The 144,179-nt window shown below is 31.4% G+C and overlaps 3 protein-coding genes across 11 annotated transcripts; 2 read left to right on the forward strand and 1 right to left on the reverse strand.

The window, feature by feature from the left end:
* Window positions 1-654: 654 nt before the first annotated feature.
* Window positions 655-44,829, forward strand: bark (protein bark beetle). Of its 2 annotated transcripts, none has more exons than XM_071890683.1 (11): window positions 655-773; window positions 35,069-35,650; window positions 35,715-36,077; window positions 36,146-36,440; window positions 36,505-39,181; window positions 39,237-39,451; window positions 39,510-41,066; window positions 41,139-41,463; window positions 41,523-41,880; window positions 41,950-43,147; window positions 43,216-44,829. In XM_071890683.1, the coding sequence occupies exons 2-11, from the start codon at window positions 35,113-35,115 to the stop codon at window positions 44,627-44,629; spliced, it is 8,940 nt and encodes a 2,979-aa protein (XP_071746784.1). In that variant the 5' UTR covers window positions 655-773; window positions 35,069-35,112; the 3' UTR covers window positions 44,630-44,829. The 2 variants fall into 2 exon arrangements, with proteins under 2 accessions (XP_071746784.1, XP_040574739.1); XM_040718805.2 differs by lacking the exon at window positions 655-773 and adding an exon at window positions 34,861-35,007.
* A 13-nt stretch (window positions 44,830-44,842) lies between these two features.
* LOC121123680 (tRNA (carboxymethyluridine(34)-5-O)-methyltransferase alkbh8) lies at window positions 44,843-46,699 on the reverse strand. Its single transcript, XM_040718806.2, has 3 exons — window positions 46,588-46,699; window positions 45,405-46,508; window positions 44,843-45,328 (listed from the first exon to the last, which is right to left on the reverse strand). Exons 1-3 carry the CDS (start codon window positions 46,639-46,641, stop codon window positions 44,897-44,899), a joined length of 1,590 nt encoding a protein of 529 aa, XP_040574740.1. The 5' UTR covers window positions 46,642-46,699; the 3' UTR covers window positions 44,843-44,896.
* Window positions 46,700-52,953: 6,254 nt separating this feature from the next.
* On the forward strand, window positions 52,954-94,094 carry LOC121122544 (uncharacterized). 8 transcript variants are annotated; one of them, XM_071890295.1, is made up of 13 exons: window positions 53,312-53,337; window positions 53,578-53,689; window positions 53,772-55,530; window positions 78,681-78,837; window positions 80,161-80,238; window positions 80,299-80,507; window positions 80,576-80,788; window positions 80,840-80,990; window positions 86,256-86,399; window positions 89,260-89,542; window positions 89,607-89,675; window positions 91,987-92,070; window positions 92,945-94,094. In XM_071890295.1, the coding sequence occupies exons 3-13, from the start codon at window positions 53,851-53,853 to the stop codon at window positions 93,912-93,914; spliced, it is 4,038 nt and encodes a 1,345-aa protein (XP_071746396.1). In that variant the 5' UTR covers window positions 53,312-53,337; window positions 53,578-53,689; window positions 53,772-53,850; the 3' UTR covers window positions 93,915-94,094. The 8 variants fall into 8 exon arrangements, with proteins under 8 accessions (XP_040573498.1, XP_071746400.1, XP_071746396.1 ...); XM_040717563.2 differs by lacking the exon at window positions 53,312-53,337 and adding an exon at window positions 53,510-53,527; XM_071890296.1 differs by having other exon boundaries at window positions 53,319-53,689; window positions 80,299-80,529; window positions 80,601-80,788.
* Window positions 94,095-144,179: the final 50,085 nt, after the last annotated feature.

The following is a 144,179-nucleotide window of genomic DNA, read 5'->3' on the forward strand; positions in this document are numbered from 1 at the left end:
TACAATGCAACATGGGAAGAAATAACCAGTGAACAGGACAATATAATGTTTAAGAAAAAAAAAAGACAGTAATTGTCACTGGAGTCAATGACTTGATAAGGATCTATTCCACCAAGCATATCTTAATCATAATTAATATATACAATTTAAGTGCAAGCCCATGAAATTCCTTTGAAGGAAGGAAAATTGGAAACAGCTGAAGAACATGGATGTCCATTGCTATTACTTATTAATCTAAATAATCGTATTTATGGAAACATCCTGCGTATCTACAACTATAACATACCTCTCTTTTACAACTTTAGTTTTGTCTGTTACAACTTATAATATGTGATAAAATATTCCTAACGTAGATTTTATACCTGTCTAAAGATTTTAACATCTAGTTCATCAACGAATTTACCTGATTACTACAATCAATTTTTAAATCATATATAACTCCCTGTATTAAGATAAGAACATATATTTTATTCAGTAATTAATCAAAGAAAGGATATATTAATTATCACTTTCGACGGGTACAGTTCGTACATATAACTGTAGTTAATAAAATACCCGCGCAACTTTTAAAAAAAGAGTACGCGGACTCACCTTTTTTAAGGTTGTTATTGTTGCCTAATAGGAAAAATAATATTAAAAGAAAATTTAACAACCAGTTCTATAAGTGCCCTTAAGGTGGTTCTAAAGGTGCTCGAATACATAGTTATATATTTATAAATTAAGAGTGACTTGGTAGTTGAATAATTAATCTTAAAAAAGCGTTGAAATATAAGGTAAGAATCTTTCCCTTTCCGGATAAATAGTGACTGCTTCATCACTAATGTTCAAAACTATGGTACTCTGACGTAATTCTCATTTTTTTCAGTTGGTTATAATTATCATTATGTATGTGTTAAAAGTTGGGAATATTCTTAGAATAATTCGATCTTTGGATAGTATGCTCTAATAATTACAGTTTGTCTTCAGTTCTCTTCTAGGTAGCTATTTTCATGGGATGCTTCTGTTACTTCTTCAAGAAAACTATTTATGTGCCCATGAAACATATATTCATAGAGTTTTCTTAGAGGAATTTGTTATTTTTGATTGACATGCCTGTTTTGTTATTTCTTTTTTTCTGTATATTGTAATATATATGTAGTCTATGTATGATCGAGAAATGGAATAGCTTATCTGTTCATGTTAGAGTCTTTGTAAATAACGCTCTTTGTGTTGATATTTAATGGGTGTCTTTTGAAGAAATATGGGTAGTTAGTCCTATGTATGTTTGTAGCGGCTAAAGGTTGTGGTGAGTCTTTTGTTAAGTGGGTTTTCATGTAAATTATATCCATATCTTGTAAGTACAATATTTATTATATAACAATTAATAGTTATTTTGGGGATGTTTATGATTTACTTTCCAATGGTAGTTTTATTACCTTTCCATTACAGATTTCAAAAGTTGTCAATCAGTCACTTAAAGGTATATTATGTGATTTATCAAGAAAAATGAAAAAATGAGAAACTTTCATTTAACTTTTTTGCTTTATAAAAGGAAAAAAACAACAACAAAAAACATCCCAATATTTCATAGACATATTTTGGACAACACTGAATTTTATAGTATTCACATTTCTGGTATGGGTTGAAATTAGTGTTGGATCGATCTAAAATTACTAAAAAGATTGCAGTCTTATCAGCCTGGTCCTTGTTATATTTGTCAGTAATGATAATAGTTTATTCATAAAAATGGAAACTATTATGATTAGTTGAAGAAGGCAAATACATTCCATATAATATTCGAGAAAACTCATTCTAGTTTGTTTTTGTGTTGATGGGTCCTTAATTATGAATGAACAAAGACTTTGAGAGTTGTTTTATACGTTGAAGTCACTATTAATATTACAGAGAAAGAAATATACTCACCATTATCCATTTGACTTTGATTCGAGGCTAAAATCAAATATCAAAATAAGAATTTAATAAAATCTGGAATCTAATTTATGACCAAAAATTGCAATTCTTCTCAATATTTAGTAGTAATACTTTGTTGTATCCAATTTCATTTCTACATAACACACGGATAGTATGTAGTACCATGGTTATAAATGGGTTGTAGTCCTATTCTGAGGTTGTATTATGAAATATTGGGCCGGGGAGGGCGGAGACAATAACAACTACACTAAAAAATTAATAAATTTGGTCAACTTATCTTCTAGTTATTGGGTAGGCAAAAACTGATTTGGAGAGATAAATAAACTTTTTGGAGTAATAATTTTTTTAATAATACAGCTAATTTTCCTTGTTATTACAACAAATATAATTTGAATGATTGATTCTCTGCTTCAAGTTGATATAATTTTAACATTTTGCAAAACTCACTTATTGAGGATACATTTTGGAGTTTTTAAAGTACTACACCCGTCTTCAACAACTGTTGGAATTGCTTCTGGCTACGGAAAATTACAGGTTGCATTTTAGTGCAATTTGTTGACATCTGAATGAATGGTACAATTTATAAATGTACTTCAAAAATAGCCGACATAATTTATCCCGTTCTGTTAAGTTCTGGCAAATTTCTAATACAAACCAATTTTAAAGCAGAAACAAAAAATGTTGCAACTGTTCCCAATCTTCCCTTACCTTTTAATTTGAAATTGAAATACCATATTTGAAATGGTAAAAGATGGAGGAAAAGTTGTTGGGGTGGCAGGTATAATACACATTTTTGCGAAAATGTTATAGTACAATCATTTATAAAATTATATTATTAACAAAATTCTTCGGAAATTCTTAAGATGTAGGTACATATATATTTGTAAAGTCAAGTTGTCTGTACAAATATTCAAAATACATCTTTTCTCTTACAAGAATGTCGTCCATGGACTCAAAACACAGAAATAAGATATTATCTACATACCTTGAAAAATAATTGAGGTTCTTATTATGAAATTCATTAATATGGGGTTGTTTTTTTGTCAGAGCAACCTTGGTACTAGTATTGTTGGCTATTAATGTCACCTTGATACTTACAGCATGATACGTTTGGATTAAAGGGTGTAAAAAAACTATAGAGGTACATTTCATGAGCGAGGACTAAGGAGTGATTAATTGATGGGGGCTTAGCATATTTGTGATTATTCTTTCATATGTTCTTTATGTACGAGGGTCGTTCGAAAAGTCCGTGCAAACTCCGAGAGATGGCACTACTCGTGCGTATCAAAGTTATGTTTAGGTAGTATCATCTCTTGAAGAACACACGCAACATTTCAGCCAGATCGGTCGATTTCTTTCTCTTTGGCATTCATTTGAATCCAGGAAGTGGAGTGATTTTCAAATAATGGACAAAATTTTTCTCGTGTGATGTTTAAACATTACTTTATCAAAGGAACAGGCATTAGGAGACTAAAAAGAAGCTTCATAAACATTAAGAGGACTCTTCACTTTCAATTAGTACAGTTTATAAGTGGTTTCAAAATATTTGGAGTGACCATATGGGCACAAGTTACGCTGAAAGTTGTGGACACCCTGTTAAGGTTACTACTCCAGAAATCATTTATATAATCCATGATATGGTGATGGATGTCAGAAGAATGAAGGTCCATGAAATTGCTAGTGCTATGGCCATGTCCAAAATGCAACCGATTCGCATCACTGGAAATGACTATGTAAACTAAAGTGCTCCTTAAATCTATAAACCAAATAGTGAAACAAGGACCATACAATCTATATTTGCTCATATTAGTTGGCATCAAGACAACTATTTTGTCTGCTAGGGCGCCGAGTATACTTGAATATTACTCTATAACTAACGATGTAATCTCCATGAATTCAACCCTTTTAATTGAATTAACAAGTTAAATTATGCAAAGGAAAGGAAAAGCTACATACAACATGACGGAAATTGATAAAGTGACAGTCATCCGATGTCACATAAAAAGTGACAAAGAATATATTAATAAGACATGAAATCTACTCATGTTAACGGGAACGTTTTTTCACTTTTTTTTACAGCTTTAGTTCTTCTGAATTGCTAATACGTTTGAATTTTCAAAATATGAAGAAGTATAATTAATAAAAGCACTGTTATCTTCCAGTTTACCAACATATACTTTTTTTAAATGTCTGCCTTAAAGATTTCTACAATTTTCCCATCTATCCTTATATCCCTTTTTAAGAAGTGCATCATCATCCCTTCAATCATTTCCAACAAATGATAATACACCACTCACATCCCGGATATTGACTTTTTCCAATATGAAAGTACTACCCCTGCAATTATGTCTCTCATTACCATCATGATATTGAATGATTCATTTGTTTGTATACTATACACTCCAACCACGTCATACTGATTGACTGACTGTCTCATTATCATTGAATATAGAATGCTTGTCGAGAGAAAGTCGCGCAAAAATACTATTAACAAAGAAAGTTTTAAGTTAGGATGATATTAATAAGATTTTTTAAACAGGTTTAATCACTTATACCTTAAAATTCAAGGAGATTTGAAGTGAAGGTGGATATTGCTCAAGGATATGACGTATAAAAAGGGATTTTTATAGGTTTTTACAGTAGGTATATAGTAAATGGATATTACTCAACTTGTATAAGTGATATTGAGATATTAGCTGGGTTTTTTTTCTTGCAAAGTTTATAACAAAGTTCAAATTTTAAATTTCTCTCTATAGATCCCGTTTTCCCTGTATTTATCAAGGGTTATATATATATAATTTTGCCTGTAAATAACAGGATTAACTTTGAAGATTTTTTCCTCACGGAAGAAAACGACCCTATTTCCATGATGTTTAAGATAATTGAGAATGCACTTACAGGACTGGAGACTAGTATTTTTTTTTTTTTACTTGACTAGGTAAAGGTTGTTTCTGAAGCCTGTACAGACTTATCAACAACAATTGTTACGGCTCTTGAAACTGTAAAGTTGGAAATGTTCTTTTCCTTGCCAACTCAGTAATTTTCATTTTTGGTTGAACTTCAAGGGCCTCTTAAGCATTTTTTTTGGAGTTAGTTTGGTTGAATGACCACTTAGAGATTTGTTTTCAATGTTATCTCGTGCTTAAAGTCGTTTTCTGACCCTCTAGACCGTCTGGTTGCTGACTGAGAGTATTGTCATGATCATGATGATGGTGTTGGTTTGACCGATGCGGATTAGAACGGACACCTCTTTTTTTTTGCTTTCATTTTAAATTAAAATTATTTAATCTACCTGAACAGCTGACCTCAATTCTAAAGCTTTCATACCAATAATTTCGAACCAAATGCTTAAAAAAATACCAACGAAACAACAGAATTTTCATTTTTCATAACATTCCATTACTTTTCGAACACACTAATGGTCATTTCCCAGTAATAGGAATTAATGTTGATGATTTTTTTTATTCAAGGTGCCTATCGATGGGGAATTTTTATACATTCTTAAAAGGTTCACGAATCTATACTAATGTATATTTGAATTGCACAGTAAAATTAACGAAGATAAATAGATACTCTAAGGTTGTAAATTCGGAATATGAGTCACATCTCAGGATTGGTTGTACTCATCACCCTCAAAGGCCCTTAGCTAATGTAACAAAAATAGGTGATTATTCCACTAAAGTCCTGGACCGCAGTTCTTATAAACTTACCTCCGAGCCCCACTTCCCTTCTACGTCAAGCTCAGATTAAAACACTCTTAGTGGGTTCCAACGAAAAAGTTACTTTTTGATTTAAAAAAAGTGTAATGCACCCATTGCAAAATGTATTTACTTGTACTTCATAATTATATTATAGAAATAACTAACCTATTTATCTTTTTTCCTATCAATAAAGTTGCATGACAAAGGTTTTTCTTCCTATTTCAACAAACCGTGAAATTATAGAGTCAATGTTCGTAAAGACACTGTAAGATTATTACGATGAAAAGTACAGAAGATAAATTACCGATACAAGTTAAAAATATTTTTGGAATACATATTTGTGAATTTGATTAACTTTTTATGAATGTTCTATATTTTGGGAATTCATGTATAATAACTAGAGTTGTAAAAGATATGAACTAGCGGTATGCTAAAAAAACTTAAAAATCATGACAATTTGAAGAATGTTTAGGATGACAGAAGCTTTGCTGTTATAAAATTTCTTTCGATTAGCTACGAGCAGTTAGAAGATGAATGAAATAAACACAAATCTTGCTCCGTGTCTTATAAAAACATAGGCAGGAATGACCCTGATGTCAATCCTCACTTCAATTCTGAGTCCAACGAGGACGTACACGTATTACTCATTAACCAATTCTCTGTGTTACTCTTTGTCTTTTACGCGCCATTGATTACTCTATACTTATAGAATTTAAGAGTAATAACAGCACCTTTGGAGATTAAAAAAGACACTTCATATTCCCGAGTAAAAAAAACAAACTTGCACGGGTTAAGCTAATATTTTAATGCATGATAATGATAACGTTAAATGTAATCTTATCCAAATTATTTATATTAACATTGCTGCAAACAGCTACGAGAGGAAGAATATAAACACAAATACCTCTTCATAATCGTATATAAAAGGACATAGGCAGGAATTAATCCGATGTCGATCCTTAGATATACTCTGAGTCGACGAGGACTTGCACTTATAACTAAGGATGGAAAAATTGTCGAAATTCTCGTGAAAATACGTTTAAAAAAAGTATAAGTGAGTAGTAACCAGCAAGATATAAGTGCCCTTATTAATGATTTATCCTTATTTTGATAATTCAAATGTATTAGCAAGCAAAGAGCACTATAGTTTTGTAGTGATCCCCAGTCATGAAAATCCGGTTTATTTTTTAGTTGACCCGTTTTTTTGGAATTGGTAATCTAAAGAATATTATTTTTCCTTAGCAGTTGTCATTATAATTTAATTCCGGAGTTGTGAACATCCTTTCCTAAATAGATTCAATTATATTCAAACCCTCATTGAACAGTCGAGTGTGTTCATAAAAGACGGAGCGTATCCCTGAGGATTTGTTGCGGGGTTATAATAGAAAGTCCTTGTTGGACTCAGAGTAGAACTTGGGATCGACATAATAGTAATTATAGCAAATGTCCATGTCTATATCCTTTTCTACTTCTTCCCTAGTCACCATATTGATTTTTGGTTTCTTTTTTATAACATACCCATTCTACAGTGGATTTTCATGATTAGTGATCCGTGTCAGCAGATATGTCGTCTATCAAAGTTATCTTTATAATTTATACTTACAAAGATTTAGACCTTTTTCACATCCTTACTGATAACTCCTCCACAAATCCTCAGTCCCCTTCTTTCATGAGCACATCTACTAACGATTACTTTATACCAACTTAGATGTTCTCTCTTCAAGAATGAAAGAATATTGATAACTAGTGTTGTGTCAGTACTTATTTAGGACTGAAAACTGCAGTCCCATCTAGTTCACTCTCGGTCCGGTCCAATTCAGTCCTGAATATAACTCCTAAAAACCAATAAAGTTCAGTCCTTGATGACAGTCCGAAGGACTGACGGTATTAAGGACCGGTCCCAGGACTGATAGACTAGTCCTAACACTAGAATGGACTAAACCAAATAAATGAGGATTAACACAACACTAATGATAACAGATATAGAAAATAAAAATATTTGTTCAGATTTCCAACTACAAAAAATATCGCATGCGTTTCAGGGCATATTTTCTACAAATCTACTTAGGTTCAACAAAAACTTATATGCGTACTGAGTTCCTATAATCCATATATTAATGTTGATTAAAAAGTATATTTTTAAACCTCCTATTTAAAGAAAAAAAAATCATGATGACTTCATTTGAATATTATTCTCACCTTTTCATACAATATTCATGATCTATCTTCATTTAACAATTGTATAATTATATGAATTGAATTGTAGGTATCTGTGTATACAATCATTTCTACCTGGAATCTCTCATCATTAGCCCATTCAAACTGCCTGTCTTCGATCCATAATAATTAATTATTTTATCCTACGTATGGTTTATAGTCGTTTTGTATTGAGTTACCTTGCATATTGAGTATTTTTGTTATAATTCAATTTATTTTAACTAGATCGTATATGTAGGGAAGAGGGGAAAGATTGCAGCACTTTTTGGTTACGGTACAGTTATTGGAGCTGTGTTGACTCAGAGTCCTATGTCTGTTATTCCTTGAATCTATTTAGAGATTATACCAGCCAATATTTTTTCCACAAATTATTTATACTCATATTTGACATATCTGATCAGGATTATAGGTCGAATAAATTCACTCTCCCAACTCTCTTCAGCTGGGTTGAAAATGAACATGGTGAGGAGTAAATATATATATATATGAACTAATGAAGAAGAATAAACAAAGGACACTTCTCTCTGACGGCATAAATTCGAACATACCGGATGTGCCATATAAATCTGAATACTTACTAATTCAATAATTAATTAAGGTTGAGTGATTGGAATTAATTCACATTTTGATATATTAAAGCATAAACAATTAGTTAAAAAAACAAAAAATAAAACTTGAGCTATCCAGCTTAAGTAAAAGTCGAGAAAATGACACTTGTACGTGACCGACAAATTTATATTTGCGCACGTAAAGCAGTTGGGCGTCTCTAAAACCACCGGATAGGCCGTCCGAACGTTTGAAAGGATTACGGGCTCTCACAAAAAGGCCAAACTGTACCCAGAGGAGTTAAAGAAAACAGCCCAGGCCAATCCGCTCAAGTCCATGAGAATCATGCAAGAGTTTCACAACAGTGCTATCAAAAAAGTGGGTGGAAAGAGCTTTGTGAAGGTGGTGAGCCCACTTTTGATACCAGCAATTAAAGAATCCCATCTCCCCTTTACAAGAATCTTTTGAATTAGTATTTTTAGTTCTTTAGAACTTTTTTTTGACACCTTTGGCCCACCTGCAGTCCTAATGCAAACCCCCTAGGTGTATCTTGAGGGGAAGCCCTCCAGGATCCCTCACCCAAATACCGAGTTCCTCAAAGCCACTGTCAGCCAGTACTGGGACGCCGTTAGAGAGGACAACATCCTCAGTGGGTGCCAGGTCTTCCATCGGCGCTTGGAAGTCATCATTGGCGCTAAGGGTGGCACATTAATTAATAGGAGAGCTCAGACACACATTTATTTTTATATTTATATTAATTTTGTTGAAATTCTATTGTCAATTAATAAATTATATCTTGTTGAAGTTTAAAATTCAGTGTTCAGATTTTAATGGCCCACTCGGTAATTGAAAGAGATACTATCTTGTGGGGGAGGGGCTCAATGTTGATATTTTTACCTCACCGAACGAAGTCAAGTGGAGGTCATGTTGTTGCCTCTCTGTTTGTCTGTTGGTGATGTCGGCAAAAGTTACAAATCGATTTTGAATTAACTTCATATAAAGATTATATATAGTCACAGTAAGCTGCCATTAAATTTGAGAGGTCAAGGTAACACAAACCATTAAAAATAAATAATCTACATTAACATTGGATCATATTGAGATGCAGAGGTCAAATTGGTGTCAGTATGTAAGTTTAATAAAGATGCTTAATATAAAAAAAAATCGAATGTCAAGTTTAAAGGTCCAAGACACACAAAAAGTCAAAAGCGCATAATCGACCATCACTTTTGAACTGAAATACATAGCTGAAATCATTTCTTTGTGGCACTCAATCATAAAAATATATAACACATATTATAGTATGAATATAATATGTATAAAGTTTTATAAAATTCAAATAGTTCAACATTGTACTTTTTTACTTTAACATAGAGAAGAAATGATATTTCATTTAAGAAAAATGACCAAAGGTGGAAGTTGGCACTATTACGAGTGCCATTCTAGTTACAACATAAAATGAATAAATTTCGAATAACTTTTGATGAAACTTCATCAAATGAGTCTAAGAATAAAAAAAGGCTTAACGTCTGCAATTAATACTACTGTATATCAATAATAAATACACATATTTGAATATAATCAAACTAAGATGTACTCAAAATCCCTAAAAATGGCTAAATTTGTACATTTAAAAAAAAATCGATTAGAAACGAAAATAGTATATTATTCCTTCTATTTTTATAGTTAATTTTTATATACAATTTGAAAATAAGATTGTATAACGATGTAATAGCATATTTTAATACATTTTAGGGTCATATATAAAATAAAACTAGGCAATATGCTTGATAGAAAGTAAGGTTGAAGTCCTATATATTTGTTGGCTCCGTTTTGACATCTAATAATTTACTATTTAGCTTAATATTAATGAAAAAAGTGTTTGTATTCGTATAAAACTTGGTTGTTTAGGCTCCCAAAATGGTCAACATCAAACATGTTCACGTCACATAAAAACACTCTTTACAATAAATCCCTTTGTACTGAATGCACTCCAATGTCTTTTCAATTAGTGATTTTAAATTTCGATAAAATTATATCAATTGAATGCAAAATAATCTATAGTTAATTCAAATGATGTAAAGATGTGTTCATAACTTGACACGTTGTATTTTTTAAAGAGAACTTCCTATACTTTTTGTTAAAAAAAGTATGGAAAAATTTCTAAATAAAAGGGTGACGCGTCAAGTTATGAACTTACCTTCTGTTACAACAAAAACATTCAAAGCAGACTATTTTATTAGAAAAATATTACTTCATTTTGATATTCGAGAAATAGGGGCATGTCCCAACATTTCCCGGTCTCCCTTACCTAAAATTAATTAAGTCAGAGTAATGAAAGAATTCAAACTTCCGGTTTTGTTTCGTTTGTTATAGATATGTATATAAGTTTTCAAACAATTATTTTTCGATTACAATACAACCATACATATATCATTTTAAAGTGAAATTTTTTCGTTTTCTTCCATGTTAACCATTATTATTATTTTGCTTTGGAAAAAAGTGACAAATTTTACTTATATCATTATTACAAAATGGTAATTATATTCTTTCCATTACGTAGTTAAATAGGTAACGTACTTTCCAATCGCCATTATTACATGTATTTTTCTACCAATGTAGTATGCAGTAGCGTTTCTCTTGAGGAATCCCGTTTTACCGGGGTTTATCAACAGATCAGAATGAAGTCGTACAGGAAAATCTTCAAAATACTTTTTTATTTACCCATTATGAAGATTGTTATTTATTAATTTGTTTTCCGTCAGCTTCAATTACGGCCTCCAGACGAGGTTGGAAGGCCATGCATACTTTAGCAACCTAAGTCATGGACATCCTCCTTCAATGGGACTCTGCAGAGGCTTGGAGGTTGGCAATGTTGATATGGTGGACTCTAAAGGCTTTGTACTCAATATGAAACCATATTGAGTCCAAAGGATTCAGACAAAGGGACTGGGGAGGCCAAAAAGTCATTGGGACAGAAATTCATCTTTTCTCTCATACAGACATATCGGTATACAACTTCTAAACTGATCCTAGTAGCTTTCTCCATCCTCCACAAGCTTTCTTATCTTCTACACTTGAATCATAACTCTGAAACGATGTTTGTACAGTACCTTCCTTTGCGGACTGCTGATATCAAAAGTAATCCCACTAAAAATTTCCGAAGGCTCCTCCCCCCTCCTCCAAATTTTTATCATATGTATATATGAAATAAATATTTTTATATTATGGATAAATTTTGGGGCTAAGCCCCTTCCAATTGATGAAAGCTAGCAACGCCCTGCAGTACGTACTAATGTTGGTGAAAATGAAATAAATCATAATGGAGAATATAAGACTCATATATATATATATATAAAATAGAGTGAGAATTTGAAGAAGCGGTTGGCCCAAACATTCAAATTATAGTAGTAATACATAAGTAATTTAACAATATAGAGGGCGCTTCAAATATTTTAAGGTTCCATTCTAACTGTATATTCCATATGATTATGTTATATTCATTTTTTTGAAACCCTTCAGTTTTTAAAGAAGAATAGTATGATTCCATACAAGATCTGGAGTATTTGATGTATAAATAGCTCTATTTTCCATTGTTTTGCTCAACTAACTTTCGGCTTCAAAAAAAATACCCTTGCTTTAATTAGTGTTAGCACTCTATGTATTTTATCTCTATGGTAAGAGTATATTAATATTCATTATTTATTCGTAACACTAGAACAACGGTTGTACAGCACCTTCCTTCCTGGACAGCTGATATAAAAAATAATCCCTCTTAAGTTTATAAACAATGCAGGTCAACAAAAAATTATGCTTGAGTTTGTTCTGATTTATAAACATAACTGCAATATGAGTATAAACTTGCTGCAAAACATCGAGGTAATGAATTTTGATATGTCTGAGAACGCTTAATAATTCGCTTTAAACTATTTTGCCACTAGATATTTTACCTCAGGGAATTTTGCCTAAAACTATTTCGCCTTAGAACTTGGATACATTGTATAAATTTGTCCGCACGTCATCATTTCTCTTTTTATCTCGAAATTGGAGACAGAAAATTCAACTATCAGAACCTTTTAGAAATAAGAAATAACTTGACAATACCAAAAATATATTATTGGAGAAGGAGGAGTTGACTTTTTTGAGGATTTCGGATAATTAGCACTTTGGAAGAACATGAAAGTAAATAAAAAGGTCTCAAAATGTGGAGGAGGTTGGGAGCTTGTCATTTATGAAGTATCCCGGGGAAGGGGGGCTCAGAGTCGATCCCTGGACTGGGGGATGAGATCGGAGGAGATAACATCTCTTTCCGTAAAGTACTAACCCTAACTTTTTCTCGTATCTACCCTAAACCATTACAGTATAATTACAGGTTGATCGTAATAGGTATCACGGAGAGGAACTTCTATCTCATCAAATTTATTGACTCCTGAGACAAAAAATTACTATAAAAGTACATGAACAGAAATATACAGTACAAACTCCAAGATAGTCTAATCCTACGTGGAAACTTATTAGAGTAATTGTGATCGATTGAGTACTCTAATAATATACTCTACCCTTTGCAAAGTTATTATCTTATTATTAAAAGGTTGCACAACTTAATTTCAATTATCTACTGTCACTGTCTCTAATGTCGAGATAGAAGAGAAAGTATGACGTACCGGCAAACTTATACAATATACTCTGCAACTTTTACCCTTCAACCCATTTTACCTCATGGATATTTTGCCTTAATGTGTAAACAAAAAGATTATACCTCGTTATTGTGTATTTTTGGTTAAAGTTGATGTTCCTTTTGAATTTTTTAACCAAAATATGTAATATGTATAACTATTAAAGGCATTAGCTGAGGTAGTATAAAATGTTTTTAAAGTTTAATTCATAAGACTATGTCTTTAAAATTTTGTATTGAGGTAGTGTTAATATGCTTATTAAATACAATTTTTTAAAAGCAAGCTTTGTCTAAAAATATTATATAATACTCCAAAGTCCAAATGGTACAAAAAATGATAACATCGTTGTTCTAGTGTTAAAGTATGAAAATAAATAATTAAATTTCATAGTATTTGTTATTTAAAAAATATTTTCGGGGATTCGGCTCAACAAAAGTTCCCCGGTAAATGAGAAACCCTAGTAAATAGTTCGTACGTATTCACACAAGTGCCTTCCTGTATTGTCTACATACAGAGATATTGATAAAAAGAGTTTGTAATTACTTGTATACATAATGACTTGAATAAAGTTATATCTATTATTTTATGTTTGGATGAGGGTGAAAATTCTTTGTAATTGTTGTTGAGAATGACGTAATTACTTTTTTTCTTTACAAGGGGGTAAAAATTCATGAGAATGTCATTACAAAAAACTTTTGTCGATATTTTATGTACACATATCATTATTGTATTTGTATATTATATTTATAATGTTTTCACGCCACTAAGGGGGTTCATGGAGTGCTTTTATTTGACTATCAAATGTATTAGTTGAAGGAGTCATTTCTGAGAAAATACTTAGGGGGGAGGCTAGTTGACACGAAAATCATTTTTGGCATATTACTCAGCTTGAAGAAGTGATGATGAGACGTGAATGCCATACTTGTTATATCAGTTTTAATGTTAGTTATATTTTGTCTCAACCAGAGCTGTAGACTCACTAAAATGTCAGGGTGTTTCTGAATCCCGAGCCCAACTTGAACTTCAAGACCAATTCCAGAGTCTGACATGAACTTTAAGATCAAGTCCCGAGTTTAACGGGAATTTACAGTGTGAGTCTCGAGTATAACGGGAATTTAAAGTCCGAGTCACGAATTTGGTAAGTCACACACTCGGATAGCTATACAGAGATGAAAATCCAGTGTAGATTGGGCATATTAAAAAAAAGGAACCGAAAATTAACATGGTAACCCTGACAATCGGAAGAATGTTTAGGAGGAGAGAAATAATAATACTATTGAAGTTTAATTAGATCAGCTAGACTCAGAAGTGACCTGGAAGGAAGGAGAAAAGGATATAAACAAGGACATTTGCTAGAATTACTCCGATGTCGATCCCAATTTTTCTATGAGTGCAAAAAGGACTTACAATTATAACCCCGCAACAAATCCTCAGGGATACGCTCCGTCTTTAATGAGAACCCACGAATCTTCAATCAGTTTTTGAATATAATTGAATTTATTTTGGAAAGGATGTTCACAACTCAGGAGTTAAATAATAATGGCAACTTCTAAGGAACAGAAAATTCATTCTTCAGATTACCAATTTAAAAAAACCAGGCCAGCTAAAAATACAGCGGATTTTCATCACTAAATATGTGTATACGTATATTACAATCTGTCTATCTTGATGCCCACTACGACAGAAAGATGAAAAAACACTCTCATACTCTGCAAAGTGGTACACATTCTAAACATTTTTGTTTTGATTATGTATATACATTTAAGAAAAAACATATCCCATTTTCCTCTTAAGAAAAGGAGTGTGGTATTCAGAAGTACAGAAGTCAGAAGTACACTTCCAATGCAACTACCTTTTAGTTTCCAAAAAACGCAGCTGTGTAAATAAAAACCTAAATCTGCTATAAGAAAATAATTAATTAAAGGATATTTAGAAAAGCATATGCTATTGAACCAATCTCTCAATACTTTCCTAGAAGTACTCTTTTTAAAAATTCCTTGAATATTTGTATTAGAGAAATGTATTGCATTCCAGGAATATCCGTGATTATCTATGCTAAACCCGCATTCCCATATTTGATATGTGGATATTTTTGTTTTCATATATTATTTAACTAAGGCAATGTTGAAAGGCTTGAAAAGGAGGCAGAACATCCCCACTGTCACTCATCTACAAAATTCCTTTTAGGCGTTGAAACAATCTTGTTACACACTCCTTCAATGTTGTATCGAATATGTGCATTTGCAACAGGGTATTTATTATCTGTGTTTTATAAATATTCGCATCCCTATCTGGAAATGTTTAAATTTTCGATACATCACTAATGTATATGTACAATACACATATGCCTGAAAAACCATGCACCTACATATATTCTACGAAATTTCTATCTACATACATATTTCGAAATAGACTCCAAGAAAGATTAATTCTTCACCTTTGCCCCACGGATCACACCCCTTTTTTTGTATGCTCACGTCTACCTATTTAATGTATAATAAAATGCTTGCGCATGTTTTATTAATAATGATTTTTTTTTGTTTAAACTAACATTACAAGGAGTGGAGACACAAAACTTGCAGTAACATGACTAAATTACGAAAAATTTGATTTTTATGAAATCAAGAAAAGACAACTCAAAAACAATTTATGACATGTTTAAATACTATATTTAGCTTTATTTTTTATTCAATAATTTGTTTGGTAAGACAGACCAAACCCAATTACTTGAGACCGGTCGAAATCGAATCTCTTCAAAAGAAAAAATAAGTTCGGTCTGCTAAAAACCAAAAAGGTATCCTACCGGAACCGGTGTAGTAAAGAGATTATTTTCCCAATAGATGGCTTTAGTAATGTGTAACTCGCGTTTTATAAACAGTTTTGTTATTTTTCCACTCAGTATTGTTTGACCATGCGTCAAGGAGCATAGAGAAAATATGGCTTATTCACAGTTTTCTTCGATAAAGGGTAAAACTCAAGCCAGGAGGCTGAAGATATGAATAGTGTTTATGATTCTGATACTGTAACAGACAATCACGCCCAATTTTGGCTTTTTTGGTTCGGTTCCAGGAATGTTGATGTCAAAGATGCACCCGGCACTGGAAGGCCAAATATCGAATATGTGGATAAAATAATTGATATCGTCAACCGTTATGTAAACACTATTTTGATTGTCAAGGAGATGAAAATAAATGGGGAAAAAAAATCTATTGAAAATAATGGATTGCTTTTTACTGCATCTTATATTAGGTCATTAAAAGTTATAGTTTGGCGATGGTTTTGTTTGTAGAATACTCAGAAATATATATTAGTGCTTACCTGATTTATTATTATAATAGATACAAAAATTGTTTGATTGACAAATTGTTACTAAATTAGAACATAAATAATAACCTTGTCGAATAATTTTTTTGTGAGTATAATTAGGTACAAGCTAATTAGCAACCCTAATATATGTATTTGCAATTAAAGTTACAATGATAGTATGTATTTACGTATATTTTTTATTGAATGCGCATTTCGAATAGTTCCGGTTAAAAAAATGCATTAATTTATGAACTTGAATATTATTTAAAAATATACAAAAAATAATTATTTTTAAATCTTATCTCTTATATACATACTACATATGAATGTACTCGTCAAGTTTTGTTTAATTATACTTAAGTAACCTATGTTAAAAAAAAAAAAAAAATAGATAAAGGAAAATTATATCAAAGTATATAGGCAATAGCCATGTTATGAATTTTAAGTTAATATATAACTTGTTCATTTAAATATTTTTATTTATTCACTAATAAATGTACTTTTTAAATTCACATTAGCAAACCACGTGGTCACTTATGGAGAGGGGGTTATTAAGTTTATTCTCGTTTTTTTTTTTGGGGGAGGGGGTAAACTTAAAACCACTTAGAGCTGAATAATATTTTAAAACTGCATAAATGTTGGCATAGAGAACACGAATTTGAAAAATGTAGAGCTTTACTTTATTTTTCTTCTAAAAGATAAGGGCCTTTCATTTCTTCTGGGGGAGGGGAGGGAAGAAGTAAGTCCAAAAAGGGGTTAAAAATAAATGTGATACTAGAATAGACACACGCTACAGCACAAAAATCATAGCGCCCGTTCAACTTCCCTGGTGGAGGTGAAAATAACCTCGTTATTTATGAATGACTCCTTATTCAAAACAGCTTCTTTCAGACTACAGGGACTTTTTAACGTCCGACACATCTTTTTTGTAGATACACGGCTCTAGTATCGTCGTCAAATTCAATAGGATTTTAAACGATAATTACGACTAAAAAAATTATGAAATGTGAAAAATCCAAGCTCAATGTAATATATATTATAAGAAAATATATATGTCACAGAATAATTTGAATTTTTCTCTAAGAAATTTGACGTCCTTTTAGTTGTTTATAATTTGAGATTCTGTCAGTTTTTGACTGGATAGAGGGCGCCTTACTGGCTATTCTTGTACATCAAACAGTTTTTCTTTTTGAATTTAAAAAAATAAACATATAATACCTAAAAATTCATTAAGAATTATAGACAATTTTACAATTTGATTTAAAAATTATATTTTCTACATGACAGGGTAAACTTTGACAAAATTAGAGTGAAATAATCGGTATCAAGGAAAAAGTGTTGTATGTTTGCGCTTAGTATCTTAGAACTCTGCGGTCTAAGAAAAAAACAATGTAGAAATGAGCGTTTGTAGCCAAAGCTCAGTGCCTCCATTTAAATAACTAGAGTTGAATTTTTGTTAAGGAAAAACTAAGTTTATAAATTAGAAAAGGAAAAACGGTTGTTGCGTGTGCTCTTTCTTATTTTTTGTTCACTATTTAATAGTTCGTATTGGTCTTAGTACCTCTCTCTAAAAGAATAATTATTGCCTATCTTTTGTATAAATTGTTTTAAAAAGGCATAATACAATAGATATAGCAGAATTTAAATTTCTTTATGATATTTTTCTAACCTAATGCTTTTTTAAATGTAGAAAGTTATTTTTTTTTATTGCAGCGTCTCATTTTTCCCCTAAATCCGTTAACAAATGGCTGATATTAACAAGTGTATTATTTCAGTAGTACTATATGTCTTGCTCCCACTTTCTTCTTGTGCTCTTTTTTTTTTTCCCTTACAAAAATGTCAACTGTACATATATCAAAAGAAAAGGGGAGTACATATCTACATATATATCTAAAGAAAAGTTCATTGACGCCCAATAACTGGGATTAATGTCGGTTACTCTCATGAGTAACTAATAAAGTTGAGTTGGCTCCAGCAGGATTTTTTTACCTGTTGTTACTTTTTTTAAATCAATAACGGACATCCCCCAAAAAAAATTACAAATGGGGATTATTAAATATCTAGGCTGTAAATAAATACAAAAAGTTCATTTTCTGTTTCCTTGCTACGCTTGTCTAAGGAATTTTTACGAGTGAAATATTCCAGAATCATTATAAAAATAACAAAAAAATTTATTGGTGAGAATCATATTTTAGTAAAAGGGTTGTGAACAGGTATTGTTTCGATATATTCGAGATTAATAGATAAGCTCGTAGACACATCAATATATTTTTAAAAATACCTATGTGGGGGTATTACTAACTTATATGCGTAATGTAGGTTTGTGTAGGCTATTCATCATGAATATAATGGATTCGTCTCATCCATTATTAATTGTTATCAAATGGAATATCCAAGATGGTTTCTTTTTTACATCTTTCTAGTTTCTAGTTTGGAATTAAAAATTGATCCAGCATTTCATCAGTAAGGACATATAAGAGTATTGCCATATCTAAACCATCTTTCATGATACTTTAATAAACATATATAATAGTAAATAGTTATAATTTTGATTGTAAAGCTCTTGGAAGTGCCTGTTATCCATTTACATAACAAGTAATCTGAATATTGGTTGGAAGTTTAATTGTTTTAGCTAGGGTTATCTATGTAAATAATGAGGTAATAACTCTTTTTTCGCGGCCACTTCTAAATAATTTTCATGCTAATGTAATTTTCTTAAGTTAATTATTCTTCATATTCATCCTAGTTTTTGTCTTAATTCATAATATAGCGTTGTCACAGACTGTTTAATAAACGAAAATCGATACCATGATAGAGACATGAATTAAATATATTTATTTAATTAAAATGGACAAACTTAAAAAAAAAAAAAATCGAAAGAAAACTTCATTGAAAGACATTAAAAGTGAAAAGAACATAATTCAGGGGTTAGAGACCAGAAAAGTAGGATATTTGGAGAAAATATTTGGCCCTTGTAAAGAGCTTTCTTGTTGATTCTATTGTGCTATTCAAATACAGAGCAATACTTCCCCTTTTTCATTAATATAAAAGATGTAAGGGCTTTTATTCTAATAAAATTGGAGTGTTTATGCTTATGCCCAACTTTCACAATGATGAAGTTACGGGAAATAATTTTTACAGTCAATTTAGTGATAAATCACATTAATTATGCTCTATTAAAGTAACCTCAACATTATCTTTGATGAGTATAAAACAAAGGAACTAAAAAATATATTCATGATAGATCTAATTTTTTTAGTTCCTTCGGATAAAAAGTTCCCCGATATTTTTTATCCGGAAGGAACTTAGATCATAAATATTCCGCTTTCTGTGGCTAGATAAGTTTATTCAGGACGCAGATGAGATTATTGGATAAGGAACTTAAGTTTTTCTGTTTGATATTTTTTTTTTAGAAATATGGCGTTTCTTTATATTGTGTATAATGAGCTTCTAATCCATAATCCAAGTCAATCTGATATTAAACATCAAAAATATATAAAGGTGACGAAATTTGGTTTGTGAAAAACATAGAGGCGTTCCTCTCATAACTATTCCTCTATGTTGATTATTATCATCAAATGATAGTCAATTTATGCTTCAAAAGCAAACTTGAAATCATTATTTTTATTTGAGGCACTTCACTTTGAAAGATGTTGCTCGTAATCTGAGATACTATTACTGTAAATGAATCGATCCTCTCGGAATGCTGCATCTTTAAAACGATCGTTGAATACCTTTAATTCATTCACATTGAATTCGTCATGATCATGGACTCAAATCGATCAAAGAGTCCCTGAAGCCTTTGAGCTCCAATCCTTTTTTTAGCCCAGGCCTAATTCAATTTGTCAAGTTGACATATTTAGTACTCAATATTTTTCAATTCAATCTCAACCAACCCATGATCTTTCGGAGAAATCTAATCCCAGTCAAATCATAGTGAAATGATCCTTCAATTATATTGTCTAATTTTTCCTTTTAAGACGAGATATCGCGTCTTCCGCAAAGAAAGGGTAAAAGAGGTGCAAGAGGTCTCTTGTAAAATCCGCTTAGGGGTTAAAAAACCAACTACGTCCATTTGAACTAATTTTTTAATTTGATTGTGTGTCTTACTTCCCCTATTGATCCCCCAGGTAATCATAGTTTTGTGACTTTGTTTGTACCTTTAGATATGAAATGAAACAAAGGTTTTTCATTTCCTGAGTCTAATATTATACAATCAAGAATTCATTTATTTAATTGTGAATTGACAAATATATTTTTATATTATTTTATGTCATCCTATAACCTACATTCATATATGTTCTATATACATAAAAGTAATTTTCACCTTGATAGGTAAATTAATGTTTTGTATGTGAATTAAACAATATACATATTTAGAAGTATGTACCGAGCTTTTAATATATTTCTTTTGAAGGTTGTGACTTGACAAAATATTTCCATTTTTGAAATTTTATTTACAACTATTCATCGAATCATTAAAAAAAATTAATTCTGATCACATTACTTTTACAAAAAATGAAGTAGGTGGAGATCGGGAAAGGTTGCTACATTTTTTTTGTCTCTCAATAAGGTATGATCAAGCTAAATGATACATATTATACGGTAGGTGGCGTGACAGTGTGTAGTTTCAGGGTGCAACATATTTACATTCAAATGGGTTTTCCATCTTAATTTATGTCTCCATATTTCAATACAGTCTAGCAACATTTTTTTTTTTGAGCAGCTTCAAGTGTCCCACTGAAACTTTGAAAAGTAATATATTAAGGGGCTTTACAAAATTTAAAGCCCTCAAGCTAACAACTATTAAATATCCTTTTTGAACAGTTTGTTGTTTAAACTAATTGATTTTTATCCCATTTTGCTTAAAGCCACACGGCAATACTTCAAATATATGTATGAATCTTTGAACTAAATCAATCCATTTTGATCTGATACTTAACAATCAAGTCAATGTAAATGTTGCAGTCCTTTAGCATGCGGCATATACAGGATGCAATATATATGGTGCTCCCTCATTTATATCATATTCATATTAGGATCTAATCAATAATAATGTAGTCTAATTAATGAAATATTGCAGGTGGGTGCATGTACCATCGAGTATCTATAGTTTGTTTGTTTTTGTTAATGCGTAATTTATATGCATTTACAGTACATTATATTAAGATTTGAATAAAATGTAAACGCTGGTATCTAAAAATGAATTAACTCTCTCAGGCGTATTGTATGTAGGATTGTGTTTTTGTTAGTGAGAACTCTAGAGACTAAAGTACGCATCAGTCCTCACATTATATTGATTTTTTTATTCTTGAGGAGATAACATAGCATGTGAATTGATATAATTGTTGAGTAGTCATGTGTGAGTATGTGAGGACTTCTTTGGAATTATTTTCAATATTATTAAAGCAAAGTGTGTATTTTAGCCATCACTTAATTACTCCGAACAATGCCGGTTACTACTGGTAATAATAAATATATTTAATAATTTCATCATTCAGGGATTTTTACTATTTTACCGCAAGACTCTCGATCACTTTGTAAACAAACTAATGTAACTAAATAACGCACAATCCCCATTCCTCAGAGACGGGTTGACTTTGAATCCCCGAATTTTAACCAGACATACCTAAGCATGTCTGCTATTGTTTGAACATATTTAAGCGTTTTGTAAGTGAATAGTTTTCAACAAATTGTATATGAATATGACTCGTCAAATGTTAGAACTGTACCATTTGCAAACAAACGCATGTAGCAGTTAAAAAAGATATAATTTAAGTTAGAAATTACTAAAATTGGACGAATAATATTTTGATGAATAAATAACTAGACTTTCCATGAGGTTGAACGATTAAATTCTAAAGTCTTATATTATATTTTGATATAATAAGATTTATATTATAGATCACTGACCAGTATTATAGATTGAAAAAATTCACTCTTAAAGACTTATTGAGAGCCCAGCTCTATCTTAAAAAAACATGCTTGATGTGAAGAGTAAATATATAAAATAACGAAGAAGAATCAATAAAGAGGGGGAAATTGCAACACTTGTTGCAACTGTCCCCTGTGTACTTAATGCTACAATTAAAGCAAATTTCTTCTCAATGAGTGAGTTTTGAAATTTGATAAGAATATGGCAAAATGATTAATAATTTAAAGGATATGAGTTACAGGAAAAACTATGAAAAAATGATCGCATTTTTACACAATATTGCTACTTAAAAAAAAGTTACTAAAAACAGTTTAAATCCAATATCTCAAGAAATTGTTGATACTTTTTTTTCTTGCAGTAGTTTCCATTAAATTAAACAATTGCTATAAAAAATTTATGGCTGTAACTCTTTTTATAGTGGAGAAAAAAGGAATGTTTCTACTGTCCCGGGTTACAATCTCTACTACGTTTAATATTCTTTCTTGATGGATTAGATTTATATTTTTAGCTGATTTTGGTTATCTTATTCAATATATGTATGTATAATTTGACTTAAAAAATAACCAGTTTTTATTATTATTAAAAATATAGGTAGACAACTAATACCTTTTCTTTTCAAAATGTCTTAAAATAAATTGCACCCGTCAGATGCCCATTCCACTCTCCACCCATTCCATGAAATAAGTTGGACATTTAATCAATCTTTGTATAGGTTTTTTTATAGACAGTATATTTATAAAAATATTTACCTGTTTAAATCAGTTGATCTTTTGTGATTAAAAAAATAACAATTCTACAACGGCTGTTTTTGAGGTTAAAATGCAATTTTATGAGTATATTAATTAGCATAAACTTTCGTGAAAATAATACAATTTTTATATGAATTAATTGAAAAAAAAGCAAAAAAACTTTTATGCTAAACAGTCACAGATGGACAGTTTCTTCAGATATATTGGTCTATTCCGGAATGAGGGCACGCTTCAGAGTGTATTCGGTGGGGGTTATTCCTTTCCGGAAGGATGGATACCATAGTACATGCGATTCAGACAAGAGCTACATATTCTTTCCCCAAAAATCCTTGAAATTTGCTTTCCACCAGTCTTGTACAATTTTTGTAGTGTGAGAGGTCTTTGATGAAGAAGTACGGGGTATTAATATATTTGTTCTGAAGGCAGGAAATACCTTGTTGACCAACATGGGCATCTTCTTCTCGTTTGACATGAAACTGGGCGGCTTCTTGCACCTGATGAAGATGTAGTGCTCCTAAGGTCTTTTTGGGCGTAGTGAATGGTCTCGACGGTGAACAATTTTGTCCATCCTGCTTCCACCCAAGTGTGTTTTACGTCCACGTGTTAATCCGGGGAAAGGGTGGTTGTTACAAACAAAAGCTTTCTTAAAGGAATTTATATTAAAATTTAATTATTTTCATAAAATAAAACATATCTTCATGAACTTATTCCTCACTCTCTATATTCTTATAGTTGATCTTGTTTAATTAAAGTCTGTCATCTACCTTTGTTAAAGTTTTCGTCCTAGTTTAGGGGCATACATTTTAATAGGAATGTACCGGTACCAAAATTTTGATCTCCCGTCCAACTTTGTCCTAGATTGTGTCCTAATCGAACGCTGAAGCCGTTCCATACCAAATGACTTTTACAAATGGCCAATATACATTTAACCAGAGATTAATAAGAAATTGTATACTTATCCTTTTGGAAACAGAGGATAAGTTTAATATAACTCATTATTTCATTTATTTATCAAAGATAATACATTATAAAATAGCTATGTCGAGTCGGACGAGGGAATCGGCATCTGAAAACAAATATATAGGGTATTTTTTGGGCAGCGAGGTAAAGCTGTATATAATAACGATATTGAAAATGTTCATTATCATTCAGGAAAAGCAGGGTTGTGTTCCACAAACTCTTTACTATTAGCTTGCTATAATATTAAGCCTTATTAATTATGTGATCCGTAATGGAGGAAAAATTGTTTGATTCGTACTTCAGTAAATTTTCACTCCTCGAGTTACTATGTAATCAATTGATAACTAATGATATCAATGAGTGCTTATCTTTCTATATCTACAACTTAGTTTCTAATCTTTCATTGTGACAAATTATTTTTTTGTTCAAAAATTACATAATCGGCATATAACAAATTATTAAATCATGATGACCAACAAAACCATTCCTGGGATTTTTCTTCGTGGAGTAAAAACTTTGTTGATCATTTTTAGATGGCTTTTTTAAATAAAAACTATATTACTAAAATGCATATTTTTGAATAACCTTTAAAAAACATTTCTTTTTTCTGTTATTAAATATTATAATTTGTCAACAACCGGTGTTTTTCTAACCTCATATCAGCTGATATCCCATATTCATGGAACAGGCCTGATAACATAAGCTAAAAGAAAAGAATAAGTTTGTTATCATGTATTTTATTCGTCTTGATAGAGTATGAAACATTTAAGTAAACTTAAGTTTAGCAATTTGTAGACTTGATTTTGATGTATCACTGGGTTAAATTTCAGATAAGACATTGCCCAAACATTATTATATCTAAGGCTGTATAAAACCTAGACCGCGTGCAAGATTTTTGTTATATGGTAATCCGAAGAGTGTTTTTTATTTACCATAAATAATTCTTTAATTTTTGAAGAGAGAACATCAAAGTATAAAATAATCACTCGTGTGTGTGATCATGAAAGATGGAGAGTAACACTGAAGATTTCTTGAGAAGTTATATATTGAGTGTAAATCATCATTAGACTCAGAGTGGGATTCGGGTTTATTTTCTTACTTGTATAACTGCTCGTAGCTGAATGAAATGACAACAAAGCTACTCTTCTCCAAAATATTCTACAAATTGTCAAGGTTATCATATCATTGCTAATAATATCTATTGAAAGTGTGAAAAGTCTGACAGCCAACCCCGTAGTTCTCGCCTACTCCGGACAATAACTAACATGCTTTAAACCTCAAATTATACTTTTTAATGGAATATATAACATAATATAATAATGACTTGTACTTAGTTATACATTTTAAATCCAAAGATATTTCCTAGATAGTTCTGCATTTCCGTCTTGTGAGTGGAAAGTTTGTTGTATACGTGATACATGATTTTATCGTCATAAAAGAGAGTAAAATGTTAACCAAGCTATGTTATGTGTCTATGGTGATTCACTCTAAATACCGTTAAATAATAATCATTATTAACTATATGTAATTTTCGTTTTCCTGTGTTTTCTTTGGAAGTACTAGACAAAGTCAAGGAATATTATAAAATAACTTCAATGCTTTCATGGTTTATGGTTTGAAGATAATATATTTCTATTCTTCAAATTTATTTCGTATTTCACTATATCTATAACTCGACGCTATTCCAACAGTGTAAAATTTACATTGTATTTTTTGTCAGCTGTCCATTTGTTTACCTATCTTGCCCTTTATTAGTTTTGAAACGTTAATTGGTTGAAATCGAATGATTTAGCTCTTGTTAGGCTATAAGTCATTTCCTATTTTTTTGTATAATGGTTGTACAGTTGGGTTTTGGAGTATTTTTTCCCTCTATACAAGGTTAATAGAAATACAAGGTTATACCCTAACGCTTTTTCTACAAATGTTTGACTTCCACCACATTTTTAATAGTGACCTCAAAGAGAATAACTGTTACCAAAAGGAGCTATAGATCGCCTTCTTTGACTGTTACTGCTGTTATACTCTATGACGTCATATTTGTATGTCTTGCCATAAGTAGGTACGGTACATCAAATTGAAAATTCTAACAATCCCAATTGCATGATGGTATAACCTTGTATTTCTATGAACCATGCTGTATTCCAATTTGTAGGATGTGTTAAGATACTCGAAAAAGTTAGCTATAGTTGAAAACCTTCATTTGATTTGAAAAAATTATATTGGGCCAAATATGGGTTATTGTTACTATTTCATGAAGAATTGATTATTTTATTGCTTATACTATATATGCGTAGTGTAATAGGGATGTCCGCAGGATTATATTTTTGGGGTGCTCTGTTTTGGAAAAAAAATTTAAAAATTATTCTTTTTTGGAAAAAAATATAAAATACTAAATTTTAAATCCATCACTATTTACAGAAAATTTTTTTTTTTGTAAAACAAATTATAATATTAATTTTTTGTAAAAAAATTCAAAAACTCAAAGCTATTCACTAAAAAAGTACTTTTTTTTTGAAAAAGTTTTCCAAAAATTCATAATTTTTCAAAAAGAGAAAAAAATTTTTATTTCAAAAATTAAATTTCAAATATTAATTTTTGAAACACCAATTTCAAATATTAATTTTTTTTTCAAATATTAATTTTTTTCAGGGTTAATTTCTTAAATCCATAGCTATTTACAGAAAATTATTTTTTTGGAAAAAAAAAAAAATTCGAATACTAAATTTTTGGAAGAAAAATTGAAAAATTAGATTTAATTTCAATATTAAATTTTCTAGTAAAAAGCAAAAATTCTTTCATCTATTATTATTTTTTTGGGGGCAGGGGGCTCACATCCTGCGGACGTCCCTGCTAACAATAAAATCCGCCGCTTCATATTTACGGATTTTTCTCCGCATGTATTGCACAATGCTTTTTTTTTGTTTTACGTATAAACGGATCACTTATTAGCCAAAAAAGTTCCACGGAGTTAACAAGAGAAGGTTTCAAGCCTATTACATTTTTAGAGGCAGAACGCAGTTGCGCTGTTGTGATGGTTTTGGTGAACAAGGATCTGGATATTAACAGTTCTAGGGTCTCAAAGATGACAACAGTCTAGCAACCGAACTGTGTACCTCCAAAGCGACTCGGGACACTGCTACAACTATCTGTTCAAGGATATTTGGGGTTATTGATCCAACGTTCTGAATCTAATGTATTACCTATTTTGTCTGAAACTACCTTGAGTCAAAGGTCAACAGAGGTTTTCACACCACCCAGAAGTCCTTTATTTACTCCCTTGTCCTGGAATGCAAGAATTTAGATGGATCTCTAGTTTCCAAGGCCTGTGCACGGTTCAACACCCGAATCAAGGCCAACGGGGTTCCATTGAGTGTAATATATTTTTATTGATTGAATCTACTTCTCATTTTTTTGTTTTTTAATACATCATGAAAAATGACAATCTTATATTAATTTAAACTAGATAGATCAAAAACCCTGGATTTTGTTGATAAAACTTGTAAAGAAGAACTCCGTAACTCGATGCTTATTCGTTCCGGAATGAGAGTCCCGATGCAGTCGTGTTCCGAATCAAGTTTTAAGACAACTATTGTGTGTGTGTATCTAAAACAGTACATACATCCACAAAAACAACGAAAATGCAACAAAAGCTTGAAGGACGGCCTTAACATGGTTTAAAATCCGCTAAACAGCAATTCCAGCTATTGACATGTGACCAAAACACGAACTTGACTCCCTAGTTTTGTTCGAGTTCTAAGGTAAATTTTCTCATGATTTTGCGTCGAACTCGGAATATGTCTTGCACAAAAGTGGTCGAATTCCTAGGTTCTACTCATATGATATACGTATCTTCTTATAGGGGATGTTGATGATTTTTGGTATTTTGAGTATGAGAATGACATTATTTGTGGTTGTCCTTGTGAAGTTACATAATACCCTACTTTTGCCAATGGAAGTTTTATGTCATCCATAGGGAATATCATATGGTATAATGGAAGGGAATAAACCACAGGAAATGATCAATTTATACTTAAAGACATTTTTTTAAATTGTACTTTTCATATAAAGAATTCAGAGGATGTATCGTTGTTGTTAAGCATTTCATTTACTCGAGTCTTTTAAACATATATGAATTACAATATATACAAATATTCGTTCTGCATTATTTAAGTCCAGGCTCGTTCAACTCTTTTGCAAAAGAAATACATTACAAAGAAAAACTACCACCAAATAATATATTCATCTCACCAACATCTCATACATACTGGGCCCTTGCGTAGTAGTACTGTCTAATTGAATTATAATTTAAATAGTTTTATAAAACCATTCCGACATCTCAATCGTTAACGTCTATACGTTATATTAGGCTTGATTATTTGATTCTCGTAGTGACCATTTAACGACTTTGGATGCATTCATAATGATTATACTGGGCATTAAGATCAAATTGACGCTTGCTTACACACAATTTTAATATGATTTAGGTGTCTGATGGACCTAGCACCTTCCCATGTCTCAGATAGGTCATATAGTAGTCGAGCACTACTATGACTTCATTAGGAAGGAAATATAGCCCATAGCAGTCCAGATATTAATCTGATGGATTTTTTTCCATCGTTCTAACTTGAATCTAAAATAAGTCAGATATATCATGCCTTCAAGGACTGTCTGATTGTCTCCATCTAAGCCAGCTTCTCCTTATGTTCCTGGATTGATGCAGGAGGTTGATACATCAAATGAGGTTTTTTTTTTTTCAACATTCATATGTACAATTCAAGTAAGTAAATCCCCGAAAAATGAGGCCCTGTGACAATTTAAAGATTTTTGAAAATATAACCGATTTCTCCTTAACTGTAAACTCATCATAAAATAAGATAAACAACCAATAAAGAAATCAAAAACTTTTCAAGGGAGTGAAAGTAATTTTTTTTTTTGACTTAAATGGATCTTGTTCCAATCTTTCATTTACTTATTTTTTATCAATTGCATATTTTTGAGTTATATTAGTAACACCTTATGCAAAAGGGGAAATAAATTTATTCAAAAGTAAAGGCTTTTCCGAGTGAGAAATCTATCTACAAGGATTTTATCAAGGTTAATAGAAATACAAGGTTAGACCATAATATAGTCGGGCTTGCTATAATTTTCAATTTAATGTATCGTACCGATACTGGGCAAGACAGTTAGATTTTTACGTAATAGAGAATAACAGCGGTACTTTACAGTAACACTCAAGGAGGGCGATATATAGTTACTCTTAATAACAGTTATTCTCTATGACGTCACTATTAAAAATCGTGGTGAAAATCCAACATCATCCGAAAAGCGTTATACTATAACCTTTTATTTCTATTCATCTAGGATTTTATGCTTCTTTTAAGTAATACTGTATAATTCCGGAACTAAACGCTGATTCGTTCCAAAAGGAGTGTTGATAAGCGATGCAGTTGTGTTCCAAATCAATTGCAGCGCATTCTTACAATCATTTAAAATTTGTTTAACGCCTCATGGCGTCATGTGACGCAAGTACAAATTATATTTTGTTTATATAAGTGACCTGAATCGGGTTGGATTCCGAAGAATTCTTCGAACTTACACTCAGAGTTTTTTTGCGTAAACAACAAAATACCAAAATAGCTTGGAGCGTAAACTTACAATGGTTTAAAATCTGTTCAGCATCTCCTAGCTTCATCTGACACAAGCAAAACTATATTTTGTTTACAAAAGTGACATACGTCTGGGAGTTTTTTGCAACATTTTGCGTCAAACTCCGTATATTCTAAGTACTGGGGTAGTCGAATTACGGGGTTTTACTGTATTCTGTCTACTTTTGCATAAAAAACCTGCTAAGAGGAAGTACGGTGATAAGATCAATGAATCCACTAAACTTTTTTTTTTTTTACATTTCCGTTTTTTAATGCAAATTTTGTCAATGTATCGTTTTTTCATGTTGAATCCACATAAATCAATTGGTATAGTTTTAATTAATGTTGAGACTCTGTCCAAGGTGGAATTTTTCCCCCGGTTTGATCTTAAATGATTTTTTCTAGACTTATATTTTCGGTCTCAATCCATGGACTGATTTTTACAATTATGATTTATGCAACCCATTTAACTTCATGTGACATTACTGTGCTAATGTTCACAATTGTGATGCAAACATGATGTCATCAACAATTTCTATATATAACTAGTATAGACCAAATTTTAAATGAGAAGGATCCAGAAATAATTTTTCTGTGAGACCGGTTCAAGCTGAGCTTTTTTAAAGGACCAAACATTTTCAGTCCACTAAAAATAATAATGGATTTAGACCGATACCCAACACTAGTTTCAGTGATCAGGGGCGTCTGTATGGAGTATAATGGAGGGGTTTGAGCCCCCCCCCTCCAAGTTATTTTTGTCGTTATGACCCCCTAAAAATAAAGAAAACATAAAAATTCCCAAAAAAGTAATTTGTCAAATTTCAGACTTGGTCAAAAAAATTTAATGTCAAAACTTTTGAGGAAAATTAAACCCTCAGAAAAAAAATTCCTTATATTTAGAAACTATTGATTTAGGCAGCACAATTAACGTGATATTTGACCAATGTTCACAACTTTGAGAAAAACATGACGTCATCAAAAATGCATCTATAGAATTGGTCTAAACCGAATTTTAAATGAGACCAATACAGATTGATTTAGGTTTTGTGGGATCGATCCAGACCAAATTTTTCTTTGGGACCGATCTAGAAATAATTTTTCTCTGAGACCCGTCGAGACCGAACTTCTTTAAAATATTTTTTTGTTCGGTCCACTCAAAATCAATTGGAGTACTGTGTCGATCCTTATTTAGGACCAAGGACCGTAGTCCAGTCCCACTTATAATAGAATATATTAGATAACTATGTCCCAATGATCGACAGTCCTGAGAACTGAGGACCGATAGAACCAGTGGACTTGACCGAATAAATAACGACCAACACATCACTAATAACGGTCTAGGATTTTCAGACCGTAACCCAACACTAGTTTAAATTATTGAAGAAAATATTGTTTATAATTATATTAAACGTTTGATGAATCTTAATATATAGGGAGGAGGGGGGATCAAATATCAACCCTTCCTACTTTATTAGTAGATATTTAATGACGATATATTAAATGAAAATATTATCCACCTGTATTTTGAAACACAACCCTTCCACGCTGTTCCTCACTATTAAGTACAAAGATATGATTGCATGCTTCTTAATATCTTCCTTTGTACTGGTTGGTTTCATAATTGTCATGGTCGATATGTCTCTTGTAGGTAGTTATAATATAAATAGATACATATGCTATTTTTTTATGAGAAAATCTTCAGTCTAGATATTTTATAGCCATGGAAAGGTCCCTCATCCTGAATTTTTAATAAGACGCACCATAATAATATTATACATATACAAAACAGCGTCACTTGGCTACACAAAAATATGGAGTATATTTTGTCTCAGCTGTCGATCCCTATGCTTCCTTTCTCCCTATCAGTGTTTTGAACACGTTGAGTGGTTGAATTAAAATTATTTATTTTTAAGCTGTGAATAATTCCCAACAATTATCTACATTAATAAAGCGAAGTTGTTAATACATTCAAAGTCATTTTTGAGTGTATCTTAGGACTGCATAGATACTTGATCTAAGAAAATAAATTCAATCGAGCCTGCGTATCATATTAAAAAAATGGCAGTATATAGCATAAAGTACTTTATCTATAGAGACTAAAGTACTCCTTGGGCCATCACATCACATGAAAAAAAATAATTATCAAACTCTTTATTATTATTCTTATATTCTTGAGGAGCGAACATCAAAAGGATTGAGTAAGTACGTGTGAGTGGACTCGTTAAAACGAAGAATAACACTGAGGATTTCTTAGAGAGCTATCATTAGTGATGAAAATCCGTGATTTTGGGCATGTTAAAAAAAAAAAGAAATCGAAAATCAACATGGTTAGCCTGACAATTTGAAGAATTTTTGGGAGGACAGCTTAGCTGTCATTACGTTCCGTTTGGTCAGCTACAATCAGCTGTGATAAGGGAGAGAAAGAAATAAACATTGGCAAGAATTACTCCAATGTTTATTATCAATTCTACTATGAGTTCAACTAGGACATACAATTATAACTTTGCAACAAGTCCCTAAGTTAGTCTCCGTCCTTTATGAACACACATGAATGTTGAATCAGTGTTTGAATATAATTGAATGAAGTAGAAAAGAAGTTGACTACTTAGGAATTAAATAATAATGACAACAGCTTAGGAAAATAAATTTCATTCTTCAGATTAACAACTCAAAAAAACGAAAAACAGGCGAGCTAAAAAATACACAGGATTTACATCACTAGTTATCTTCTATGTTATTCCAACGAATAGGCAATTCCTGTTACTATCGCTATTTGATTAATAATTTCATAGTTGCGGAAAATAGGCATACTGCTACAAAGTGATTTTTGACAATTTTTTAATGTTTCTTTTCGTATGAAAGGTTGTGTTGTACAATAAAGATAACGACAGATTGTAAATATGATAATCAGAGTCATTAATTTTTCACAATTATATAGTCATCCATGAATCAACTTAACAGGTGTTTCGTTTATTCTTTTGTTTGCATGTGTATGTGGTCTTTATCAAGAGGTTGAATACCATAATTTTATGTATGTATGTTCACGTAGAAGGGATACCAGTTCCACCCTTCCTTCATCCCTAATGTGTACACAGACTGTACAGTAATACTTCATACTGCAAAACACTTGGTTTGTGAGTAACTTAAACTAGAAGCTGCAGTGCCTGTAATTATAATTTGAATAACGAGTAATGTCTCTGATTAGTAGCAATTAGCCTTTTTATTACCCAACGCGTCTCCCCTTAGAATAGTGTTTCTCAAACTATGTGCCGCATTGAGCAAAACACTTGGTTTGAGAGTATTTTGAATAACCAGGATATGTCTCTGGTCCGTCAACATAAAAGTAAGATATAATAATTTTCCTCAAAATTGAGCGTACATATGTATTTTATGGTCAAATATTTTTAATTTTTATACACAAATTATTCTAATTCACCCATTAGAGAATCCCCAAATCACACTCTTTAGGTAGACAAAATTGATCGTCTCAACCAAAAAATGAGAAATTGATGGCCGTATAGGGCCATATCAGAGGCAATACAACTCTCAAAACTAAAGTAAAGGTTATAGACTATAGCTAACATTATTAGGTATTGACACTCATGGCAGTAATTTGAATAATGAGCCATAATTGACTCAATGTCTACGAAATAATGGGATATATGTATGTATACATATGTATAAGAAAAAAATGTCTCCTTTTCTTGACATTTTTTAAGATTGTTTGCACCACATATATTTAAAGCCTAGTAGGTAGTGATTCCAAAAAAAAAATCCTGATCCCGATGCAATTCTAGTAAAAATTGCCGATTCTACTTCTTTAATATTTTAAATAATAGTTAAAAAATAAAATTTTGCTATAAAGGGGCGTATTTGGGAGGGGGGTGGCTTGGTTTTTGGAATTTTTTTCAAAAAAATTGAAAAATTAAATTTCAAATGTTAAATTTTTTGAAAAAAAATTTCAAATATACAATTTGTTATTTAATTTTGTTTCAAAAATCCACAAATATTCACAAACAATTAAATTTTTTGGAAAAAATTTCAAAAATCACAGCTGTTATCAAAAAATTATTCTTTTTGGATTTTTTTTTCCAAAATCCACTGATTATCATAAAAAATTAAATTTTTCGTAGAAATATTTCCAAATCGACAGCTGCTCACAAAAATATAATTTTTTGGAATTTTTTTCAAAAATCCATAGCCGTTCTAAGAAAAAAAAAATTGAAAAAAAACAAAACAAAAATGGATTATTATTTATAAAAAATTAAATTTTTTGGATTTTTTTTTAATCATTAAATTAAATTTTAAATATTAAATTTTCTAGTAAAATGCAAAAATTCCTTAATTTATGGCGGGTTATTTTTTTCATAACTTAGTAAAGTAATAAATAGTTAAATACCAGTAATAAATTATAATATATAAGAATCTGAATAGCAAATTGAACATTATTTTCCCGACGCCGATCCTGATTCCAGAAAAAACACCCGATATTCCGATTCCCGATTACAATTAATCGTCCCATCAATATTGATAGGGATATCTTTATTCTTAATGATGACACAAATAAACATTTCACTTCATAAAATACATTGACTACACATATCTGGGCATGTGTAAAAGACAATATGGAAAAATCACTTTATTGCTGGAAATAACTCTCTGAAAATTGGATTAAATTAATTGGTTATTACTATTGTAATATTTTATGAGTCTCAAATCTAGTTTTAATATTTCTACAATATAATATTTAATAATATGTAGGAATATTTTATATTCTTTAGAAATCATAAATTATATTTCCTGATATATGTATTTATGTACATAGGCTCATGCTTCCATGTTATATCATCCAGGAATATTTATTTTTTATTAATATAATAATGCATTTTCTACGTAAACATGATAATAACATATAATTATCCATCATTAGTTTGTTATAATATCGAACTCTAGGTATATGTCTAGTATGAATAACACATAAACAGGTACATTTCCGATAAGTTATTTTCTTCAATACTCGATTGTAGGGACTGGCTCGAAGAACATACATCGAAATATGCATATTGATAAGTAATTATTATCAATCGAGTTATTCATACCGTTTCTCGTGTAATTTGACTAATAAGCAATAGTTGATAAGACTGTTTGTTTTTATCTATGAAGCTAATTGTTAAGATATGAAAGATACTCTACATCGTTGCATGTTTACTGATTAGAAGTGAACAGTATTCAGATCCATAAAAGTGTCTACATATTTACATAATAAAAAACTGACATTTTCTTTATGATATTAACGAAGCATAACAATCATACTCTGGAATCAGGGAAAGAAAGTTCTAAAATCACATAATTTTACATTACGTACTTATATAATTAATTAAATAAATATTATCCTACAATTAAAATTTCCTTTGTGTTTTAGAATGTTACTCTCACCGAAGAATATCTGACTTGAGTTTGCAAAATATGATGATGATACACTCAGGAAAGTTTCCCATTGTCATAATAGTCCTGCTCACTTTTATCAGTCCACTAGAATCCGGATTGATTACGAAGACTCGTATTGATCAAGACGAAATATGGGCTCTTGAAGAGTCACCATTTATTGTTCAGAAGGATGTTTTAATCACTGCTAAACTCGAAATTGAACCTGGAGTTAATGTACGTTTTAAGCCTGAGGCTGGTCTGACAATACGAGGAGATGGTGTGCTTGTTGCTGAAGGCTATGAAAGTAGACTTATCAAGTTCCTTCCGGATGAATATATTGTAGAGAGTTCTCCAGATTTTAATAGAACTGCAAGACTTGTTGATGGGCCAACCATCAATGAAGGTATTGTTCAAGTTTTGGAAAAAGGAAAATGGAGATCAGTTTGTACGAATTCGCGGAACTGGACTCAAATAGACTTGGAGGTTACATGTAGACAATTAGGGTTTCAAGGCGGTGAATGGCATCACTGGTTCCCACATTTGAATGATACTCAACAAATATTGTATGAAGATCCAGGCAAGTTAATTAATTGATTTGCTACGAAACACAGTAGATTAATTAATATTTCTTTTGTATTTAGGTTGTACTGGTTTGGAGCCTCGATTAGACCTCTGCAATTGGAGTCGACGTCGAATGGGCAGCGGCGTATGTGACCATCATCCTAATCTTGGAATTCGATGTTTACCATTCCATCACAAGGAGAATCGACTAGCCAGTGGACATTGGAGAGGTCTTCGCTTTGAGAGTGCACAGTTCATAAAAGAATTAACAATAGAAAATACGTTGTATGTATCAAGTTCTAGATCCATATTGAAATTCGTAGAAATAATTGGTGCTGGACGTGGCACATGGAGAGGAAGACCTAACGCAACATCTGCTGTTGAATCCTGGGGAATTCCACCAAGAATGGAACATATCCATATCAGGCATTGTGCGTATAATGGTAATATATTATATTTATGTTCTATCATGTGTTTTACTTAATTCTATCATCTTTTTTACAAAATATAGGAATAAACATTACCAATCCCGAGGGCCGAGTTATCATTAAGAATGCAAATATCACTCTGAATAGAGGTTATGGTGTGTTTGTTAATTCAAGTACTGGGGATATCAACATACTGGACTCAGTTGTTAGCAATAACATGGGTGATGGAATTAAATATTACATGCATGACAAAATACCCGATCCCAAAGTTGAGAGTGGTGTGGACATTCATGACTTTTGTACTTATTCAACTACGTATAGCCAAACATATCCTTTTATGATGGTAGCCGAACAATATTACAATAGTGCAGTGAATAGGTATGCTAAGAAAATACTTAATCTTTAAACCGTTTACTTTTCATTATAATTAATTACGTTGTAGGGTATGTGGAAAACGATTTTACACTCAGCATGGATTTCTCATTACACTTCATTTTGTGCACATGATTTCTGAAGAAAATGAAGGTGCGATATTGGAAATATACGATGGAAGTGATACAAATTCTCGTCTTATTGTCTCTGTCAATGTTAGGAACTACACTAGACCTGAATCCGCAGTTTCTACCGGCAACAACATGTACATTCTTTTCAAAGCAGATCGTAAAATGAAGGCAGAAGTATTTTTGGAAATAACAGCTGGTCCTCACCGAGCATTTGATTTGAATGTTACGAACTCCAATGTTGCACACAATTCGGGAAGAGGCATATGGGTGCAGAAAATGCGTAGTGCCGTTCACCTTCATAAAACTCAAGTTTGGGGTCACAACCATGTGGCAGGTTTAAACGTTGAGTATGGCTCTGGGGACATAAACGTAACTGAAAGTAAAATAAGTCAGAATTGGGTTGACGGCATCAATATAACATATGCAGGAGGAACGCAAAACATATCAAGATCTAAGTTACATAACAATCTTGGTCACGGGTTTGCTGTTTGGTTTAATGAAACATCAGTCAACTATCCCATAAGGCAGGAAACGATTATCCAATATTCGTCCATTACTCTAAACAAAGACGTTGGTGTCCTTGTCGGAAACTATTGCGGACCCGCATTAGTAAATATTTCCGGTAATCATTTTACTGATGGCCAAAGTATTGCATTACAAATTCTTTCATGTTGGAAGGAAGAAAAAAACGAATTAATAAATACGAGGACACCGACATTACGACTTCAAATTGGTAATAACTTTTTTGAAAGGCACAAACGAGTTGCTATATTCTTAAGCCCTTTGTCTAAAGCTTATGGGTTTATCGAACATAATGATTTTTTGTACAATGATGGTGGGTGTATTTACATATGGAATGAAAATGACTTCATGCTCGAAAGCCAACCAGTTGACTTGACCATTCATGAAAATAGATTTAAGTTTAATAAAGGCTCATTTGTTTTAAATTTGGGTTTAAATCACATTGCTGTTGGAGATCGTCAAAGTTTAATTGTTAAATTTAATTGGATACAAAATAACATAATTAAGGAACCCTGGCCAGGTTTGAATCCAAGAAGCCGTGTTGCTGCTCCTGTCGTATTATCTTCTAAAAATGTACTAGTTTTTCGAAATCTCATTGACAATCCAGAATCTCGCTATGAAATAGGATCACATTTAGTGGAGCCTAATTCGGCTTTAGATTGTCGAAAAAATTGGCTTGGGCATAAGGATGAACAAACTGTTTGGAGGAAAATTTTTGACCGGGATGATCGCTACAATTTAGCAAAAATCGATTACGTACCTTATCTTTTGTCGAATAACATAAATACCGAGTTAGTTCTTGAAAGACCTGAATGGGAACCACAGTTCATTAATTCGGAGACCAAGGAGGTAGGAGGGGATGTAACTGGAGTTGAAGAGTTACGATCTGACGGAGTATATATCGTAAAAAGAGATATCAATGTTCGACCATCCGGAAGATTAAAAATAACTCCAGGAGTTACTTTAAAGTTTGAAACTTCTGTAGGAATGATGATAGCCGGCGAATTAATTGCAGAGGGTGATCTTCAAGGAGGGCAGCCATTATTAACTTTATCAGAAAAACAACCTATTAAATTGCTTGATAATTCTTCTGATTATGTCGTTCGATTAGTTGGTGGATCAACAACTCATGAAGGTCGGTTAGAGATTAAAATTGATGATGTATGGGGGACAGTTTGCAACTTTGGATGGACTATTGAGTCTGCAGCAATTGCTTGTCAACAAATCGGAGGTGTTCTTAATCCAGAAGACTGGCTTATTTTGCCTGGACAGTTGCCTGACTATGAAGAAGGACCAATTCACTTAAGTAATGTACGCTGTGGACCTCTCGATACTGATATAAGATATTGTTTAAATTCAGAATCTACTTCTGATTTCTATGGATCTTGCAATCATAACAATGATGTCGGTATAAAGTGTTTCGGGCCAAGTTGGTCAGGTATAAGATTAGGAATGACTGCAAAGCGAAGTAAACTTTATGATGTTCGTATAGAAAAAGCAGGGCTATTTGATTATCGAATTTATAAGTTTGTTCCTGCAATACAAGTAGATTTTTCTCATCATGTTTTTGAACACTTAGATGTTTCAAACAATGACAATGATGGCTTTGGACTATCTTACTCAGATATATATTATCCCGACAAAGTTAATTTCATCAAAAACTGTAAGTTTAATTTTAACAAACGACATGGACTCTCCTTTAAACAATTAGGAATGAGAGTAGTAGATACAGAAATATTAGGTAATTCTGAATCCGGCATTCACCATGATCCAAAATTAGACAAATTGGAACAACGTGAGCTCCGCGAGTGGATGAGTTTAATTGATGAAGGAACAAGTGATACAATTATTTCTATTCCTAATAATGATGCTGGAACCTCCGAAGATAATCCCATAATTATTAAAGAAAAAGAGTCCAGATTAATAGTATCATCTGAAGTGGTAGGAAAGTCAATTTTGCGCAGATACCATGTTCGAACAGAAAGAGATGAATTTGTTATTGGAATGCAGCTCTTGAATCCTTTTCATAATCACACAACCGAACAATTAATAATTTATGATTTTAAAATTGTTTCAGATGATCCAAATATACAGGTAATGCATTTTTTAAAACTGTTTTATGTACTTGTCTAATTATAATTACTTTTAGAGATTCAATGTAAGTCGAGATATTGCTAGTTTTCCTCAAATAAGTTCAAGCTATTCCATAACTCTGGAATACAATACTGGAAAAGCAGCATTAGGAAATTTGATGCTACTTTTGACACCAATTCATTGTGCCGATTTGCCTAGTAATTGTAACTCCCGATCTCATCATATCAATCCTATTCATCGTTCTAAAATTGTACCTGGTTCATTTCCTAGGTAATTCAATTATATTATAACATAATTTGAAAATTTATATATTTTTTATAATGTCTAGATTAACTATTCATCACACAAAGATACTTGAAAATCGTCGTGGTTTATCTACCATTCATTATAATCGATACCTCGGTCATGATAATCAAGTATACCTAAGAAAATCAAATGAATCAATTGAAATATACGATTCGGAGATTTCTTCTAATCGGGAAGAAGCTTTTTACGTCTTTACTCCTTTCCGCGAATTAAACCAGTTTAATATTTCCGAAACAACGTATATGATTAATCGAACCAAATTCTTTGACAATGGGCGTGGAATATTTCAGTACTCTAAGGATCTCCGAGATTCGAACAACTTGTATCATTGGGTTCTACGAGAGAATATTTTTGAGAATAATGTTGGAGGAGGATTTGATGTAGCTTTACCTTATGTCTGGCAATATAATGAAAATTATACACACACTGTTCATATTGATTCAAATATCATTAGGAAAAATCAAGGTTTTGATATTCACATTCGAGGCCATTTTGCACGTGTCTATGTCGTCAATAATACTATTGTTGAAAACGTGTGCCACCAAGGGATTCTAGCTCTTCGAGGTATGGAAAAAGAAGCAAGAATATTTGGAAACGTTATTCAAAACAATGATGGAGTATATATGGTGGAATTCGATACGGATTCCCATTCTAGTATTAATGGTTTTGTATCAGGCTATTTTTCTCAAAATATTGTTCAAAGAAATACAAATTCAGAGGAACGGTTCAATAGAAGTTCCTATTATTTTCATCCAGCATCTTATGCCATAGCAGTGAAAGGTGTTCAAAGGGTTAATTTAACTGATAACCTTCTTGGAAACCCAGGACTAGACTATGAATTATTGAGTGGTTTAAGAACAGCAAGAGCCTCCAACCATCTCAACGCTCAGAAAAACTATTGGGGGTCTTCGGATGAAAGGATTATTCAGCAAAGCATATTTGATTTTGACGACTGGAATTCTTTTGCAGTTACAAATTATTTACCCTACTATGAACAAAATGATTTTGACTCCTTATTATCAGGATCTTACAGAGAAAATGAAAAAGATGTGTCAAAAATCCTTGATAATTTAGGAGGAAGGCTTTGGCAGTCTTTGAGACTAGTAAAACGAGGTAGACCGTATGTCGTCAAGTCAGACTTAACTATTATGCCTGAAGTGACTTTAACAATTGATCCAGGAGTACAAATTGAGTTTTATCCAAGTGTTGGAATACTTGTTTTAGGTACATTACAAGCGCGAGGATCAATAGATGATAAAATCATATTTAAGCCTGCACGAAATAATGAAGTCAAGGACATTCGAGTTAAACCTCAAATGCCATTGCGGAATAAAAGAAAAACGAAACATTATTACAAGTTAAATGATAAAAATAAATTCGAGGTTAGATTATGCCAGGCGAATGAAAATGGAACAATTTGCCCCCCACATATTAATCAAGGATTTGTTGAATTGTTTAATCAAACAACAAAGCAATGGGTTCCCATTTGTGATAAGAGATTTTCTGAGCGTAACGCTCAAGTTGTTTGTAGACAATTGGGATTTTCGGACATCAACGTTCATCTCGATTTTGGAAAAAGGTAAATATTTGTTGAACAGTTCTACGTATCTCATTTCCTTATTTGTCTGGATTTTTTTCTTCTAAAAATCAGGATAGAGTATCATATAAACTCATTGACTCGAATCATTGTCTGGCCTGAACCATATCAGTGCATGGGGAAAGAACCAAGTTTAGCACAATGTGATATACGTATGAATGGTCAAATTTATGGACATACATATGGCTGTGATTGGAAAGGAAGTGATTTTGCTTTTATTCATTGTGGTGACGAAAATTTACCGGATCACTATGATCACTGGGGTGGAATTAGGTTTTCTGTCAAGGAATTTGAGCAAGAGCTCTTTCATACACGGGTTCACGATGCTGTGACCCACTCAACTCTGCATTATCATGAATCCATCTTAGAGTATATTGAAGTAAGTCTAATGAATTAATTTTCCTTTTTACTACATATTTATCAAATTAATTAATTTAGATAATTGGTGCTGGGATACTTCATGGAGAGAAATCACCTGCTATCCAAGCTGTTATGTCTTCACCTCATATTACACAAATTGTCATTAAGAATTCAGCTCATGATGGAATTAATTTAATTTCACCGTCCAGAACATTGACTATGCTCCACAACTTAATCGAAAATAATCTTGGAATTGGGATTTCAGCAGCAGTTTTGAGTGGGGAAGTAAGAGAAGCAGAATTATCTGCATTCATTCCGTTAAAAGAAGTACCAATACCTTATCACGTATTTGGATTAGTTGATATATGCGATCCACAAAAAGAAATTGTTATTGAAGAGCGTATTCTTCTTTATTATAAATATGACAATAACCCTGGTAATAGCATTAAGCATACCTTATTCGAATGAAGACTCCAAATAATCTTTCTTATTTCTATTCATACAGTTGACTGTGTGAAAATTTTTTCTAGTATTTTTGATGTTAAGCCTTTAGGGTTCCGTCTTCTGCAGTTTAACTTAGTCGATAGCCAAGGAGAAAGTTGGACTCCTGACCATTTGGCTTTATACGATGGAGATTTGTATAACGCATCTACTCTAGAAATTGTAACAATTAAAGTGGATGGCACTGATAATGAAAACAAATTATACTCTACCACAAGAAATCATCCCATGAGTATTAAATTTCATGCAACTGGAGCTAGGGAAAACATGGGATTTGTTGCAGAAGTTGTCACTTTGCCTGTCTCAGCTATTGGAATAGATCGCAATATTCTTCATAATGTAAGTTTCTCTGTATTTGATGGGAACCAGAGAGGAGCTATTGACTATACGTCTGCTGGAGAAATAAATCCCATCGTTACAATTCAAAGAAATCGATTTATTAATAACGGATTGTCGCTCTATGGTAATTTTTCTACTTGCAAATATGGTAGTGTAAATTTAGATGTACAAAACACTCGAGATATGTTTTTCTATAATAATTATGTGAGTGGAAATGTGGGTGGATTTAGACTCAAATCCGGAAGTAGTGGAACAGCAACAGCGATGCGAGGTCTTCTTCATAATAATGTATTTGCAGATAACGTCAAGAAAACAACCCTTGCCTTGGAAGGTCGTCAAACGTCTCCATACCAACAAATAACGCTGATTAAAAACTATTTCACTAGAAGTGATGTACCCTATGAAACTGCTATACTGTTTGATCAAGTTGTTTGTAATGCGACCTTCAATACAATACATAATAATAGAGGTAAATCGATCATGGAAGTAAAAGGTTTTTCCAATGTCCGACTTCCAATTTACCAAAGTTTTACTCACAATGGCTTCTTCAACAATGAAGCATATGGAGATCATTGTGACAAAACAACACTACAGACATGTACCTATGGGATTAGAGCAACAGTTGTTGCAGGATCTCCGGGCCAACAATATGTCGATAATATATTCTATAATAGGAATAACGATTATGAACTGGTTACTTTGAATCGCTCAGAATGGGATGTTTGGAAAACACCCATCAATGCAAAATACAACTATTGGGCGTATAATGAAACATATGCAGTAGCTGGAAGAATAAAGGATCTAAATGATGAAGATGGACTTTTGGAAGTTGATTTCACTCCATTTCAAATGAATAATAAAACGTAAGTATTACACTCTGACTAACTTTCCAATAATAATTCAATCACAAATTAAATATTTTTTATTTTAGACTTTTAAGCGGAATAAAATGCTATCCAGGATGGACTCTTATCGACAATACATGTTTTATGTACTTTGGTGGACCAATGACTTACAAAGAAGCAGAAGAATTTTGTTTGAAGGATAATTCTTCTGTTCCATATGTAAATGATAACTTTTTGACACACTATTTGGGCCAATACTTGCTAATAGAGCAAGATGATTGGAGATATTATGATATGGTTTGGGTAAAGCATCTTGATTCAGGGATTGGAGAATGTACTGTGTACGTAAATGGTGATGTCGAAAGTGCAGATTGTGATCTTTTACTTCCTACTTTATGTGAAAATGATCCTCATCCCGAACCACTGACACCGTTTACATCATTTTTGACGCAAGAAGTCGTATATTTTTTCTTAGCTTTCATAGCTTGTTTCATCTTGATATTCATTATTTGTTGCTTATGGTGCTCTAATACAAGGAGGAAACAAAAGGAACGATTTGAACGACGTAACTCAATTCGCATGTCCAAAAGTTCTTTGGCTGGTTCACGTTCTTTAGTATCTGTAGCAAGTACTGGCTTTACTGATGTAAATTATAGAAAACGAATTTTAAGTAATTCAAAAGATGGAAACATGGTGAGCACATCTCCATATGGGCCTGGAATTACTCCTACAGCTACAATCAATCCTTCAAGTAGAAATACTGGAAATAACAGTTATGATAGCCTAGCAGATAAACCCTCTTTAGGTCTCAATTCAACTGCCGATGATGAAATTCAATCTTATGAAATTTATGAAGCTCAAAATAATCGTCCTCAGCCATCAGCTTCAAGCCAACGATATTTTGGAAACAATTTTTCACCCAATTATCAACCAAAAACATTTGCCGAATCTCATGATGTACATTATTCTACAGATCGCCAACCATGGCCTGATCCATGGAAAAACTCCGAACCATCTAGAGAACCTTCCCACGTGGACAATACAACTTCTTCTTCCGAGGTAGAGAGCTCTAATGACGGATCAGCAACATCTGCCTCCAGTCATAGGGATCCATATTCAGCTCCAACATATGCTTCGTTTAGGCCCCAATCACGTCAAAAAAATCAACAACCACAGCCCCCACAACAGCCAAATGATAATTCCAAATCCAGACACAGAATTCCTTCAGTCCCAGGATATGCTCGTCCTTTTGCTCATAGCAATGCTCACGAAAACAATCTTAGTGTTTCTACTCGACTGCTCGATATTAGTCAAGATTCTGCAGTAAATAATTTACGTAACTCTTCCATCAGATCTCGAAGTGTGGGACAAATTTTAGAAACCAATTTCGATGAAGTGGATGATCCTCCGAATACTGACGACAAATTAAAACACTCGATGAGTATGGGAGACTCGGCCCTAGCTCATTTGACTCTGAGTCCACTAGAAACAGAAATGTAACATGTGAAAGAAAGCTAAAACTCTCAAACGAGCTTAATCTATATAATCTCACAATTATAAATTATTGGAAAGTGGAGTACATAGGTAATTCGTTCATCTCCATGTCTTTCAATCCGTTATATATACCTCATTTTACTTAATAGTTCCTTTTCTATACACACTTATAATATGAAATTTGAATAAAACTTTGTAAAAATAAATCAATTTGTGATATTCACTTTAAGAAATTAATGATTATTCCAAAAATATCAACATAAATTCCATATGCTACCTGAGTTTTCTAGCAACAATACACCAGTTTCCTTGTTCATAGTATATCTCATCAAGTGTCAAGTCCACAATAGAATTAGCCAATTCCTCCAATTCTCCCTCCTGAAACATGTGATAATATCGATGAAATGTTTTTTCCTCTCCTCCTTGATTATCTTCGGATTTAGTTTTTTTCTTCCAAGGCACCAATAAATCCGTATGTAAAAAATTTGTACGATTTTTGTGCACAGGCAGAACCAAGGGAAACTTGGTATCACAGCGTTTTACTTGATTTTTTGAACAACTTTGCGGATTACTCAAACTGTTTTTCTTTAAATAGGACGACGAAACGGAGTTTTTGTTTTGTTCCTTAGCCCATGCATAAATAAGAACTCGACCACCAACTTTCAAAACACGGATCATTTCGGCTAATGCATCGCGTCGCCGTTCCTGAGGGATGAGAACAAAATGTTTTAACAGTACTTTAATAAATATAGGTAGATATATTTGATCTTATATATCTTACCCAAGTAGACAAATGATGAATTACTGCAATGCTTATAATGGCATCCGCTAAATTAGATCGAAAAGGTAGTTTCAGACAGTCACAACGAACTCCTTCAAAACTCCTTTCTTTTACAATCTGTAGAAGACCAAAACTATAATCACACCCAATTTGTAGCATTCCAGGATGATGGCCAAAATATTTACCGTTGCCACATCCAACGTCAATTAAGGTTCCGTAAGGATTACACGAATTAAGAAAGTCCATGACTTTAGGCCAGGGTTTATGACGTGTATCACTAAAATGTCCAGCAATATTCTCATAAACAGAATGAACATGAGTAGACTCAAGTTTGGAAGCCATTTTGTCATTTAACCGAATAGTGGCGTTTAATCTACTATCACAAACATTAGGGTAAATGCACTCACAAATAGATCCATCATTACGTGTATTTCGAAAGATAAATGTAACAAGGGGCTGACCTTCATAGCTAAACAATCCGAATTTATATATGTAACGATACACTCCACGAAGATGTATAACAGAATGATTGCTCACATGGATACGCGTTTCAACTCCAGAGTTATTTGTGAGTGATAAAACTCCGTCATTTTCGATGAAAACAATATAAATATTTTCTTCAAATATATGAGAGTCTATATGAGATGAAATGTGATTAGTTGAGGATAATCTCTGTATTGTACATTGGTTGTTAGTAGATATTATTTCAGGAAAGTATTCTTTCCATAAAGAAGGAATGGGACTAACAGTTACAGAGTGTTCCTCGTCGTTGTCACAGTCGCAATAACTTCCAAAATGCTGTTTCTCAAAGGTCAAAGGGATGGAATCGATTAGACATTCTTCTTGGGGGATGTGGATCCTCTGGATTTCCAAGTCTTGGAAAATAAAACTTTGGGTGTCGTATGTATGAGGTTTTAATGACTCATAGTAAGAAATTAAAAGCTCTGGATCTTTTTTAATGATCTCATCTTTGACAACATGTAGTGCATTTATAGAGTCAAATGACGTCAAACAAGTTAGTGGATCTTCCCCGATGTGAAGGAAGTCTTTAATAGCATTGGAATTCAAATATTCCTTTGATTTAATCCCACGAATACATAAAACCTATATATATTAAACATAATCTTATAAATTATTATAGAGAATTAAGTTTTTTTAGCCCTTTATGAATAGTAATCCTTACGTGACATGTCTCAGAGACAACAATTGAGGATCCATCTCTCCGTAAAACATTCATCGTACATGTAGTAACAAAATAAACAGCCTCGTGTTATTATTAATTTATTTAATATTATGTTGTTGATTGTTATATAATAATAACGGAACATTTCTCAACAAAACCTCTCCATTCAAAATTTTTACTGCTTTATATTAAACTGAACTATGGTCTCAGTATTTATTGACATATATGGGGATTGGTTTGTCTGCAGGATTTTATTTGAGGTTTTTTTTTTTCACAAAAATTAAAAGTTATACACCCTAGCAGCTCCCCCAGTACTACCAAAACCATAGAGGCCATTTTGAAGAGTTTTTATCCTTATCACAAAAAGTTTAATTAATAATTTTTGAGATATAAATAATAAATTTTCCATTTTTTTTATAATGGTTATTCGTTCAAATTTAGTATTATCTGAAAATTTTAACTCTAATAAAAAATAAAAGTTTTTTGCCACTTCTGAAATCATTTTTTGTCAAATTTGACATTTATTAAAAAAATACAAATAATTTTTTTGGCTAAAATTATCCAAAAACACAATATAATTGCCGGTGTACTGTCTTGTTGAAGGGTGTAATTTTCCTTGGGCTACTCCATCCATCCGGGGAATGCAAATTAAAAGTTCAGAACCAGAACCAGTACAATGGCAATGCGGGAGTCGCACCAGGTCCCTCGGTCCATCCAATGCTTCTGCGGCCGTGTGGCCGAGATTATCGATACAGACGGATCTCATTATAAATAATTTGTTGTCATTCAAAGTAACTCTCAAATAATAATAAAATTATGCTTGTACCACATCTAGTTCGTTCGTTATAAGTCCTTTAAGATTTTCCCAATTTATCTGGACCACCCTGTAGATTCCTTATTTATAATATTCTAAATCAATTAAAAATATAAAATATGAATTATAAATGAGTAAGAATCAGGTGCACACCTTAGTTAGGACTCTCAATATTTATATTGGCACTATTTTTTCTTATTAGAGTTCCAAATTTTAAAGACACTTGCTACACAGAAAGTTTATAGCATGAAAAGTCTTGTAAGTTTCATTTGCAATTCCAGTAGTATTTGACTTGTTGATTACGAATCTGTAATTAATTTTCCATAGCTAATATTGTTTTTGAGAATTTTCGAATTGAACTTTTGAGCATTCTTACACTTTTGGATAGATTTGAGTATAAAAATCAAAAAAATCAATAGTTCACATGAAAATTATTTTATTCCTTCTAATTTTTTTGTTTATTTCAAATAGTATATGTGAATATAATAATATAATCCCTTTGTCTATGCTGTGTTTGTAGCTCTCTGCTGTTTTCGGTTGTTTAGTTGTTCTCTCATGTAGCTGATTACTCTAAAAAGACTCCGACATCAGTTTTCTCAGAGACACTGCCACCTCCTTCGTATGTGGATATTACTTTAGAAGATAAATCTTTCTTTTTCGTTAACGAACTTTCACAACTGAAATACGATTTTCTTATATTTTTATGTAATAAATTGACATAAGATCTCACACAAACATAAGGTCAAAACTTAGGAACCCTGTGTTCAAGTTCAAACAAATTATCAGGGTTAACTGCATGATATTATACGAAACCTCGTAATAACATGTCCCTAAGACAGTGGTTGCCAAACTTTTTGTGCCCAAGGTACACCAAAAGACAAATAAAAATTTATTGATACACCTATTATTTGGATTATTATAAGCTCATTTTTAATTGAGTGCGCTCATTGCATTAAAAAAGAAGCGAAAGCGCGTTCAGGATTTCTTGAGCGGAATAATGCTCTGTCCAAATCACTAAAAATGTAATTTAAAGGGTAAGAATCACCATATTTTGAGGCTTTTGTTTGACAATGAATCACATTCTAGTTTTTTATTTATTTTTACGCCTTAGGAGTTTATTTAAATGTAAATAATTAGGGTTTAATTTACAAAATGTTTCTGAGAGGTTTAGCTAAGTAGTAATATTAATTTCCCCAAAACATGATTTAATGCGAAAAGGTCAAAATTTTAAATCAATAAAAATAATGATAATGAGCAATGATGCAATCCAATGATAATTATTGATCTGCATAAAAATACGCATAATCTAGAGCCGTTACTTTGGCCACGTCTCCTTTTTTTTTGGAAATCCAAATATTGTGCCCAACCAGACAATTGTGATGTACCAGTCAATATTTAAAATAAAGGTAAATAATTGACCAGCTTTAGAAAATACTCTCTCAACGATTGTTGAGGACAGTAGTGTATAAATCAGATGGCAACATATGTGCTTGATTAGATCAAACGACAATTCTGCCAAATATTCAAATATATTTGAATAAAAATGATTAAATTGATATAATTTATATCGCCACATTCAAATAAGATTATATTGAGTGCTAATAGGAAGTGGTTCCCAATCCGTGTTTCTTGCGGTGAGTTCAGGTGTGCCGTACGATTTGTGACAACTATACATTATTTGCAATTGCTTATAATAATCCAATACCTGTCTCAAGAAATTTTTATTTGTCTTTTGGTGTGTCCTTGCTTTGGAAGCACTGTGTTAGGGGACATGTTATAACGAGGTTTTGTGCACTATCATCCAGTTAAGTCTGATAATTAGTTTGAGCTTAAACACAGGGTTCTTAAATTTTTGTACTTCTGCTTGCATGAAATTTTGAAATCTTATGTCAATTTACAACATAAAAATATAAGAAAATCATATTTCAGTTGTTAAAATTCGTTTACAAAAAAGAAAGATTTATCTTCCAATGTAATCTTCACACACGAAGGAGGTGGCAGTATCTCTGACAGAACTGATTTCTGAATCTTCTTAGAGTGACCAGCTAGATGAGAGGCCAACTCGATAACAGAAGACAGAAGAGAGCCACAAACATAGTATAAACAAAAAGATTCCAGCTTATCTTGAGACATAACTTCAACCTTCTTTTCTTGCAATCTTTAAAATTATTATTTCACTCTCAAATCTTTCGATGTTATCTCATAAGATGCAGAAACCAGAAAAAGTAAAATAAATATATATAAATGAGCGAAAATTTGAGCAATTTAATCGCTCTTGCTCATTATTCTAAACAATGATCGCACTTCCGTTCACGAATTTGTAGCGCCGCTTATTATTCTAATGCTTTGAATAATAAAAGAGGGATTAAAAATGAATACAAAGTACTTTCATATTGTGCAGTAATAAAGATTGAAGATGCCAATATCGGAGCAAAATTTATGTACTTTGCATCAATAGATTCATTAAAAACTTTTTAAAATATTAAATCAATAAATTATTTAACTTCCAAAGTACCTTTTATTTAATCCCATACTCCCAATCTATAATTTTGAAGGCTGTCTTGAGATAACTTATTTTCCCGTGAATGGTGCGATTAAACGAAGCCACGTATTGAAATTTTTTTAGACTGGATGAAAAATTGAAAATTTATCTACAGCATAAGTTCTAACGTCCAATTGATTACCCCCATTTCACCAATGAAAGTCCAGAATTTCTATAGGAATCCCTCAAACATTTCTAGACCTCCGCTGCAAGGTTTTTTTTGCACCGTACGTGGGGATTTTGTAACATAGGGATTTTAGTACTAAAAAAGCCCCTGTATTACGCGAATGTCATCAAATGCGGATTTTTCTTGTTCCCAAAAATCGCAATAAAGAGTTCATGTATATTCATATATTACAATCATACAGCCTGAATAAATAACTAAAATCCTCTGTAGAGTCTAAAGTCAATTATGGGGAAAACATAACAAATATTTGAGTTCATTAAAATGATTGTTGAATAATTCCGTTTATAAAATGAAAATATTCAGAGTATCTAAACAACATTTAATGCAAGATTCGTTTGTGTACTAGGAAGGTCTAAGAAGACTCATCAAATATGTAAAATTACAGCACACACTGTCATAGATGATCCTTTGTTCAATGCTCATGCATATTATGTAATTATGGAAGACAACAAAGAAGAGCTAGGGGTGTCAAGGCATGGATAAAGAAAGGTCAGATGAACAATTTCTCGGATACGGATTGCTTTGTATCTTTAGACGTAAATATTCGAGTAAATTTATCAGAATCAGCGTTCTGAACGCTGATTGATTTAATTAGAATTAACTCCTTCCTGATTGATTGAATTAAAATTAGCTTCTTTTATAATGCGAACAATTCTCAACAATAGTTTCAGAATCTATAAGAATTGGCTAACTAACTACTGATTTTGCGTATTTTTTGGGGTTCTTTTCAGAGAAAAGGTCGTATCATACAGTTAGAGTAATGCCATGTGGAATAATCACTGTGGCTCCAAGCTATAGAGAAAGAAAAATATAGAGGTGACGAGGATTTTACCTGGTTGCATCGCCTAATTAGACAGAGAATAAACATTCCAATTTAGGGAAGTTTAATGCAGCTGTTGCGTTTAGTTTACTTTTAGATCTTATGTTTAAATCCGGAGGGGAAAACCTCAACCTATTAAACTAATGGCAGTTTCGACGGTATGCTTTGCACAAAGCATACCAAAGTTAATAGTTGAAGGTAATGTAACAGTCTTTCACATATCTTTTCAACACTATATCAAATGCTTCTATTATGCTCCTAGTACTGATCAAGATGAATAGAGATGCTACGTTCGATATAGATAATAACTATGATTAAGTATTAAGTAATACTATAAGCTTTTTAAAATCTGGATCATCCGTTGGGTTAAAACTTAGAGTAGTCGAAGCCAGTTCGGAACTCAGATATTTTCGGATCATACATGTTTATTTATATAGTACCCGGGTCAAAAATCCGACCTATCTCTAGGCATTGATTGACAACTCCTCTGATTTCCTTTGGAAGGAATCATAAGTGGAACTAACGAAACTTTTTTCCTTGCTTCTCTACATAACTTAATTGTAGCACCATAATCTATGTACGTTTAATAAATTAAGCACATTCCAAAAGGTATATAAAAAATTGCAGAGGAACCTTGCTTAATAATATCTGATTATTTTTAGAGAAGAAAAATGTATAGCAAAAACAACAAAAAACAACAACAACAACAAAAAAACAGCACACAAAAGTGTACATATTATACAATTAGTAGGCCGATTACAGGGTGTTTATGCATTATTCAATTACATACTTTTATCTATGTATATAATTTATACTAATTATTAGTGATGGAACGATTAGTCGGAATCGGAAAATCTCTTGTTTTTTCAGGAATCGCATCGGAGTTGGGATCAAATTTTTTTTTTGGAATTGTCCCATCATTACTAACGCTGTATAATTTAGAGGTATATTGTATCTTAATATGAATAATAAAAATGGTTTAATCCAATCTCATCCTGTTCCAAATAATAAAACAACCTCTAAAGTTATCATTTTTACAAAGATATTACAGTAAACTATATCAGTTTACCATTTGAATTGGTTTTTTAAAACTTGGAGTACATTTAAAACACACATATATTTTGCATTAGTCTTCATTTAAGCCTAACTAAATTCCAAATTGGGCTAATAAAAACGATAGAAGACTAGCGGTAATACCCGCCATTGTCGGAGTAATTGGACGTCGGCTAATAGATAAATTTCAAAAAAAAAAAAAAAAAACTTCAATGTTATTCTCCTTTTTTTCATGAGCACACTCACTCACATAATTACTCAATACTTATTTCAATTAACATGGGTTCTTGCCTAAAGGAGGAAATAATAATGGAAAGAGTTTGATTTTTTTTTTTTTGATATGATGTGATTGGTACTTTAGTCTCTTGAGCGCTCACTAAAAACCCAGAAACCGTTATCCTTGAATACATACTCCATCCTACATGCACAGGCCTGAAATATTTCATAAATAGGACTACATTGTTAATACTTAGACAATAAAAAATGTGTATGTAATAAATATCAGGGAACATTATATACAGTGCACCCTGTATACACACTCAATGCTACATGCAAGTTAACTGCGAGATTTCATTAAAAGGACTATATTGTTATCCTAGATCAAAAATATGAACATGATATAGATCAGGGAACACTATATACAATGCATCCTGTATAGACGCTAGATGCTAAAAGACAGCAAGATCTAAATTGACTACGTTTATATGTCTTAGATCAGAAATGTCTTCATTTGTTTCGAAGATTCATAGATACAGATAGATAAACTTTGCTTTATTAGTATAGATTACTTTATGATGATGTCATTTATATAAGATTGTTACATTAAACGGGTATTGCGTTTAAATATGACGCCTCCTTAAAATTTAGGACAGGACCGGACTGGACCGACACATACCTAGTATGAATGCATGAGAATGAAGGAAGAAGTATCCCTATTCTCAAAGGATAGTAGTGTATTATTCTTTCTTTTGTAAAATGGCATCATTGAACAATTCTTTGTCTCCTTAATATTATTGTCAAATGACAATTTTGTTTTATAAATCTTTCACCACGATCACCTATGTTTGTCTATACTACTATAATAAAGTTTAAGTTGTTATTTAATTAAAAATATATATCCTACAACTTCTGGACATCACTCCAAAAAAAAAAAAAAAAAAAAAAAAAAAAAAAAAAAAAAAAAAATATCATAAAGCGTTGTCTTGGCCTAATATATCATCTTGACTGTGAAAAAAAAAAAAAAAAAGTCAGCTTTCGAACGCCTACGCGCTTTTTTAGAATGCACCCATCCTTGTATTTTATTACTTTCGAACATAGGATACCCCGATGGGAAAGTTAGTATAGTAGTTCTACATATTATTATAAATGTGAATGTATTTTTTTCATATCTTTTGACAAAAAAAAAAAAAATTAAATAAATAAGTTTATGAGGAAAAAAAACATAAAATTTATTCTGAGGCATATGAATAAAATACCTAATATACTATCGCTCTTTCTTCTTAAGTGATATAGATTTAAACATAAGTACATATAGTACTTTAAGTTGAAATAATAACTATTATTGTCATTAATAGTGTGAGTGTGTGTTAGAACGTTTGTTCTTCTGTCTTCGAACCAGGTTTTAAAAATCTCTTTTGGAAATATGGTTCATAAGAAGAGAACGAGGTCACATTTGGTGTGGACTTGGTATAAAGATTGATTGATTTATTCACTCATAACATCTTCTTCATCTCCTGTGTTTAACTTACATTCTCCCTCGTCATTACAGAGACCAACAAGAGTCAACGAACCATCTGGTCCATTCTAAATTGAGTGACTAAGTTACGGATTCTAAAAGTGATTGAGAAATGGCAAGTTGGTTAACAGGAGGAGGAGGTAAGGCTCACTCCTCGACTACAGAAGGCTCAACCCCTTCCTCTCCATCGATTCCAAAAAGTGTACCACCTCCATCCAAACCCAAGAAGAGAGAACGATGGCTCATGACAAGAAAAACGTGGCGCTACATGGCCGATGCTGGGCGCCATCTCATTCCAGAGGCTCTAAGAAAGGGCAAAGACATGAAGGATTACACTGATGATGACTTTGTAAAATTGGATGATCATTTTCAGCAGGTTTGCGATCAAGAGAGGGAGTTCATTGAATGGGAGGGACCATTAGAAGATCCAAGGGTTCTACTTGCTCGAAATAGGCAACCTCGAGCGAAGAACACTGAAGAAATCACTGCTGTTGACTACAGATATGAATCTTTAAGTGCTAAATTCCGTCTCATACTTCCCTCTGGTCAAATTCCACCTCCTGGTTACGTTCAAGTTGGTACACGAAGACTACCTGTCGGGGATAATGCTCCCAACATTGATTCCCCATCATCCCCATCTTCCTCCTCCAACTATGAAAATTACCTAAGACTACCTTCCGGTTTAATCATTCAGGAATTACCTTCTGCATTTTTGACTGAACGAGACTGGGAGACGCGTAGATGCTCCACACCTTCACCACCAGATTCGGGTGTATTGAGTCCTGATTTGGCAGATTTAGATTATGATGAAGATGATGGAAACGCTTATGAGGGTCGATTAGGGGAATCAGGAATAGGGTCTGGAGCGGATTCAGTCAAATCCAAATCTAAAACAATGTGCGTTCAAACGGAGCCTCTACCAGAGGAGTTCTACAAAATCAGGGATGAGGAAATTCGAAGAAAAGAAGAAGAGGAACGATTGGCTCGAGAGGCGGAAGAACGTGCACAAAGAGAGAGTGAGGAATTAGAGGCATCAATGATGGGAGATTCCGTTATGAGATATCTTAAAATGGTAAGACGAAATTCCAAGAATGCAGACCAAAAAAAGGCCGAACGCTTTCGTTCTATGAACTACGATCCTACTCTTCGGAACATTAAAGCAAAGTACTTGTACAAAGACGACGAAATTACAACGAAATCCGTCGAAGTACAATGTGATGAATCTATTTTACATCTATTAAAACAGTGTGAATCACCAGTTGATTCCTTACCCTATTTTTGGGACAGACGCATGTCTCAAGCTAGTTCTTCACCAGGAGCAACCTCTCCACCCATGAGACGTTTTTCGGGTGATAAGGATTTCTATTCCCATCTCTACAGTGGAGATATGACCGGACTCGAAGCCGGCTCAGTCCAAGAAGACTATTACCATTACCTTGAAACATGGTATAGAGCTCAAAGAGGCATCCAGAGTACAAACACAAACGTAAGTCATTCATCCAGACCTCCTCAGCATCCGCAAGTTCCTTCACCGACAGGGATTTATATCCCTGTAAGCACACTACAAAATCTTCGGTCCTCTATGCCAACTCTATCTTCTACAGCTGCTGTTACATCCCATGTATCTCGGAGTACAACTTCTCTATCGGGACATTCAACGACATCTCCAAAGTCCCTCTTCTCCTCTGTTCTAGGGAAGTCTACCTCCTCTCTCTCTAAAAAGTTGCGACCTCATGGACGGAGCAAAAGCCAGAGTATTTCATCGATTTCCACAAGTTCTTGGTGTCCACAGGTAAGTTGTGTACTATTTCATTTTACATATGATGTTGCAATTGTGACGATTCATTCGTACACACAACATGAACGTCTTAAATGTGTGTATCTAAGTAAGTAAGTACATATATATGTACACTATAGGAATCATAATTTAAACTATAAATGTTAGAAGACGCAAAAATAATTATGCAATCAGTACAGACATAGATAATGCTCCCAATAAAATATATCCCTACGAGTAAAACAACTTTAATTTCCTTGTATATTATCAATTGCAAGTACATACATCTAAAATTGGTTAAGTCCTGCCTTATTAAAAAAAATATCTAAACTAGGGATTAAAATTATAATTTTTTATTAATTCAACAAATAATTTCTCATATTTTCCCCTCCTGTTCCCGTCTGTTTTCGTTCGATTTTTATTCAAAGTGGCCGTAAGAAATTTTTTCTTGTTATTTTTTCTATCTTGAGACATTCTTGGCAGCACATGAAATTAAGGTATGTAACAATATATATATATATATATATATCTAAAAACACTCTCTAAAGCACCTATAATATGAGCAGAAAGTTCTAATTCTCTCGCTCTCTTTTAATATCTGCTTATATGATAAATATTACATATTTACTGCTATTTTTTACTCCATTTCTCTGAGTTTGTTACTTTTTTTTTCAAAAAAGGTCTCCATAAAACAAAGAACAAGTAATTCTCGAATAGAACAATCCCTCGATTGAAAGGAATTATATTATTATCTCCCTTTTGTTCTTTTCCCTTTGTAATAAAATAGGAGAAAGACCGTCACCATTTTGAATTATCAATGATGTCATTGGGTTGCTGTTTTACTTATGTATATATGTATGTTTTACTCGTATTTCACAGTCCAGGAATTCTTTGTTTTTCGTTTCTATTATTATTTTAATAGTATCAATGAGTTCCTTTAAATTCCTCTATTTATAGGTAAAATGCCATATTATTCACGTTTGCAGATTCGTAGGTATATAGATCATAATTTTGTGTACAAGTTGCAATCAAAGAATGAGATAAATCATTTTAAATGAAAATGTTCAAATACTTGTGATTAGGATAATAGTTAAATATTCCTTAGATGCTCGATATATTCACGCTATAATTTTTGATTTTTTAAACATAAGAAATTGTACTCATTGATAAGTATTCTGTGGCACGCTAAGAACTTCAATTACACAAATTTAAAATAACCCTGAATACATATTAAATACCAAGGGGCGTCCGCAGGGGTTAAGCTTGAAGGGCTGTATCCTGGCCACCCAAAGAAATTTTCCCCTTTTACTAGAAAATTTAATATTTCAATTGTTTTTTACAAAATTTTAATTGATATACTATGGATTTTTGAAATTTTTGGTGAACAATTGCAAATTTTTGAAATTTTCTTAGAAAAAAATTTAATTTAATTTTTTTTTTTCTAAAAATTAGATTTTTTGAAAATAGTGATAGATTTTTTGAAAATAGTGGTAGATTTTTGAAATATTTGTTCAAAAAATTAAAAATTAAATTGTTGTTTCCAAAAAAATTAATTTTTGATGAATAACTGTAAATTTTTGAAATTATTTTCCAAAAAAATTAAAATTTGGACTATAATTTTCAAAAAAATCCAAAAATCAAGCCCTCCCTAAAATATCATCCTGCGGACGCCTCTGATACCGAATACTAAAATGAAACGATATTATCAATATGTATTTTATCGGCCCTTATTCAGGACCGCTGCCCGTCCAGTTAAGTCTCACTCCAGTCTAGTTTAGTCCTAAAACATGGTTTGGTACTTGATGACATCACCCAACTTTGTTTCTTCTTTTTTAAATCAGTTCAAGTGCTTAAGGACTGAATTAGTTTTAAAACAGGACTGAACATGACCTAATAAATAAGTAATAAAATGACTCACGCTGTATCTAATTAAATGAGGCGGGATAAGACGTTACAATTGTAACTTGTACAATCTGGTTATACAAGTTTGGAAACTGTAGAGGCATCGCAAAATTTTGAAAACACATAGTTTCCTACTTGATAAATATTTTAATGATAGTAGAAAACATTTTTATCAATTATATACATGATGAAATTATTCAAGGGATATATACATAATATGTATTAAACATCACATGTGACCAGTGTGCAGATTACATCATCAGAAAATCATTTTTGTCGGTTATTGTGTATGACGTAATTGTCTTATATTATAAATATTATATCATTCTTTTGACCATTGATAATGAAAGAAAAACACACACGAAGGAAAAAGTAAAATAGATTTGAAGTAAGACAGGAACACACAGACACATTTGAACAAACAGGAATGTTTGTTTGTTTGGTGCAACAGTTTTTTGAGAATGGATTACATGTTCAGATACAAAGGGAAATACAATATAAAAAATAGACTGAATTTATGGATTAAGTCTGTAAGAGATTGTCATTAGAAAAGTCTGTGCAAAGTCCGAAAGATGGCACTTCTGGCGCGTATGGAGCCTATGTTTAGTTAGTAGCATCTCTTGGAAGAACATACACCAACTTGAAGCCAGATCGGTCCATTTCTTTCTGCTTGGCGTTTGTTTGAATCGAGAAATCGGCGAAAAGATTATAGCTACAGTATTAGGGATTCGCAAGGAATAATCCTCATCGAATATCTGGACAGGGTAAAACTATTATAGGTACATATTATTCCTCATTATTGGACCGTTTAAAACCGAGCAGCAAGAAAATAGCCTGCAATAATGGATTTTATCAATAATTTCTTTAGTAGTAACCTCCAGAGGGCGTAACGAACGTTCAATGGCACTTGGACCAATATGGCCTCTCCCAAATTTTTTAAAACTGTTATAATGGAAGGTGCTGAGTCACCATATTGTTTATAAAGCTTATTTTTATTCTTCTGAGGCGTTTGACATTTCATAAAGTAATGTTTAATCATCACACGAATTTTTTTCCGTCCATATTTTGAAAATCATTCCACCTCCTCGATTCAAACGAATGCCAGACAGAAAGAAAAAGAATGATTTGACTGAAAGTTATATGTGTGTTCTTCTAGGAGATGCTACTAACTAAACATAACCTCAATACGCACCAGTAATACCATTTCTTGGACTTTGCAAGGACTTTTCATACGATCCTGGTATATGCCTGTATAAGGCTCTTGTCAAAGTAGATGCTCATATCCCTTTCACAGTGAAGTCCATGGACTTTCCTATATTATTGAATAACTTGAAACCTCTTAATCATGATTTTACAAAATCCCTTCAATTTGCATTCAGTATATTTATGTATAAATGAGGCTTACTGAAGGAGGTTTCATTATTCTGTTGACAAAATTCCATTGACTCTATTTAATATATATTATTTATTGACAAAACTTCTTAAAGAAAATTATTTGAACATACTTCAAAGGGTGTCCAAAGTATTATATAAACATATATTTTTTTTTGGGTAGTGATTTTTTTTTTTCAAAAATATCAAAAAACTAAAATTTATTTGAAAAAAAATTTGCAAAATTAAATTTTCTGGAAAAAATTTCTATGATCCACAACTATTTACAAAAAAATATTTTTTCTTTAAATGTTATTCCAAAAATTTACAGCCATTCTCAAAAAATTAGACTTTTGGAAAAAAATACAAACAGCTGTTTACAAAAAAATAAATTAACAAAAAAAATCAAAAATGATATATCATATATTACATTTTTTTTTGAGAAAAGTTGTAATAATCTATAGCTCATAAGAGAAAATTCAATTTTTTTTGAAAAAATTTTTAAAAACTAAATTTTTGAGAAAAAAAAATTAAATATTTAATCTAAGAAAAAACAAGAATTCCATAATTCGGGGGAGGGGGGATACAGCCACACCAGCCAACTCTCCCTGTCTTTTCAATTTGTATTAAGTACATCTTTGTATAAATGAGGTTTACAGAAGGAGGTTTATTATTTGCTTCACAAGATTCACCTTACTTCTTTATTTACTGTATATTGTTTATTAACAAAACATCTCAATCATTATTTTATTATGTACAAATATTCCATCGATTTGCATTTGGAATATCCCTGTATAAATGAGGCTCACAAAAGTATGTATTCATAACCCTTTTACAGGAAAATTCATGAACTTTTGTATTTACTGTATATCATTTAGTAACTTAACTTCTTTATCATTAGTACATAAATGCTAAACATGACAAATAAATTCTAAAAAAATTTGTTAAATGAATAAAATTATGCATTTATGTTTGTTCATTAAACCATACAAATATATATTTACCATTTATTAACAAAAGATCATCGTCATCACTTTTCATAATCAGGATCATTTAAAAAAATCAACAAATGCTCCAAAGAACTGATATATTATTACCTAGATTGTTTATTCCCTAAGCATAATAATTGGGAATAGGAGGTGGCTCTATGAAGAGCATAATTGTTCAAAATTTTAATAACAAAAATCTCAAAAAGACGTGTCAAAATTAAATTAAAAGCAGGTATTTTATGGTGTATTTTGACAGATGCAAGGGCTTGTGGAGCATTTGTGGTTGAAAAAAGATTTAAGTACCTTTTGCTTTATAAATTTGCTTCTCCTTAAAAATAAAAAATCCAAATATTTGCTCGATTTGAATCCCTTTTAGTAATCTTTTCTTATAATTAAAATAATATTTATAAATAACTGATTAGTGCTCTTGTAATATCTTTTTTATTAATTGAATTTTAACTTTGCTTAAAAAATAAAGGTTTATACATTTTGGGGAAACCTTTTCTAAGAATGGAAGAAAGAAAAAAATTGTAAGATTTTGAGGTATTGCTGATTCCTAACATTTAAGGAGCAGGAATTTAACCATTTGTAATGCTAATGAAAGGAATCTACTCGGGTATCAGCAGTCTTAGGATTTGAGAGCGATTGCTCAATCACTCAAAAAAAATCATTTTGACTTTTTTTCAGAAAAACTGCTCATTTTTCTATACTGGTATGATAATTGAGTTCTAGTTAGATTACACAACATCTTTTGATGATTATTTTTCAGGGCTATGATTACAAGATCGGATATTTAAGGGAGCCAAATTTCGACAACGAATTATAAATAATAAAAAATTTGGGCAAAATTGACTGTTGATCCTCCTTGAATCTTGCAATAAAGGAGAAATACTTTTCCACCCAATTGCCAAATCCTGATTTTCCATTTAATTTTAAAGACAAAAATGATAATACTTCATTTTTGATTTTCTAGTTATTTCTAGTTAATAAGAAATTACTACGATAATTTTAATAAATAAAAATTACACTTAAGCCTGAAATATATTTTTATTTTGGTAAAATATTAATATTTTAAGAAGTGTAAAGTTTTTATAGTATATCATTTCTACGAATTTTCTTAATAAAAAGCCGCGCAATTTGATGTTTATGTCATCATCACATTAGATACTTGATAAAAAGTTAAATTCAGTCACTCAATTTAAACAAGTCAATCTCCAGTGGATCTTCTTTCTTCCTTTTATTTTGTGATATGTCGTTCAGAGTAGACTCATGGTATATTCTCACATTGAATTTGATTTATTTTTCTTTTCTCTTTATATCCCAACTTCTCGCATATAAAATCAAGAGTGACTGAAGGAAATAGCTTTATAAATTATTATTAGTGTTCAAATATAGTCCTAAATAGCATGGCCCCCAATTAATTATTTGAAAAATATGAGTAATATAACTTAAAGAACTGTATCTTGTCAAAAGAGTTAATTTTTCAGAATAGGTTCTTACAAAAATGGTTTACAAAAAGTATTTTTTTATGCATAAAATAGCTCTATTTTGATAGTTTGGGTGCTCAGTTGACTAAATTTAAGTAATCTTTTTTTTTTGCTCATAATGGAGAAAAAAATTGCTCAAAAATCCTAAGTCTACTTAACAGTTATGCATATGCAAGCCAAATCCCTTTAAATTATAATCTAGTAAAATATAAATATCATATTACATGATAACAACCTCTGATCACCCTCAACAATCATGTCTAAAAAATCCTTTTGATTGAATCTAATGATGTCAAAACATACAAAAATACCTATGTACATACAAACGGTCAAAGCACCTTTAAGAATGTTCTTTCTTTACTTACTTAGATTTTTATGTATTAAAAAACTAAGTGTGAGGTCTCTGCTTAACAACGCATTGCATATAGGATGATGCATTTCTATTCCCCAACTTGAGAATATTATACCTAGATAAAGTCAATTGAGTTAAATTGAATTTGCATGTTTTTATCTATGGAGATTTGATATATTGACCGATTTCACCTGATTATTATCCTTATTTGTGTATGTAAATATCATGTTACAGTACTCATGGTTTTTTTTTAAAACAAGGACTCCCAATGGACTGGGCATATTCATAGTTTGGCTGTATATTTTAATTACTTTTTATTATGCAAAATGCATTTGTGACAGGCTGGGATAAAAAAAGAAGAAATCAAGAAAAAATGATTTTTTCCCGTACTATTTCACTATATAAGAACGGATCATAGGATTTTTACTGGCCATTATTCACCCCAATAATCAGCAAATCATCATTTGTCAGTATGAGGGTTATTATATTTACCTTGAGATTTTCATGATGCTCCTCATTTAACACCTTTGTTCCGGCGGTTGTTTTAATAAAAAACAATTTATTTTTATGTTTAACATAGTAAATTGATATTTGATTAAACGTATATAAGCAGTAAAAAAACCGTGTCTTCGACCCACCGAATAAAAAAACTTATTAATATAATTTGAATACTTCCCATTTAAGGGCTTTGTTCTAGCGGTTGATAGGCAATCTACAGGGGGAGCAAGCTATTGATGCTGCCACATTGGTGCCCTCTCTTGGGCATATGCGGGTACTTTATTTTTGTAAGATAGCTTGTTCAAACTTGGACCGGTTGGAATAAAATATTATTCAAATTCCTTGGCGCAAATATTTGTAAAGGGCAAGGATACCTCAATAGAATTCGCGCTGGGAGCAACAACATAACAATTGCTTGAACTCTGGGACTTGGTGAGACGTTCGTTTGTAAGGTTTTTGAGGCAACAGCAATATGGGCGGAGATAAAAAAAGTTTAAAATGGTTCCAAGAAAATTTTGACGACTTCATTTCACCAGACTTTTGGCCTCCAAACTCGCCAGATCTGAACTTATCCATCGGATCATGAAGGAAACCCAAGCTTGGCTAAGAAACCACGTTGCAAAGGCATTCTTGTACTTTTGACCTCGTATAAAGACTGAAATTGAGGCTGGAAGTGATTTTAATGAATAAAATAAATAAAAATCCATCAAGCTTTCAGAATCTGGTTTTTTTTTTTTTTAATTTGATAAATGGTTAGAAAGAAAATTTGGTTACTTTGTACAAAAAACAAAAAATTTTAACTCTTGAGGCAAAAATTTCCCAATATCAGATTTCATTTCAACTCTACATAGAGGCTCCAGATCCTCAGCTCCAACAAGGAGCTCAAAAATAACATATTGAATGGCCTGGAATTTATTTAGCAGTATTCGAAGGGGGCATATATGCATTATGATGTGACAGGTGTTGTTTTTAACCTTCGTGGTGTTTAGACGCAAATTCAATCAACCCATGACTCCGGGGTATCTTTTGCAGCATTTGGTAGGGTCTTATATGTCTAATGAAGCGGCGGCAGTGATTTTAAGGTGCTCTGTTTCTTTGCCGTACCCTCAATTAATCCAGGGGCCAGGGGTTCATCTTCAAGTATTTGAAGGGGGCGTATATGTTTTGTGCAGCGGTGGCAGTGGGGTTTAGCCTACTTGGCGGGCCTGCCTTAACATGAAACAAGTTTTGGGACGAGATATTGTGATTTTCTTAGACAGGAAATTTTCAGTTTTGCAATTTTCCACACTGACAATTTTCTCCAGGGCAATTTTTTCGAATGACAATTTGTTTAGTTCTGATGTACCTGAAAATATGCTATATTTTATCTTTTTAATATAAATTTGTCGGTCTTTAAATACAATTTGCAAGGTCTCACTTTAGAGAAAAATAATCTCATCTTGCTTACGAGTTGAGGGCCCACAGTTATTAGCTTTGTTTTTTGGCTCAAAAGTTACTGAAAAAGTAACAAAAAACAACAGGAAAGAAGATTTTGTCAGTTAAATGTGCCTGATAGTAAAGACGTAGCTTTTCCAAGAAATTATTATTATTTTTTTTTGTATTTTGTTTGTCTCAAATAGATTTGATATGATTTTAATTTTTTTTATCTTGTTATCTTTAAAAACGGAATTTCCAAAAATAACTATTAAACTATTTCAACAATGTAAGTATATTTCTTTTTTTTTTCTCTCTTCAAATGATGGAAAGTTCTTGACCAAGAAAAAGTCAATTAACTTTCTCCGTCCGCAAATATCACTTTGTCTAATATATATATATATTTTATAATACATATATTTTCATCAATTTTTTTCTCTCTAGAGTAGGGAGATTAAAGGCTTTGTCACATTTGGATATGATTTAAAAAATATTACAAATTCCTTTACTCTCTTAGTTAGTCACCCACCCTTTCATAAATTTTTATTTCTCATGGCGTCAAAGTTTCTCGCATGAAATATTCTTTATGACTTTTATTTTAAAGACAATAAAAAAGTTGTCAAAATACCCACGAAAAAACATTATGAAAGTTTTTTTAGGGTAATTTTTTTTCGAAATAAAAATTGTTTATGATGCTGCTGCTTTCCCGTCACCGAACACTTCCATAGAAAAATTTGTTAACATACATACAGAATAATTAATCCAAAATCGGAAAGCCAGATAATTATTACATACTATTATTTTTGGGGTATTTTTAAATGGAATGTTATTCAATAATATCAAATGTCATTGCAAATTATTTTTTTTCCTCTTTTGGCCCAAATTTTTTCAATGGAATGTCAATTAAATTATATCATAGCTCTGACCATGAATCATTGTGCCACCTATAAATAGATCAAGTTAAAATCAACAAAATAAATTAATCCTGAATGATTTGTTATTCAAAAATGCCCAGTGCAGGGAATTTGATTTATCACCATCCTTATCGTGGATTGCAGCTCGGCAACATTAGTTAGCTAGTAATGGTAGAAAGGATCAGGTTGTTGGTAGAGCTTCTCACTATTCGAGTCTCAAGGCTTTGAACTGTAGTCCAAGTGTTATCGAATCAGAAGTTACAGATTAATTAGACTTAATTCTTAAGGGTAGAAATGTGAAAATTGTCGAAATCTTTGCGAAAATAAACGAAATCAACTATAAGTTGATAACCTGTAAAATATGTGTTCTTATTCATTATTTCTCACCATGAGCAGTAGTGTTGTGTCGGCCCTTATTTATTCGATCATCCAGTCTTAGGACCAATTCTATCGATTATTAGCACCGCCAGTTCTTGGGAGCTGTTATTAAGACGGTCGGTCCTTGGAATTTTTCATCTAAATATTGATTGTTTATTAAAGCAAATAAGATATATGAGATACTTATTAAAATTATTGTATATATCTTGTAAAAAATATTCCTAATTTCATTATAATACGAATATTTTATAATATTACTTAGTTTTATAATTTTTAATATCATATAACGAAATAACAAAAAAAGGAAAACACCCTCAATGACGTGATCAATTTTACCTTCTTTATGGACCGGCAAGTGGGACTAGATTGAATGGGAATGGGCTGCGGTCTTCGGTGCAGTACACCCCTAGTGAGCAGGGAGTAGTTTATATATGTCAGCCGATATATGATCTCTCAAAACTACTATTTTTGAATGAAATTCTTGCTGGTATTCTTTTTACGCTAACTATGATTTCGACAATTTTCACATTCCTATTTGAGAAAAATCTGAGTGTGAGTACTCACTTCTGTGATTTCGTCATCAACACTAATATCAAAATTGTATCATATTAAAAGTTAAATGATGCAAAAAAAAAAAAAAAAATTGATTTAAATAATTTAAATATGTTCATGAATCTCAAGCCTCGAGTCATATTCAAATACTAATCTTTTAAATTAAAGTCTGAGTGGATTTGTGAGTATTTTTAATCAATTCCTATTTGAGACCAAAGTTACAGTAATGAAATCCAAAACAATATCACAAAGTAGCTAAACGCGTCTGTTACCTTAAGGAGATTTTTTTGGGCTAAACATTTCCCTTTCAAGATATCCCTTTTGAGATACCAAAACTAACGTTACAATATAATTTTTCCTAGTGACCTATCCAGTTTTTCTTTTCTTTGCAGAATTCCCCTTTTCAAATCAATTAAAAGGGCAAATATATGGAGGCTATGTAGGTAGATATCATGTCACCCTCAATCCTCTTAGAAGACAAAAAGTTATCGCGTAGCCAATTACGTCTGAACAAATATTTAATCAAATCATTTAAAAATATAAATGTTACATATAAAGAAATAGTCAGGCATATAAAAGTTCCGTTCAGCCTTCTGTTCATTTTTTTTCTCGTTCAGCATTCACCTATTATTTCCATTCTGTCCTGGTTTCAAATTATAAGGTAGTATCATATACACAGTATATAGGTAAATTGCAACTTCTCCTTTGATAGTGCCAGGGAGGACTCATTTGAGAACTAAGCTTAAATATTTTTAACAAAATAATTCCGTGAATATGAATGCTTAAAGGAGTTGCAATGGAATAATAGCGGTTCATTCATTGTCGAGATGGAGGCCAAAAGGCAAAGAATAGCCTATTTAATTCCAAACCTGCGCCAGAACAAGACAAGAGAAACTGGATCGTGGACTAGTCTAGAAACTCCAAGAATGACTGCTTCTTCGTCTCAGTGGTGGATGAGATTACCTCGGCCAATCAAACTAATTTTCTAGCCTCCACGATCATGCTGGGCATCGTGGGATGAGACAGGAAGAGAATGCCTCCGTTTTGGCTCCAAAAAGACCTGAAAATCGGGGCAAAGGAGTAACAGAACCTCCTTAAGGAGGGGGTCTTTCCCTGGGTGAATTCCAACTACCCGGACGGAAACTATGCGTTCCAACAGGACTTTGCACTGGGCACAAGACCAGGACAACGCAGCAATGGCTAGAGGAGCTTCCCCCCCCCATTTCTGGAAATACGTTTTGTGACCTTCCTCATCGCCCGATATGAATCCTCTGGACTATGGTATCTGGGGGTATATCGAAAGTAGGGCTCGTGCCGTCCCTTATCCCAGGATACGCACTAAAGACCTCCGATGAGAGACATTATGTGGCCATATCCGAGGGTGTGGGCGGCATTCAGTCCCAGGCTTGAGGCTATGGTGGTAGTAGAGGGCAGCTATTTCGACGAATAATTATGAAATTAGAGATTGGACGATTGATAATCTACATTTACAAAAAATTTAAACAGCATCTTGGTTCTATTGCATCGGATCCGATTCTAAAGGTTCAAAGAAATGGAATCGCTAAGACGGCTAAGGGTACAATCCAGCTCATATATTTAAGGAACTTTTCCCTACTCACAAAAAATTAAAATATTATTTTATTTTTCTCATTTTTTGTTTATACTTCAAGTATTTATTGTGTCTGTTTCCATCGACCCAATTACTCTTAGACTTCCAATATAAATATTTCAATGAATGCTCAATATATTAACAACTTTTAGCTCTTAAATTAACTAATAATAATGATATTTTTATAAAAAAAGGAGAACTAAAATTACTCCGATTTTATAAGTTCAGTTAACGGGTCATCTCATGCAAAACAAATATATAGTTATTTCACCAAAGTTTCGAAGCACAATTTGTAAAAACTTGCTACAAAATTTTGTCAACTAGAATAAATTAAAGAAATATTACTATTATAAATATCGGAAGGTATATTGGCGGAACATTGATTTAAAATATCGCTTATACCACGCCCCAATCCTATAACAACCTGAGCATAATTGCAAATTGATTACTTCTTTATTATTGAAATAAATAATACCAAGGAACTATGAAATCTGCAGATCCAAGTTTTAATTAATAAGAATCATTAACTTGTTCAAGTTTGAAACACACCCTGCGTCTCTTAATAAGTCAACACATAAAGAATAAGGGGTTTTCTGTCATTCTTGAAAAATTGAAACTACTAATATTTAATTAGATTAAACTACTTGTCTACACATAATACAATTCTACACTTTCTGAACTTTTCATCATACTTCCAATTGTATGTGACACTAAGCTAGAGATGTTCAACCCATGGCCTGTGGGATGCACTGCAGTCAGTTTAATGTTTAAGTGCGGCACACTACTTATTCTCATTTAAGCATTTTTTAAAATCAAAATTGTCACAATATCATCATAACGCAAAGAATGGAAATTATTTCGCAAACTAATGAATTTAAAAAAATTTGGACTCTGAATGTTTTTTAAGGAAGATTATTTTTCTAAAAAAAGGTCATTCGATCAAATTATGTAGCAGAGTAAAAGTTTAAAAAAAAAAAACAACAACAAGAAAAAACAAATATTTTTTGAAGCAGTTTGCCTTAAAAAAATAGATTTGGCCTAAATTTCAAAAAAAAAAAATATATATTGAATAGTTTCGTTTTCCAGATTAAAAAAAGTTTCACGTCCCTTCAAGAAAGAAATTTGCATTATCTGTGTCGGTTAAGAATGTTAATTTATGTAATTTTGAATTATTATCAGAGAAGGAAAAATGAGCGATTTCGGCGTATAAAAATTAACTCCAAGTTATTTAAACGTAATCGGCGTTTTCAGATGATTTTACTCTAGAAGCCATTTAAGACAAATATCGTTTTAGGTGAAATGGAAAGTCGTCCTCATGAGGATGCAAGCCCAAAACACATAAAAACTTAGTAGTTTTTCAGAAAACATTTCCTAGTGAAAGGTCCCTAAATTTTTGAGAAAGATTTTTCATTTATTATGCTTAGTTTTTACTCAATGTGTAAAAATAAGTACTTAATTGATTAATATAATCTTAACTTTTAATAATCCAATAAATAGTCAAATCCGGATATAATAAAAATACGATTATAGTCAACGTTCTCTTAAATACTAACCTTTTATACATAAAAACATCGTATAGAAGAAACACAAAGAAAAAAATCAACATAAAGTCAACTTTTCAACCCTTTTCTGGTATTGACTTTAAAGTAATTCAAGAGAATGAAGAACTCCTATGAGGATTTGACCTTTTTATAGGTAAAATTCTAAATTGGCACGCACATTTTTGATCTATATTTTTCATTTCTCATGGCTTTTTAATCAATACAAAAGCAAATCATGAGTGCCCCCTGAAAAACACTTTTGCTGAAAGATATTCTAAAATTTTTCGATGATATATCAAAAATAGAATGTAATAAAACACCCGTTGTCTCAAAATAGGTTTTTTCAAAATTACTTATTTAAATAAGTATACAAAAAGTATTTTTTTACACATATAATTTGGATAAATGTAAAATGCGAATATAATCAACTTTCCTCTGAAAAATCGCAGTTTGCTTTATCTGGATTTGTCTGTACATAAACATTTCAGCAGTTGGACCAAAGAGCTGCCACTGAGTGTGAGTAGTGTCGTGATAGTCCTTATTTATTTGGTCCAGTCCAGTTTTAGGACAGGTCTTTAAAACTCTTGGTACTTTCAGTACTAGAGATGATAAAAAGAAAAAAAAGAAAAAGATGAGTTAAGTCATCCAGAGCCGAACTTTAGACAGTTTAAGACTGATATACAGGACTGACATATTATATTGTACAAAATTTGAAGATACTGACTGAGCAACGAGTAAATAGGGAAATATTCTCCTTTAATTTTGTAATCAAAACAATGATCTTTTCTCAACGTCATTCCATGATTCCCTTACTTAGTTAAATGTTAATTTTTATGAGTAAATACAAACATACATAAAAAACATATAGATTTGCTCACACCGAAGAGTACTTCTCAAATCAAGTTCATTTTCAAACACCAGCCTTAGAGCGTTAATTGGATAAATACAATGTACATTGTTGCATACATGATAATTGTTTGTACAAAGTTGTTTTGACAAGTTTTTTTATTTATTATTATTTGCTTTCTAAAATGAGACATAAACCACATTTCCTATCCGCCCCCTTCTCCATAGCTATCATTGCTTAATTTTTCTGATACTTAGAGGCGGATGAATATTTCTCATTTTGTAATATCACTTATAAATATCTTTCAAATACATAGGCAATTGAAAGTGTGGTGCGCAAAAAACTTCATCCTTGTAAAAAAAAAAAAAAAAAAAAAAAAAAAGAAGCAAAAAACACGAAGGTGTCAGGTGGAAATAAGAAATGATATTCAAAGCATTTTCTTCATGAGTTGCAAGGATATACTTATCTATTCACTGTATATACCGTCCGTCAACAAAAAAAAAAACCACAATATAAAATGCTAAATATATTCTAAAATTGAGTGTGGATTATATTTGTATTCTTTGACGAATTGTCCTCTATTTATATCAACAAATTATTCTTATTGACATTTAAAGGCGCTGCTAATTGCACTTAAAATATTTCAAACTGAGCTGTCTGAAATTACAAATGGTCCATATTAATAAAAATTAAGTTCTTTTTGACATGTGACATGTTATATGGTTATACTTCAAAAGGTCATTTCCTGCTTTTCATTTTAATGAATAATTTTTGATTAAAATGAATATATTATCTTTTGTTGACTTATATAATTATAATCAAACAAGTCTACAAATATATGTTTTCTAAATATTCTTTTTAATTCCATATCCAATTATAAAAGTACTTGATAAAGGGATTACGAAACTGTAATTATTATTATTATTTTGTATCAAATCTGGCTCGTGAGTATGTTCCATTTTAATTTTTACCCTTTTTTAAGGTTTGAGCAAACTTTTGTATATGTGTGGAGATAACATATAAGCGAGCCGGGATTTTTTTGATGAAACAGAGAAAAGCATATTATAATTTTTTTAGTTAAATGAAAAACCGAAGGGGATTTTTTAAATAGTCAAATACAATATTAAACCACTGAAAAACTGTCCAACAAGTTATTAATATTTGGTTAAGTTTTTACATAAACATATTATATATTAGTAGATTTGATTGTGCGGAATTTGAACTTTATATCGAATTTTTATATCATCAATATAATCAATTTCCGGTGGGGGAGGCTTGTTCTTAACAGCTAATCCCTTTCTTCTTTTTGTTATTTCCGCAACGTGAATACACCATTCTTGGAAAATAATTTTCACATCATGAAAGTTCAGTATCTTGTATGGTCAGTGTTACCAAATGAATTACCTATTTTTATCAGGTTCAGTTAGTCTTAAAAACTGAGGCTCCTAAGGACTTTATCACTTTTTTGAATTATTGTAAATTATAGTACTCATACCAACGGATACCTTTATTTACTGTCGTAATATTAAAAAAAAGTATAACAGCTTGCTTTTATGTTATCGCCACACATATGAAAAAAATCAATAGGCAACATAAAAGTTACTTTATCCTTTTGAAAATTATATGTTTATTTCAAATATGTGCATACATTGTATTTGCAAAAATACACTCCTGAGAAAATGTCATTTAAAGGTTAAACATCACCCTATTTTAAGGGTTTTGTTTGAAAATGAATAACGGCACATGTTTGTATGTCAAAAACGTTAAACAATTAAGGTTTTATTTATAGGAAAGTTTGTGGTTCTAAAAGGTCTAATTCACCTGAGATAACAACCTGAATTTATATAATTTTGGAACTAAAAGTCTGAATTTTTTAACTCTTTGATAAAAGAAAATTAATAAATCCAAATATAGATAGGTAACTATTGAATTTTTAAATGATATTATGGTTTCTTTCCTTAGTAAAATGAAAAACAAATCAGTATTATAGCTGAACCAAATTATAGACGCTATTTGATACCCCAAAAAAAAAAAATTACAAATTCATGATGAGCTTGTCAAGAAATACTATAATTGAATATGAAATTACTCCAAAAATGTCCAAAAAAGTTGTAAAGTTAACAAAAAAACGATTTATAGATTCGTGACCGCCATGGTCAAGTTATACTACTAAATTATGTTTTAAAGCCTAAAAGATTTTCTTAAAAAAATTGTCTAATGGAGTAATTTAATCAGTACTAAATATACAGTAGGGTGTACCCTTTTAAAGTAATCTGTCATACTTGTCTGCATCTGATGTATAATGATAAAAAGTTTGTGTTTAAAATATTTGAATAGTGAGTTTACCTAATAAAATAAATAATTAGTTCTTAAAGGCTTAGGCCCAAAAATTATCAACACCATATAAATGATAAGCTTTATTTTATATAAAAGTTGGACCCTAAATATTATAAGAATATAAACTTAAATTAAACTTATATATTTAGAAGAGATTTAGAGATATCGTTATAAAAAAAAATTATAATGAATAATTGATCAAACATCAACAATGTTTGCTCCAAGAATTTTTTGGTGATCATTTATTTACGAGAAAAAATTGGGTCAATAGAAGCAATGAATACCTAAGTTTTTTAATTTCTAGAACGCCTTCAAATATTGTTTTTTAGTGATGCTAAAGTTTTTTTTCTGCGGAGGCCACATTCAAATCACAAAAGATCGGGGTTTGATAAAAAAAGAACAATCTGATTTTCCCTAAATAAAATTTAATGCAAAAGTTTTGTCACACTCCCTAGCTTTTGGAGTAAACAACTTTTAGACTATCCAGTCCAGATTTGATTTTCAAGGATTTTGAAATATGATCCATTTTGGAGGACAGAGTCTGCAAGAAGACTGATTCAATTTTTTTTTAATTAAAAATAAAGTTATTATGGATTGGGAAACATTCCAATTTAAGTAGTTATTGCCTATGGGGATGCCTTACCTAATAGACTCAAGGCTATAATTCATGCAAAAATTGACCACTTTAGTTATTTTTTTAGTAGTATTATTACAAAATTTTAGATGTCTTATTATTTTATTAAATATTTATATACGATTATACATTATTATTCATTATATTTAGAGTCCAACCTGTACAGGGATGAGCAGGCCGATCGGATATTTTTTAAAGGGCTATAACTTCGAAAATTTAAACTTTAAAAGATTTTTTTTTTTTTTTTTTTTTTTTTTCCATGCAATGTGAGGTTGGGTGTTAGTTTAAGCAAAAAAGTTTCGTTCAAATAGATAACCAAATAGACATGGAGCAAGGTAAAGGGTCGACCGTTGTCGAAATGATTCACGTGGGACAACACAAACCTTCCGCAATCAAACCCCGGGTCGACAGTCTACTGGATCTACATCAAGTGGAAGCTAACAGGCCAGTTCTAACGGAAGTCCAACAAGGCAAGAAGCGACAAGAAGAGGAATTTCCCGTTTCCAGTGGCCTCAAGAGATCGATTGAGGCGAACCCAGCGTTGCCGATGACTGTACTCGCAAAAACCGAGGAGTCAGCACACGGACAGTCCAGGGGGTGGTAAAGACAGACATGAAGTTGACCTCCTACAAAGGTCACACGAAGAGGCACATATTGATATGAAAGATGAAGGATGTCCGGTTTACCAGGAGCTGCAAATTATTGAACCTCCTCAAGGATAAGCGTAGTCCTGTAACTTTATTCAGTGATAAGAAGAAGTGTACTGTAAACATGGTATACAAGAGCCAAAACTACCGCTTTTTAGCTAACGAGAAGAAGAAGGCCCCCATAGTCCACGCAATCAATTTTCAGGTCTTGGTCATGACGTTGGGAGTCATGGGCCCAACGGGACGATGATGGCATCTATCTTCTTCAACCAAAAAGAGAGGGTCGGTGCTGACAAGTACTACGAGTTGTTGATTGACAAAGTCATCACGTGGATGAAAGCCAACGATGAGGGTAACGGATTCACCTTCAGCATGACTCAGCCCCTGCTCACAAGGTCAAGAAGACCCTCAAATTACTCAAGGATGAGTATTTCGACTTTTGGTGCTCGCAGACATGGACCGCTAACTCTCCCGACTTGAACCCTATGGACTACTTCTTTTTGGGAGAGTTAGAGAGGCAAGTCTGTTCGAGGCCCCACAATAGTTTGGCTGCACTCAAGAAATCTATCGTGAAGTACTGGACCAAGGGAAATCCCGTATACGTCGTCTCGGCCTTCTCCTCCTTCCGGACCCCCCTCGATAAAGTCATATCAGCTAACAAAAAAGACATCAACTAACCTTTAAGCCCCTCCCTAAATATGGGCTAGCAACACCCCTGCCTCCAACCTTTGATTGCCCTTCTCATAAAAAAAACTAAATTCTTGAATAATATTTAATTTAGATTAAAAAAAAACTTATTTCTGAGTAATGGGGTAGCTCTTATTATGTACTCAAAAATCAAGGTTTTTATTTCATCCTCTCACCCTCTCAATAAGATTCTAATAGTAAAATATATTACCATGCCAAAATTGGGTATATTTGAGCGACATTCAGAGGTGGTCGCCCTAGGCTCCTAAGCTTTTTGCTAAAATTGTAAATTTCTTAATATTTGCTGTCGGTTTTATTTTAAAACACAAGAAGCGTACAATAAAATAAAATTTTACAACTAGTGATAAGAGAAGAGTGAACCACCAAAGAATGGTTCTTTTTTCTAGATAAAGTACTTCGTAACAATATCAATATTAAATAATCTAATTGGTGGTAAAAATGATTGCATATTGAAAGTACAAAAACAACTAAATCAGTAGCATGTTTAGCATAAAGTTGGTATGAGGGACAAATTGTCCTAACTCAAAAATTACAATTATGTTATTGCTTATATGTCGTACTGGATGTTTAATATTTAGTAACAAAGAAGGTCAGACTGTTCAAATGAATTTCTCAGATCCATTTTGTTATAAAAGTTGGGAAAATCCATTATTCATAACGAAATATTGGATTTTCCAAGATTAATTCTGTAAAGGTAATATAAGAGTTACGACAACTTGGTTCTTACTTTATGACTTTATGTTATTAAAAAAAGAAGGAAATATCCTACATTTTTTTAGGCTAATTTTTCAATTTATAGGGTAAGATATGAAGCGAGGACCACCATTAAATATTAATGAAAGTATAAATATTTTACTCAGCCATGATTTATTATGTTGGGAATGAAATAGAAAGTTGAGACTGTAATGCATTGATTTTTAAGGGGCACCCTACAGAGCAATTGTGTATCTTAGATATTATATATTATTCAATTCTATTTTTGGGTATGGCTCAAACTTCATCTTGAGATACACTGTCTCCTGAAGTTAACATAACAAATATTTTCTCTGAAATATCTTTGAAGGAGGGTGAGATTTTTTGCATATCCAAAAGACCATTTTTCACCCCTCCATTTAATTCATAACATTGTGAGGCAGAGTTTGACTATATATTTCTATTTAAAAAAAATAATAATGCGCCAAATCTTACAACTTGACATTTTAGCTCAGGGCTTGGGCACTATTTTGCAATTACCTCCCTCTAAAACCGGCTCTGGGGTCATGTATTGAGGTTCCATTGTATAGTAAAAGTAGTTTGATTATACGTTTATTGATTGAGTAGTTATAGAAGTAAATAGTGGTAATGTACTTGTTCCTAAATTTGACGTCTCGCCTGACCTCGTTCTACATCTTAAGGACGCGTCCGAATTGGACATAATGACGTCCCACTGAACAATCTTGATGTTATCGGACATATGAATCAGTGAAGTCATAATTAATCTACCTCGGCCATCTTGGAGTTATAAACATATAATGGTTAAAAAGAATATAAATATATTTTAATTAAGGCTTAGTATATTCATCTCAATACAATTTTTTCATTCTACACTTAAACAGGCTATTCCTGTTATTTTAAACCATAAAACCGTTTTATAAGCTTCATTTTCCTCTCCGTGGATTTTTTTGTCTACAGACTATGCTGCAAAAATGAAACCTATTTCCCAAAGAGTCCTTATGATGCAATTATACTGATTCAATATGAACTCCACTGTTAATTTTACCACTGAGATAAGGTAAATAACGTCTATGTATTGGCCCAAGGCTGACTTGATCATGAGGTTGAGGACAGTTTTAGAAGTTTGATAAATGTAGGTCCCACAAATTTTCCTTTCACAAACTCTACTCTTTGTGCCGAATAAACCTCGTCGATCATTAGTGTTACATTTTTTTTTCGGTCTTCAAGCCTACAATTTGTGCTTTTAAGTAACTTTTCATGGATGAAGGTAATCCTGTTTCTACTGAAACAACACTGCAAGCGATCCTAAGATATATGAGAGACAGAAATGAGAAAGCATTGGATGTATATATTTGCTCATAGAGGCCGGAACTGACATTGTGCCATATCAAAGCAACGAAAATGAGTCCAGAAGAATATCTTCTACCTTTAAGCTGTTTGAAGAGATGAAAAAATTGAATATGGTCAATTTCTGCTCAGTTGGAAAACTTAAGAAGCTTTTGACAATAGTCTCGTTTTCTGTCTGACCGTCCGTGGAGCCCAGTGGCTTCACTGATGGACTTAATTTTATTGTTTAAATTTATGCTACGTGATGCTAAGATCTTATTAGCTTGATGTTGTTACAGAAAATTCGGAAGGAGAAATCTTCTTCAACCTTCAGAAAAGATGCAATGTCTAGCCCTTTCGTATCTGAATGTATGACTTTGACAAGTGCAACTTTTGGAACTTTAAGCAACAAGAACCCTGAGTGCGATGATTACAAAGAGAGTTTTCATAGAGATAGTGTGCTGACAAAACAGTCTCTTCCATAAACATTGCATACTCCAGAGCTTCTTGTCTTTCATTCTCCAACTGCAATGCACTCTTTTGATGCTAGTTGATGCCTGTGTTGGTCTTGGAGGTGGTGATGGTGATGAGAGGTAGCTTGCCAGATTCGTCCACTTTGATGGGATGGCATCATCTTTCAACCGCCTGTGAATTTAATATCATTGATAAGTATTATTGATTACTAAAATTACAATATTAAAGTTGCATAATTTAGAATTTGAAGGGAATGCTTCTGAGCTATGCTACAATTTCGTTGTCCAGTCATTTGAAAAGCATAGTATAGTGCTTATAAAAATATTTTGAAGGAACTTAAGCAAAAAACGAGCAGTCTAAGCGATTCACAATCAATATTCATAGTATTCGGGAGCAGTGCTTAGTGATTTTGGTTTAGTACGAGATTGATCTTAAGATTCAGTGATAAAATCAATAACTTTAGAATGCAGACAGCATAGTTTTGAATTCGCTGTTGGTGTCTAGTCTATCGTGCCATTTGGTTAAGTTTTTGGATTATTTGATGATAAATTTGGGAAAGCTCCCATCCGGATCCTTATACACACTTTTAGTTGGTTCAGTATTCCTTGAATCTCCCCTCTACTTATGTATGTGCATAGACTGTTGGCATCTTCATCCGAACTGCCCACAAAATCAACAAGTCCATTATAACCCCATACAGCAAAGAAGAACCAAAACATCTGCAGCAGCAATATGGCTGACTTCTGGCCTGCCTGAAGCCTTGACCTCAACCCCCTGAACTTTGAGGCTATTCGGAAAATCATATACGCCGCACCACTTATTCAAATTTTGATTATCTCCGAGCTGCTATCAGGGGTATGATATAGATAAAACCTTCATCGTTTAGAGCTGTCAATTTGATTACCGGCGTGTTGTTGTTTGTGCAGGAGGACATGTGAAACAAAAAAATAAAGCTAAATGGATTATTTAAACATATCACAAAATGGTTTTGAACTCTCTTTAATTGATTACGTAAAAAATCCGTTATTCGTCATTTATTCATGATAATTCAAATTTACTTGACTTGACTTTACTTACACAAATTTTGTTAATTCCCAAAGGTACTTAGAATGCTTTTTCTCAAGCAAAAATAAAAACTCATTTATATTTTTGGAACAATAGTCATTGATTATTTTGAATTATCCCTCAAAAACACTCAGTTTTGCGCTCTAAACTATCTGCATATTTCCGTAGGCATGAACCGAACCTGATGGAAATATTGAAAGACTTGGACTAATGAGGAGATACTTGACTTGTAACTACATTGCAATATGTAAGGACTTCCCCCAACCCTGAATCTAAGTGATAATGCTACCTTGTCGAGGGCACTTTAAAATATGGAACATTTTTCAATAAGGGATAAAAGGGAACTGACCAATGAAGAAAGAGCGCTACAATCCTAATTAGTACATAAATAGACGAGCTGTTTTTCCTTCCCGAGGTCATGATTATATCTACATATACAAATTTATGTACACACATATGTATGTAGGTGAGATTCCCCCACCCCCCAGTTACATATTTTCCCCTGGCCTACTTTAATTTTCCTCCTCCTCAACTTTTTTTTTACATCTTTATCTTTACTTCAAATGTATGTACATAAATACAAGGATAGATAGGTTAAACTGTCTCTTACCTTTTTCTTCCGTTTCTACACTACCGGGTGGTCCATTGATATCTGAACACTTACTTATTCAATCATTAATGAAGGTTGAGTAATTGAAATTAATTCCTATTTTGATATATTAAAGAATAAACAAAACAAACCTGTCGAAGGGAAGCCTGCAGTGTCCGTGATCCGAACACCGAGCCCTTCAAGGCCACTGTCAGCGAGCACTGGACACCATGATAGAGGACAACATCCGCGGTGGGTGTCAGGCCTTCCACCGCCTGGAAGCCATCATTGCCGCTAGGGGCATTAATGATTAAAAGAGCAGCTCAGAAACACATCTATTTATAGTATTCATTATGTTGAAATTGCTAACTAATAAATTATATCTTGTTGAAGTTTAAAACTCAAAGTGATCAGATTTTAATGGACCACTCGGTAATAGTAAATGTAAGGTTTAAAGTATATTAATAAGTAAATAGGTAGTATACTTATAGGATAGGAAGGAAGATAATAACAAGAAAAAAAAAAAAAAGAAGAAGACCTAAGAATTTACATCGTACAACACTTAGTAGTAGTCCTCAATTCTCTTGCAGTTTTTTACACAACACTCATTTCATAAAAAAGAAAAAAAATCTTGGCAAAGGCAGGCTTGCTATAAATATATATATAAATAGTAAGAACAACGACATCCTCAATAGGCATATTTGAATGACTTATTATATTTTTTGTTTTTGTCCTTACTTACTTAGAGTCTTCTTGATCCCTGTTTCTGTCTAATTATCATAGTTTACTATTTATTTATTTATACTTATTTTTTACAGACTGATCATCGATGGAATCACTCCTCCAGTAAATCCATTCAACTGGAAGACACAAACGTTCTTCTTCTTCACGAATTAGAGCGTGTGGCTCTCCAAAAGCTCTCATGTCAAAAACTAAATGCATCTGATCTCGGAGTATCTCTGCGCATTCCAAAAGGTGAGTAAGTCGTGATGATATACTGAGTGTGGTGTTCTTGACCAGTGCCTACTATTGCTGAATTCTGATGATTCTCTCAATTAAAAAATTTCCTCTTGAATAAAAAAATTTTAATGTCAGAGTTCTGGACAAACAAATCGGTTAAACATTAAAATTTAGCTTCTTCCCAAAATTTTAGCTCAAAAAATCTTCTTGTCTCTTAAAAAAAAAAAAACAAAAAAAAAACCTCCCCGAATGACGTTACTATTGTATCATTTGCCAACCCCCACTTGCAAATACATTCTAGTGCCTCTAGTCCATCCCAGGATCAGATTTATTTGGAGGTGGGCCGGGGCATAGATAAATATACAATGCCCTTGCTCTCTTTTTAAGAAATTTTGATTTTAAAGAAGTCCCTAATAAATGTAGGCCCTTTCTTTTTCTACAAACTACCTAATTTTTTTAAGTTATTATAAGTATTTTTTTTACTTTTATGACCTTCTTTTTCAATAGATTGTGTACATATTTAATGATGTGTGCTTTGTGAAAGAACCATTTTTATTTGCTAAAAAAAACCAAAAACGACTCATTTTTGGTGGGAGGCCTTTTCTTATTTTTCTCTTCTCAGGATATGTATTTATGTTTAAAACACTAACTCCCAGCACGTCCCTTTGTATCAGGGCAAGGCACTTTGCCGAGGTCCACCCTTAAACAAGCCCTGCAGATGCCTCCCTACGGTTAATGAAATAAACATATATATGAATGATGCCTTCATTAAAGAACATTCTTTTTATAATCCAGTTAGTGAACTGAGTAAAAAAGAAACCCCAAAGTAAAAAGTTTTTCTGTACATGATAAAAAGCTCTACGATTATGATAATTATGTCATTCATATTTTGCAACATTTTTTTTTCTATTCCATACTTTTTCGACTCTTAAATATCCATGAATATAAGGCATCGAGAAAAACTAAATCCTTATTTTAAAATAATCGTAACAATATTAGTTTGGAGTTTCAATAAGATACAATTTGTTATTCTTATAGTAAACCGTTCAAAAAAATCTCAGGGGTGTATAATGTCCCAGTTCATTAACGGAATATTAAAAATAAAGTCAGTCCCCCAGAAGTGTTAAAATATGTTTTGAAGGGGGTACCATAACCTAGAATGTACCTTAGAACAGACTCTTGCCAATCTTTAGCGTGGAGGTGCTCAACTTAATTTGAATGTCGATCTTCTCCACCACTGGACTTGACCACAAATATACTTAAGAATCATATTACTTAAATTATTTGAATTCAAATCATGCTCTCCTTTTGAATAATGCAATGTTTTTGAATTTACAGATTCAACTGATACGAAGCCTAAACGCAAAAATAACTTTATTAAGAAACGTGTCTTATCTTCTGCAAAGCGCGAGAGAGGTACAAAGTTCCGACTTCCTTCGTTAAACCGCATTTCTATCTTCTTCTCTTTTTTAATAGACAAACCTCCAAACCCAACTTTTGGACTACCTCTTTCCCAATGTGTTCCAGAGAGCAGTCTTCCTCTATCTGGAAGCAGACCCATTCGCAAACGATCCTCCACTGTGGAGCCTTTCTCTCTCACTGATGATCCTACGACACCTTCCTCATTTGCAAGAGCTAGTCGGAGTGGGAGTCGAACCAGTTTCGGATCCATAGTTTTGGACAAAGTATGGGAAGCCCTTCTCTGTAGTAATAAAATACACAATCAATTACTCTATAATCAACATCCTTTCAGATTTCATCTCCTCACCATTCAACAGGTTCTTGCGAAAGTCTCACGACACATTTTGACTTTCATCGTGCAAATGACTCACTTAGTGCTGCCGCTGAAGATCTGGTTCCTTCTGTTCCCAAAATTGTCATCGATTGTATTACACACATTGAACACTATGGACTCAGAACAGTCGGGATCTTCCGCGTATCTTCTTCCAAGAAACGTGTTCGACAGGTGACTTTGAATCAAACTGCAATCTCAAAACATTAGTATCCTTTTTTATAGCTACGTGAATCATTTGAAAATGGATGTGAGGGGATTCTAACGGAGGAGACAAGCGTTCACGATGTTGGAACCTTACTCAAAGAATTCTTTCGTGATCTTCCAGAACCTATTATTCCACATGAATTGCTCACTGCCTTGATTACTGTTACTCGTAAGTTATTATATATTCTACGTTTTATAGGTATTTAATGTATTTAAAGGTCATATGTATAAATTTGACAATCTAATATTTTTGGCAGTTGAATATATATTATATATAGAGATAAATAAATGCTTTTTTTCTTCTTAAAAAAAGTCAAAATTAAAAACTAATGAAAAAAAAAAAAAAAAAATAATAATAAAGAAACTGCCGTCTTAATTTATGAATGACTTAAATAATAAATTTTAATTCCTAGACATTTTGCTTCCTTATATGTGTACATATATTTGTACAATACATGATATATGTATGTAAAGCGCATAAAACATTGGGTACATTAAAGCTTGAATTAAAGCAACAACATCACTAATTAATATAAATACAAATCTGTATAATAAGTTTACACCCTTATACATATTTTTTATTTATTTGAAAGCCTATGTTTTTTATATATTTTATTACTGCTAAGATGTACTTTTTAAGAGATAAATTACTACTTTATGAATAAAATTGTTGTACAAATTTCAGATAACTCTAACTTACATAGAAGTATCAGTTACTTTTACGTTTAAAGACGTTTATTTTATTCATATGTTAATTAGGTTTAAGAGTAATATTCTTATAAAGTAATAATGGGGGATGCAAATCACAAGTATGAGAGGTAAATTATCACTTGTAAACAAATGAAGTAAATGTTTACATTTTTTGTAAATTTTATAAAGTTTTTCTTGTAGTAAGTGGTTATTTTACATAAAATAATAATAATAATATTTTCTTATTATTGTATCTAAATAGAAAATATATACATAGAAAAAAAAATTATTAGACTTATAAGGGGTGAAAATTTATTGAACCTAAATAAGTTTCCAGTCCGTTAGATTTCTTATCTAATTTTTTCTTGATAATTTAGCAAAGTTTTCGTAATTTACTCTTAATTTTTTCTCCAGAACAAAATATGTTTAAAAATTTGTACATGTATATACTGAAAGTTAGTTTTTTCTGAATAAAACATCCTTCAATTTTTTTACTTAAAAAAATGTATAAAGGTGATAGTTTTGTGGTGTAGCTTTTGAAGTTTTTTTAGTACGGTAATACTCAATTATAAAATAAATGTAATACATTTATTAATTAGTACTTACATTGATTGTTTGTGTAAAACACATCCATAAACGGCGAGAGAATAAAAACATTCCTTTTCAAGGTTAAAGCATATTAAAGCAACTTTTGATTTTGTTATTTTTTTATTCTTAATGAAGAGCAGCTTATGGATAATAATCAGACAACTTTTACCAAATACTGATTATTCTCAAACTGTTTATAACGGAGAGATTTAATCGTCTTGCCGATTGTGACCAGTAATTCCCTCCTCTTCATTTTTATCACGACCATTTCCCACCTGTATTTTCATACCTTCTAATTAACATCCCCAAATTATAAATTGTCTCAGCTCAATTCAATAGCTATTCTCAAATTTATATATAGATAAAGAGGTTTGTAGTAGATGCAATTTCCGATTAAATCTCAATAAAATATTTTTTATCATGAATTAGAATCCTCCGATCTAAGCCAAGTTTTCATTATTGTGTTTGATAACTTTTTCACCACGAGAATCCAACATCAGAATGCTCTTTTTTTTTAGAAGCCTTTATCCCTATTGGGGACAAAATCAGACAACCAATTTCCACAGGTCTGTATTGGCCATATAAATTAGACAGGAATAGATGGTAGTCACTTGATGCCAGGTCTGGACTTTAGGTTAGATGCATAAGAGCTTCCAGTCCAAGTTCCTGAAGCTTCTGGCACGTCATCAAATATGTTTGCAGCCTGACGTTGTCTTGATAAAGCCCGATTGATCTACTATTCGAGTTTCTTTTTGTATGCAGCCTTCTGCAAATGTTTCAAAGCGGTTTGATGATCAATGTTCTTCTATTGGGCTATTTTATGACTGGTAAAAGGAGGGTCTTTCTCGATATCTTCCATGATTTTGTCGAGATTATCGACAGCCCTGCCAGTATGTGACGTATCATTCAGCTCCACTAAGCGCAATACTGCAGGAAAATTGTTTGAAGTATGTACTAACACCTTTACGACACCGTATCGTATGATCCGATGTGACCAATAATGATCAAGATATATTAGTAAAAAAAAAGTTGGGAAATACGAGATTACTTTTTTGCCAAAGCTATTATTAGGGATGTTCAAATGATACACTCCAATACCTATAACATGGCCAGAAAGATATTTCACTCATGGTATGTTTTGAAGCTTATGACAGCATATACGTTTCAAAGTAGCCTTTATGGTCCTTGGGTTTGATGTAACAGAATCGTCAGAGTAGGCGTAACGTGTGCTCATTATATTCTTTTTAAAAATAAAAATTTATGTCATGTATCAATGTCCATGCAAAATTATGGATCCTCTTGCATACAGTTGTACTCCTCAAGCTCATTAAGAATATCATATACCTACGAAAAAATTCCATAAAGCTATCAATTATAATTAAAAATTTGAAAGATTTTACTAATAAAGCTTCAAATATGTATACTTTCATTTTATATAAAAAAATTGTACAAATGATAACAAGTAAAAACGAACTAAACAGCTATTTTGAAAGTGTGAATCAACCTGATCCCTGAATAAATCATATTCACTATTGTAACATAGAATTATGTGTAGTGTACCAAATCAAAGTTCGATACAGTACAATCCTATTCTTAATATATATATATTTATACTGATGAATGAAAATCCACATAGTTTGATCGTCTAAAGTAATTATATAACATAGGTGCACGTTAATCTCGGATTGACTTCAATTGTTGTTATCAGTAGAAATACTCATTCTATTAAATTGTTTGTTACTTCCAGGCTTATCAATCTGTTGTGTATTAGGACAATTATTCATCTGTGTCAGAATTATTCAATCACATATGTGTTACGTCAATATAAAAACAATCTTGAACAAAAATCAAGAAAAGGAAATATTCCTTAATTTATTATTTCAGGTCAAGTGGAATTTGCAGCACATTCAAAATAATTAATTAGAATTTTGAGCACAATTCTTTGTCTAGCTCCTTTTATGTTAAGTGGAATTGGATCAAACTTCCAAATGAGGCCTTTATACTTGAAATATATCTATATCTTGAGCATGACCTTTCCATATCCAGAGAGCATCAGTATGCGAAATTTGTCACATAGTTCTCGTCCTACATATTTGGAGTCTTCTTATTGATTTCCTTAATCTCCCAAAAATGTATTTTAATGTAAACATTTTTATAATTTGTAGAGTGTCTTATCAAAATACACAATCTCCACTCTAATATTACCCAAGGTGTTATCATCATCATTTCTTCTTCGTCTTCTTGTTGAGTGTATGTGCTTTTTAATTTTTTCATATGTTAAATCTCCCTTGAGTTACACACATATGTAACTCTATCTAGTTACGTATAAACAAAACTTGGCGCCAGACGACTCATGTTCAATAAGATGTAAGACTCATTGGCCATTTAAAAATAAATTTATGTACATAAAAATAAAATTAAATGGAGGGGGATATGACGTCATCAATGACTTTTGAATTTTATTGATTTAGACGAAAATAAAGCAATCTATTTATGTATGTATAATTAAATATCATTTTTATATCGAATTTTAAATACATATGTATAGGGTGGGCACTAAAATATTAGAAAATTTTAAAAGCCGCTTTCACTTCTACATATTTTGATTTTGTGCCATTTTTAGGGCAAACTTTTGAAGCAAAATTTGATAATTCAACAATTTTCAATACTTTTTATTGAATATGCCCCCTCCATTCTGAATAATGACTCCAATACGGGGATGAACAGAAACACAGCTAGTCTTAATTAAGTCCAAAGACAAGTTGTTCCACTCCTCCGTGATCACCGCCTTCAGGGCATCGACATTGGGATGAAAAGTCTTCTTTGTCTGACCCTCCAAGACGCATTAAACAGCAATGTCAAGGGGTTCACGTCGAGTGAGGACGTAGTAAAGAAGTCTTCCGGCCAGAAGACATCCACTGTAAAGATGATCTTCTAGTAGATCGATTTATGAACGGAGGAGATCGCACAACTTCCGCATTTGCTTGTTGCTCGGATATTTTTAATCGCTCAAAAACAAAAAAACCATCAAATTATAGCTTTTTCTCAGCACTTTTGAATGGACCAAGTGCAAAATTGTCATACTTTTAGAATTGAAGCTAGATGGCCTTGAAGAGGATTCTAATTTGTAATTCCGCATAAAATATTCTCAATAAAAGAATGAAGAATAGATAAATTTTATTAAAATAAATAAATTGGGGCGACCATAAGTATCTTATGGTTTTGAATAAGTGTTATTCCTTTTTTCAATTAGGGCACCTTTTACCTCAAAGCAACACAGTATAATATATGATTAATAATGTCACTGAATACCCTAAATGTAATGTCATGTTTATAAGAATTGTATTTTCTTTGTGTCCTTACTAACAGTAGTGTTGGTAGCTTTTTTGGTGGGGGAAGGATGTTGGAGCCCCCCACCCCCAAATGATAAAGGTTAGCAACACTAGTATCTTGCTTAGCTACCTTTCGTGCTGAAATAAGAGCTATGGGCAAAAACTTGCATGAAGTAGGCAGAGACTCCTTTTCCAGTCAATCATTTCAGTTCTTCTGGGGGTTTCTTTCTTCTTAAAAACGATTAATGACGGTGTTGCTTGTTCCTTGCTTTTTGTGGAATCAAATAATACAAAAATATGCTGCGTACTGGAATCATGTTGACCTCGGTGGGCTATTGTCATGACACGATATTGACAATGGATAATTGAGGCATATTTAATCTGTTAATTTTTTTATATATATACCAATCTAATATGAATTTAAAATTTTACCTTTTCAAATTTTAAAAATAGATTAATATAAAATGTCAACTTTTTTAAATTGATATTTTAAAATAAGATGTCAAAATACTTATTTTTTTGGCATCCCAGTGTACCGGAGCTTGCAACTTGAGAAACGGTGCCTAAACTATAGCTTAAATTCTTAGGTATCGTCACTCATCCCACAAATTTGAATACAAAGCCTAAATACTCAAACATTGACTTGTACCCGTATGAAGTAAATATATATATATTTGGGACTTTCTTCTTTACTTTACTTTTGTTCAAGATTGTTTTTATGGTGACGCACCACAATGTCTAACTATAAACATTGTACATTTTGAAATGTATTTTTCCAATTTTTAATGTTAAGTACTTAATTATTTTTATTTTCTATATTTCAGAAATAAAAACCAATTCTGAGCAAATTTACTATCTTCAAAGACTGATGCATATTCTACCATTACCCAATCGGGACACTCTCTTTATACTCCTTCAATTTCTTGGACTCATAGCTGAAAACGCAGAGGATAAGTTATCTGACAATGGTAAGAATATTGTGAATAATCGTGTATAACTATTTTCTCATTTCATTACTAACCTTAGCTTAAAAATATTCAATTTAATTTTCACATATCACAAAGCGCACGATGATAATTTATGGGATAGTTTTACTCGAATACTTAAGGTGCATTCATAAAAAGACGGCAGTCCGGTGATAATAAATTGTGTCAGTCCTTCGAATGGTCCTTATCGGTATTTTATGGTAACTGCAACATCTGAAATGACATAGTTACTAACTAAGTACTTTCAACTGCTCAGCATAATCTCTTTTAAAGAGACAAGATACTTGAAGTTTAAAGTAGCACCTGTGCCCCTAGATCTTATAATTATACTTTCTAGCTATCATTAATTATTTTCTTTGTTTTTATATACTTCAATCCTAGCTAGAGTGAAGAGAATTCAAAAATAGCTAGGACTGTCGAACTAAAGGACAGACTAATTGATCCTTAGGACTGTTGAATGATAAAAAGAGGGGGGCGGGGGAGGAAGACTGATAACGAAATAGGTCCAAGGACCGACCCAAAACTACATGAAGGACATCATTCGGAACAGGTGACATAGGGTCGACCTACTATTTTTTTAAAGGGGGGGGGTAAAAAAACAATATGTGGTTTTAGGGGGGGGGGCGTGGTAAAGAAAAGAACCAAAAAAGTCCACATAAGGAGGGAAGGGGTTAAAAATTATTTGAAAAAAGAATGACATGAGTTATAAATGACAACTTTTAAGTGTATATTCAAAATCTAACAATAATCGTTTTCGAAATAAAGAAGTTTTATGTGGAGAGCGCTCTACTTATTAAGATAAGAAATTTGCCATGTTTAGTACCTATGATATTGCAATCTTCATTGTATCTCTAAACCTTTCTATTAAAAAGAGAAAGAAGAAAATATTCATAAATTATTTGGTAGTTTGCAAATTACGTACTATAAAAACTTAGAGTGTTTTTTTTTTTTTTTGGGGGGAATTATAGCTCCCAAATGTTTGTTTTGATAAAAAAATAGATACTACAAAATTATATAACGCAGATAAAATATTAAAAGAAATCATCCCTAACTTTTGCATTTTAGAACACAGTTTCCATATTTTCTGATGAATCTCCCAAATACGTTATGATACAGCACTTACAATTAAATAAACATTTTAGATTGGGATTTGATCTTTAAAATATACTTTTACAACTATACATCTAGATCAGAGGTTCCCAAACTTTTTAAGTCCATAGAACACTTGTCGATTTTTTTGTTTCCTGTATACAAACTGTTGAATTTTCTTAAACTTATTAATTATAAATGTTTTTGAAAGCTTAGCAATAAAAGAATAGGAAGAGTATTATTATATTGAGCGATAGGTAATTCTTTTTGAAGCCAAAACTAATTGTAACCTCTTCTGAACTGCAACTAAAATTCTTCGTTACAGGTATTCTGATATTTTTTTTTTGTAGTGGGAAATCGGTTTATTCAATTTCATTGTATTGTGGCGGGTCTATATTAAAAACATTTTCAACATTGTTGGACAGCTGAGAAAATTCATAAACTTTCATTTTCTTCTTCATACAATCAATTTGACCAAGAAAGATAGCCATTAAACAAATTAAAATGGCCGCTTTTCTTAGTTTAATTGATTAAATGAAGCAGAAAGGGGAAAGTCCGTGAATTTTCTCAACAACATTGACAATGTTTTGACCACGGATATACCAACATGGATGATCAAACCATACGATGAAATTAAAGAAACATATTTCATGTTACAAGAAGAACAGATCAAAATACCTGCAAACTCTGTCCTAGCACATCACTAATAAAATAGGCATTTAAGAATTTTTTTTTAAATGTATCTGAAATTTATGCATAAATATGGAGAATATTAATTTATTATTAGAATTATGAACACAAAGTTTATGTTTTGTCTAATTTCGTTAGCTGCCTGTATATGTAGATCTTCAAATTTTTTATTTTGTTTACATAGACCCCTGATAGCTCTATATCACACCCTATGTGTCAATATAAGTTATAGGCTGCAAAGTCCCGGGCTTAACAAAGAAAACATGATTGTTTTTTTGTTCAAAATTGAATTTAAAAAAAAATATTTTTTTTTTTATTCACTGTATAGAGCAGAGTCTCTATAATACTTTTCAAGGCATTGCTTATCTTGAACTGTTTTTTTTAGTCAAGAAGTAGTGTCAAATTAAAAGACAAAAATGTTTTTTATCCCTTGTTTTTGGAATAACAAAGGTAGCGTCAATTTTAGCACAATCACTCTCAAACTAAAGAACATATTGTTATGAAATTTTGACAGCTTCATTTTGAAAGTGAGGTGATTAAAAAAAAAAAAAAAAAAAAAAATTGCAAAAGCCCGAAACTTTTCTGCCTATGGGTCATACCGCTTTAAGAATAAGTGCTCTAAATCGTAATGAAAAAGCTAGAGAATATTTGACTTATACTCGCCAAAAAAAATCTATGATACATAAATTGAGTTCAACAAATAACGTTCAGAACACTCTTAAAGAATAGTACAGAAAAGATATTGACTTTTGGGAATACGACAATTTTAATAACTTCAATTTTTATCTATTGCATTCTTTAATTTCTACCTGCCACAAAAATAAAAAAGAGAAAAAAAAAGTTTCTGATAAAAAAATCAAAACTTCCCTTTTTGAAAAGGATAATTCTTAGAATTGGGGGGGGGGGAAATCAAAATTAATAAAGTTTAAAAATAAATCAAATCCGTAAAATTTCATCGTGTATCTTTTATTAACAAACAAATCCCATTGAAACTTACTTGTATATCTATGCACCCGCGAAGGATGCCCGATCATTTGTATTTACTAATAATCTCTTTTCGTAGGGGAAATCATTCCGGGTAACAAAATGGACTCTGTCAATTTAGCAACACTCTTTGCTCCTAATCTCTTACATTCCTTCAAAATCGACGAGAAGAACGCTAATGCCAACAAGGGAGAAAGCAATGATTACATCTGCTTGACAAAGCTTTTGATCGATCAACGTGAAGCCATTTTTGATATCCCTGCAGAACAACTCCACGATCTCTACGTTTATTTGAGCGAGCATTTCCCTGATCTTTTGGATGCTCTTCTCAAGAGGAGATTGTTGCTCTCAAGTGGAGAGGAGTAGGATATTCACTTTCAAATCCTGAGCGCAAATAATATTAATATAAAATCTCTTAACTTACAGATTAACGGAAGAAGACTCACGAGAAAAGCAGCATCCGGAACTTGAGTCCACCGGGACTCAAGTAGAAAAGTAAGTCAAGCACCTTATCATCACCCTGCATTAACCTTTATTGCCTAGCAGCTTTGCAAACATTGTACATATTATACTCTAGCATAATCCGTATTATATAATGCGCAAATGATATGCAAAATGGCCGCTTATTTTACATGAATAGATTTACTACCCTTTACTATGTATAATGTGCACATTGTATCTTATTGTAGGTATATATACTTAAAAGTACATACAAACACGGATATGCTGCATGCTTATTCTACTCCTTGCTTTTAAACTTTTTTATTAAACAAATTGTATATATATATATATATAGATGAAGTAGTGAATGATTTGATTTGATACATTCTCGTATATGAAAAAACGTCTTCCCACCTTTTCAACGTCTCCGTTCTTATTATGGAGTTTCAACCAATGTATGTCCTTCTTTTGAAAAAAGAAGAAGAAGAGGTTTTGTGATCCCGATTTTTGATTTTTTTGATTGCCCTCCTCTATTCTCATTGGTCAGATGGAGGGTTCCTGATTAGCATAGATAAAATAAATATTATCCACTTGTTGTCTATTAGCTGTCATCAAGTTTCATTAAATTAGCTACGAGTAGCTATGAGATGAAGGAAAAAAACAACAACTTAACTCTGGATTTGGCAATAATATAGACAAGGATTACTCCGAGTCCAAAAAAGACTTAGACAAATAACTCCTCAGCGTTACTCTCCTTCATTGCTGAGCTAATCCATTCGGTGTTACACTTTATAGTTTATAAGTATATGTTGTCTCCTCAAGAATAAAATCATAATGACAACAGCTTCAGAAAATACAAGAACATATATTCAGGTAGCAAGTACAAAAAGCAGGGCCCTCATCCATTACAATATTATTTTCAACTGTGCTGATTAGGTATATGTAAATATTTTAGTATTACAATTATCCATGTGATCTATGTATGAAATATCTTTAATACATAAACACATTGCAATCTTAATTTTATTTATCAATCTTACATTCAATAAAGAGAAAGAAAATAGGCCCGAAATTATTTGGTAGCCTCTTGAAGACTTGGACATCACTGTTGTTTAATTACATTAGTATGTAAAAAGAGCGACAGAGCGTAGCATCACCTTGCGGCAAAATAGTACAACTCCCCGAATGATAATATTTTTTAATATAGAATACAGGTATATCAATCTAAAGGGTACTGAAAAAAAAATTCTGAGCCTATGTCATTTTTTTAAATATCATGCTACAGATTGTCAAACCACATTGCAGATAATATGGAATATTTACTAGCACTCTTTATTTAATAGTAGGGTAGTCAAATACAACATGGGCTATGGTATAATTCAAACTAGGTCTTGTTAAGGTGTTGTGAACAATTTCCCAATATTATTAAATAATAATTCTGTTGTTGGTACGAATTGGCTAACTACCAATTGATTTTGAGCCTTTTTCCGGTTTTTTTTATTTGAAGGTTGCGAGATATAATACACTATATTGCAATGTGTGGTATATATACAGTTGTAAATCATATGAGCTGGAAGTAGTATTGGATCGGTATAAAAAGACTGAAGTCCGGTCCTAATATAATTTATCAGTCCTGGGACCGGTCCTTATTGATATTTTATCGTAACTACAACAGTTGAAATGACGTAGTACCGTCCAGTTTAGTCTCAGTCCTGTCCAGTTCAGTCCTAAGATTAATAAAGTTCGGTCCTTTATAAAACAATTAACTTTATTTCTTCATTTTTAATCAGTTTTAGTATTGATAGTACTAAGGGTAAGGGCTGTCCCAAAATCGGAGTAGACCGAATAAATAAAGAATGACACAGCACTACTAACAGATATGAAAAGTGAAAATACTGTCATACTTTTTACATCTCTCCTGGTAACTTTTGTATTGAGACCCCAAACATCTTATTTTTTAGAAAGGATGCAATTTCATAAATCTTATCAAATGACGTATATTTAAGAAAAGAGACGTTGAGGAAGTGATTAAAATACTTCTTATGTAAGACATTGCACTCAAATAATGTGTCTTGCGAAGTCAATCAACTCAATCAAGAGTTTATAATATAAAAGGAACACAGAAACATTTTTTTAATATACATAGTTTATCGCTCTCAGTAAGTTATGTTTTTTTTTCAACAACACTGAGTATAAAGTAATCTCAGTCTCACTCCTTCTCTCTTGTATCACTGTAATTGGCTCTTATCCAAGAACCAATTACATAATTTGTAATCCTTGGTCGTTATAACAGCTGCATTCAATATATTTTTCTCTTTATTTTTTTTAATATTTGTATATTATATAAAAAATATGGTTTTTTTAGACGTAGTTTTGTGATATTTCCTGAATCTTTATTGGGAAGCTTGCGAAGATTGGAGACTGATACTCATAGCTCCGTCTTTCAGAGGTATAGATCTGATTTCGTGTCATCAACTTCTCTCTTAAATTACATACACCTCTCTTTTTTTCAAATAAATATTGATTTAAACAAATGTATTATATTGTTTTTCTTTTTAATTAAAAGTTTTTATTTTAAAAAATCAAAAAAAATATCATAGTTTTCCCCCAAAATAGACATTTTGAACTGCAAAACATATTTTTTTAATAATAAAATAATTGTGTAGATGAATCTTGATGTAGTTTGCATGTAAATAAATTTATGAGACTTCAAATATTTTTCATTTTTTTTTTTGCAATTTAAAGATGCATTTTACACAGTGTTATGCTGTGTGTTTCATTTTTGGCAATCAAAGTTGTTATACATATATAAGCCTTGTTACTATCATAATTTATTAGAAACTCATTAAAAGTCTTAACTTTTTAATAGTAATACTAATTATAATACAAAAGAAATTCAACTATTTCTCCCTATTTTTTCATCAAATAAATTATATCTTTAAGTTTTGTTATATCTAACACTACATACATACCATATGATTGATGACCGCCTTACAAGTACAATTACTTTGAAGCACGGACAGACGAGTTTTATCTTCACCTCTTTACAATTATGTTATATATATATCTACCTACTTTCACTATGGTGATTTTTGATCGTTTTGTGCATTCGCAATTAACATGCCACTCCCTGCCTTTATGTTCAGCTAATTCTTTGGTCCTTCATTATAATTATGATAGAGCATTCATAATTTATTTTTTGTCTCTTTGTCCCTTCTTTTGTTTGTTCAGTGTATCCCTTTGAGCATACCATCAATTCTACTTTTACTTACTTCCTTAATTTGATTATTTAATCAACTTTCTCTATTTCTCTCTCAATGTAGTTTAACTCATCTTCATTCATTACCAAGTCCCCAAGCTCAGCAGCAACCCCAACAACTCTTTCAACTCCCCCATGGTCCCGAACGAGGACGAACTCGAAGAAGAAAAACATCCACAGGTTCCTCTTCTGTTGATCGGACATTCAAAAACCACCCCAAAGCAACATCTCCATCCAAAGATGCAGACTTTCACCGATGGACTTTCAATCTTAAATCCTTACGCCATCCTCATAGTGACAATTCCTTCCCTGTGAGTCGTGGTTCCATCAAATTCTCAACTCCGGAAATGGGACCACCTCGTGGATGTATGACCAATACGACGACCACAATATCACCATCCTCTAGAATGGGAGAAGCATTCTTTGGATCTGGACAATCCACTCCAAGTGCACAGACGGATCCGGGATCTCCACCCAGTTTCTCTCCTCCCATATCACCGCCTCCCCTCACCTCTACAATAACCACCACAATGAGTCCAGTCACTGATGTATTACTTGTTCTGAACCCAGTTCCACCTCGAACAAGGAAGAAAACTCCGACTGGTTCTACATCGCCTCCTACTATTGTAGAAGAAGAAGCTCCGCCAACACCAAGGCCCCTTCTTTCCCCTATTCACATTGCTCCGCCATCACCCCCAACCCCTCCGCCATCTCCTCCAGCCCCGCCCTCTTCAACAGCTACGGCATCATTAATGCCACCGTCTGAACCCAACCTCCCAACATTACTCTCTGACCGCCGCGCGAAAACAGACAACTTGGAAAACTATATATCCGAATTAGAAAAGCTCCCTACTGTAGCATCCGACTCTTGCCTCACCACATCCAGAAGAGAAATGAAAAGATACACTCGGAGACGATACACAGACTCACGCCATCCCACTCGAGCATTACCCGATGTCCGTTTAGAGGTTGCGAGTGAAATGTCAGTTCGGAAGCCTCCTGTACGGAAAACACATTTAACTGTTGAGAAATAATTATATTGACCTTTTAAATTATTATTAATTATTCTTATTTATTCTAAGAAAATAGGGGAAGAAAGTGAGAGTTGCAGTCTTTTATAAACCTTCTTCACTCATGTGGGAAGGAAAAGTATATTTATTTATTTGTGATAATTTTTTTAACGAAAAAATAAATACATTTCTTATTATCTACGATATTATGTCTTTTGATCTATACCTTACATATTACAATTAATTAATTCTTATAATTTATCAGGATTGAAATAATTCATTGATGAGCGTATGTGCATTGATTGCATACGGACTCATAAATTAAGCTCTTATTATCTTTCTTAATATCATCTTTTATTTTTATACTATTTCATTTCCTAATATTCATATATCTTTAAGAGAATAATAAGAAGATTCATTTAAATATATTTTAGTTTTTCTATCGCTTCTTTTTTCTGTGCCTTCATTTTGGAAAGACTCCAAAATCAAAGATGGATTCCCTTTGTGTATTATTCCAAGAATACTCAAAGTCTTTGATATTATATGTAGTTATCAAAAAAGTGAAGTAGATAGCTTGTTTTTTTTTATTGTCAAGATTTATATGATTATACTAATGATAGTTATCAATATACAATTTTGAATGTCAGTCCATTTTATTGTCATTGCAGATAATTGAAGGAGTGTTACTCCCATATATAGTGCGTGTATACGGATAAGGGTTCATATGTATACTTATGAATATAAATGATATCGGGCGAAATGTTGCAAGTGCGTCCGCAGGATTATATATATTTTTGAAAAAAAAAAAAAACAAAAAAATTGATAAATTAATTTTTTTGGAAAAAAAAATAAGAAATTAAAATTTAGGAAAAAAATTTCAAAAATTAAGTTTCATTTAATCAATTTTTTGAAAAAAAACAACAACTTGAAATATTAACTTTTATGGAAAAAAATATCAAAAATCCACCGTTATTTACGAAATTTTTTTTTTTTTAAAATTAAATATTCATTTTTTTTAATTTAAAATATTAAATATATAATATTTATATATATATATTTTTTTCTTGTTAAAAAAAAAAAACTTAATTTGTGGAGGGTTACTGCTCCTCCAGCCCAGCCTCTGTGGATACCTCTGAGTTGCTCTCACAAAAAAATCCTTTATATATGTATATACACTTAGACGTGTACACGCCAATTTAGATCAATAAGGCAGTATATTCACAAATCTTGACGAAACTTCAAACGAATGCAGTATCTATGTATAGGGTGTATAGAGGTTACTATGAAGTTTGAATAGTCTCTTGGTTTGGGAACTACTCATAGGAGGCCACTTTAATTTCTCAGACGTGCGAACCGTCTCCGCTGCCACTGCTGTGGACGTTCGATGGTCAACCTCACTAACTAATAAAAAGGCTGAACAGTACATTAAATTTAATGTCTTGATAGATTGTACTTTTCGAAGGGTTTTTTCCTTGCACTTTTCTTTCAAAAAGAGCAAGGAAAAAAAAAGAAGAGTGTATCACGTCAATTTATCAGCCCACTTTTAGTTAGAGCAAAAACTATCAAAACTGAGCGCGTTATTACAAAAATATTGATTTTTTGATGATCGAAAAAATTGGAGTATTTTGCTACTTCTTCTGGTCTCCAAAACACTGATATTTGAATGAAACCATAGTTATATGTTCTAAAATTGACTAAATTGCTACAATCAATTGCTTTTTTGGATCGATTAGAGACGATAAACTTGAGATAATTAGACAAAATATTTTAATCTTATTTATGGTTAATTTATTTTTAACACTTAAGAAATATAAATATGTATAGGATGAGGACTCAAAAATTAGAATCCTCTTCATCAGGAACGTGATATAGGGAGAGGATAAGAAAGAGTTCCTCTTCATACGAACTCCTATACGGTTTTGAGGGAACCAGAGCAAATACTTCGTGTGGCTTCTGAATAATTATTAGACTCTAAGCATTGATCTCAATGGCACGATATAAGAATGTATATTCTTCCCATAAAATAGTAAAAGTAGATCTCTTAGTGAGTTTGAATTATAGAAGCAAGGAATTTTTGCTTTTTACTAGAATTTTTTGTTCGTGAAGATTACAACATTAAACCCGGAAATAGGGTGATCAAAAAACTTTTTATGCATTTATTTTCTAAAAAAAAGTCAATAGACCAAGTTATGTAGCAGAGAAAAATGTTAATTTTTGATTTTTTTTTGGAAAAAAATCAAAAATACTAAGGCTCCCCATCCTGCTTATCGTTTGCTGCTTTTTTTCAAGGTGTCTTTTTTATTATTTTTGTATTATCCGGTTTTCTCTGTTGTGTCGGTGTGTGTATGTATGTTGGTATTTAGTATTTTTGTTTCTATTTTATCATCTATTCGATGAGCTCTATAAGAATACTTCTGTCCTCAAATTTACAGATTACATATTATTTTATAAATTATACTCTGTTCAAACATAATTGAATATATGATTTTGTCATAGCGAGGAAGAGAAAGAAAAAGTTCTGTTCTGTCTCTAGAGGCTAAAAATAGTTACAAAACAATTCACCAGTACATCAAGCAACGATATCAAAATTCGTCGAAATCATTTGAAATTTTACTTCAACTGAGAATATCCATACATACTCTTTTATTAAAAATCAAGTTTTTTCTTTTGACTATTGTAAATGTAAACAGAACAGATATATTTTTATTAATATTTGCTTCAAGTGTTAATTATTCCATAACTGATTTTTTTTTCTTGTAACATAAATTAGGTATAATACAAATATTATGTAAATAATGATGAAAAAATTGAATTATATTGCAGATACTTTTAAAAATATTTTATGTTTGATTATGAAGAAATACAGAATATGTTATGCTTAAAAATACTCGAATAAGCTATCTTCCATAACTATTTATTATGATTAAAATACCGTATTACATTATATTTCACAAAAAATTCTGCATAGTGCCGTAACTACGAACAGGAAATGAGGAGCAAGGTCGTGTCTCTCAACCGAAGTACAAATATAATTTAAGTTGTATTATGCTAAAATAGCAGAATTGTGGCCACATCTAAATTAATGTGCTTAACAATATTGTATTTTAAATATGTTCCTACTCAGACCTGTAGTAATAACATAATGTGAAATGTCAAAAAATCAAATTTTAAAACTGATATAAAAATTCATTAACTAAAATATCATTTCAAGCTAGTCAACAATCTAACACATAATTCTATATAACATTCCTTGATGTCTAAAGTCTGTATCTGCCTCTGTTTTTGAGAAAAATACCCTATCCGTTTTTATTGGAGGACATACAACTATAATATTATATTATAGTAGAAATAACTGTAATATTTTTTTTTGCACTAATGATATTTTAAATGTTGAAGGTTCTCCTTTTTAAAGCAGTAATTCATTTTCTCGCACAAAAATCATATAAGAGGCAGCAAATGTTAAAAAGGATATTCATTCAATAATAATAATATTCTTGCTCTCACTTTTTCCTCGCGTTCTTCGAAAATCCTATTTCTAGGTGTACCCACAAATCCCCATTAGTTTGTATACTACAATTACTTTTTAGTGTTATGAGCGTGTCATGTTTAATCAATTTTCTTTATTTTAACTGAGAATCGCCATTATTTGGTAGGAACAACGTATTGGCAAACTATTATATGATTTTTGGGTATTTTTTCTTTCTTTTTTTTTAAGTTAAAAGTGACAGATGCAAAGATTATATTTTTTATACCTCTGCACAATTAATATATTTCCCCTTATTATTTTATAAAAACATTAATGTCAATTTTTTTTGAAATATTAAATGCAATATTTTGATATATTATAGTAAAATCCAAAGGTTTTTGTACATCTAAATTTATAAATAAGAAAATGTACCTTTGCAGGAATGAAATTTATTTCTCCTATATATGGGCCGGTATAAAAATATGATAAATCTTTAAGCTCAAAACTCAATTTAAATTTCAAACAATATATCAATTAATTGGTGATAAAATAAATCATTGTAAGATAAGACCAATGACTTCATTATGAGGTATAATCAAAACCTTTCATAAATGATCTTTTCCTGTCTTTGAGTAAAAAAAGTTGCCATTGTTATCGATGAAATAGTTATCTATGACATTAAATAAGAAACTGAGTCGTCCTTGTTACAGGGTCGTTCAGGACCATCCGGACCATCTTTAACTACATACTGAACACTAAGGAAAGCTCCAGACTCGGTTATTTTAATTTTAAAGTGAGAGGTTAAGTGTTATCTTTAAGTTAATTGTGCAACTTTTGATTTAAAACAAGTATTTACGATGGAGGAGAGCCTACGGAACACCATCATCGAATTAGTTTGCACGGGACAGAGCACAGCATACATCAAGAAGATTCTGGGGTATCCAAAGAGCACAATCTACGACATCTACAAACTCTGGAAGGAGGAGGAACCATAAAAATAAGTTTACAAGTCCTGGAGTGATAAAAAACGTACTCCCATATTCCTTTTATATCTGAAACGGTACTTGAAAGTATCTACGAGACACCGATGAAAGTTCTTAACAAAAATCACCAAGTAATATCCACAGGCATAAACACTTACCTGAGGATGAACTCATAACGTTTCTACAAAATACATATCCTTACAGACTAAATGAAAGCCCCCGGGCTGCCCACTGAAGAAAATTGCCGAATGATTGGAAGTCCCAGGTAACCGAATCATCTTTTATTTGGATGAGAAACAATGGACTATCGACAGACCCCACAACATCCAGATCAACACATGGTTGCCCACAAAGCGAACTATTGACTCCACGTTTTTAGATCCAAGTTTCCAGCCAGTATTATGACCCTTGGGTTCATTGTGAGCAAGAGCAGTGCCTTGCCCCTCCCTCCCATTTTCCCCTCTCACAAGGCCCAAAACTTGTAGAAAGAAGAAGAAGAAGGTGCCATTTTGGGACCCCAGACCTGGCCCTCTAACTCCCTCTATATTAATTCCATGGATTACTCATTTTAGGGAGAGTTAGAGAGGAAGGTCTCTGCCAATTCACACAATAGCATCGACTCCTTGAAGGTCTCCATCATCAAGTACAAGGACAAATTCTCCACTGCGGACGTTGTCAATGTTGATTTTTTTCTTTTGGATTATTAATACTTGTAAATAAAATTTCAAATCTCTAATTGGTTCCCTAATATATTAGGATACAGTTAAAAGTGGTCCAGATTTACCAGAACGACCTTGTATGTATGCCATTAAAAGGAAAAGAGCATGCGTTTTGGGAAACTGGGACAATTGTCAGTTTTTCTTCAAGATATAGGCTAAAAACTTGATTTTGAGCGATACAAGTAATTTTTTTGTGGAGCAATTTTTTCTTAATAACATAATCAGTTTTTCATTGTTCTTGTTGTACCAAAAAAGCTTGAATTATTGATGATTTTAATATCAGTAAATTATTTTTTTTTCAAAATTCAAAACTCACTTATCGAGGAAAAATTATAAAGGTCAAAGGGTCAATTGCAGTAAGTGTTGCAGTTTTCCCCTTATCGTTTATTATTTTATATATTTACGCTTCACAACAAGCATGACGTAAGCCAAGAAAGGGATTAGGATTGTGAGAATGAATTTATGCAATCTATAAATGATCAGTGATCTATAATGTACGTTCTATTATACTAAAATAAATTGAAAGTTAATTAATTGAAGAACTACTTGAAAAATCTAGTAATTTAGTCCTCAAAAAATATGGTTTGGTCTCATTTTCTTAATTTATAACTCTAAATTAATTTTTAATTAAATCGTTGCAACTGTCCTTTGGTACGGGGAGAGTTGCAAACCATAATAATTCACATTCAAAAGCAGTTTGTCGAAAACAAATGACTGGTATGATCTCTAAATAGATTTAAACAATAGCAGATATAAATTTGTTAAAGGGGAGAGTGAGGATACATGATACGAATTTTTTTTTAAACTGTCATCAGTCTCAATATTTAAAAGATAATTTAACGCACAGGCAATATGACACATAGGTAGGTACCTAAGAAAAAAATAATTTCAAAGTATTTTTGATGTTGTACAATAATTAATAGCCATTTACTTGTGTTTTCAAAAACTAACCAAAAGTAGGATACTTGATAAACCAGGAGGAGACATGATACAGAGTAAGATTCAACATGGTACAGGGTAGGGTTAGACATCTTACAACTGGAGGAAACATGTAAAAACTGCTGCCATTTCATATATTCAAGCATTTATTTCCCTTTTTATTACAGTTTGTCAGCATAAAAATATACATAGATAAGATTAACAAATAAAACATTTACACAAATAGAGCATAGTTAATAATATAAATAAAAAAAGACTTTTTTACTATTTACTATAATTGTTAATTAAAGTATAACATGAACTTACACAAAAAAACAGAACATAATTAAATATAATATATTTATATAGTACGATTATATATAATAAATATGGGATGTACCAAGTCTCCTCCATAGTGTTGGAATCAGAATAAATGATGTGAACTGTATATTGAAACTAATAATAGATTATAAGCATGTTAATTAATTGAACAAATTGCTAAACTTTGACATTTAATAAAATAAAATTAAAATGTCTTGTTATATAGTAGAAATATATCTCAACAAACACTTATCTAAAATGTTAATTTTTTGTGTCAAAAAATTCAATGTTAAAATTATCTATAACTGTATAGATGAGGCGACCTGGGTTTTATGCTGATTTTATAAACATGGGAAGAAATTCAATTGTATACGAATAGTGTGGTTAGATAACTTTATATTTTAAAGTTATTGGTAGTGTAAGATGTCTCCTTCGTAACAAGTATTTTCACTCTCTTTATGTATAGATGATAATGTTTCCCTTTAAGACAATTCATGGTTGATCTTATCTAGTGGTACACATTTTAATATTTCCAATTTGTCAAGAGTAAAATTTAAAGAAGAGGTTTTGTAAGGACATTTACTTTACAAAATCATATGGAAATAGTCCTCTGTACAACTTTTATTCAATATGTGAGCCCTCAGCTCTAATAATTGTCTCAATATGAGGCCTAAATCCCTCGCAGACTTTAACTGTGTAGTCAAACTCAATCTTGGTCCACTCTTTCATGATGGAAGGGCCTGGGTCTCAGCGGCAATGCCATGCTGCTCCTTCTTGAGTAAAAAAAAAGTTGTCCCTGAACCTTTCTCTGGGCCAATATAGCACTTTCCTATTCAGAAGTTCGATGTAAGCATCTGTATTGAGCCGCTTCTTCCACTCCACAAAAATGGGAGAGCAGACTTCGCCTGTGCTGTCCACTGGATTTTTGTTCTGAATGTTTGGTTGTGATGTAGCAGCGTTCTGCTTATCCAAGGGACATCAACGGTGATTTTTTTTCATCAGGAAAGAGCTAAACTTTGCCCCAAATTTTTGTGGGCCTTGAGGATATTTAGAATCTTCTTTTCTCTTTCCAACCGTTGCAGTTGCTTGCTTTGTTGTCCTCCTCCGTGATTTTACTCCAAAGCCATTATGGATTGAATACAATAAACTGTGTACCAGAAGATAAGATTAACCCAGTAATGATGTAATAAGGAATGAGAAAATGTGGCCTTCAACACAAAAGCAACTAAGAATGATTTTTCTCAGGATTGATTGTGAATTACATTTTTGTTCAATTTCTATCTGCAAACTATTCTTGTTAATCCTTGGAGGCGCCATAAATTGTAACTAAAGTTGCCAAAATTAATATTCACTATATAAATAATTATAAACGGATAAATTTTATTTGGAAACCTATACCTAAAATTCTGAGATATCTGAACTCATCTTAAAAATCTGAATATAATGTCTGTAACTACTTCAAATATGTCAATAAAATTTTGGGCTGTAGGTATATATGAAGAAAGAAAATATATTGTGATTTTCTCATATTCTTGATTTTTGTTCAATATTGCTTTCGTGTTGACGCAAACCCAACATCCCTGACTTGAAAGGTACTCAGAATACTGAAAACATAGGATTTGAGGCTATGTTTATTGAAGGTTATGTTTGCTTATATTCAGAGGTGGGAACATGGACATGAGACTAGATCACAGAATCAAAGACTCTAGACTTAACTTGGACTCCAAAGGTAAGACTCGTGACTCGTCTTGAGAATTTTCTGAAGACTTGAATTAGACTCAATAAAATTATTACTCGAACATTTTGACTTGAACTTCAAACTCGTTAAGGATTTGCAATATATGGACTTTTCCCCATCTCTAAGAGTATATCTCCTGTATGCATATATTTAAATTTTAGAATTCTTATTTTAGATTTGAATCAACGGACTCAGGTCATTCACATACAATATACATATCTATAACTTTATAAACTATAATGTTTGACGTTTAAATGAGTTTTCAATGGGTTCATTCATCTTATTTTTGTAATAGTTTATAGAGTTTATAGCAACAGTCCTAAATATAATATTATACATATAAATTCATTTAAAAAAATAATAGTCGTTGAATTGTATTTCTGTTCAGGAAAGGTATAATCAATTCACAATGTTGAATATAAAAATATAATTAATTATTATGCACTTGATTTGAAACATAAAAAAAACCGACAAAATTGTTTGCTGTTGCTAAGTACGTAGTTTCAATCACTAACAGAAAATAATATTTCTCAGATATTATACTTTTTTGTCTAAACACTTTCTATAAAAATTTATACAAAATTCACACTTTAGTTATATTCACTTACTAAAACAATGACTTTGATTAATTAAGTAAGGTATTTTTTTTTTTGCAGAATTGATGATAGATGAAGTTAGGAGAGGGGAAGGGGAGGGAATATTTTTTTCATTATTTTTTTAAATCCTGCAAAGAGGTAAAATTATATGACAAATATAATAGGAATGAATTAGTTTGTGTAAGTATTAAAAAATCAATTTGAAGGAAACAATACGTCTCTGAAAATGGGGAAAAAAGTTCTTAAATAGATTGCAGATTGAAATTTTGCCTATCAGACACATTGTTGAAAAATGATACTATAAATATGATAATGATTCATGCTGCAATACTGTTTTATTAAGTATGATTCCTATTCATGTTACTCCAATTTTTGATCAGGACATGACAAGGTACATAGGAGCACCAACACATTCGATCCAAACGATGGATTCATTCAAATAGTCTATTGAATTACAATCATTGATTTATTATAGATTTTTCTTATTTAAAGATTTAAGGTGGTCAATATTTTTGTACAGTGGTTCAAATAGCAATGTAATTTTGGAAAACCATGTTTTGGAATAATTGATTTTCTGGGTGTTTAGAGAAAACAAAGATTCAATAAAATTTTATTTAAACAGTACCCTTATTTTTTACTACAGAAATAATACTTAAGAAATAAAATATCAACACAATTTAAAAGAAACATCTATATTTTACTTTAAAAAAAAAAAAAAATTAGGAAAAATACTAATTTTTTAATGATACACTAGTTTTTGCTTATTTTGTGATATTTTTTCTATATCAGGTGAAATATTTGTTGAGGACAGGAGCAAAACATCGTCCAGGTGGTCATCACGTAATCTTGTTCTCAAATTACTTTCAGTGTACTTCACAAGTGGATTCAAAATGAAATTTCGATTCCAAAGATTCAAGTCAATAATTCTAACTGATACTCTTCTGGTACTTACTCCAAAGTGGTATTTCGAGTACCAAATAATTGAAATACAATTTTATATTTCTGGAAGTCAGCGAAACGAGAGGAAAACTCTTTCCTCAAATCATTAATAGAAATCACGAAGATGTCTGTTATTATATCACTCTTGTGGTTTTGGAGACTTTGCAAATGAGAGAAGTTCCCAAAGTTGAATTTTTCTCTCAAAAGCAGTAATTTGACCAAAAATCTCAAATACAATCTTTTTCTTTCCTTGAAGTCCCTGATTCAATGTGTTCATGCGGTGTGTGATGTGCCCAAAAAAAATTAATTTGCCCTCCCACTGTGGATCTTGAAATTGAGAAATACTATGTTCCTTGCTCGCTAAAAACATACATATCTCTTCTCTTAATGCATATACTGATTCTGGCTTTTGCCCCCGGGAAGGACATCGAATAAATATGTTAGGAAAAAAAATATATATATACGCGTTGAAAAGAACAAAGCTATAGTAATCAAAATGAAGAAATTACAGACAATGTAAAAATATTAAAAAGAAAAAAAATACGGTAATCAAATTGGATAAATAAATGTGTAAAAAATAAATGTCAATGAAAATTAAGCAGGGCTATAAAACCCAATAATTTTGAAATTATTATTATAATTGTGAATATTTAAATTGACTTCGTTTGATCATGAGTCTCATTTGCTTTGTAAACCAGTCTTACTTATTAATAATAATGATAATAATAATTGGTGAAAAATAAATGTTATTTTCAAGCTAAAGTACTCTAAATGGGAGGTTAACCCCCTGTCTGGCCGACCTGTCTAATTGGGCTCTCCGGTTATCATAACTTATGATTCCTCATGTAAGACTTGAGGGAACAAAATAATGACCAGATTAAGATAAATGGAACCCTAGCACTTAATCTATATTTGACTTTTTATCTGCACTCCCCAGATGCAAAGAAGGAAATTTCTGAAGGCTCTTAACTATCATTTTGGATTAGTATCCAATGCATCACCCTTGTTATTTGTCCAGAGTTTTTAAACGTCGATCCAAAATGATACCCAAATAACTATGGTTACAATAAATCCCTTGAAATAATTTATGCTCTTAAAGTTACTATGACCAAGCAGAACGAGGATTGTGACTCATTAAATAATACAGTAGATTGTTGACAAAAGATGAATAGCAGCTTTACAAGTCATTGAAGGGCATCAAAAGATATACCCGAGCTCAAAAAAAAAAAAATATATACATCTAGGGTTCCATATTATTCAAATTTTTTTTTTTATCAGTAGATATATTGTATAATAACGCTAGATAGAGTATAAATTATTATTCTTATGTTAAAAAAAGTTATAGATAAAACCAAAAATATTAATCATAGTTGAAATCTTTTTTTAAAAATTATCCATTTTTAAATCCGTCGAGCCACTTCTAAACATAGCTCAATTTGGCCATACCATTTACCAGTTATATTTTTTTTAAATCAAAAAGAAATAATTGCCACTCAAGATTTTAATAATTCAACAAAATGAAGATATTAAATAAAAAATCTTCATGTTTTCTAGTCAAAAAAAGGGAAAATATAAAAACAGTGCGCGAACACTTTATAACTGTACTAGTTTTCTCTTCAACTATTTTGCTTTATAATTCACATTATATTTATTTTTTTCACAGAACAACTCAAATTTTCTTAGAGTAAATTACACCATCTTGAAAAAGTTACAGAACATAAAAAGCTGTATCGTGAACCGATTTCACGATAATCGAGAAATCATTCACTTTTTATAAAAAAAAATAGCAATTTTCAAAACTTTGAGGTCGTTGAGCTACGTTTAAACATTGTTCAATTTCGCTTGCACTTTGCCAAATAAATTCTTTTATGAAATGAAAGGAATTTTGACCTGCGACCCGAACATTACAACAAAATAAAAAAATAAGAAACACCCTATTATACATAGATGTATATTTGTACGAAATAGAGACAATAAATTTAAAAAAAAAAAAATAATAATCTCACATAAATATTTTAAATTCATTCACAGCTATACTTAGCCCATAATGCACACTTTAAGTAGTCTTCAACAATAGATTAAAAAAAAATAATATTATAAAGTAGAATGGCACTTGGTAGAGCGCAAACCTCTAACTTAAAGCATTTTCCCTAAAAATCAAAATTCATTTCTGCTTAAAATTCAATTCTGTAGTCGAAAGTTTGTAATTTTGTCCATTTTCTGTTACCTTGACTTTTAACTTTATGCTATATAAGAAGTGTCGTAATTTTACCTACAAAATAAAACTAACTAAAGTGATGTTTTTAAAACGGCTCCAAAGTTGATCTAGCCACGAAATATCCTTTTTAGAGTTGCCGAGGACTACTAAAGAGCATCTAATCATCATCATGTAGAGTGGATATTTTCTAAGATGGAAAGATCTGAACAAGCGAACCAGTGAGAAACACATAAGTACTAATAGGTTTATTGAAACATTTGAAGAATATATTTTTCATTTTAACATGAAAATAAGATTTGCAAGAGACAAATAATCTTAAATAACGTTAAGCCGTTTGAACATTTTTAATAATACCAGGTCATATGAAAAAAAGAATATACATACAACTTAATCATTATAAGTACTTATAACATTGCAATTTATTGACTGATATTGAATCTAAGGTTTTGAACTTGTACATTAACTTTTTATTCAACGTAACCTCTTTCGACCAAATTAACGACATCTAATCAGTGTATGAATATACTGCATACGCTGTTGATGTACTTAATGCACATGGCCTGTCATTGACGGCTAACATCCTCCTCCTTCTTGTGACGTCCGTCAAATATATGCAGGCTTTGGACTGGATTTGTAGAGAAAACAAAATCAAGTGAGACCAGGTCTGGACAAAAGGGAAAACACTTTTATTTTTGTCTGAAAGGTACATTTTTATCAAGCCACTATCTGGCCTCATAAGGGCTTTCCAACCTCCTTTTTAACCAACCTTAAAGTTATGGGATGTACCCCCACCCCCAATCTTTTTGCATTCGTCCTAACAGCGTTTTTCAGCTTTCTGGTGTCAATTTTCGGTTCTCCACCAAATCTGGCCTTTTTATAGTTGTTTTCTCCGATTTCGATATGCTTTTTCAAAAAGATAAAAATCTTGATTTAACTGCAAGGGAATTGAATGTATTCATTGGAGGATTATTTCTCTCTACAACATGCCCTTTACTAAATAAATGAAAGTACTTGTTATCAGAAAACAATGTCCCAAAACTTCTTGCTGATAATATGAGACAAGATTGCTTTATGGACATATTACAAAATACATTCAATTTCAGGACAGTACCCTAGAAACAAATGACTGAGTAAGTAAATTGAGGCCAATGATTTTACATTCAGAAAAAAAAATTATTGAACATTCCCGAATATGTAGCAATAGATGAAAGTATGATCCATGTGCTCAAAAGGAGGATACTTACAGGGATTTGATCTTTATATGGGCAAAAATGATGAAGATCCAATTGATAACGTTGTAAAGATTGGCGTAGGTTGAAATATTGTGTTGAGCCTAATACAAAAATTGAAACTTCCAGCATATCATGGGCATAACACTTTTTTAATACTCATTTTAGGAGCATATATCTGATAGAAGAATTGAAGACCCGAGGGTGTCTTGCATCAGGAACTTCTAGAGACAAAAAGTGCCCTATCTCAGAGAAGAACTCGATGAAAAATGAGCCACAAGGAGACGTAGACCATAGAATGAGGGATTATATTTTGCTTATAAAATGGATAGATAATTATTCCATTATTCTCATGTCAACTACATAAGTTTTATACATATGGGAAACGACAAAAACTATTAGCATATTCAACAGACTGCCTACTTTCAACAATATAATACCCACATGGGACATGTTGACATTATGTACCAGCCTATTAGTACGTATAAAGTACAGATATATAAATAAAAAAATTTACTATCGGCTTTTGTAAACAATGCTTACCAGCTAATGAAGTCAAAAGGAACTCCACTTACTATGAGGTTATTCCAGCCTTATTTCTTCATTATTGTAAACCTTTTCAACAATCAAGCTTACAGGGGCTAAATAAGTTTTTTAAGCTATTAGAAGTATTACATTCGATGGTAGATACTCATTTTTGTGCAAGAAAATGCGACGCGGATCTCAATCCAAAATGTGTTTAATGTTACCCCACATTTCGTATACATAGCAAATTTTCTTGGTCGCTTTCGACGCATGTTTTTCCTTTTCAGGAAGTAAAATGAAAAATATGGAAAATTTCTTCCTTAGAGACCTCCATACTTGTCGCACAATAGCTCGCAACTGAGCAAGTTAAGCGCAATATTGGCCAAAAAAGCGTTTGTAGTATACACTCACGCCTTCGCAACCCTCCTTTTTATTTTAAACAACCCAAAATACTACATATTTATGCTGTAAGGTAACGCTGTAATCAAAAGATTATATTGTTATCTTTGATAGAAACCAATATTGTATTTATCTATTTTTTGTCTTTTTTTCAACTTTAGTGTTTGTGTAAGTTATTTATTTGCAATACTGGTTAAATCCTACTATTTGAACTTGTTTCAATTCAAATAAATATATATCTTTTATGTATATATACCTCTATAGGTACATGCTTATGTATACCCAGTTGTATTTATTGAAGTAGCTTGTGTTTACCAAATTATTTTACCCATATATTTGACAAATGCTTTGACATACTTTTTTATATCTATGTTTATTAACCAATTAAGACTGAAAGTCCAATAAATTACCTAGAGTGATGAAACTTACACCAGATGTTTTGTTTTGTTAAATGTATACCTTAATTATTTTTTCTTCTTGACAATTCACAATTACAATTGCAGAAATATGGCTTTATAGAAGCATATACATCTGGTGAAAGTTTCATCACTCTAGGTATTCATAAAACTGTTTTACCCCGAGATTTTAATATGCCCAGCATATTTTTGTCGTCATAGATATGTAGTAAGGATCTCTTTTCTTTTTTATCACATGATTTCTTTAGATCTAAATTTTTTCTAAAATTTTCGCATACCTCAATAACATTACTCGTAAAATCCGTCAAATATATCATTTTCAAATGCCAGGGTGTAGGAGGAATGTGGTTCTTAGCAGTCCTAAAAAGTGAAAAACAAAATTTACTCTTAACAAATACTGAATCAGGGTATTTTGGAAGGTCATGAACATGGAACAGTCAAAATAAAATTGCGAATGTACAGTTTTTCTAGTCATATCGGAATAAATGTTCCTATGCTACTTTTTGATGAATAACATCTATGGTGGCACAATAACTCTTCATTCCTAGAAGGGATTTTTCGTTATATCCTCTGGTTCAGGATTTAGAAGCTTCTAAAGTTTTGACCTCGACAACTCCTACCCTATTTTTAAATTGCTGTATTTTGAATGTTTTTGAAGATATTGATATATTTTATTAAACATTGAATAGATAATTGTTTTATCCTTTTGTTGTATAAGTTATCGTACTAGTTTACCCTTTGCTTTGTATAAACCTTTCTAAATGATTCAGAATTTGCTTCAATTTTTAAAAGAATGACTCATTCCTTTTGTCTCTCTTTTGAGTTTCTAGGAGACATTCCTTCATATAGGTTAATCCTTTGCAAAATTAATCATTCGATGTTGTTATTTTTCTTAACGCACTAAGATTTTCCAAATACTTCAAAAATCCAAACAATATGTTATTGCTTGGTCCAATAAAACATTTGCTTTTCATATCAGAAACTAAATTAATTTTTAGTCTTGATAACTCATTTATCATATATTGGAATGTATTTAGAGCAGTCAACAATGTAGCTGATTGAAAAAAAACCAAGTTTTTAGTCATCGTGTATATGTGTTTGAGTGCATGTGGTCAAATTAGAGTTTAAAAATTCATTATTGTAAAGAGAGATAATGTCCATAAATTTCTTATGCTCAAATAAAATGTATTAGTTCATTTTTCACTGAACCGGGGACCATCATAACAAAATTGGGTAGTTAAGCTTTTCCGGTATTCATTTTTAAGATCACTAATTAATTTGGATTTTCAGGAATATCATATCCTGTTTCAGAAATATCCTCTGATTTTGGTTCGATTTGGATATAAAATTGATCAAAAATCCAACTTCCGCATGATATTGGCCAAGTCTTTTATCTTAGAATACCTTATCTACCATTTTTTTTGTGCACAAACCTTCAGTGGGATTTCATCAGAAGTGTCAATCGAATGCAAAGTTACGAGGAGTTTTTTCAATCCCAAAGTTGATTCTCCATTGTATTTGAAATATGACAAGATTTGAAAAGATAAATAACTTTTTTTGACAAAATGCTACGAAGCACAAGCAAAGATACTTTTTGAGGCTATAGTACTTCATATAATAAACACTTAATAAATAAAATAAAACGCTTAATTTATGGTTTATTTATCAAAAACTATAAAATAATTAAGCAATCAGAATAAATGATCATGATTGCCATTGTAAATAAAAGGAATCATTTTGATTTAAAAAAAATTTCGAGTGTCCATAACTTTCCACTCGAAAATAGTATATTTATGCATGGAGAATTTACCAACAATTTAAGAACAAAAAAATTAACGTCGATATAAAATTATACTTGAAAATTTTAAGAAGAGAAGGAAAAGTAATTGTTAATACTTGTTTGTTCCAAGTACTTCAGTCCTATAATAATTATTATTTATGATCATTAAAAATTAGCTCCTAAAATGAAACAAAAGAACCTGATAGCAGCGTGCTCCACCTCCACTAAAGTTGTAAATATATACATAATACATTGCGTATTTTTTCTTGAAAGTGGCGCATCAAAAGTCAATGTAAACAGTATTTGCACCTTCAAAATCAAACCCATAATGTCTTATATATATATAAGATATCATAAGAAATAAACTATTGGAAAGATCAGCTATGTTTTCTTTTATTAGTGGAATAATAGTTTTTTGACCAGGCATGTTAAAAATCTGCTAGATTTAGCTAAATTCTGCTTAACTGGCAACACTGGAAGAAAAGAGATACAAAAATTTAATTTCTTCTTAAAGTATAAAAAGAAATACTTCAATTTCACAGTATTTATAGAACCCAATATTTTGCAAAAGCCCGCTTAACGATAATTTACCGTTAAATTATCAACCCTAGTAAATACAAATATTTGCGATTTTAAAATTATCGGGCATTCTTTTTTCATAAATATATAAGCTTCTACAACAAGCACAATCATCCAGCTTTAATATAGTTGGGTTACTGTTTTTGTCATATGAGTCTTTGTAACCAGAGTCCTCTTTTAATTGAATAGATAAAACTTCAAAAACATATATTGAACATCTTATTTGTTTAGCAGAGCTATGAAAATTGATGAAATGACATTTGAAACCAATAAAAGTATAATATATAAGAATATATATTATATTATATTAAATAAACTGTACTCTATCTTGGACACTTGTAAGTAAGTAAGATATACAATATTTTACTTTTATTTTTGTAATTGTATTAGTTTCTCATGACGACAAGATGACGAATCAAAAGTTATTATGTTGATTATAACACAAAGATATTTGTCCTCTGTCAACCCAAAATTTGTATTTTTTGACTAATTATCATTCATTTCTATGAAGTAATTATTCTTATTAACACTTTAGAGGCGCTGCAAATTGCAATTAAAGTAGGCAAAATTGTAAGAATAAAATAATGTGAAATGGATATATTTTATTTGAAAAGCTTATCCAGGCTAATATAAGTCTCTTAAATCAAATAAAGGTTCCAAACAATACTAAAATACTTAGGTATTCTAATCCTATCTCATAAGTTTGAGTACCAATCATATAATAGACTCAAACATGCTATGAAATATAGAGCTCTATGTATACATGATTATACGATGTTAAAAAAAAAATGATTTTCTCCTCTTCTTGATTTCTGTTCAAGATTGTTTTTATGTTGACATACCACATGTGTCCTTAAAATTGTCCTAATCCTTTTCCACCTATACCAAGATCTTGTCAAGTCCAACTCTTCATGACCTGACTGGGACGTCCAGAGGGTGTGAGGTGGATTTCCCCCAAAATTAAGGAATTTTTGGTTGTTACTAGAATTTTTTTTTTGTCAGGAGGGAAATTTTTTACTCGCAAATAGGTGTAAAAAAGTTTTTAAATTTAATATTTGAATTTTTTATCTGAAAAATTCAATATTTGAAATGTAATTTTTCAAAATAATTACTTTTTTTGTGAATAGCGGTGGATTTTCGATATTTTTTGCAAAAAAAATAGTATTTGAAATTTTTTTGTGAATAGCTATGGATTTTTGAATTTTTTTTTTGCAAAAAATATAATATCCACATTTAATTATTCAAATTTTTGCCAATGGATTTTTGGAATTTTTGCATTTTTTGTCGATAAAAAAATTCCAAAAACTTTTTGTGTTTAAATCTGTTGATGGTTCTTGCTGAAGCTAGTACTTTTATATTCATGTGCAGATCTAAGGGCCAAATTTGGATTATATGCTACTGTAGAACAGGTATTTTTAGCTTGTAGACATATAATTACCTTTTTGCACTGGCAATTCGTGTTCCAACAAGTGCTTTCTCTGCAGGTACTGATTTCTATACCTAATAGTGGCAATAACATCTTTTAAATCAGTTGTTTTATTTCTAACTTTTCTTATGTGCACAAGGGCATTAATGTAACAAGTAGGTGTCCTTCTATCCATCATAAAAGATTTTTCTTAATGAACGGTTCCTTTCCTTGTTGGAGGTGACAAATTCGACATCTCCTACAATAATAAACTCTAGCTATTTTCTAACCAACTCATCTTCCATTTGAGTAAAGTATCTTAAAGATTATCGCTCTTTATCATACTTACTATTTATATTCTAGCTCAATAGTTGCTACATTGGACCTCTCAGGTAATGATAAAAAATTGTCTCATCACCTGTTGGCTTGTCCATAGTTTATACTATAGCAAGTAATGATGATGTCTTGCCTTCTCTCTGGGGATCACGTTTTGCCTGTCGTCGATCCATACTCATCCATTCCCGATGTCTCACGCTTTCAAACACCTTCTTTTGTAAACGTCGGACACAATTAACATATTCTAGAATCATAATTCCCATTCGGTTTCGGATATTGGATAACGATATTACGTACTCTAACACGAAATAAGACGACAAATTTCAAAACTCAAGAAGATAAAATGCAAAGAATATCTACTTACAACATTAATAAGAATTCTACAATGAAAATTTACAATGAATCGATTTGAGAATAATTATTTATACATTATGATAAAAATTCAGTGTGGAATGGGCATGTTAAAACAAAAGAAACAAAAAATAACATGGTAAACCTGACAACTTTAAGAATGTTTTGGAGGAGAGAAAGAATAATGCTCATGACGTTTCATTAGATCAGTCACGATCAGCTGTGACAAAAGAGGAAGAATAAAAGGATATTAACAAAGACATTTGCTAAAATTACTCTGATGTCGATCCCCAATTATACTCCGAGTTCAACAAGGACTTACCATTATAACTCCACAACAATTCCTTAGGGATACGTGTTTTACGAGAACCCACCAATATTCCAATAGGTTTGGAATATAATTGAATCTATTTAGGAAAGGATGCTCACAACACAGGAGTTAAATGATAATGACACCTGATGCACTCAAATTACTACCAATTCCAAAAAAACGGCCCAACTAAAAAATATACCAGATTCTCATCACTGATTTTAACAGAGGTTTATATTTCAGTAGTAACATAAGCAAGCCTCTTTTCAGCCTTCTCCTTGAGCTTCCCCCCTTATAAAGATATAAGCTATATCCATGGGAGATTTCTTGCGAGAGGACATCTTACTAAAAGACAAAAAAATTAAATATACTAAGGAAGACGAATTCATGATTATGTATTTGTATGTTGTGCATTCCATACACAAATATTAATAATTTTTAGTAATTGTGAAGGTATTTGAACAAAAAGTTAAAATAGAAGTTTATTTATCGATTTTTTTTTTTGAAATTTATAAAAAGATCCTTGATTTTTGGATATTTTCATAGAATGGCCAACTAAACAAAAAACTTCTTTTTTAATTATAAATAACTTTTATTTTTATAATGAAAAAAAAAAAAAAAAAAAAAAGCAGCAAGGCTTAAACCTTTTAAAAGCTTTTGAAATAAACAAACAAACACAACAACAAAAATGTAAAAACCACAACCTTCATTTCCTTTTTTTTTTTGCTAAATCTATTTTAGAGTTAATTTTTGTGATGTTCACTTCATTTCACAAACGTTTTTACTTTCATTTCCTCAAGAGCTAATAGAAAGAGAAACTAAAGAGCATGATCATTCTTGAAAGTAAATGAGATTTTAAATGAAATGTGGTTTAAATACTTATATATCTTGGCAGGCAACTATGATTATTCCTTTTAAATTCGTCAATGAAGAATACACTTAAATAATGTTTGAATTAATGACATTTGTTCAAAGTTTATTTGAGATATGACTTTAGAACTTACCAATATGTACAACGTACGGCCTTGTTTGACATGCAACATAACTTTTTAAAAAATAAATTTGTTCCTAAACCATTCATTCGGGTTTAATAAAAACCATTACCCAATGAAAGCTGAATAACAAAAAAGTATTATTATTCAATATAATCATCTTTGGCGCCCAAAACTGCCTCGACTCGATCTCGAAAACGGGAGCAGGTGTTGATAACAGTCTCTTCTCTGGAATTTCTCCCATATCCTGGACATCAGCTCCGATTTTGTGTTGGAGGAGGATCTGTTGGTGGGTTGCATATCTGTGTCCCACACAAAGAAGTTCGTGGTTAAGATCCAGTGAGTTTGGAGGCCAAATACTGCGTCCAACAAAGTCTTTAAAAAATTATGACCTCATCTTGTGATCAACATGCATTGCTACTGATTCCCGACTTTTACAGTTTTTTCCTGACTCTCCAGGCAAATTACCTTTACAAATTTAAGAAGTTTGCATTATCAATATTATCTCGTCCGATGCAGATCAAAATCAGAATATTCTATCTTTTCTATAATTGTGGAATAATTACTTCTTTGACTCTTTTTAAACTGATACCAAACACTTCTGGCTACCCACCAAAACAAAATACAACGCCTTACCTATGCATGCACTCAACGTTCATAGTTAAACAACGTCCGCTCGCTAGAAATATGGAAACGTATTTCTGAAGGTTATCTCTAGTCATTGTGATTGGGACAATTATAAGTTTTGTAAATAGATACATATTTACATATTGAAAGCAATAAATATTTAAAGTAAAATAGTTTTAAAAGTGAAAGCAGGTTTAACTATTGGTGGGATTGCATGATGATAACGTATCTTCAAGTTGGTTTTTATTATATAATTTTTTTCTATCGACAGCATGGCCGAAATGGAAAAATTGTGGTTGAACTATTCTCCCGTGTGATATTTCCAATCTACTGTCATTTAAGTTTACTGAACTATAAGACGCGATAAAATTTGATGATATATTTATTTTACATTTGTGTATATTATATATACCTATGTTAACATAAATACTTTGGTCTAACAATAATATCATACATTATCCCATTTCTTGGTATTAAAACAGTTCTTTTAAATACATTAATTATTTCCCTGAATGATCAGAAGGACGCTCAAAATTTCCAAGTTCAACTCCTCGTTTGTTCATTTTTATAAATACAAAGTAAGCAATGTCATACTTTTAAGTTATTACAAGTAATAACATAATTGGTAAACAATTAAATTATAACTATAGATTATATTTCAGAAAAATTATAATTCGAAGATTTGTTTCAATTAAAATACAAAACAGTAAATTATAAAACTAAGATGGATTTATTATTTGTTTATTCATTTTTACCAGCTGCAATAGTCTAACCAAGAGTTCCCCAAACATTTTCAAGCTGTTGCCCCCTTAGCTACAATATATACTTTCAGTCCCCGCCCAAAAACAAAACACATATAAGTTTTCTTCCAAAATGAAAATAATGGGATTTGTTTTAATCTGAGTATGATATCTTGAGCTTTGGACTTAGATCAATGTATTTCTTGGGTACATTGTATAAGTTTGCCCCCACCTCATACTTTCGCTTTCTATCTTGAAATTAGAGACAACGACAATGGATAGTTGAAAAACATATATGTGTTTATAGGGGCGCCCCCCTCCCCTATACAAACCTTGAAGTCTAGAAGTTTATGGGTGTTCCAGTCTGAAAAAGTTTTGCAAACCCTACTCTAAAGCAAGGGGGTGGAATATTGTTGAAAAGAAGTATGTAAAACCAACAGTTCCTAATTGTGTTTCGAAATATAAAAAGGGCGTAGGAGGAGTTGATGTCTTGGACACAGCTATAACAGCTGTGTATGAAGGGATAATTATAGGAAGGAAAGGACTGTGGCCTATATTTAACTGGTCAGTAGTGCTTCTGATGTTTAAACCTTGTGATCCATGAAAGGTAGAACCAAGGCTTATTGTAAATATCCGTTATTTATAATCCCTTCGTCAAATAATATGATTGACGCTAAGCAATCATGAAGCAGAGAACCAAAGACCCAGTACCCATCTATTTTTGAGAGAAAAAGCTGGTAAAAGTTGACAAAAGACAACAATGGTATTTTCTTTACTAGGTATATTTCTTAGCTAAGACGTTGCAAAATGTCCAATGCGTAAGGGAAATGCAAAATTTCAGAGTCTCAGATGCAATATTGGGATACATCTACATTGCTTCTATAATTGTCTGAAATAAGAATAACTTTATCATTAATTAATTATTTTTTCATGAAAGTTTCTTTGTATAAATACAAAGTCGACCTATCTGTATATATTGATTTAATTTTTCATCTAGCAACAATAATATTTCCAAATTATATACCTATTCTCATATCTAAACACGACTGATACTATTGGAGCCCCATGGCTCTTTTTATATTAAAAAATATATTACATCATTTAAATAATAGATGGATAAACTTTATTGTCACCTTTAATGGGCTAATAAATGCAGTCAATTAAAATTATAATTATTGTTGGTTTTAATTAATTATGTGATTAGAAGTGGAGAGGGAGGAGGGGCCTTATTGATGGGATGTAAAATTGTTGAGCATATTAGGCGTAATTTGTAACCTGCAAGATAAAAGTGTTCCTATAGATTTTTTCTCTCTATTTTATAAATTAAATGTATTATCAAAGAAGGAGCACTAAAGTTTTAATAATGATCCTTTCAGCAGATAAGTGGTCTATTAAAGTTCCCAACATATAATTTTACTTTTTAATTTATACTCTCGAGGATTTAGACAATTTTCACATCCTTACTCATAAACACTTAATTCATGTAACGTTTGCTCATAAGTAAAAATTGCTTGTGAGCGTAGTTATTGGAACTCAATAGTTACGATATTTTTAATACAAGTTAGGGGCAAGGGAGGGTGTGTATTAATTTCAAAAATAATTTTGAATTGTCAGTCATTAAGAGGCCTTTAAGCTCTTTGGATCTCTATCCTCTTGAGTGGAAGGTGAGCTACAAAAGACTTGTTCTTCTTAATATACATAAATTCAATTCAAATTATTTTTTACCGGCCTTCCCTTACTCTACTTTGTAAGTGAAGGAAGTGAGCTCCATAATTAAGTTTTGATTAGTTTATTTTATTTTCTGATGTTTTTTTTCCTTGGCCTTTTCATTCGGAGATTTGGATCTAGAGAGTGAGACACCTTTTTAATAATGACTCCGTAACAAATTTATAAATGGTAAACTTTTGTGTTTTGGGTGCACAACTTGATACGTCCCCAGTTGTACGATAAAACTATTATTTGTGTGTTCTCCTTCGAAAGTGGCAATTCTCATGAACATAATTTGGCTCAAGAAGTCTTCTCTTTCCTTTCATATTTGAGTTTCAATCCTATAAGAGAGGGAAAATCTTTATGGTTTCAAATAAAACTATTGAATTATAATATCATTTATGAAATTTAACAGCTCTCATACCCAAAAGTATACTTGGCAGGCTTAAAACTAATAAATGTACACAATATTTAGTACATTTGTCAATAGGCTTGAGTGTTGATAGGATCTGAAGTCCTTTTTGATCCTAACTGAAGAGGAATATTATTCACTTGAATTGTTCATTTTATAAGAGATTAAATCTTAAAATAACTCTGCCATATGTTTTGAATTAGTCAGGCTTAGAGTCTAACGAAAATTAAAAAAATAATGTAGTTTCCCTAAGATAGCCGTGTAACTTCTGTGTGTAGTAATAAACGTTAAAACTCTTCAATATTATCAATCCCAAGCTGTCGAAACAGCCTGGAATCAAAGAAAATGGGCCTAGATCTTGAATTTTATGCATCAAGACGCTACCTGTCTATTACTTAAAGGACTGCTTTTCAAAAAACTGATGAAGTAACTATGCCTATCTATCATGGATGGTGCACCATCTATTGCATTGCAACAATGTTAGCAAGCGGGGTATTTTACTCATGGGAAAAATAATTAATGATATCCAAAAACCGACCCCTCCTTTAGTATTTATTATAAGATTTCTTACATAGCAACATTTCATCTTTGGCAAATACTAACATAAGCGAGAAGCACATATTCATTTTTTACTAAAATGGACTCATCTAACTATAAGCTAAATTATGTTGCTGCAAGAATATTGCACTATTTATTATCTATGTTTTCAGGCATTTCATATGTTCTTACTTAAACCAAGTTATTTTTATAAGGTAAAAACCTCATAATTTGGTCTGGTGACTTATGTACAACTGTGTGCATAATTTTTGTTATTGACCAATAGTGTAACCCTTACCAGATCGAGCAATCAGCAAATATATGTTGTAGGAAACACGCAAACCATTATTGGATTGTTGTCAAGTCATCGAAACTATATTTCGAAAAGTTTTTCTTACCTTAAACTTTTCTAAAAACTGCAGACAAATACGTTTCATGACTCAAGGACTTTTGGTTTATATAGTTACAGAAATAAAATATTATTGATGCAAAAAATATCTTAATCCAATTTTAAAATTATTGGGCATTTTTAAAGTACTTGTTTGAAGTTTTAGGGTACATAATTTGGCTGTTAGCTTAATTTTTAACTAATGGTTAAGGCTTTATACTGATAATAAGATAAAATATAAAGGCACTAATAATGAAGTACATTAATACGATCTTGATATAACTTGGCTATATCTTTACAACAAGATAATAATCAACATATTCATTGCTGCTACCTTGTAGTCACATTTGATTCATTTTGTAGATCAATTTGTTTGTTCTATATATTAATATGAAATCACATTTTTTTAACTCTATGTTGCCCCCCCCCCTCGCCCCTTTTCGCATTACCACCCTCTAGATCAAAGTTACGCCCCAGAGGGTATTATCGTCCACTTTGGGAAACGTTGGTCTAACCTATAACGGTTGACTTACATTTAGTACTTACAAAATGTATAAAAATTATCATTGTTAGTTAAATTAATACATGTAATGTAAAAATATTACAATTTTAAAAATAACGTATAAGTCCAAAAGAAAAAAACCCAAAATCTAAATAATGAGTTTGTTTTGGACAAGTTGCAATGTTTTTACAAGTTTTAATTAGTATAAGACAATTTTACAAGCTACAATTTCTTCGTCTTAAAATGCAATATTTTAGTAAAATATGCTTAATTCAAATTACCAACTATTAATTGATACTATCATTTCATATTGATCTATTAAAATTACATGTTTGTTTATGTATTTATGAGTAATACAACTCTAGGCATATGAACTTTTTACCCTCCCTCAGAATACTTATATCTTAGTAATTTGAATGAAATAGTCCAAATTAAAACATTTTATATATCGATCATCAATTGAATGCTCAATTATTGCGCATTATCCTCACTCCAAGTACTGTAAATCCTTCATTTTTCATCTCATTTTTTGTTTACAGCTTGTAGAATTAGCTAATATATATTTCAACTTGTACAAAATTGCAACCTGTAAACAAGATATAAATAAAATCGCTGGAAGTCAACTTCACCTCCCTTAAGAAAGCATAGAGGTATAGAAAATTCTAAAGACTAGCCGATTTATGCTAAAAATATGTTTGAATATGTCTATGTTTGCTTTTGTGAGGTAGATGGTGTTGTAATCTGAGAGCCTTATTTCGTGGAAGTGACAACCTATGTTTAGTATCTAGGTTGGGGGAGATAGGTTTACCTTTTACTTAAAATAAGGTAGACCGTTATAACACCATAAATACAAAGTCTATGATATAGAGTGATGATGCTTAGTCTATGACAAAAAGTTTTAAGAGGAAGTGTTTTGATTTTCCATGGATAGTTGTCGTTATCTCCCAATGAAGGAAACACGTTGCTAACCTATCTTGTACCTATTCCAGGGACTAAATCAAATAGTTTCTGAAAGAATTCCAGATCTCATATCCGGACATTAAGAGGAGATAAAGTTATTTAAGGGGGTTTGTGAAAAAGCATTCATATTTAGAGTTGCATAAAATATGACCTAGAACGTGTTTGAGACTTTTTGTTGTTGCAACTTGAACAAGGTTTTTATTTTCAATGCTGTTATACTTAACCTATAATTTTTGAAAAGAGAACATCTTAATATAGAGTAATCACGAGTGTGTGTCCTCATGAATGACGGACAGTAATACTAAAGAGTTGTTGGGAAACTAGAAGTATAAGTGCCTCTGGGACTCAGAGTAGAATTCAAGATCAATATTAGAGAAATCCTTGCAAATGTAGAGGGATTCGTGTTGATTTATTAATCTCATAGCTTCTTTCAGATGACCTAATATAACTTCATGACAGCAAAGCCGCTTTCAGATGATTTGATATAACTTCATGACAGTTGAGCTGTTTTCAGATGATCTTACCGGATGGAAACTTGAAACTTACAAACTTATATTATATTGATTTGGGAGATTCCGTGTGAGAAAATTAGAACTGTCTATAGTTGTATGAGTAGCCATGTATCTGAACCTCCAGCTGCTTTTGGAATTTTTTAAATCGGACCAGAAATATCATCGCAGTGAGATTCAAGACTTAAGGCATCACCTCTTCTTCATGCAGATCACATTCCAAACGGGGGACCAGGCTGGGGGGAATGGCCTGTAAGACCATGTAGAATGTTAAGAAGAAGCTAGTCCACAACAAGACCATAGAGAGGAAGGAGGTCTCCGGAAAAAGCGCATCATTAATGCGGATGCCTTCAAGGACGCCCATCATTTGGTTCCTGACAAATTTCCCTGACGGCCATGTCGTCTTTCAGCAAGATGGGGCCCTTGCTTACACTATGAAAATTCCTCAGACCTTCTTGGGTAACAACGTCGCTTTCTGGGACAAGAGAATGTGGCTACCATACATTCTGGACGTCAATCCGATCGATCTACTTTATTTCTGGCCGTACATCGAGAGGAGGGCCTGTAGCATCCGTCACCCGAACCTTGAAGCCTTGAAGGCGTCTTTTGACGTGGAATGGGCTACCATGGATTCGAAAATCATTTGCAATACTTGCAAGAGAATTGTGGCCATCAATGAAGCCAATGGCGGCCAAATAAAATAAATCAATTTTGCATTGGCTATGTATCAGAAAAAGATGAAAAAATATATTATTTTTCAATGTATAATTAAAAAAAGGCAGGCTATTGTTTTTTCTTTTCTGGCAAATGTGTAAATTTCAAGGTTCCACCCGGTATTTAACTTCATGAGACTCCACTACTCTCCTCCAAAAATTGTCAGAGTTACTTTTTAATTTTCAGTTAATTCTTTTAGAACGCCGTCATGTTATATTTTATTTAACTTTTGTTATAACACTTTTTTCTTTTTACCTTCATTCAAGTTTTTTCATTGCTATCGATGGATCTCCTCACTATGAATGTGTGTAATTTGCAGTTCATTAATCGTTTTTTGACATTTTATGTGATTATGACATGTAGTTATCTATTTTCATCATTATATGATCTATTAATAAAATATTTATTACAAATTATATCCTTTTTTTTAGTCAGGTAATATTAATTCTTAAGGAAAGATAATCGATAGACTGTGAAATTCTTTTTTTTTTAATCTCGTGTAGTAGTATAATAGTATATAGTAGTAGTAAATTATATTTGAATACCTTGATAATGATAATTGAAGGATCTTAAAGGTGGAAAAACGATATAAGGTTATATTATTTATGCTTTTTAATATCAAAAATAAGATGATGAATTTATTCTATAATTATATGTATAATCATTGACAGTTAACATTAATTTTATGTCTAAAATGAAGTTAAATATATAATTTTGTACCGAAAAGTTAAAATATCTTAGATTGACTCTAGATATTTAATTTTGATTATGTATCCAATTAACTTCAAAAAAAATTAATAAACTCTACTTAATTGTTTGTAAAATCTGTGAAATACTATATTGTGTATTTTGGACTATGACTGGACATTTCAATTGGAATTGCGAGTGATGTCGTAAGTTATTTGTGAAAAGTGATTGTTCTTTAGTTACTACAAAAATCAACATAAATATATATGACTGCAGAGGCTGTGCAAAAGGGGGATACCCCCTACAATTTTGAAAATTGAGAGTTATCATAAGGCAGTAGGTTTATCTATTGCCCCCCTCCCATTCTAAAAAACGGAGCTTGTCATGTTGTTGGACCCACTTTTCCGCCATGCAAACTTAATTCCTAACCATTGTAATTTAATTTTTATATCTATATTAATAAAAAAAGTTTCTATGTATTAATGTACAATGTGGGGACCCAAACCCTGTAGTGGGATTCAATTACGATTTTATCCCTGTCATTTTTAATTATGAGGTTTCATTACGTGACCCGTTGACTGTTGAAGCAAGAATTAACAAGTTTTGTTTTATCCCATGTATGTTTGAATGAAAAAAGTCATTTTCGATCTAATAAATAAAAATGTGTTCATATTTATAAAATTTCCAAGACGTTTTTCATTTAGCATCGAGCGTGTACGTTATAGTGTGCACTGTATGTAGTATACCACTAGTATAAAATATATTGATTTCGAGAAGACTTGGCAAAGTTGCTTTAATTTGTATAAGTTATTATATTTTTTTGTATAAATGATTTTCTAGAATTCTCGACTTTAATTTTCAGAGTATTTGTATCTATTTCTAATTTTGAATTAATTTTTAAACTTGAAAAATAATTATCCTAATAAAAATAGAAATTTTATTTTTTAAGTTAAAGTAAAATCTGTTAAAGCTGAAGGTGTATCCAGGGACCGACAAAATATGTCAAATATCTAAGGAAATCTGCATTATCGAATTAATTTATTATTCAATTTCAATTATTAATATGTGATACCCCCACGTTCATTAATCAATATAAGGGTTTTCTTAAAAATATTAATTATAAATAAATAAGCGTAAACGCCTTATTCTATATTCCAAAAGTTTATTGTTATTTCATGTTGATTCATAAAACATTTACAAAAATTGCAAAGAACATTCCGAGATAAAAAAGGAAGGCTATTTAACGAAGATTAAATTTGATCCACAAGTCGAATTTAAGGTTGAAGGTCATAGTTTAAGTTAGTGATTTTAAAATGAGCTAATGTAAAAGTAAATGCGAATTATAACTTTTTGTAACATGTTCTTGCTTTTTTGAAACACTTTATTTGTTCAAATTGAACCCTATGTACAGAAAATATGACTATTTGAAATTTGATGTTCTTTAGTTTTTGGTAAATTTTGAAAAAATGAAGGATTTTTTATCTTAGGAACATATAGTGTGTTTGGGGAAAAATAAATGGGGAGTTTGGACGTAGAAATCTACAAATACAGTAAGCAAGGTAAAAATGTGGACTTGACTTTATACAAATCTGGATTAATTTAAGGTAAGACATTATGGTAGTTAATTAACAAAGTAATAGACTTTGAAAAATCAACAGTCGTCAATATTGAAGCGAAAAGGAAAAAAGATTTCTTAATTTTCATACATTCTTCCTTGTATGATTTTATAGCAGCTTTATGAACTAAAAAAATATAACATCAGATTTAGATTTTTATATTAATTAATATCAGGCAAACTCTTTTTATAGAATTTGTGTAATTTCATAGTCTGTCAGTGATAAGATTTATAAATTCAATGTATATAATGATTAATGACTCTTCTCTAAGTTATAATTAACAGTTGGCAAAAAAAAAAAAAAAAAAAAAAAAGACTAACTACCACATGTTTTTTTTCCCCTTTTGACCTTCCAGGTTGAGAGTTGATAAAAAAAACTGGTCATGTAGACGCCCAAATGAGAGTCAAGGAGATCATGAAGTTCGTAGGGTGCTCCCTAAGTCTTTTTTACAAGATTAAAAAGCATGTTGTCTTCAAATCAGAGCTTGAGATATCCCTTGGTAGCAATAGACGCCAGAAAATCGGGATCCTGGAGGACATGGAAGCTGCAATTACCAAAAGTCAATTAGCCAGCATACCAGGATTCTCAATGTCAGTGATTACATTGTGAGGAAGTATAAAATAAATTCGGGGTTCTCCTTTTTTTTATTGTCGTTCAGAGTTGTTTTTATGTTTTTGCACCACATATATTAGTACAAGTCAATAACTTCAAAAATGTTAGACGCCCAACTTTAATTGATGACTCTGGGTAATTTTGTTGCAAACATTTTCGTAGCTAGTAATTTTGCTAGATTTTTCTGCATTACATATTCGCCGCCTTTTTAAGTTAAATATTTATATGAAAATAAGTTCGAATTTTACTTTCGAAACATACATTTTCACAACTAAGATAATAACTATTACAAAATGCCCAGAAGTCAACCGGTGGCATTGAATTATACTCAAAATCCCAGATCTTTGACTCCTTATAAAGAGTACTCCTTCTTTAATTCCTCGCTTTTCTCTTTAGATACATAACTGAGATAAATAGTAAAAACTAAAGGTAAAGTTCGAAACTATACAACTTTATTGTATCACGGAACCTTTCATCAAAAAGGAAAAAAAAGAAGGAAAAAGAAAACACCCCAAATCATTTGGTAGTTAGCCAAATAAATTAACCATACTATAAATCTCTCAAATACTCCAAACTATTAGTGTCATATTATTTTTCCGTAATTTTGAAAATGAGTTACATATAAATAGATATTTCATAATATTAAAATTCTACATAGTTTTTTATTCGGTACTTTATTATAATATTGGTTAGTCATATTTTATTAACAGCGTAGCTCCACATATACAGGGTTGATCTTATCTAGTGGTACACATTTTATTATTTTCAATGTAAAATTAAATTGGTGCAAAATCACGGAGGAAGACAACCAGATATCTTAGCTTTGAACAGAGCAAGCTGGTTGGAAAGAGCATAGAAGATTTTAAATTCTCGTAAGACCAACAAAAATTTGTGCAAATTTTTGGGTTGTTCTGAAAAACAAACAAAAAAAAAACACTGTGTATAAGACTGTGAATAAGTAAAACATGTGCTACATTTCTTGGGCCGGAGAAACGTTCGGAGACAACTTTTTTTTCACTCAAGACGGAGCTCTGTGTCATTATACCGCTAAGATCCACACCTTCCTGAGAGACAACTTTCCGGGCTTTTGGGTACCTGAACATCTGGCTGCCCTCCTTTCCATACACGAACCCCTTGAACTAGTATATCTAGACGCGTCTAGAGGAGAGATTGTGTGCTACTCCTAACAAAAGTATTCAGTCTTTGGAAGCTTCCATCAAGAAGTAGTGGACCAAGATCGGGTTTGAATATATAGTCAATGTTTTGTTATGAAATTACTCACAAATATATTCCTTACAATTATACTGCTTCACGATGATATTGCCCATAAAAAATGCCACGATTCTTCCTATTGGTAAATGGAATCCTAATCAAGATTCTCAAATTTCAGATTGTGCTTTAAGGGGACCAATTAAAATTCTTGGGATCACATGGGACAGAAAAGGTACCTCTTTTTTCGATCTGGACGTTTCTGGATAATTATGTTAATTCAGCAATCTCCTCTTGGTTAAAATTTAACCCTCAGTAGAGAATTGATCTGGATAACTTCTTAATAATTCTTAATACAATTTACAAACAACAACTATTCCTTGGCCGGCCAAGAAAGCAATCGGAAGGGAATCTAGCTAGATCATTCGATTGTTTCATAGATCTTATTTACCTTCAATCAAAAGACCCAAATCTCTCATTGGAGGAGGACTATTTCTACTCGCCAGAATAATCTCTAAAATATGCCAAAAAGTTTTAATGGATCTTATGCGACATCCAAACGTTGAGTGGCGATACACTATCTCATCAAGTCTGTGTTACACTTGGTTTATGCTTGGAACGGATTTGATAGATAATCATCTGGAGAAATTTTCTCCATCTTTAGCAGCAATTCAAAGAATTTTATGAAAAGGGACGCCGTCTTTTCCATCGTTCTCGGCCATTGACGTGGTGAGACAAAATTGCAAACGGAAGTTTTATTTTAAAAACCTTGTAGAACCCAGAAAATTGAAATGGTTGGTATTATCAAATAATATTCTTTCGATTCACGATTTAGGCAACAACTCAATGTTCAACTGTGTTTAAAAATTTACCCACTCATGAAAGCCGCTGAATTTCATATAATACCCATTCCATGGCATTTTAGAGTGTCCTTCGAATCAAATTTAAAAAAAGATGCAGAATAAATAAGCAAAAAGTTTTCAAATGTTTTAAACCTATCATAGAAAAAGAGAATTAAAAGCTCAATTGCGAAAATTAATGATGGAAAATGTTTTACTTCCCAATTTTAAATCTCCACAGGATGTCTATTTTTTAATACTCCTTGCAAAGATTGCAGGAAATTATTTAATACAGCAATAGATCCTTTTGCTGACTGTCCTACTCTTTGCATTATGAAGGAATTTATTTCCCTTTACATGTATGGGCTACAGGATAAGTTCGTAACTCCTCCTTAATTCTTAAGTAACTGCTATTATTTGGGGTCACATGAAATGTTGCTAATGCTCCAACAAAGACACGTGCCTCGGAGTTTTCTCTCTCGAACTATAAAAGTAGAATAGTTGGAATGTTAACTGAAGGCGAACCAGTCAGAAAGGAAGAATTGAGAGCTATTTTTATTGGGACCACTGCAAGGTATTCAGCATTCACCATCAAAATCCCTGATCTGGATTGTCTATCGTGGACATATGCGGGGATCTTATTCGCTAAATACCTTTCAAGTACGAATAACAATAGGAAGTTTCTTAGTCGCCTGATACGCATCCATAGAGAGTTTAAGAAGTTCTGTACCTCAATAGTTCAATAGTTGTCTTTTTTTATTATTGCCATTGAAACTATAGCTTTTGTTTCTCTTTTTTTTTATTGTTAATATTTTAACATGAATTCTTAGGATTATTTTAATGTTTGCTGTATACCTATGGATCCTATTTTATCAATGTTTTAGAGAAAATGCATGTAGTAATATAAAGTATCTGTTTACCATGTTTAAAGTAATCACGTATTTTAAGTTTAGTGATTTAATTATAAACTATAATGTTTATTTATATATTTTTTGCATATATAACTTCCCTACACCAAGAAAGCGAAAAAAATGTTTTGTAATTAAATTACTCTCAAATATATTTCTTACAATTATGCTGCTTCACGATGATATTACCCATGACATTTTCACCGGTCACTGTCAAAAAGAAATTGTAGTCATGTCCTTTTGGAAACGGAGTATACATATGATTATTATTATAACTAAATATAATTCGTTTATTTCTTAAAAATAAAAAATTCTGATATAACTATTACTTATTATATGAGACCAGGAAATCGACAGCTGATAACTAACTATACTTGATATTTTTTTGTTAGCGAAGTAACGCCTTGTATTATATAAAAACATAAAAAAAGGAACTAATATGTCATGTCAAAAATTTCAAAAAGGCGACAATATTCGCTGCAAAATTGCCGGACACAATAAATGTTACATAGACGCTCTGCTACATAAGAACAATTTTGAAAATGACTATATGCATGCAGCGTGCGGTTGTTGTTTAACAAGGAACTTTGAGCATCTGAAGTTAGGACTTTTTTTTGTTTTGGTAGCTAGCCAGAAGTGTTTGACGTCATTTAAAAAATTCATCGATCAACAAAGTATTAATTTCACAATCATGTAAAAGACAGAGTATGTTTGTTTCAAGCCATCTGGAAAGGACAACTTTGAGATTGCAAATTTCTTAACCCTGGACATATCCTTTTTCTGGAGATTAAGTAAGTAACAAAAATAATTTGGAGGTGATAGTGAAGAGTGTGCTGATCAAAATATGAGGTCATACTACTAGAGGGATCAGGATTTCATTATAAATTTACAAAAAATTATTGATGATGAGCCATCCAAATCGATGAGCGCCAATGCCAGGGATCACAACTGTTCCAAAAAAGGCTAATCAGGAAGTGTGTGGCAGTTGATTAGAGATACAAATCGTACAAGACGAGAAGAGATCAACTTCTGACAGAAAAGTCAAACGTTGGACTGGTTGTCATTTTTTTTTAACTTTGTAGTACCCAGTATTTGGCCTCCAAGCTCACCGGACCTCACCATTATTAACTTTTTTTTGTGGAGTGCTGTTGAGTGGCTCACCAATAGATCCTTCTGCAACACAAAATTCGAACTGATGTTCAATATCCGGAAGAAAACTGTCATTAAGATCTGCTCGCGTTTCTGACGTCGAGTAGAGGTGGTTTTTCACGACAAAGGCGATTATATTGAATAATAATTTTTTATTATTAGCTTACATTTGGATTTCGTTTTTAGCTTAGGACAAAGTCCAGTTTAAAAAAATCGTCTTGGTTGTTAAATAGAGATAGCATCCTGTATAACATGTATCCCTCATATAGAAGGGTATAATTTTGTGAGTTTTAACCTTCATTATCAATATATATATATATATATACGTTTGAAATATTATAGATTTGAATATAATTCCCTAAAATATGCATATTTTATTTACATTTATATATGAAATATTCTTTTATATAAATATGGTATGTATATAGACATTCATTTCACAATTTTTGAATGTACATTTTTTCATTTCCTAAAATCTATGAATGTATGTGTAGGTTCCAAATCAAACTGAACAAACGAATGGAATATAAATAAGTAATATAGTATATATACGAGTGGGAAACTAAAAATTTATACAGTTGGCATAGTGTTCTGGAATGTTTCATACAGGGAGCGACAGCATAACTTCCTTTTTTATAATGCATGGCAATGAGGCTGTGGAAGTAGTGGAAGAGTGGGTGTGGCTTCATTCTAAGGCAAACATCTAAAATTTTCTTGAAAGTAGAGTTAGTTGCCATCAAGCCTTGGAGTATGGAGGAACGTTCGTTCGTTCGTTCGAAAATAAGTATTGTCAAAAAGTTATTTGGCAAAATATTATACCAAATTGCACGAATTGAAAATTAGCTATTGAGTTTTTATTCCCTGATTAATGAAAATCAATTAATTGCTTCCAATTCTAGAATACAAAAAACGATTTTTTCATTTTTTTTGATAAATTTGAAATTTTCATAATATTTTTATAACACGAATACCTTCAAATAAAATCATGAAGCGAGCTTGAATTAGTAGTATCCGATTTTTTAATTTCGTGCCTTCTGTTTAAATTGGATAATTAAAGCAAGATTTATTCTAGGTAGAAAAACCAATTTTTTAAATACCCTTGCGGAATCTGTAATAACTCATTGTCTAATCAATTAGTCATCCACGATTTTAAGATGTTACCAATTAAATTTTGAATCTTTTTGTATAAAATAAGGATCCATCTAAAACCCCTTTATTGAAAAGCTATTTAAAGAGAAACACAAAAATGAAAGAATCACCGGGTATTGAGATATATAAGTTCGGTTTATTCAGTGTATGGACCATAGATGCCTTGATATGATTTTTTAAACTATAAAAAAAAACTTTAAATGTGTATCATTACTATAAAACAGATATAAAACTTTTTAGATTGATAAAAAAATATGTTGCTGCACCCTGTAAACAAATTGGTCAAGTTGCAACCAAAGATGAAATGAGAAACTTAGAGTAATTATAAAAATGGAAACATTGAATATCTTATAGGTCTTTAATTTATTAAAGATTTAATTTTTGACTATTTTGTTCAAAATTACCACGTATTAGGCACCAGTCTGACTGTTCGCCACCCACCACTCGCTTTTCCCTCGGATTAACAAAATTTAAACCTTAACATACAATATCATCTCAATACACACACACAACAAACAAATTAACCATAAGAATATATACAGTTCACGTATGATTAAATACTGAATTATGGGAGCTCTGTTACTCACCTGTAACACCAAGAAAAGATAGAACATGAGTGAGTTTGCTTGGAGCCGCTGTTGACATTAATAACCCAATAGCGTTTTCATTTTTACACAAATACAACGCACAATACCTTATATATTTGTTGTGTTTGTTATTAAAACAGTTTGTGAATCGTTGTGATTTGAAATTTGATTGAAAATATAGAAAAATTGGTTGTAATTTAATGGGTGAAATATTGAAGCATTAGTTCTTCTGTCCGACCGGTCATTCTTCACTTGGCAACTCCACCATTCCTACCACTGGGGAATTAACCGAAGGTTAAGAACCACTGCTCTAATTGAAAAGTTATTTAAAGAGACATAAAAATGGAAATATCCCCAGGTATGAAAATACCGAAGTTCGTACAGTGGGAGATTTCACCTATCCTACATGGGTTTCAAAACTGTGTAAATTTTTTTCAAAAAGTGTACTATCATTATAAAATTAAAAAAAAAGCTTTTGCATTAATGCCTTATTTAAAACGTAAGTTATTCTGCAGCAAATGCTATATTTCTTATGATAAATCTTAACAAAATATTATTTTATAAAAAGCTTTCTCTAATATGGTCAGCTATTTATGTATTAAATTTTATCTCATGTTACTAAGGTTGTAATTCGGTTACGGGAAGAGATGCAGGCCTCACGGATGCACTCCAAATTAATTTAAATATAGGCCTGGTTAATAGCCGCCTTCATCTAGGGCTTGTAGTACAAAGGTGAGATTATGGATGATTCACGACATAAAAAATAGGATGAGACTCGAAAAGCTTGATTATTTATGTAGGTATTGAAAAAAAAATTAAATGTCAGTGGTAAAAAAATATTAATTTTTGGTTTTAATTTTTTTGAAAAATAATAAATGGTCATGTACTTTTGAAAAAATTAAATTACTTTTTTTGAAAATAAAGGCTATTTTAAAAATAGAAAGAAAATTACTTTCTAAAAAACGACCTTCAATAGAATTTATACACAATTTGGTAAAAATAGCGCCCATACCCCCAATAAAGAAGGCCTTTAACCTTTGGAAAGAAAGATAATTCAGAAAAAACATCATTTGTTAAATGATACTAAAAATTTTACTTGATAAAATATCCGTTTAGGGTTGAAAAAAGAAGAAATAATAATCAAGAGAAATATTAAGGTCATAAACCATTACGGTTTTCGGTATCTTAAAAAATTATCTACTCAAGAATGAAAGAATAATGATAACAGCTTAAGAAAATAATTCAGTTTCCCAACAGCAACATAACTTCCAAGCTAAAAATTACTTAGTATTTATAACACTAATTCGGTAGATGTCACTTTTGAACCTCTAATTTGTTTAGACTTGACAGGTACAAACTAAACATTTATTAAAATTCAGACGTCAACAATCAAGTCTGTCGCATCTGGGGCTCAGAAAACCCAAGATTTATTGTTGAAAAGCCTCTTCATCAACAACGTGTAACAGTTTAGTGCAGTTGATGGTTCGGCGGGTCATTGGACATTACTTTTTCGAAAATAAGGCTGGAGCAACAGTTACGGTGAAGGGATTACGCTATTAAAAGATGATTAATGATTTTTTATGGCTGGTATTGGATTGTATTGATCTGGACAACGTATACTTTCAACATGATGGCGCTACGTGCCACACAAGCAACGAGACCATCGTTCTTTTACAGGAAAAGTTTTCAGACCGTGCTATCTCTCGAAGAAGTGATCGCAATTGGCCACCATGTTTTATGATTTAACACCTTGTGACTACTTCCTTTGGGGCCATGTGAAAGATAATTTGTACGCCAATAGCCCAGTGTCGATTCAAGACCTAAAAGATGGAATTCGTGATGCTAGTGAGGGCATACAACAGCAACTTTGCGATTTGGTGATAGAAAATTTCATAAAAAGGATACGGTCCTGTAAGTGTAGATGTGGTGGCCATTTGGCTGATAGTACTTTCCATTATTAATCGTAGACCTTTTTCTTTACATTGAAATAAACATCCGATCATTTTTCTCAAAAAAATGCCAAATTCTTTGAATATCAAAATGACCCTTCTTATTGGAAAACTCTTTATTATCTTCTATAGCATGTGGTGGTTACTTTAACTTCTCCCAGTATTTGATATCCAAGAATAATTGGCTGATTTTGGCAGTGTGCACAGGAACTCCATCCTGCTGAAAGATTATATGGCCATCAGGTAGTTGTTTATAACTTACTAACAGTCTTCCTGGCCACTCCAATTAGCTTTGAATTCTTAGTTAGAGTGTAACTCGCCCGAATCAAAGTTTTGACATTGATGCATAACGTGTGGTTGAAAAGACTTTGACCGCTTAGATTGTGCTACAAATAACCTTGCATAACATATCAGAAATGGTTTTACAACTGCGAATCTTAAATATACTTTTTTATTATCATTTTATGAAAATTATTATTAGAGGATTTGATTTCTACCGGCTTTAATTAAAGCCTCCAGACGAGGTTGGAAAGCAGTACATATTTAGCAATGTTAGTTCTGGAAATCTTTCTCTAATCATACTCCACAGAGGGTTTGAGGTTGGTGATGTTACAATGGTAGACTTTAGAGGCTTTGGACTCAATATGCAACATTATTGAAAAGTCCAAAGGGTTAAGATTGGGCCACAAATTCATATTTTCTCTCATCTAGGGACTATTGGTCTATCACATCTAGACTTATTCCTGAAGGTTTCTGACCTTGTAATTTGTATGACGGGTAACCTTCTACTTCTTAACCCCTTGTTAGGGAACTGAAATTTACTGGACCCAAAAAAAATTTAATAGCTTTAAATCTATATAAAATAGATTTTAATGAAGCATCTTTCAGAATAAATGGAAATTTTGTTAATGAAAAATATATTTTCTTGGAATTATTTACAAATCTTATAATTTTTTAAATCGAGGTTTGGCGAATTTGATTAATTTTGTCACTTTTTAGTCGTTCTCTTACTTTGTCTATTAATTTATTTTTTTAAATTTACGATTTGCTATAAATGTAATATCAGCTGTTATTCTATATATCACACTCAATCTCATCAAAGTTTACATGGAAAATGAAATTAGTTTAATATTTGGGTTAATGTTTAACCCAAGTTCATTAACTACGTCAAAAAATGGATGTTCACTAACGGAGGGTTAATAGTGCCAAAATGACTATGGCCGGTGTTGACCAATGTGGCAATCTCTAAATTTTCTGATTCTATTTGTATTAATAATTATGCTATAACAATGTTAAAGCACTTTTTCGTTAGTTAAGAAATCCACCTTCAGCTGATATAAATGAACTTCACAAACCGTTTTAAATCGTGATCATTTATATGTTGAATGCCTGATATTTGGTGTAATTTTAGCTATATTAAAATGTTTAATAATATATAATATTTCATAGATACTATGTAGCAGCGGAATTTTTAAAGTTAGTCCCTTACAACCTCAGAACTTTGAGTTCTAAAGTGTGTAGTTTTTTAGTCTTCACCCAGTATATAAGTATGTATATTGATTCAATAAAGAGCAAGTGAACTAAACAAATAATCCAAAAAAGGTACATATTTTGATATAATTGTACGTAAGTACGTATATTTCACGTCAAAATCATCTTTAATATTAAATAAATTGATTTTTATACAAATAACTGTATTTAACTTTTTTTTTTTTGAAACATTCATTATCTTACATACGAATTATAACAAATTATGAATGCTGTTTGAAATCAATCCTATTTGTTAAAATGTTCTTGTTCATCCTATATTTTTTGAGTTGTAAATTTTGTTATGTAATAAAACCCAAAAAAATAAAATTGAAACAATCAACATACAGATTTATAAATTTTTTGAGAGGAGAGCTGTTTAGCTGTCATGGCGTTTCATTAGATCTTCTACAAGCAGCTATGACATGGGAAGGGAAAGAGATGAAGGAAATAAACAATGGATAGACAGATTTAAAAAAAAAGACAAAAATTGATAGGTCTGATAAAGTTGCAGTGATTAAGTTTAATAAAGCGTTTTCATGTGACACCACAATTTTGATGTTGTCCATTTTGTGTTTCTAAAAAAACCAATTTTTAGAAAGATGAAAACCCTTTTTTTCATACATATTATTGAAAATAGTGAACTATTGGTTGTCAAAATGGGACCAACATATAGAAGGACATAAATCTTATTATTTATCAAACACCCATCCCTCTATTGTCTAGTTTTTAATATACATATATCTGACCCAAACAGTGTATTAAAAATATGTTATTACATCGTTATACAATCGTATTTCCTTATTGTAGATATAAATTAACTACAATTTCTTTCATATTTTCCTACTTTTCTCCTATAAAGTCGATCAAAAAAAATAAAAATATTATTATTAATATTAATTGTAAAAATCAACTCATTTTTATGGATTTTCAGTAGAAATTGCTTTGATTTCATTCAAATATCAATATTTATCATTTACATCAAACAATACTCAATGCAATGTTTGTAATTATTGATACATCACATTTGATGGAGTTTTATAAAGGTTCGGAGATTGGTACATTTTACATAATAAAAATATCAACGTTGAGCCCCCAAGAGTGCGTCTCCTGATGTAATTTATGACGACTACAATTTTTTCCTAACTGTGGGACAATTCTACTTTAATTAATTTAAAGACGCTCAACAAGTATTAATTCTAGTACAAATCTGTAAACATTAAGAACATTAACAAAATCCATGACTAGTAGAAAAATCGACAGCTGACAAAAATACATATTTAATATGGAATAGTGTCTTGAACAATGGACTGCTGATAAAGCAATACATAAGAAACGTTGATGTTGTGGAGAAAAAAAAAAGTGATATATACTGGTACCTTATTCCTTTCTCCCCCAAAAAAAAAAAAAAAATATATATATATATTTTTTCTAAATTGTCATATAAAGTATAAAATCATATTCGTTAAAATTATGTCAAATCCAATTTAACAAATATGTACAGTACATTTAACGAAATAAATATTAAAGTACACGCAGCATTATTGTGATGTCTATAACAGACAAGTATCAATGTAACTACATTGTACATACAGGGTTGTGCATACTGTGTGTACCCACAGGGTGGCATGTATTGATTATAACTTTTTCACAATTTATATTAAACGTTTATTAATGAAAATTTATAATATTAATGGCTATAACTAAATGTATTAGGTAGGTTTCAATTGATTTATCCTATGTTCTAAATGGAGTAACGATGTCGATCCAAACAAAACAAAGACATCTAATAGCTTATTTGATTAGTGACGGACAATTTAAAAAAAAATGTCGATGCCGAGACCGATACAATTCTAGTAAAAATTATCAGTGCCGATTCTTTAATAGTTACAAAATTCAATTTTGCTTTCTAGGGCATCCACAGGATTATATTTTAGGACAGGGGGCTTGGTTTTTGGAATTTAAAAACAATCAAAAAATTGAAGTTTTTTGAAAGAATATAAATTTCAAATATTACATTTTTTTGAAAAAATATAAATTTCAAATATTAAACTATTTGGAAAAATAAATTCAAATATAACTATTGTCAAAATTAAATTTTTGAAGAAAATTTCCAAAATCAACAATTGCTTACAAAAATAAAATTTTTATTTAAAAAACAAAATAAGAACTCATAATTGTTCTCATAAAGAAAATTGGAAACAAATTTGAATAATTAAAACACTGATTTAAATTTTTTATAAAAAAATGATTAATTTTTTTTGTAAAAAGCAAATATTCCTTATTTTTGGAGGGAGCTATTTTTTTCATAGAATAGTAAAAAAATGGTTAATTAACAGTAATAAATAAGAATTGGAATCGCAAATAAAACATTACTTTCTCAAAACCGATCCCGATTACAAAAAAAAACATAACCACACCCGATTATATGATTCAAATTAATCAACCCATCTTTAGAATTGATGATAGTTCTCTGGTTAAATAGAAGCCATCCTCTTTCTCCCGAAGCAATAACCCAAAATAAAAGTAATGAGGTGGATGTTTTGTCCGATACAAATCAGCAACATCATCTGTGGATAATGCCAGATATTTGTCACTAAACATAGTAAGGCCGGATTTTTGGGTTGTAAACAGCCCAGACCTGAACACATGCGATTTCTATCACTTGAAGAGAATTGCCCATGAGGTATGTGCCTAGTCTCATTTGTCGGTGTATACCCTGAAGAAGTTCATTAATCATACAGTGGCAAAACTGGACCTGAACAAGGTCGTCTGGGCCTGCCATAGCTTCTGTCATTAAATGTAACTTTCAAATAATAATAAAAATATGATTCTCGCCCATTTTGTTCGTTCGTTATATTCCTTGTAAGATTTTTCCAATTTATTTGGACCACTCTGTATACTCTTCCTCACTAAGTTAATTATGTCTTCTCCTCTAAGGCAGTGGTTCCCAAAGTGGGGGTCGCAAGATGATTTCCAAAAAAGTAGAATATAATTTGAATTGACATTACTTTGAGTAGCATCGAAACTAATTAATGATGGAAGACATATTTTTTATTACTATCTTCTGGATCATTTAAAAAAATGTATTTCACAGAAGATCCACAAAATTAGGTACATCTCTTTTATCACCAGAGCTGTTGGCTCTGATATGGAAGATGCTCTAATCGAACTTTCATGTAACCAAACACTAAAAAAGATTTTGATTTAAAACACTTGACAAATTCTGAATTTCTGTAACCCAGTGGTGGTTAAAGCAGTTTTAGATTTATTTATACCATTCGGCTCACTTTATTTATTTGAGAAGATCGTTTCTGTATTAATTTATATAAAAATAGCTCATAGTAGAGGATCTTCGAGTGTGCGTTAGTCACATTAAGATATTGATTCGTTTATAAACCTATTTGCACATCCACAACCTCTAATGTTATTTGTTTGTGAGTCCCAATTTTGACATTATTTACTGCAAAAAGGAAAATTGATAATATAAAGGTTATATTAAGTAGAAAATTTATCGATGATTACATACATATTAGATTATTACGTCTTTGATATTTCTTTTTTTTTTTTTTAAATATATGTACAAATAATATCTTTATTTTTGATAAATCAAATAGTGAAATATCTTACATTATTTGCCTCTAGGTTGAACTTTATAGGTTGGAAATGTCCTTTGAGTTATCTATTTGCATAAAATACACTCCAAATTTTATATTAATCTTTCAATGAGAAGTGTAGGGATCGCATATTGTCTATAAGTATATTTTTAGGGTTGAACTAAAAAAAAAGTTTGAGATTTACTTTCCTAAGGTACATAGATAAGTTGGATTAACTTATATTTAAGAAGAAAAAAAAGAAAATGTTGTCAAAAAAGGATTTTTCTTATAACAAAAATAAGTTATCTGTTATATTTTTTCAGTTCATATAATTAAAATATCAACTAAAAGAAATGTTATATAAACTGTCCTTAAAAATAATTATTTCTTTCTTAAAAATATAAATAAACATTCTGACTAGTTAGAGATTTACCGCGTAAAATTGAATTATTCATCATTTTCCTGTAATAATAATCGTGTATTGGCTTAAAATCCTTTTTACAATTGTTATAAGCTATATTTTTAATATATCTAACACAATTTCTACAAAAATAAAATAATTTTTCTTTATCATATTTAGAAAAATAGCTTGTTAACACCAAATAAATATACTCTGATTTTGTATTTTAAATAAAAAAAAGTGTATTTTTAATAAATATATAGGATATGAATAAAATATATATATCATCCCCATAATGACCTCATATTCTGTAGTATTGAGTACTTCAGTTTAAACATCAGGACTAAATGGGAAGAGGGAACAGACATGATCTAAAATATAGACATTAATATACGGAAAGAAGTAACTTTCTTATCTACAGATTCAGGGAGGCATTCTATTAAATATAATATACATGGAGAGTGGACGGAAGAAAGTTATATTGATAATTTTTTTAAGGATTGTTATCGATTTGTACTAGAATTAATACTTGTTGAGCATCTTTAACTTAATTAAAGTAGAATTGTCCCATAGTTTGGGAAAAATGGTAGTCGTCATAAATTACATCAGGAGACGCACTCTTGGGGGCTCAACGTTGATATTTTTATTACGTATCTACTGAAAATCCATAAAAATGAGTTGATTTTTACAATTAATATTAATATTATTTTTTTTTGATCGACTTTATAGGAGAAAAGTAGGAAAATATGAAAGAAATTGTAGTTAATTTATATCTACAATAAGGAAATACGATTGTATAACGATGTAATAACATATTTTTATTACACCCTTTGGGTCGGATATATAATAAAAACTAGACAATAGAGGGATGGGTGTTTGATAAATAATAAGATTTATGTCCTTCTATATGTTGGTCCCATTTTGACAACCAATAGTTCACTATTTTCAATAATATGTATGAAAAAAAGGGTTTTCATCTTTCTAAAAATTGGTTTTTTTAGAAACACAAAATGGACAACATCAAAATTGTGGTGTCACATGAAAACGCTTTATTAAACTTAATCACTGCAACTTTATCAGACCTATCAATTTTTGTCTTTTTTTATAAATCTGTCTATGTATTGTCAGTCTCATTCTTTGGTTCAAAAATGGTCCTATCCATTTCGAATCAAATATTTGAAGAACTGTTGGAATCCTCATCATCACTTTTCTGATGCACTTTGTCTTCCTAAATTATGGAATGGTATGCATAGTATGGAAATCAAAAATAACTTAAAAAATATTTTTTCTAATCTTTGCTAATATTCAAACAAGTGATGAAATAAATTTAAATCAACTGATTTGAAATTATTCTCAACCCATGGATTCTAAAATAAATAATTGCAATTCTAACTCAATCAAAAAAATATAGGCTAAATCAATAAGCTAAAACAAATTTCAATAAACAAAAATTAATTAAAAAGGTCCATCTGGATATATGTATATATATATATTTATTAAATATTCACATTCTCTTAAGAACAAAATATTTGTAACATGGATACAAAGTATGGTCAAAATTATCAATTCAATTTTTTTATTTTAAATTAGGATAAATGATTAAAATATCGAAAAATTAGAAAGCAATGTGCAGTGACATTTTTAAACCACCATAATATTTCCTTCTATTGAACTAGGGATCGGAGGAGTCCGATAAACAAAGTATTTAGATTTCTATTGACTATATGAGTAAAAATTATTGATAGATGTTTGTCTGGTGTCGTTGCCTTTAACTAGAAAGTAATCATTCCTAAATAAAAATTATCGTGACTTTCATGGGAAGAAATGTTTGTCACTTTTCATTATTTTGTCCTTAGTCACAAAAGAAACCGATTCCTTGGCCCGAACTCCTTTGACATTACCATCTGAACGAGGATGTGAAAATTTATCTAAGAACTCTTTCAGGAGAAACAAGTTAAATTCCTCTTGGCAAATGATCCTTTGAATACATGAGATAGATTCTCAAATAAAAAGTTTCAGCGAAGCGAGAGCTTTGATTTTCTATATGTCTAAGAATGTTCAAGTAAAGTAGGAATTGCATCATGTACGAAACCACGGTTCTTCCGGAAATTTCCTCAGAAGCATTATTCTCAAAATGAGCCAAACTCAAATAATTTAATTACGAAAAATTAGAAAGCAATGTGCAGTGACATTTTTTTTAAACCACCACTTAATTTAATATTTATATCCCTCACATAGTAAAAAAATATTTTTATATTACTTTACTAACTCTTGAATCTTTAGTTGGATTCCAATGAGCACGTTTGAAAACATTGGCATGCAAATTACTTCTATTTATGTTATTTGGAAATGTAAATATTTTTTTGAAGTAGAAGCCTGTAGGCTTTTTAGCCGTATTTCACCTATTTTCATAATACATTGCACTACACATTTGACATTATCATATTGCAATTATTGGCTAATTAAAACAAACAATTAAATTAAGGCCACAAAATAGAAAATAAAACCCCTCCAAGATCATTCAAATAGATGTTATAGCAGCTGATAATTTTAAGGCAAGCATCAAGGAGAAGGAAAAAAACCTGTTCTTCTTCTACTGAATGTCTGCTTTTTCCCTTAAATCCTCAGTCGTTTATAAAATTGGCGATTTATGAGAAGCATTTTCACAGCACCCTCTACCTGAGTAACAAAAATATTGTTGTCATTCAGAGAATTGTATTATTAGGGAAAAAATATATTTGAATTAAATTTTAGTCTATTGAGATATCTCTTAAAAGAAGAAAAAGTCTTTCGAAGCTCGGTCTCCATTCAGAAGAAGGATTTCCAAAGAGATGGAAGACTCCTAACGACTAAAGATAATTAAAAATTGAATATTTATTTCATTTTGTACCAATTATTATTTACTTGTTATATGGTAATACTGCAGACTCACTTCCAAAAAATTGTTCAAATTATCAGGATTAAAATGGTGCTTTTTAGTTGTTGTTTTTCTAACACAGCAAGAGGCAATATTTTATACAACTCTACCGACACATCCTCAAATATATGTTTGCTAGTACTATACTCTATTCTTTAAGATATGAGAGGTAATATCAAATGTATATTGTATATACTTTCAATTAGATTGCAAATGAATTATTTCACGCCATAACTAATAAACAGATCCTCCTGTCGTTGATTAAAAATCATTAGTCCAAAGCTATAAGTCGCCTGTTCTACTCATTTCTAGCTATTCGGGATTAGCAACCTCCCTAATACTCCTTCTCCCCAACTATATTATACAAATGTATCTTAAACTACCAACACGCAATAGATTAATTAATATATACTAGTGTAATTGGTTTAACTAACCAATGTGTGATTTCAGCTGTCATGTAAATATACATTATAATCAATAGAATAAAATCCAATTGATAGTAAACATTATTTACAAGAATTTCCTTCTGAATTCTTACACTCATATTTTTTAGTAAGAAAAATAACTTCCTGGTTTACACATAGCATACATAAACATTGTCTTAAAACGTGGCTTTAGGAACTTTCAGTTCACTTGAAAATATACTTGCAGAGAAAAAAATATTCTTTCATTCAGTGCAATCAAAAATTTCTATGCATTTTCTTTCATTCATAAAGTTGTCACTTACTGCGTTTTGGTTCTGATCCCTAGATATGAAAAAATAACTAAAACATATTTAGAAAATAAAAAAGAATAGCACAATAAAAAATGCTTAGTACTTACAACTTTAGTGCCTATAGTTGTATAAGCCACCGGTATGTAAAAAATTTTGATAAATCAAAAATTCACATGAGAATTTGATGACTATTTTAGAGTGGGAGGCACTTAGCTGTCATGTCATTTTTTAGATTACCTGTGAGCAAGGAAATAATAAATTTCTCTGTAGTAAAATAAAAATTACTATGTACAACTTTTTTTTAATATTCTTTAAACTCGTCAGATGGAGTTGTACTGACTAAGTAAAGAGTGGCCCACAAAACGTTTTCTTTTGGATATTGCGATAAAAAAAACGGATGGATATTTCTCAATAACTTTTTTTTATTTGAAAGCCTCAACATTCCGGTTTATAATGGAATACCACTTTATTCATATGGCCGCCGTCGCTGGCCTTACAGTAGCCCATTCTTTTGACCCAATTTTTCAATATATTTTCGATTGTGTGAGCTTCAATAGCTACAATGGCGACTCTAATTTCGTGTTTCAAATTGTCAATTGTCTCTGGATGGTTGGGGTAACATTTATCCTTGACATTTCCCCACAAAAAATAGTCCAACGGAATCAAATCGCAGCTACGAGGCGGCCAGTTGACGTTGCCGTTTCGGCACAAATTTATCCACAAACTGCCTAGAAGGCACTTTATTTCGACCGACGTAATTTTCTTGCAGTTTCGTTTCAAGACTCTCCATTTTGGAAGTAAGTCTTCAGTATATCCCAATTTTTTTGGAGCGTAAACTTAACTATTTCGTAAACCGAAGACCTATTACAAAATATTAGACACAATGAGAATGTTACTACAGCTGTCAAACAAGTGGTAGTTCAAAGTGCAACCGCTAAATGGGCCACCTGTTAGAAGTAAACATTATATTATTACATTTACTCCATCTGAACAAGGAAATGTCTTCGAAGTTCATATACATAAAATATCTACTTCTTATCCAAAAATGACAGGTTGCGAAGCTACTACGAAGGTTGAGTTCAAGTGAATAATATCTCTGAGTGCTTTTTCCATTGAGCTACGTCATTTGTAAAATAGATAAATTTGCACATTTTACCGTAATTCCACTAAGTTCTATTGGTTTTATGCTTCATAATTAATCAATAAATCATTTATTTTTTTTGGTTTTGGCACTTGTAACATTTTGGTTCTGACCTCACGATATAAACTACCCACTATATAAAAAATGTGTCCGTGCAGACTCCATTTTATGTAACATAGCATTGTGTATTTCCTTCCAATTATATAAAATCAAAAGTTGACAAGATACATATAGAATAATTTTTGCCAATTGTTGTAAACTTTTTATCTAATGACATATTTGCAATTCAAGAAATTCCTTGTTTGCCTCTCTTGAAGTTACGCATTTTGTTTTATCACCATGATAAAAATTATCAAGCAAACTCAGTTATTATTCAAACCATGGCTTATTCTCGCTATTTTTATATAACCCGTGTTACACTAGGCAAGTGATTCTAAAATATGAAAAAGTTTTTGATGTATGTTTACAAGAATGTGTAAAAACGTGCTACATTTCTACAATCGTTCAAAAAATATATATTATAACATTCTATGTTCCTATTAATACAGGTTTTTAGAAGGTAAGAAATATAGTTCTTCCTACATTAAGTATAAACAAAAAACCAAATGGATAATCCGTATTTATTTTTCATATTAATCCATAAATAGAGAAAAATAGTTAGTTATTGAGCGTTTTGAAATAAATATTTTTTGAATAAAAGTAAAAAAAAAATTTGTGAAAAAAATTAAAAAAATCCATAGTTATTTTGAATGAAATTAATTATTAATTAATTTGTGAAAAAAAATCAAAAATGAAAATGTTTAGAAAAATATACAAAAAAACTTTAAAAAAATTTCAAAAATATATAACTGTTCACAAAAAATTTAATGTTTGGAAAAAAAATTGAAAAATCAATAGTTATTCTAAAAAATTGATTTATTTGGAAAATAATATTAAATATTTAATTATTTAATTGTAAATAACAAAAAAATCAAAAATACATAACTGTTCTCAAAAAATTAATTTTTTGGGAATAAAAATATCAAAAATCCATAGTTATATGGAAAAAAAAATTTAATATTAAGTTTAATGCACAAGAATTTCAAATATTAAATTGAAGGAAAATAATTTCAAATATTAATTTTTTAGGAAAATTATTTCAAAAATGTACAGTTACTCTCAAAAATTAAATTTTTTGAATACATAGCTTTTTGGAAAAAAATTTTGGAATTTGGAATCTATAATTAACCTCAAAAATTAAATTTTTTGAAAATAAATAAAAGATTAAATTGTTTAATCAACAACAAAAAATCTTCAATTTGGGAGGGGGCTACATCCCCTTCAGTGCAGCTGCTGCCGAAGCCTCTGGAAGATGACTTATTTTTAACAGCGGGTGTGTACAGCTAAGACTCAGCGGGTCATATTGAAAAATAAAATTAAAGAAAGTACATACATTAAATAAATCAAAAATGAATGTAACTTAAGATGAAATTTAACATGATGCCTTTGGTAGCATAAGCTCTGGGCGTCATATTAAAAAAGTAAAAACAAAACATATATACATATAAAAATAAAAAACATTGAATGTACCTGTAGTTTAGATATTCCAAAGATTGTGTGAAGCTAAAACTCAGTGTCTCATATTAAAAAGTAAAATAAAAGGGGTTTACATATTAAATAAAATCACTATTAATGCAACTTTAGATTAGGTTTTACAACTAGAATTCTTCCTTTAGAGGGAGATGTTCACATTCCCACGACTTATTAAATAATGAACAAGAGATAAAAATCATGAATATGCATCAACAGGTTTTCCTTTTCTAATAGATATATACTTAGTTTTTCCTTACACACATCCCTCCTTTATCTTTAAAATATGCCCTAGAAAGGCGGAGTGGCTTTTTCTAGTTGACAATCCGAACATGTTTTTTTGTTTTTTTCCAATTTTGTTATCATTATTATTTCCTACTTGAAGACAATTTAGTCTAGGCCC

This window comes from Lepeophtheirus salmonis, chromosome 8 (assembly GCF_016086655.4).
Source record: "Lepeophtheirus salmonis chromosome 8, UVic_Lsal_1.4, whole genome shotgun sequence".
NCBI lineage: Eukaryota > Metazoa > Arthropoda > Copepoda > Siphonostomatoida > Caligidae > Lepeophtheirus > Lepeophtheirus salmonis.

Excerpts from the sequence above, each read along its gene's own strand:
- bark (XM_071890683.1), top strand. The coding sequence starts at position 35,113 with ATGATGATGATACACTCAGGAAAGTTTCCCATTGTCATAATAGTCCTG. Across the intron at positions 39,452-39,509 it reads GTACCTGGTTCATTTCCTAG|ATTAACTATTCATCACACAA; the intron begins GTAATTCAATTA and ends TATAATGTCTAG. Across the intron at positions 41,881-41,949 it reads TAAATATGACAATAACCCTG|TTGACTGTGTGAAAATTTTT; the intron begins GTAATAGCATTA and ends CTATTCATACAG.
- LOC121122544 (XM_071890295.1), top strand. The coding sequence starts at position 53,851 with ATGGCAAGTTGGTTAACAGGAGGAGGAGGTAAGGCTCACTCCTCGACT. Across the intron at positions 80,239-80,298 it reads TTCTGCAAAGCGCGAGAGAG|ACAAACCTCCAAACCCAACT; the intron begins GTACAAAGTTCC and ends CTTTTTTAATAG. Across the intron at positions 92,071-92,944 it reads CATAGCTCCGTCTTTCAGAG|TTTAACTCATCTTCATTCAT; the intron begins GTATAGATCTGA and ends CTCTCAATGTAG.
- LOC121123680 (XM_040718806.2), bottom strand. The coding sequence starts at position 46,641 with ATGAATGTTTTACGGAGAGATGGATCCTCAATTGTTGTCTCTGAGACA. Across the intron at positions 46,509-46,587 it reads TTGTCTCTGAGACATGTCAC|GTTTTATGTATTCGTGGGAT; the intron begins GTAAGGATTACT and ends TAATATATATAG. Across the intron at positions 45,329-45,404 it reads TTCATCATTTGTCTACTTGG|GAACGGCGACGCGATGCATT; the intron begins GTAAGATATATA and ends CTCATCCCTCAG.